The following is a 144,179-nucleotide window of genomic DNA, read 5'->3' as shown; positions in this document are numbered from 1 at the left end:
TTTTAGAAACTAATAATGTTATAACCATAACTCAATTGTAAGTTGCCACATTAAAGGCAAACCATGTTGAATTAGCTTCATGTTAGAATTTCAAACTTGACCTCTTAACGTTTTCAAAAACGTACATGGAAGCACTTTTTCAATATTTGCAAAGATGTAATCAAGTGGGGGGTTCAGGAGAACCTTTGGTTGTTTAAATAACTTAGAGCAGTGATGGCTAACCTTTTTGCCATTGCGTGCCAAAAGCGGGGGGGAGCGCGGTAGGGTAACACGCATGCGTGCCCACATCCATAATTCTATGTTCCCCCCCATGCTCCCCCTGCTTTTGGCACGTGATGGCATGGTGGGCCCGGTAGGCCCGTTTTATGCTCTCCTCAGACTCCAGAGCCTTTCTAGGAGCCTGGGGAGGGCAAAAACGGCCTTCCCCCCGCTCCTGAGGCCCTCTGGAGGCCAGAAACAGTGTGTTTCCTGACTTCTGGTGAGCCCAGAAGGCCGGAAAATCAGCTGGCTGGCACACACATGCGTGCCAGAGCTGAGCTCGGGTGCCCACTGATATGGCTCTGTGTGCCACCTGTGGCATCCGTGCCATAGGTTCGCCATCACGGACTTAGAGTATATATGAATTTGCAGTGATAGTGGAGGAAACTGCTTGTCATTTCCAGAGATAATGGAGACCTACACAAGCCAAAACAATTTGTTTTTAAATGGTTAAGAAAAATCAGCTTTTAATAGAGGACTTCCTAGCCCAGAAAAAAAAAAATTGCAGCAAAACCTAAATTGCACAATGACGTATGATTTAGATTGGACTTTGGGATTTCTTCTTCTGAAGAGATCATCAGATTGCACAAAATTCCTAAATGAAAATTCATTGTTTCATTCACTCCACAATTACATCATAGACCCAAATTTATTTTAACTGAGATTAATCTTTTTTCTTTTAGCAGAATATTTTTGAAATACAAAGTAGTACGTTAGATCTTATAAGAGACTAGTACTTGAGGGTCAACAGGATAGACTTAAATATACTTAGTGTTAATTTGAAAGGTTTTAGAGATTTTAGAAAATTTTTAACCTATTTCAGAGCATTAAAAATTATGTCAATTTTATAAAGGACACATCTGACAGAACAAAGTAAAAGTTCTAGTGGGTTTTTATAGTGCATTTGCTTAATACTTCAAAGCAAGGTGAGGCAGGTAGCTGTCCTGAGTCATAAACATTTTTTTCTCTTCACGTTCAACAAGGTGTAACTGGTAATTTTAGTTAATAAAATATGATGATGATCAAAGTTCATTTAACAAACTCAGTTACTTTTTGCAATATGATTGTTTTTATTGTTTCAATATTTGTTATGATGATTATCAGAATGGAGATTTTAATATTCATTTCTGAATTAGGTATATACTCAACCATAAATGATAATAATTAGTGCACTTACTGTAATTACATCATAATAGATAAGTGAAATTTGATCTGTGGCATTTCTTACATCTTAAACTGAGAGAATATGCTTTTTACTTAGCAATGAATCAGATCTTGGGCGGGAGGGTTATGTTTTGGTTTCTTCAACATTATTTCAACAAATTCACATGTGCAGAATTGAAAATTATGGTTTATCGATTTACAACTCAATCAGCTTAAACTTACAATTACAACAGTTTACTACAACATCCAAAAGCCCACATTTCAATGTGTCTTCACTGAATTTATTTGGTTTTTAAATCTGTAAATTATAAAGAATTGGTAGGAATGGCTAGTTATTTAAATTTTGAATGCAAGGCTTATATGTGTATTATTGCACACAAACCTCTTTGGATGCAGATGATGAGATATCTCACTACCAGCTTATACAAGGAAATAAAAGAAACTAAATATGACTTAAATAATATCTTATCACAGCAAACTGAATTAAACATGTTTTCATTAAAAATAGTGAGAAGATGGTGAAAACCCTGGCAAGATCCTGGCAAACCATATGAAGCATTTATTATGTGTATATGGGTATACAGTATATATACCTATACCTCTATCTATAGCTATAGCTATCTTTGGCTTAGGACCTGGCTATCTACAAGACCGCATTCTGCCACCGATTGCCTCCCACCGACCAGTACGCTCCCACAGAGAGGGCCTCCTCAGGGTGCCGGCAGCCAAACAATATAGACTGGCGACTCACAGGGGGAGAGCCTTCTCTGTGGGGGCCCCTGCCCTCTGGAATGAATTACCCCCAGACATACGAAGGATCCCCGACCTCTGCGCCTTCCGTCGTGCAGTGAAGACCCTGTTATTCCAGCAAGCCGCTCTGATGGGATAAATGATTTTAATTTGGTTTTAATGGGGTTTTAAAATTGGTTTTAAAACGAGAGTTTTAAATTTGGCCTATGATTTAATTATTTTAATCTGCTTTTAAATTCTATTTTGTACATTGTTTTTATTATGACTGTTCACCGCCCTGAGTCCTTCGGGAGAAGGGCAGTATATAAATAAAATAAAATAAAATAAATAAATAAATAAATAACTATTTCTTTTTGCATGCTTTTTCTTGCTTCGTCTATATGTGGCACAAATTTAGCTTTTAAAAGTATTGTCTAAACTTTTAAACAGAGATGTGTGAATAAATGTCCAGGAGAGTAGCCTCGAAGACCAGCTATTAGAGTATAAGCAAAAAGATAATACAAGTGTTCAAAAGAATCTTTTAGAGAATTCCCAGTTGAAGAATTCTCTTTAATAAGAAGCAGTATTGTAAAATTACTGAACAAAGGATCTCCTACTCCTGTGATTTTACAGTGGTAGTTTCTTATAAATTCCATTCAAATAGGAATCTTTGCATGTGTTGTTTCCCAGAAATATTAGTAGCTAACATTGAAGTCTGAAAAGTTACTACAAGACCCAACCGCTGAAAGCCACAAACCTGAAAACGTAAAGACAGTATGGTACTGGTTTTGGGAAACCGAGTTAGCTTCACTCTGTGCTGAAAATAACATGTAAAGAGGGTAACGTCTGAAAACAAAATACCTTTGAGATTTAAATATACTTCCTTGGAAATGAACTTTCTTCTGCATGTTGTAAACTTTACTGGATTTTAGCTCCGCCCTCCCCCTGCTAATTAATGGAAGGGGGGAGGGGAGGAAATCATATAAACAGAATGCAATGCATATTTACATACGATAAGACACAAACTTACCTTTGCGTGATAAATAAAGATAAATAAATGACTTAATAAAAACCAAGACACCACAACATGGCAGGCGTCGTTCATACCAAACACGGGAACGCAACGCAATGTAAAAGCATTCGCTTTGGTTTTTCGGACACAAGTGATTCACAAGCAGCTTTTCTTCACCTTTGGGGTTTTGACACATGAGCCACACAGATTCACAGGGCAACCGCTATTCAGAGCATTTACACATCGAAGTAAAGCTACATAGACAGTCCAGAAATTGAGAAAGGGGCGGGGGGAGGGGCAGCAAGATGGCATGTGTCCAGCACACTTCCACAAGGGCATCGTCACCTCTTGGGTTTCCAGGCTACAGCGGAAGCTTACAGAAGAGCTTGCAAAGCAGAGTCAGCAGACGGGAGCCAGAAAACAGTGGATCGTTTGGCGCATGCTTGGGTCAATGACGGTACAGACTTAAAAATATGGCAGCTCACTGAAATGGTTACAGAAAGAAATGGCCCTGAAGTCTTGGTGAAAGCAGAAGGCAAGCAAACATAGCACCCACTCACAAGCTTTTCTAGCAAAAAAATCTGGTTCGGTAAGTTAAGTCTGGCAAGGGTTACCGAAAAAATGTTGGGGAAGATTGATTTAAATTGTCTGCAAATGTTAAGGTTTTGGTTTTTTTTTTTTCCTCCGAGGATCAATTGGAGTTTTTATAATGTTGCTGCTTGGAACAGCAGGGTTCCAGAGTTCTGGGAGTTGAAGTCCACAAGTCTTAAAGTTGCCAAAGTTGGAGACCTCTGGACTAGACGACCTCCAAGGTCCCTTCCAACTCTGTTGTTATTCTGAAATTCAAACTCAACTTTTGCGAGTTTCTTTCAAGAACACATCCGTCTCTCCCAATACTGTTTTTAGTGTGGCACATTTTCTCTCTGGCCCTTAGGGAACAAATTTTTACTGGGATGATGTAAAACAACAGTGTTTGGGACTATGTTTAACTAAAGACACTAAAAAGGGGAGATCCACATCTACGCACCAGTGGTGGGTTTCAAATTTTTTTACTACCGGTTCTGTGGGCGTGGCTTGGTAGGCGTGGCAGGGGAAGGATACTGTAAAATCTCCATTCCCTTCCCACTCCAGGGGAAGGTTACTGCAAAATCCCCATTTCATCCCGATCAGCTGGGACTTGGGAGGCAGAGAATAGATGCGGGTGGAGCCAGTCAGAATTTTTACTACCGGTTCTCCGAACTACTCAAAATTTCTGCTACCGGTTCTCTAGAACTGGTCAGAACCTGCTGAAACCCACCTCTGCTATGCACCCCCTAAAAATAAATGTGTTAACGAAGAAAAACACATGGATACAAAACCGTAAGATATGTGTTGTAAAAACATCGCAATTGTGACTTAAATTCGTTGTGGCGTAATAGAATGTGAAGAACAAAATGCACTTTTAAACTCTTATTTTGGGGGAAAGGGAGAGTAAGATCGAAACTCGGTTCAGACTTTACAATGAATTCAGTGACCAAATGGAATATAGTGTTCAATGCTGAAATCAAGTACTGTACCATCTAATTTGAAAATCTTTTCAAATAAGTCAATATGAGTGAACAAATGGTTGATTCTAATAAAGGAGAATATCTGTAGCTCAGGCTTGAAATGAGGAGTCCTTGGTGCTCTCTGAGCTGGGTTTTTTTTTCTTTTCTTTCTTGGAAACATTTCCTTACCCAAACTAGGTAACCTCTTTGGGTAATTAAACATCTGGAAGAAAACAGCCAAGCTCAAACAGCACTAAGGAATTGCTGATTCAATGCACAACAATCCCTCAAAAATGCATGGGGAACACTTTTCAAACCACCATGCATCCATCTTGCAATTTTGGGTCAAGAAGGCCCAGAGAGGGAGAAGCTTCTGTAAAAATACGTTGCATTTCCCCTTTTAAGTAAGTAAAGGGAAAGGTTCCCCTCGCACGTATGTGCTAGTCGTTCCTGACTCTAGGGAGCGGTGCTCATCTCCGTTTCAAAGCCAAAGAGCCAGCGCTGTCCCAAGACGTCCCCGTGGTCATGTGGCCGGCATGACTAAACGCCAAAGGCGCACGGAACGCTGTTACCTTCCCACCAAAGGTGGTCCCTATTTTTCTACTTGCATTTTTCTACTTATATTTTTTCAAACTGCTAGGTTGGCAGGAGCTGGGACAAAAAACGGGAGAGCTCACCCTGTTATGCGGCACTCGGGATTCGAACCGCTGAACTGCCGACCTTTCGATCGACAAACTCAGCTTCTTAGCCCCTGAGCCACCGCGTCCCATACATACGTTTCCCCTTTTAAAGTTAGGTAAATACTGAGATATCTTAAGTCAATGGGATGCTCTCCTCTACTTCCTTCAGCATTAAGGAATATGTCTTTTCCATATAGGGTACATCAAAAGAAAGCAGCAAAGTTCTGCCTAGGGACCTGGGAAAAAAAGCAAACTGCCTTCTGTCCTTACATACGTCTGTCTGTCTGTCTGTCTCTTTATCTCTCTATCTTTCTATCATCTATCTCTATCTATCTATCTCTGTCTGTCTATCTATCTATCTATCTATCTATCTATCTATCTATCTATCGCTAAAACGCTAATTCTCATAACCTCGATTGTAAGCTGAGGACTACCTCTGGTGTCCTCAACTTACTGGGCTGGGCTGGAGTAGGACATACTCTGCAACAGGACAACATGTCCTATGCAGCAATACCTTGACATGAGAAGAGCTGCAACTAACTTAGCTAGAAGAGTATTTCATTTATTCTAAAACATTTAAAGAACAACAGAAATGACTTGATTAAAAAAGAAGAAAAGAAACAGTGGTTGAAAAATAAAATGTCAGTAAATAAACACACAATTTGCAATCATTATAAATTTAGAATTCATTATTTCAGTGATTATATCATTAATTAAAACATTAATGATTTCATCTTAATTTAGGTATAGCACAATCGCTGTGTCATATTGAGAAATAATTGTAAATTCCTACAAAACTCTAAACACTAATGTTTATATGGATGTCAGCCCTATTATCTAAAATAAGGGCACAACATCTTATGAAAAGAAATAGGAAACCAAATCACAAAAAAAACCCTGCAATCAATAAAAGCAATATTAAGTTCTAAATGCCCTCCCATTGTAGTCAACTGCTGATTGCCATCAAGTTATTTATAAACATCGAAACTGCTTCTGGTTAGTATTTTTATATCAAAGATTACTTACTTAAAATCCGTGTTTTCAATGTTTGCCTTGCTGTATAACATGTAATATACAGTGGACCAGTGGTGAAATCCAAAATTTCTTACTACCGGTTCTGTGTGTGTGGCTTGGTGGGCGTGGCGTGGCGGACGTGGCAGGGAAAGGATACTGCAAAATCTCCATTCCCAACCCACTCCAGGGGAAGGATATTGCAAAATCTCCATTCCTACCCCATTCTGGGGCCAGCCAGAGGAGGTATTTGCCAGTTCTCCGAACTGCTCAAAATTTCCACTACCGGTTCTCCAGAACCTGCTGGATTTCACCCCTGCAGGGGACCCATTCTTGTTTAAAGTGAAACTTTTCTATGTATATATATATATATATATATATATATATATATATATATATATATATATATATATATATATATATATATATAAGTGTCAGCTGCCACTATATGCTTGCTTGTGCTTCACTGCTATAAAGTGACAGTCTGCCATGAGCTGTGGGGCAGGGGAATTAATTATACCTATAATACCTATAATTACCTAGAGAAGAGGTGTCAAACTGAAAGCCCAGGGGCCAAAACTGGCCCGCGGGGTGCTTATATCTGTGGCCGGCTGGGAAATAAATAGCAAAGGACAGGCCCATGATGCCACTGCTAGCAAAAATTTTGGCTGCCAGAGTGTTGCAGGAGGCCTTCCAGGCCCAAAATAGGGCCTCCGGAGTGCTACAAGAGGCCGTCCTTGACTCAGAAGGTTATAAAAGGGAGGAAGGGTAAAATATTTTACCGTTCAAGCTTGCAGGATTCTGCTACTGTAGCCTATGTCAATAATTTATAGTTCTAGTCTTCCTCTGTATTAAAAGAACAAAATCACAGAAATGTACGCCTCTCTATTTTTATAAGTGTATAAAACCATGCGTGTGGAGATGCAGTCCCGTGTCACGCCCACCATGGTTACGCCTAGGCCCCCCCCACCCCTGGCCCTCCGAGGTCAAACACAACCCTGATGCGGCACTCAATGAAATTAACACCCCTGACCTCGGAATCAGAAATAATTTATCAAAAGTGTAATATTCCAAATACGACATGCCAAATTCTTAAGGCACTAGGCATGTGACTGGTTGCAAGCCCAACCTACAGTAGCTATTCCGCACAATCATTAGTTGTAGCTTTCCAGTAAGGTCTAGAACAACGGCCAATGAATACATAAAAATTCATAAGAGTTATTGTTCTATAACATCTGAGGGGGTTATAGATTCTCCATTTGTGAGGTTCAGGAACCAAACCCAAATGCAAGTGTGTTCACACAACTATTGTCGTAGAACTTTTGCAGGAACTGAAGTTAATCAGAACATAAATAACCATAGAGCACTGCATTTTCCAATGTAATATAGGCCATCGGGGTTTTTTTTAGCAGTACCCCTTTGTAGACCACATAATACAAACACACCAGTCTCTATACAAAATCAATCAATCAATCAACTGAATTGAAAATAAATGGAAAAAACACATATACTGGCAGTGGGCGGAGTTAGCCTGAAATACTGCATTCTAATCACTGTGCCATCAGGGCTCTTTAGGCAGTTTTAATCTACAACTGTTTGATTATTGCTGATATTAATCAAGCTTTTCTCATTTCAAATTGTGACTCTTGTTGAGTTCTGAAGAGTAATCAAATGAAAAGGTATCTGGTAATCTGATACTCATCAGTCATGTGGTCCAAGTTAAGAAATGATTAATAAACCAGACTTTACAATTGTTCATCTGGATGAGAACCAAGCATAAATTATTCTACTATGAAATTATTAATCCTAGCAACAGTCGAGGAATCCAGAAACAGTGTATTTAATGTTATTATATCACTGGTTTACCATTACCAGTATTAGCTGGAATAAGCAAGCCACTGTAAGCAATTCTAAAACTTGATCTACTTCTGCTGAAATTGCTGAGGTAAAAAAAAAAAAAAATTAGTTAACTAATTTAATATTCTAAAACACTTGATGCTGCACCGAGCCATTAATATCAAAGGCTGATGTTACGACGCCCCACCCATGGTCACGTGACTGCATTTCGGGTGGTTAGCAACAGGCCCTCATTTCCATGGTTTGCAGCATCCCGTAGTTATGTGACCGTGATTTACGATGTTTCCCGCCAGAAGCCAACATTTACTTTGTTTCTGGCAAAAAGTGCCAATTGTGGAGAATGGGTCTGCTTAACAACCGCCACAGAGAAGTCGTAAAATCAGGCTGGTCACGTGACGGCCTGTATAACAATCAGCATGACCTACATCTGTAATTTTAAGCTCAATGACTCCCTGTAGTCATTGATTCAATTGATGTTTATTTGTATGTTATGCTTTTACGCGCTTTTAGTTACTTTTTTTATTAACTTGTTTCGTGTCGCAGAATTGCATTTGTATTCATAATTTGCTCGGGCTGATCTATAACTGTAATATCCAATCAATAGTAAGGTAAAAAGGTAAAGGTTCCCCTCACACATATGTGCTAGTCGTTCCTAACTCTAGGGGGCTCATCTCCGTTTCAAAGCCGAAGAGCCAACGCTGTCCGAAGACATCTCTGTGGTCATGTGGCCGGCATGACTAAACGCCGAAGGCACACGAAACGCTGTTACCTTCCCACTAAAAGTGGTTCCTATTTTTCTACTTGCATTTTTACATGCTTTCGAACTGCTAGGTTGGCAGAAGGTAGGGCAAGTAATGGGAGCGCATTCTGTTATGTGGCGCTAGGGATTCGAACCGCTGAACTGCCAACCTTTCTGATCGACAAGCTCAAATCTTAGCCACTAAGCCACCACGTCCGCTTAATCAATAGTAGGCTATATTCAATTTTACTGATTTTCCCCCCCACTTATTATGCTTATGGTTCTTATTGGTTTTTGTGATTTGATTTGTAAACTGCACAGAGATCAGTAATTTTGGTGATACAGAAATACTAGGAATATCACAAACAACAAATAAATAATTTATCTCAGCTCCTTTTCAGCGGATGGTTTTGAAGCTTTCTTGAGAATTTAAATCAATATTCAGAGCAAAAGCAAAGACAACAACAGAATGATTAAACACAAGAACCTGATTTATTTTGAATGCTTTTATGGACAAAAATTTGCCAGAAATAATGAATGTATTAGGCGATAGATTTATCAATCATCAATTTAGTATAACTGGGGAATTCAATAAGACTCTGCAAATCACCCTTCTTGGACAGGAAATTATGCTGTTGACTTACAGATAAGAGCACAAATAGCTTGGGAGACTTCTACTTCTGTGCCTGTTTCCTTGAATTAAAGTACTATACTGGGGAAAAGGGTGGGATTTAAATGCAATGGCTAAATAAATGTTTGTACCAACATAACCTTATGGGTATGATATCTCATGCTTTTTCACTGACTGAAATTGTATATAATTGTAGAACTAAAAGGAACAACTAGAAAAGAGATTCCAACATGGGGTTTCCTTTTCAAACTTCCTACAATGAAGCAAATGAATGCAAATTCACCCTAACTTAATTAACAAAAGCAAGTTGAATATTCATTTGTGGAAAAAGTATACTACAATTCATTCTGATCAGCTTTTTTTCTCAATTTAAAAAAAGATAACTCTCCATCTAAAGATTCCAAAGAGGAATGTCATTCATTGTGAATATTCATCCATACTATCAGCTGGCCAGCATTATTTAAATGATTTGATCTTGAATAGAAAAATAAATCACAATTTAAAAAATATCTTTAATCCAATAACCTACTTCTACTTCAATATTGTAGCTTGATTAATGTGGCTTTGGCTGTATTCTCCAGTTAGCCAGTACTGTGGGATTATTTAAAAATTAAATGACCTATTTTAAAACAATAAATATACCTAAAATCCACAAATAAGCTAAAAAGTATTGCAACATGAATAAGATGTCTTATTCAATAACAAGAAGTCGTTTTGCTTCTAATACAGATGTAGCTAAAAATGATCTTCAAATGGCATTTCTCCATAACTGAGCCTCACACAGAAGATCCTACTTCTAGTACAGGAAAAGCTAAATCTCAAAAGGAAAGAATTTAGTGTATGATTAGATTATATTGATGTACAGGGATAATTAGGGACATACAGTCTAGCAAGAAACAATGGGATTTAATTTCATAATATAACCTACTATATTAATCATAAAAGTTATTTTAAATTTTCACAATTAAAAAGAACAAAATTTGAAACGTTAGCTTGGCAATGAATTAAGATATTTCTAAAAAGACTTCACTGAGCTGCCATAATTTTTGTCAGTGTATGTAGTACTGAATGACTAATAAAATACCTGAATTGAAACTATTCCAGTCTAGTAGTTTGTATGATCTTGTGTTACCCATAATTCCGACAAAGGCTGAGTTCAAAACAGCAAATAAGTAGATCAGTTATGGCAGCAGAATATAGTGAAAGAAAGAAAAAGAACACACACATACATCAACACACAGACACACAGAGACACACACACACCAAGAACACAACTGAGAGGGTTGCTCCAAAGGAACTGGAAAGACACAGACAGCAGAGTTAATAAGAGAATGAAAACAGAGAAAGACAGAAGGAATATACTGTGTTAATCTAAGTGTAGGCAATAAGTAAAACAAATAAAAAAATATTAATACCACCTTTTGAAAGTTTGGGTTACGTTTCTCCATGCACTGCTAGTAGTTTATGCATTTTAAAATCTATCCTATTTGTGCTAGAAGTGGCTCGTAACAGGATTTCCCCCCCCTCCCTTTTAAAGCAGAAGACTTGACAGATATAGCACTATACAAAAAATATTAACATTTTATCAGCATAACCTTGAATCATGCTTCATGGTATTATCTTACTAACCATTCCTAAATAAATAAATAAGATTTGTAGAAAAATCTAAAAAAAAAAAAAAACTTTCAGAGTTGACTGTATATTAGGAGGTTGACCTGTGTCTACAAGCACAAAATTCACAAAAGTAGGCATACTGACACCCAAAGTGACATGCCAAGGCCAAAAGCAATGGTGACCATATGCACATCATTACTTTTTTGAAAGTAACATTATTTTGATAATAGGATATAAACAGTACAAAAAACAACAGTTAGACCTCTACCAGACAGAGGCAATCTTGTCTTATCTGACAATCATCCATTCTTGGCAAGAACAGAGAGGCATTTTGGAAGTTAGGAAGTTTCTTTGGGAAACTGGAGGTAAGAAATGTCTTTGGCTAAAGGAAAGTTTTAATTTTTGGTACTTTCACCTGAGAGGTGGGGGAAAGAAGAGGAGAATTAAAAATTGATCTAAGTAAAAAAAAAAAATCCAATTAAAATGGGTAGGCCAACGTCTCTTTTTGATTCTTGTCAAAACAGAGATGTATCAGGTAAGGGGAAAAAAAAACATTTTACCAACAAAGGAGAATATTTGCAGCTCGAGGTTGAAACGAGATGTCTTTGGTGCTCTCTGAGCTTGGTTATTTTCTTGCAGATGTTTCATTATCCAAACTAGATAACATCATGAAACCATTTTTCCTTCCGCCCTACAAATGGACACTTGCAAGATTTTAAGCAGCAACTATACTGACATTGATTGCTATAGTCTGTAAAAAGGTATTCAGCACAGCAATGGCCACAAAGATTAACAAGGAGAGGATTATTAGGGGAAAAAATGTTAGCTGGCTTATTGTCCCAGACAATAAGCTATCTTATTGTCTGTTATAACAAACATGGTTGCTGCAGTCAAGGTCTTGATATTAGCTATCCAAGATAGAGGTTCCTGTGCTAAAGAGAATTCTTCTGACATTTTATTAAAAAATTCATTGCATTCAATTTAATCTACCACTAAAGCAGACAAGGTAACCAGAGAAGCATTCAATTCAGATGGTCAAAGATATCCTAAAGGAGAATACACAACCTGCAGGTAAATTTGCTGGCTGTTTTTGTTCCTAATGGAGGCTTCCATTCACATCAGAATCTCCTCAAAAGGAAGTTGGGAAGGGGACCGGAGAGAATTATAGGAATATAACTGCGAGGAATCATCTGGATAACTTTGCATATTCCTAAGAAAAATTTCTCAAAACTTCTTGGAGAAAAAAATGTGTTTTCTATCAAACATTTATTTGTTCAGTGGTACCACAACTAAAAGACAAACAATTCCAATTAACTTCCTTCCTAGTCAATTATCACAGTTTATTTTTATTGGCTAGAAGGACCAATAGTGTTTACCCTGTTATATGAATAGAATTATTCATTTATTTAGAAATATGGCCATTTAATTAAAAAGACTGGATAGGCAGGGGAAGGGCAAAAATCTAACTCAGTCTCCTATAGACCCTGGACCAGTAACTACAGGATAAAAACCTACAAATAGAACATTATTTTGGGGGTTTTGTGCTCATAATTAGTTTGGCAGCATTCACATTTACTGCTTCTAGTTATTGCTCAAAGATATATTCCATTTAGACTAACTTGTTTTGATCAAAGACTAGAGATCTTTTTTTAAAAAAAAAATTCTTCAATGTGTCTACCATTTAGGCTACTCTAATTGGCTAAAAGATCAAACAAAATAAGCAAATCTGGATACAGGCTTTAATGCTATCTAAGGAAAAATGTCTCTGTGCCAGAGTCACGTTGTTGCTTGAGCTCCTGGATGGCTGGGGAATTCTGGGAGTTGAAGCCCATAAGTCTTGAAGCTGCCATGTTTGGAGACCACTGCTTTAAATCCATGCTCGGCAAAGCAGGTAGAATGTTTTTTTTAAGGGGACAAATCTAAATAATATAAAAATAACTTTTCTAGAAGTTCCTGCACTAATTCCCAGACTAATCCTGAGTCAATAAGACTCCACCAAGAACAAAGCACATTCTGTTCCATGGGAAAACATACTAGACTGGGAAAAAATTGTTATAATCACAAAGAAAATGAAAAGGAAGACTTTTGTTTGACATGCATTTTCTAGCCCTAGTAGAACAGATTGGACACTAGGAATCAACCATCTTTAGCAAACCTAAAGGTGCTTTTCCAAAAAAGCAATTAGACTTCTTTTGGATTTTTCCTTGAAAGAAGAAACTTCTCTTGCATGAGAAGTGAAACGTTTTTTAAGAGGAAAAAAAAATACAAGAAAGTCCGGTTGCCTTTTGGAAAAGTACCTTTGGGACAACCATGACATGGACGATTGAGAATCTCCACTGACATTTTGTAATAATTTCCTTACTAGTTAGAGCAGAGGTCTTCAAACATAGCTGGCTGGAGAATTCTGGGAGCTGAAGTCCAAGTCTTAAAGCTTGAAGACCTCTGAGTTAGAGGAAGTCATTTTCTACTTCTAAAATGTACTTCTGGTTGGGTTAAACAGATCTTTTAAATTATGTAATTTTTAGAATCTTATCTAAATCATCATCATTCATGTCAGTTGGCATTCTTCGGTGCCAAAACTTATAAAGACTTAAAAAGAGAGATAGTACAGAAGACTTAGTAAGTTTGCTCTTCTTTATTCAATGTCTTACTGGGCATTTTAATTTCAGAATCTGGAAACAAAATGAAAGCAATTAATTCTAGAGTGGTATCGTATGAGTCATATAGCTCAATGGCACACACACACACACACACAAAAACATTACAAGGAAGCTGTCTGAAATGTTTGCTAAACACCCTGTATGCTTAACCATTCAACATTTTCCAAGTTCTTACCTCCAGCAAAAAATAATAAACATAAGCACAAAGAAACAAAGGTCAGGACAAAATGTAAGTAGATTTAGGCTTATAACGTACCTGGATTGTGGATACGATCCAAGAGTTTCACAGAGCGGGCGCTGACGACCCCACCGACGTGGAGAAGGAAGCCCGGAGGAAACGCCGTCAAAGTAAAAAAAGGAAATTCCTGTGCCAATCAGAAGAACAAAATAGCCGTTGACCTCACGAACTGATCCTACTACTCATCAACTCAACATGCATGGATTTCATGAAATACAAATGAAAGAAAACAACTGGGAAAGGGCTGCCTTCAAATATATACCAGGAGTTGGCAACCTCGTCAAGTCAACAGACACAGGTAAGAGTTTTGGGAAAGTCACACGGACTCTTTTGCAGCATTGCTGCATGGTCACAGATACTCACTCCCCAAAGATAAATTGATTCCCTTCCCCCCCTCCAGGTGCATTCTACCACTCAGGAGATGTTCATGTCATCTAATGAAACACTGTGCTGTAGCCACACACGCACGCACCCCATTTTTACTTTCTAAAAATGCCTCTGGGGGTTCCATGTGCAAATGATGCCAATGCTAAAAGCTGGCATTGTAGCATGTTACTCTTAAAAAAAAACGAGATCGCGTAGATATAAAAGGAGGTCCCTGTGTGTACACTGGTGTCCATGGTAATGATGTTGCCTCTCCCTGGTTTACATTATGCATTAAGCAAGCAAAATGTATGCCATCCAGTTTGCTTGGGGCAGCAGACATCTCAAAGGCCAATAAAATACTACTTTCCCCCCGCGTAATCCTGCTACTAGAAAAAATTGTTAACCATACACTGTGACACCATAGAAAGCTAGGAATCAGATTTTTTTTTTATGGCGAGTGCCTTAAAAGGGAAACACATTTTAAAGAGCTCTCCAGTTGTAGAATATAATCCCATCTGTTTTTATTTTGAAATTTTAGGTATTAATTTCATTTACTGCTGCTTCTTATTATTATAAATTATAATGCTATGTACACTTACTTTTTTTTTTCTTTAATTTGATTTATATGCCGCCCTTCTCTGGAGACTCAGGGCGGTTTACAGTGCGTTAAGCAATAGCCTTCATACTTTTGTATATTTTATACAAAGTCAGCTTATTGCCCCCACAAACTGGGTCCTCAATTTACCTACCTTAGAAAGGATGGAAGGCTGAGTCAACCTTGAGCCTGGCGAGATTCGAACTTACTTTAATTGCAGACAGCTGGTGTTAAATTACAGTGCCTTGTCTGAAGAGCTATCTTGGGAGAAAATCACTGTAACAATTTATTTTTAAATAAGGATTCATACAACATGGCTGTTGAAATCTAACACTTCAACTCTAGGCTTCAACTCTAAAGGACCCTGAAAGAACTGGATTAGCTAGACCACTTTCTGTTAGATTTTCAGGCCAGTATGCAGTGATGGAGACCGGACTGGTGTTGCTCGTTGATCATCTGTGGTGGAGCCAGGATAGGGGTGGTACAATCATCCTAATGCTCCTTCATCTCTTGGCAGTTTTCAGTATCACCAACTGTTGCATTCTCTTAGGTAGCTTTAGGGATTGGAAGTGGAAGGCTCTCTACTTTGGGTCCAGTTTCAATCCTGACATGTCACACCTATAATCTGTTAGTGCCTCAGGATTCAATTCTACTCTCCTGTTTCCACATTCACATGAATCCACTAGGGGAGATCATCCATCAGTTTGGAGTCGAATATCGTCAATATGCTAATGATCCCCAATTATACCTGGACTGACTAAGAGATGCTGTTGAAGATCAGCTCCAGATGTGCAGGTCTAGATGGGGAGGAACAGGCTTAAACTCAATCTTTGCTTGACACACACACACACCGTCCCCCTTTTCTGTGATACTCCACCTTTATTCTTTAATGGGGTGCATGTTGACATGGGGGTCTCTTTGAATTCACAGCTCCTACTTGAATCCTTTGTATACAGGTACATCAAAGTGTGCCAGTGACGCCTGTTCCTGGACTAGAAGGTCCTTTGAACAGCCACTCATGCCTGTGTCACCTCTCGATTGGACTATTGTACCACAATTCTACTTGGAGCTGTCCTGGAAGAGCACTCAGAAGCTACGACTGGTCCACATCTGCATAGGCAGTGATGGGTATGTTGTGGAACATATATATGACCCCGCTGCTTTGTGAGCTGCGCTGACTGCCTCGGTCTTAACTTGAACGAGACATTTCAAAGCATTCCTGGTCACTTCTGATCTTCAGGATTGTGAGCTTTATAAAAAATTTTCTCCTTTTCTATTTTTCTGCCTTCGTTCAAGGATTAGAAGCAGCGGCTGGCTTTTAAAGCTGCTGCTTTAAGGACTTTACAGTCCTTGAGGGCCCATTTTCCTTGCTGGAGTGAGAGGGAGCCCCTGCCTAGTTTTGGCTAGGCATACTCAGTGGCAGTGGCCTCAAGAGAGGAGTGGAGTCCCTACCCAGTAACTGCTGGGCATACCTAAGAGCCATAGCCTCAGTGGAGGCCATTGGAGTCCCTGCTTAATCTTGGCTAGGCACACTCAGAATTTCCTGCTAGCCTGATTGGCTTTAAGTCCCTGCCTGGTCTCGGTTGACTACTGGATGAAATTCTTATCACCCATAAAGCTCTTTATGGCATAGGACCTGGCTACTAGAGGGACAATTCCTGTCAGGGTAGGCACAGATCTTATTAGTTAAGTAGTGCCTCTCACGGGATCTAGAAAGCATAACTTCTTGGAGATCACTCCTGCTCTGTGGAATGATACATTGGCAATGATCTTTACAGCTCCTACCCTATTGACTTTCTACAAATGATCAAAGACATGATTGTTCTCCCAGTGTTGTGGTCCGTCAGCAGCTTGCGGAGCTGGCAGCGGAGTCAGACAGCGATGAGGCTAAGGAAGAACAGGGGTCAGTCCTGGAGGCTGGGGAAGGCCCGGATGAGGGCTCTGCGTTGGAGGCAGAGATGGGGCCAGGGCTATCGGGGAGTGATGTGTGGACTCCGGAGCTTCCAGAGGCTGACAGTAGAGAGGCAGAGGAACAGGAGGAGCCTGTTCCTAGCGCATGTATGAGAAGAGCTCCCAGAAGACAAGAGCAGCTAAAGCAGAGAGGACGACTCGGAGTAGGGCCAAGAGATGATTGGCCCCTCCCATAAGGCTTAAAAGACCAGCAACGGCTCTTGGCCTCTTTGCCGAAAAACAACCGTTGAGAGATTTGCTTCATGTTTGCCTGTATTTCTTTCTTGTCAGCATCTTCTGTTCCTGAACTGTTGCCAAGAAAAGCCTTTGGCAGTTTGCCTAATTATCCCAAGGTCAGAGATAAACTGAAGAATGGTGTTTTGAGGACTTTGCTTTCATTTAATTTGGAATACATTGAGAATGAGTTAATTCTCAGCTGTTTTAATAAAATCTGTTTATTTTTTGGAACTGTTTTGCATTTAATATTAACTACGTGGGCCTGGGTCATAACACCCAGGCCTTGGGTGAACATGGCGGTTGAGCCCCTATGGCAGGGCTGTCAAATTTGTGGCCCCGCCCATGCCTGGTTTGGCAAAGGGGAAAAAAGTCATGATACGTCATGTGACGACGACGCGAGTTTGACACCCCTGCCCCATGGTGTGCTTTGGTCTTGACTTCCAGTTACCTGTGTTCTTTTATTTTGATATTTCTGTTATCTTTTATATTTAAAAAATAATAATTGTAAGCTGGACATAGATGCTGTGGAATTGAGGGACCTCACCCAAATTAAAAAGATAACAGCCACTTAACCTTGATTCAGAAATATTTGCATCCTAGGCACAAGGTAAAAGGAAAATATGTAACAACTGGAAATATGTGCTTGGATAGAAGTTTTAATATGAAACACAGCTAGAGGAATTTCATTTTAGAATCCACTGGATAATGTTTGGAAAAAGAGGAACAAGCATCTCATTCTGGCAATGGCTATTGCTGGGTTAATGAAAAATCTCTGACGGTATTAGGAAAACTGCGAGCAGCATGGTGGCCTAGTGATGAAAACACTCGCCTCCCACTGGGAAGGTTGAGAGTTCAATTCTAGGTAGTGGCAGATGTTTCTCTCCTAGGGCACAAAGAAAAAATATCTGCTGAGAATGCTGAGAATTGTGTGTGGTGTCAGGAAGGGCATCCAGCCAGTAAATGCTCAGCTCCATCCAGTCACCCAGACTCTACTCTGAATTAAGGGATTGCAGGATCATAAAAAGGGAGTAGCGTTAGGCTGCACTACAGAAAATAACTGAAGTAACAAGGAGACCTGGTAATTGTTTTGCATTTACAGTGAAATTTTCTGTTTTCCAAATCTTGATATAATGGACTGCTTGCAAGAGAAGACCAGATTTATATAGAAGTTTTACATAATGTCATTTGCAAGATGTAATTAATACGCAAATGGAAAATTACAAAGACGATTTATTTTTGTATTTAAGAGATATTAGTGAATAACTGAGGTTCTGTTTAAGCAAGATTTCACTGTATTTGCACTGGATAAACATAGACTATCTTGAATTTGACATCTGCGTCTTTTAATTCGGGGATCATTTTAGGTAAATGGGGCTCCCCTTGGGGTGCACCCGGAGGCTGCAGTTGGTCCAGAATGCGGCTGTGCGGGGGATTATGGGAGCGACGGGGCGCTCACATATAACACCTCTCCTGCGCGAGCTGCACTGGCTTCCTGTGGTCTTCCGGGTGCGCTTCAAGGTGTTGGTAACCACCTTTAAAGCGCTCCATGGCTTAGGGCCGGGGTATTTGCGAGACCGCCTTCTGCCGCCAATAGCCTTCCACCGACTGGTTCGCTCGCACAGAGACGGCCTCCTCAGGGTGCCGTTGGCCAGGCAGTGCCGGCTGGCAACCCCCAGGGGGAGAGCCTTCTCTGTGGCAGCACCTGCCCTCTGGAATGACCTGCCCCCTGAGATACGCATGATATCAGACCTCCGGACTTTTCATCGGGCCCTGAAGACACACGTGTTCCATCTAGCTGGACTGGCTTGATCCCATCCTCTCAGTTTTTTAATTGAATTTCGGTTTTAATTGGGTTGTTTTAAATTCGGGCCAAAATTATTTAATTGTTTTTTAAAATGTTTTTAAATTTTATATGCTATGTTTTATCCTGGCTGTACACCACCCTGAGTCCTGCAGGAGAAGAGCGGTATAGAAATATAATAAAATAAAATAAATAAATAAATACCAACCGCCAAACTGGCTATGCTGCCCTGACCCTGCTGAATTTATTTCTATTTACATAGAATAACTAATATGCAAATCCGTGACCTGAGAAGATTAAAAATGTTTTTATGTGAAGAATATACCTGATGAAAAGCATCAAATGAATTAGTTCTGTGCTTTAGTATCTTAATTCAACATATTCCAGTTTTTCACCCTATTGAAAAAAGCATTTTCTAAAACTCTATTGCAGTGTACAAATTATGCTTATGAAGAATAGTAAAGTTTACAAATTCCTACTAACACCTGTGGTGTTTCATTAGGATACACAGGTTAAATAATGTTATATTTCAGGATAACTATTATACTATTATATTTCCCATGGAGGACCACAGTCACTATTGGACATGTTTCACTATAAATGCCAAAAAAGGACTTGATTTGATAGGGGGGAAAGCAGAAGCAAATAAAAAAATCATATTTCCAATATGAAGCTAATCTGAACATGCATCATGCATATTCTCTATGCATGTTATTTGTGAAGAAGCTTTTAATATGTCATTTTAAATGCAAAATTGTTTAAAGATCTCTTATAAAGTTGTATGATTGTGACTTACAATGTACATTTAAGTACTCAGACTGAAAAGTCAACATTTGTAAAGAATGAAAACATTTACTGCATATCAACCGAAAGACTAAACCCATTATCCATAAAAGATCTAAATTATTAGGATAAGCAGCAAAGTCAAAACTTTTTTTCCCCCTTTGTTAGCTTTCAAATTAAATATTACAAAATCAAATCAATGAAAAATGTTAAGTTACATGAAATGTATATTCATGCAGAAGTCAAAGGAGCAACTGGACTGTTTAAAAGCTCCGGAAAGCTTTCTCGAAAATTTTCTGCCTAGGAACAATTCCATAAGGAATGTGGAATTTATAATAACCGGCTCCAAATTCCTCAAATAAAAGGTCCAAGGTAGAAAAAAAAAGAGTCTCAAAATAAATATGAACACAAAGAGAGAGAGGTGAAGCGTCACACAGTAATTGGAACATACCCGCCTTCTACAGAATTTATGAGGCGATCCTCCCTTAGCAATAGGTAACACAAAAATGGGGAGAAAATTATCCACCGATACAAAGCTACTGCTATTCATTTTGAACTAATCCACATTTTAATGGGACGTGACATACAAACATGTAATTTTTGGCATAGCCCCCTTCATTCACTGAAGTAAAATTTTACTGCTACAAATGATTTGAAATTTGCCCAGTGAATGTGGGATCCTTATTCACAATGTGGTTTTCAGCTCTAATAATCAGACTTAAATAGCCTCTCGTAAACATTTACAGATATAGAATTAAAGCGTGCGGGTAGGACATGAGGAAGGTAGCTTTTCTCTGGTGAGCTATTGCTTTTTTTGTTTAAGCTCAGCTGACTGAAATAGAAACATGAAAAAGGCTGATGAGAAAAGGATGCATATGTATTTGCATTCAAGTTTATAGAAACCTAGGAAACGTAACAGCAGAAAAAGACCAAGGGATCCATAGAGTCTGCCCTTTGAGGTTTTTTTTTTTTGTTTTTATTTTTAATTTTTCCTGCAATCTCTCCTCCTGTTTTGTCCGTCAGACCTTCTACCACTTTTATGGTCCGTCTCTGGACTCACTCAATTTTAATATCTTTTTTTTTAGTAAGGTCTCCAGTACTGGGCACAGTATTCCAAATGGGCTCTGGCCCTGTCCGGTTCACGTCAGAAGCACCCTTTAAGGCGCTCCTGGGTTGAAAGGATTAAGCCGGTGACATCACCATTGTTCGGGTTACACCCGTGGGAGCTCGTTTCATGTCTCCCATCAAGAAGCTGGAGTGAGTGACGGAAGTTCATCCCGCCACGCAACAGCACTCAGGTCTCAAACCTGCAACCCAGAGTCCTAATCATTTGAGCCACCGCGCTCCATATGGGGTTTGACTAAAGTCCTATACAGTGGGATTAGGTCCTTCTTTTTCTTGCTGGTGGTCCCTCTAGTGATGCATCCCAGAATTTCGTTTGCCTCCACAACTGCCTGGTCACACTTTACTCTTTTGCAGTCATCTGCTATGAGCACACCTTAAATCCTTTTCTTCTGCTGTTTTGTCTAACACTGTACCTCCAGTATTGTACCCTTCCAGAAGATTCCTTTTCCCTAAATGCACAATCTTACATTAAGAAACGTTGAACTGCAGTTTCCACATATTTTTTTTACCAATTTTCCACCAATGCCAAATCATCTTCCATGTTACGAATAACCCCAAGAGTGTCAACTCGATTACACACCTTTATGTCATCAGCAAAAAGACCAATGAAAACCTTATGAGCTTTATGAAAATCTTCCATGATGTAAATCTCTTCTTTATAGGGATATGCATTTCATCCCTCTGTCCAAATACATGGTGACAGCTTATATAATTCACAATTGCAGCAGAAAGATAATTACTTAATAATAAAGGAAACATTCAAGTACATTTTTCCTACACAACAGTAGAAAAATACAGGAATGTTTCTAAAGTGATAGTTCTGGGCTGAAATCCTGCACAGATTTTCCAAGAAGTTAATCCTATTGAGCTCAATGGCATTAGACATGAACTGTGCTGGTAAACATCAAATATATAACAGGATTGAATGAATTTCTTACCCTTTGCTCCAGAGCTGATTGAGTTTGTTGTCTTAACAGAGCTTTTAAAGGCCCCCCTTCTTTTCCAGCACTACCACTTCCCATTCCTAAAGAACATTAGCATGTAAGTCAAAGTGAAATCACATAATTAATAGATATTACATCAAAGTTATATTAAAAATGTGGCACATTTTTGATTACTAGCAAATGTAGACAACCCTGTGAAAGTCTAACATGACATGGTCAAAAAGCCAGTGTATCAATTAATTTATGAAAAGATGTATTTAGTAGGGAAAAAAGTAAGCTTCGGCTTCATTTAACAGGCTATAATTTTTAATTATAATTAGCGTGCATGTTGCCTATGATTTATGTGCAAAAACTAGTAAACGTGATCATGCTAGATGAAAACTTTAGTAAGCCATTGGCTAAAGATTACACCCCTCAGTCCCATTTGAACTTTTAAAAAATCCAAACAGAATTCAGAAGTTAAATATTTCAGAGTGTTTAAAGATAACGTTATCACACTGCAGTCTGAGATACAAAGATTTTCACATGATTATGTGAACAACCATATAGATATTTTGACATAAAAAGGGACTAAAATTTGGAATTCTTTGCTGATTTAACAAGCCCACACAGTTATCAGAAAAAGGGTATAATCATATAGAGCTAAAAGAATAAAGGAAAATAATGTATTTTCAAGGCTGAAATGATGAGGCATTTCACATCAATGTTTACAGGAGTAATTCCATTAAGTTTATTCAGGAAAGGTTGTATTTAAGTCATAAAGATATAATTTAAATTCAAAGTTTCCAGTATCGGTCTTTGGTATCCCCAATTGTCATAAACACCAAACTCCCAGTAATAATAACCCTTAATAATAGTGAGCTGTATGGACTACTGATCAGACCCAAGATCCACATTTACAACTAATAGAGAATTCTAATTTCTCTTAACAAACCATCAGCAAACTAATTAATAGGGGGATGCCTTAGTATGTTGGTTAAGTCCATGGGGTACAATTTAATATGCTTATTACACAAACTAGAATTAAACCTGATTTTAAACTTTTCCTTTTTTTGAAGGGGTGGGATAAAAATCCTCGCTTCTCTGGATAGAAACAATAAAAACTCCAAGATTGGACGTTATGTTAAACAATTCACCCTGCAGCTAATGTGAAAAAAGGAAGAATATGGACAAGCACAGTGGGAACATAAATGGACACTAATTTATAAGGTCCATCTATGATTACTTGATAGGTTCTTAACGAAATCTGCTCTATTATTCAAGACATTTACATGTTTTATGGGGACATAGTGGCTTAATGCTGCCTAGAATAGCAATGCCAAACAATTGTGCTTAGCCTTCTTAAAATGACTTATTTCACAATTCAATTCTCTCCAAACTGTTCAGGGCAAGCCTCAGTAAAATAAGACTTGGACAAAAGTACCTGGATGCTTATAATCCAGAACATTATGGCTACCATAAGTATCTGAAATACATATAAGTGGCCATATTCCTGCAACTAAACACTATTGATGGAATTACGGAGGCCTACCTGGTCTAACGATAAAGGATAAACTGACAAAATTAACAATTCATCTAATTTCAGAGACTTTAAGGTTTCCTGCTCATTTGAATCGAAATGTTCATTTTGTACCAACCCCTGATATTACAGCTGATGTTCTGCACACACTTGCCATCTTTGCAAATGGCAGCAATAGAAATAGATCCCATTGCATGATTAAATTTACAGATCACTGTTCATTCCTGTCCTATTAAAACCTCCATTTTTAGCTGTTTTTGGATAAGGAAACAAACATTAGCATCTATATAGTCCCATCCTGCATGGAGCAGTCAATCTAATTTTTCTTTTTTCTTTTTGCTGTCAAATCTGTCTGACAAGGGACTATACGATACTAAGAGCAGAGACAGAAATGGAATGAAGGCTGTTTGTAGAAATGAAACATACTTCACCCAGAAAGAGAACAACCCAAACTGTACCGCTCCACAGCATCAACCGAGTTTACATTAGTTGAAACAGCCTTGTGAAAGGACAGGCAAAACTGACATTTATACCGTGAACATTTAGAAGGGCATTTAAATTGCAGGTACAAAAAACAAAAACAAAAAAAAACAAAGCAGGACTGATGGCCACATGATGGTCAACAGAGTAATATGAATGACTTGGAGAAGACAAAGAAGAAAAAGAAGAAATGTTCCTCCCAATCGAAACAGAGGAGCATTGAAACATGGCCAGAAATGGATGGCTATACAGGTAGTCCTCGACTTACAACCATTCGTTTAGTGTCCGTTCGAAGTGACAATGGCACTGAAGAAAGTGACTTATGGACACTTTTCACACTTACGACCGCTGCAGCATCCCCATGGTCACGTGATCAAAATTTGGATGCTTGGCAACTGGTTCATATTTACATTTTTTTGGGGGGGGTGTCACATTTACCTCACATATCCTGGACATGTATGTCACATGTCGCAGGGTCATGTGATCACCATTTGTGACCTTCTCACCAACAAATTCAACGGGGAAGCCAGACTGATTTAACAACCGTGTTACTAACTTCACAACTGCAGTGATTCATTTAACAACCGTGGCCAGAAAGATTGTAAAATGGGGCAAAACTCATTCAACCGTCTTTGCTTAGCCACAGAAATTTTGGGCTTCACAGTGTCATAAATCAAGGACTGCCTGTACCACAATTTTTTTTTTTTTTTAAAAAAGGCCAATTATCTATCTCATAAAAGTTTTGGGAGGGAGAAAAGTCTGATTAAAAAGGCATGATAAAAATGATTTTAAAAAACAGTCGTGATAAAACGTTGGGGGTGGGGGAAAGGAAGGGAAAGGAAAACCAATCCCAGAAAAGTAATTATATCAACGTCATGTAGCCAGCAGTTTTGGGATTTTAAATGGGTCTAGGGGGGAGGGGAAATCATAAGAAGTTTTCACACTGTGCTTGGTGCCACTACCCAAACCAGCAAAGCGATTGAAGAGTAATCCTACCCGAAGCAGCCAGAAGTAGCTCTTCAGTGAAAGAAATACTTTTCCTGAGAATTGGGTTCACAGGGCTAGAGTGAAGAGAGTTAGAGCTAGACCCTGAGCAGAGAAGACGGGGCCTTGTAAGTGGTGGGGAACAAGAAGATAAGGTTGGGGAACTGGGAAGCAGGAAAATCTTGGGTCCCCACAGGGGAAGTGCTGCGGAGAAAAGCAGTAAAGAGATGGTAGAGTTCAGAAAATGACAAAAAAAAAAAAAAAGAAACCAAGAAGAAAAGAAAGAAAAAGCAAAATGAATTAAGCAAAACCAGGTTTGTAAGAAAAAAAAAAAAAAAAAGACAGCGAGCAGCATTATGAACCGTTATGGATTTACAATACACAGGATGACAAATGCAACACGATGAACGGGCACACCCAACACGAAACCTTCATCTATTATTGCTCTATTTTAAAGCCAGGAAAGTGTGCTTTTATTTTTTTTTATTTTTTAATTGCAGCTTATTCCAAACTGAATGGGTTTTTACAGGAGATGAATACCCATTTTTTGTGAGTGTTTAAAAAAAAAAAAAGCACATAAGTTACAGAGGTGAGATGAATGGTGCGGAAATTTGATAAACAAATAAAATTCACCTTTTCGGAACAATTTTGCACTTTCTGACGGAAATGGGAGCAGCTTGCTTAGAAAGCCTTCAATTTTTAAAAGTTACTTTGCATTCTGATTTTTAAATAAAATAAAACAATCAAACAAACAAACAAATAAATAAATAACTGTGTTTCCTTCTTTTCAGTTTCCTCCACATTATATACTTTCTGGGTAAAATCCTCATTCAGAAAATAGTCAATCTCTGTATTAGATTGTTAATTTAGTAAGGAAAGCACAATGTCGACTGGCGGCCTCCAGGGGGAGAGCCTTCTCTGTGGGGGCACCTGCCATCTGGAACGAGCTCCCCCCCCGGAGATATGGAGGATCCTGGATTTGCACACTTTCCGCTGTGCCCTCAAAACATCCTTATATCAGCAGGCTGGTCTGGCCTAACCTCCCTTTAAATTGTTTTAAATTTGTCTTATAAATTGGGGTGTTTTAAATTTGTTTGTGGGCCAAAGCATTTAATGTATTTTTAACTGGTTTTTAACGTTTGTAATATGTGTGTTTTATCTCTTGGCTGTCCACCGCCCTGAGTCCTTCGGGAGTAGGGCGGTATATAAATTCAATAAATAATAATAATAATTCTCAGTTTTAAGCAGGGTGGATAAAAATCAATGATTTTTTTTAAAAAAATCAAAAAAATAAATAAAAAAATAATAAAAAAACTTTTGGGGTAAAAATCTATCGTAAGATAGTTTTCTATTTAAGATACATAAATAATTTAGTTTATTCAGCATGAAATGGAGCTTAGTTATGTAGCATGAGGCTGTATATTCTGCAACACTGGGACTATCGGTGAGTCAACAGCGGGTCAAAGGAGTAGCAGAGATGACAGTTGCTCTTTAGAAATTATGATTTAAATCGAGTTGATTTAAATCAAGCCTTTTTACTAGTGATTTAAATCATGATTTAAATTGTGATTTAAATCAACTCGATTTAAATCAAATCCACCCTGGTTTTAAGACTCCGAACTTCCATAACTCAAAAACTTCATATAACACCTCTACAACTAAATTTCCCATCTATCGTACGCATTATAATTAGCAGTGAATCTGACTTATTTTAAAGCACCTGAGGGCAGAACAAGTAATAATGAGTGAAAGACCATTAAAGAGAGAAGCAACCTAAAACTAAGGAGAAAATTCCTGACAGTTAGAACAATTAATCAGTGGAACAACTTCCCTCCAGTCGTTATGAGTGTTCCATCACTGGAGGCTTTTAAGAAGAGATTGGATAGCGATTTCTTTGGAGTGGTATGGGGGTCTCCTGCTTGAGCAGGGGGTTGGAATAGAAGATCTCCAAGGTTCATCCCAACCCTATTATTCTATGTTCTATACTAGACATAATTTACAGAGCTTTGGCATTTCCTATCTTTTAGTTTGTAAAAGAAATGACAGGAAGTATTTGAAAATAGAACTTGAGATAATTTCAAATTCCCTTTTAATTTAACGATGCAATATAGCAATAGCACTTAGATTTATATACCGCTTTACAGTGCTTTTACAGCCCTCTCTAAGCGGTTTAGAGTCAGCCTATTACCCCCAACAATCTGGGTCCTCATTTTACCCACCTCGGAAGGATGGAAGGCTGAGTCAACTTTGAGCCGGTCAGCATCAAGCTCCTGGCAGTAGGCAGAGTTAGCCTGCAATACTGCATTCTAACTGCGCCACCATACCTACCTTCCTTTCTTCTTTCCTTTCCACTTAGCAATAGCACTTAGACTTATATACCCCTTCACAGTGCTTTACAGCCCTCTCTAGCAGTTTACGGAGTCAGCATATTGCCCCCAACAATCTGGGTCCTCATTTTACTCACCTTGGAAGGATGGAAGGCTGAGTCAACCTTGAATATGAGAGAGTCTCCTGTCTAAAGTTGTCTTTGGGCTCATGGAATTATTTTCAGAGGAATTATGGATTCAATAAACTCGATCATACTGGACAGTGTTCTGATCCCAATTGTGGTTTAAGTCGAGGACTACCTGTATTATCCTTCCTATTTTAAGAAAATAAAAGTATAGGGGGGGGGGGGTTGCCCACCGAGAAGTGTGCAGATTACGAGTTGAGTTGACTTAAATTCTGTTAAAGCCGTGATATTTCAGTATTATATATGTGTGAAGCCAGATTGCTAAAAATGCCTTGCCATATTTGTCATTTAGAGCAGCGGTCACCAACTGGTGGCCCATGGACCACTGGTGGTCCGTGAGAAAATTCTGGTGGTCCGCAGAAAAATCTTTGCATTTTTTTATATTGCCCTAAATCAGGGATCCTCAAACTATGGTCCCTGGGCCGGATATGGCCTGCCAAAGCAATTAATCTCACTCGCTGATGGGATGGGGTCCTTCAGGCATTTAGCTTGACTGCCTGTTTAGTAGCTCCAGCCCCTCCCTCCCTCCCTCCTTGGGAGTTCAGTTGCTTCAGTGAGCGGTGCACGAAACTTCAGCCGGACTCCTTGAGAGACAAAGTTTGCAGGGGGAGCGATCTAGCATCCGGGCTGGCTACAAGACAAATGTTCACGCTTGGTTGTATTTGAGATTCCTAGTTGCAATGGACAGCAAAGCTAGGGTTGACCCCAGGCAGCCAAGCTAAGTGCCTAAAGGACCCCGTCCCATCACTAATTCATATTAGTGGTCCGCGGGATTTAAAATTATGAATTTAGTGGTCCCTGAGGTCCAAAAGGTTGGTGACCCCTGATTTAGAGTACAAACAGAAATATGTGCAGGGAATGGGAGATTTACATTCAATTAACTAAATCCCAGCCTAACAAGATGAACTATTAAACAAACCTTACTATTTCATCAGGCCTATTCTCACAGCCACTTTGCTTCTCGTTTCAGAGTTGTGGTTATAAATTAGAAACAATAGTTTATTGTGGCTTTTTATTAACTCTCCAGGCCATTCAAGGCAAGTCTGGCTAATAGCACAAGAATCACTGTGTTTGTAGGCGGAGTAAAGCAGTCACATGAAAGTAACGTTATTCTGCTCCGCTCTGTTTCCAGTATGGTATGCATACACTCCATATATACAGGTAGTCCTCAATTTACAATCATTTGCTTGGTGACAGCACTGAAAAAAGTAACTCTGATCATGTGATCAAAATTCAAATGCTTGGCAACCGGCATTTACGATGGTCACGGTGTCCCGGGGTCAAGTGATTACCTTCTGCAACCTTCCATCAAGAGAAGCCAATGGAGAAGCCAAAGTCACTTAACAATCATGTTACTAAGTTATCAAGTGTAGTGATTCACTTAACAACGGTGGCAAGAAAGGTTGTAAAATGGGGCAAAACTCACTTAACCACTATCTTGCTTAGCAATGGAAATTTTGGGCTCAATAGTGGCCAGTCATAAGTCGAGGGCTATCTGTCTGTAAAATCACTGGGTTTGTCATATCTGAAGTTATGTTTTGACAATGGTAAAAAGTTAACATCGAAGATTGTTGTAACATGAAGGATACCTTATTGCTGTCTTCAAAGCAGCCCCGAAGACAGTCAACCAGCCCTTATTCAGTTGCTCACAAAGATGTGCAGATACAAGAAAAGTTTTAATTTGTTATACCTATTTGTACATATTCAGTAATATATGATAGACTATCTCCCAAACATATCATGGTTACTTTTAATTCCCATAATTTGCAATATGATGTGGAGGAAATGAAAAGACAATTCTTTAGGATAATCTTAGGGTAGTGGTTATATGTCAGTTTGCAGAAGATGCTCAGATGCTACATAATTCAATAAACAATTCAAAGATTTATGCAAATAGGTACTATCATGCCCAAAACAGAGAAAGGCCGTGAGTGAAAAGCTAAAATAGAAACAACACAAATTCAGCAAAACAAATCACAAACAAATTAAAATAACGTGGGTGGAAGCACCTTACCAGTTTTGGGTGTCAAACTCAAATCTGTGTCAGAAGAAGAGGACTGTCGACTGTAGGACTTGGAAGGTGAAAAGGAATAGATTTGGTTTTTCAGAGGGGTGGAGGGTCCTGATGAATGAGGATTGGGGTTGGGATCTTCATTGAAAGGAATCCTGCCAGAAGAAGGTGGAAACAGATTCAGTGATCCTACGTCAAAGGACCGGGCTGATGATCCCAAAATCAGGATGTGGACAGGGAGGGGGAGGGGCACAGGGCCAATGGTTCACTTAAAGTGGGAAGCTAGATTACGATGCCTACAGGCATTGGGAAAAGTTGTTCACCGCACAACTTCGTGGAGGCAGATGGGCATTACTAACCAGCAAATTAAAAACCACAGCTAAAGCATAAAAGCATCGAAAAGCGGGAAAGTAAACAGGAACATAAAACCCATCAAAAACCATGGCTGCACGAATGCAGTATGTTTTTTTTTTTTGAACCAGATTCTTAACAAAAGAAAACAAAGCGATGGTTGCAGGTTATATATCTGTGCCTTGACATACACACAGACAGATATGTTATATATTTATATATTTATATATATATATAAAGACGCATATATATTTCCAAAAAAAAAAAAAAAAGTTTCCTTATCCGTTAGCATTTGCAGGTTGCCACAGCTAAAAACAAAGCGGAAAGAGGAGAATCATACCCAGATGTTGGTACTCACAAGCGCTGCTACCGGTAGCAAGGTCTTACCTGTCGGTCCAGTTTAAGACATCCTGCACAGAACCCTTTTTGAGAACATCATGATCAAGCCTGAAGCCTGATCAAAATGTACATTTCTCTCCCTACTACGAGAGAGACACCTGAGATGCAAATGTTATTATTGCAAAGGGGGCGGGGGAGAGGAAAAAAGAAAACAGGTATGCACACAATAAAGCAAAAAAAAAAAGAGATCGGAAGATATCCTTGAGGTCTCCTGTTTCCTCTGACTTAGCAGGTGAATGCAAAGGACTTATTTGGAGAAGAAGAACTCTAAGGGATATAGGTACCTGCCTACACTGCCTGCCTGCCTGTCATTGTGCCTGCCGCCTGTCTCTCCCCAGCTTCTGAATCTGAGCAGTCGCGTACCAGTGTAGATGAGAGTGGGAACAGACACAGAGAAGTTCTGAGTAAGCCGTGAGCCAGTAGCAGTGTGAATTGGACTGTTGTGAGTCGAACGACATCCATGGTTGGGCGGATGAGCCAGCAGAGACCTGAGAGAATTTGCAGCCGAGATCGAAGGAAAAGGAAAAAAAATACATACAAAAAAAAAAATGGCAAAGTTACATTTAAAAAAATATATATTCTAGGGTGTTCTAGTTACTGGAAGGTTGCAGTTTGCTTGTTTGTGAACAGCAAACTCTGAAGCAGGAGTGCCAAATGTAAGGTCAACGTGGATTCCCAATGTGGCCCTTAGATTTAATAGCAAGAGCAATAGCATTTAGACTTGTATACTGCTTCCTAGTATGCTTTATAGCCCTCTATAAGCAGTTTACAGAGTCAGTCTATTGCCCCCAACAATTTGGGTCCTCATTTTACCAACCTTGGAAGGATGGAAGGCTGAATCAACCTTGAGCCCCGTCAGGATTGAACTCCAGGCTGTGGACAGAGTTAGCCTGCAATACTGCATTCTAACCACTACGCCACCAGGGTTCGACCAAATTCCACCAATTTAAATCAGGGGGTGAATGGGAAATTGGGAAGCTTCCTAAAAATTCAATCCACTGATACAATGGCTCCAGCTTGCCAATTTAGTTAGCTTAACACTTAAGCATGCAACTAGTTAATGATCATAACATGGAAAAGGTGAAGAAAGACATTATTAGATAATCACACATGACCCTCCTCTTCCTTCTCAATGCTTTACATCAAGAAGAGGAATTTGAGAGACTGATATTTAACAAAGGGCAGCCTAACTGATTTTTTAAAATAGAAGTTATACAGATAAAGTTTCCAGAATCTACACAGAGGAATACAGTGCCCTAGTTGGCTGATTTTTTGAGTTTTATACCCCTACTCTAAAGAATTGAGAGGGGAAAAAAACCCCAGCTAAGCATTACTCGGTTACCATGCAATTATCATTCTTCTAAAGGTTTAATCTTTGCCAATAATCTTTGAAATCTAAATTTAAAGAAATGAACTGGGCCAACTTAATTTTATTTCTGATCAATGTAAATGTCTAAGAATGCAAATTGAAATCAATTGCATTGATTTCATTGAAAAGATTTGTGCTACTATAAAAAGCAACAAGGTCATAGTATAATTTAAGTAACATTTAAAATGTCCCAAAGGTGCTGTTTCAAGAGGCAATTGGAGTTTCTGGTTTTTCTTTGAAGACATTTCACTTCTCATCCAAAAAGCATCTTCAGCTCTGACTAGATGGTGGAGAAATTTTGAAATTTTCAGGTAAACACGACTGAGATAATCTCACGTTGCTTTGTAGCAATTTTTCCTGTTTAGATTTCAATAAAAAGAGCTATATAATTGCAAGACATAAAGTAATATATTTTTATTGGCGCTTAGCTTTCCCAAACAAAGTACTTTCAGTTGGCCCAGTGTTATGTCTATTTCTCTGGCTCATTCTAAAAGTTAAACTCTATCAACTGCTACTGAACTCTGAGTTGGCCAACTGCCTACTAATTAAGTGAAAGGGCAGCAAAACTTAATTTGTTCTAAGTAAGAGAGAGGAAAGTGTTGCAGACAGTTGTAAAAACCTGATAGCACTCAGTTATGACTTACTAGCTTAGAATTACATTTCTTAAGTCCATGTACACCAATTGCATTCATGGTAAAATACTAAAAATACTAAAAACAGAGGTCCTGTGGGTTTTTATTTTGCAAAATACGTTGCAAAATACAAACATCCCACTGAAGCAATTTAATTTCAATCACCCACCAAGAAGAGAAAGCACTCTGGAATGTAGAACAGGTTAATGTTATTGCCATCATGCTGTGCAACACTACAAGAATTATGCGTAGCTGAGGCATCTGACACACATTTTATTCCTACAACATCTGGTCACTTTAATTATTCAGGTTTCTCAACACAAAACAAGTTGTCAATATAAAAGGGAGACAGGGGTGTGTATATTGAATCAAAGCAGAGCAAAAAAAAATATGCAACACAGTATGAATTTGAAAAGAACACACAAAAGAAACTTTCCAGGGAACATTTAATTCATACTTACTCCTTTATCTCCTTGGATGGGGAATTACATGCAGGTAAGAATACAGGTGTGTTACTTAATTTGTCCAAGGTACAGGCTGTTCCAATGGCTCGTACTACTAGGCCAGATTCTCCCTCCAGATCAAAACACTGCAAGTAGCCAACCACTGCATTTCCTCTCATTTCAAGTACCTTCAGGCCAATCTTCCTTTGCAGTTCCCCTGTCAAAAAAACCACACATCATTTAATGCAACATTAATGTAAAATGATTTTGAACGCTGATAAAATGAACTTCAATTTTACCGCAATATTTTTTTTTTTAATTTGATTTATATGCCGCCCTTCTCCGGAGACTCAGGGCGGCTTACAGTGCGCTAAGCAATAGCCTTCATTCTTTTGTATATTTATACAAAGTCAGCTTATTGCCCCCACAAACTGGGTCCTCAATTTACCTACCTTAGAAAGGATGGAAGGCTGAGTCAACCTTGAGCCTGGCGAGATTCGAACTTACTTTAATTGCAGACAGCTGGTGTTAAATTACAGTGCCTTGTCTGAAGAGCTATCTTGGGAGAAAATCACTGTAACAATTTATTTTTAAATAAGGATTCATACAACATGGCTGTTGAAATCTAACACTTCAACTCTAGGCTTCAACTCTAAAGGACCCTGAAAGAACTGGATTAGCTAGACCACTTTCTGTTAGATTTTCAGGCCAGTATGCAGTGATGGAGACCGGACTGGAGTTGCTCGTTGATCATCTGTGGTGAACCCATTCTAGTCCCACCTTAGGCATGAAAACTGATTGGGTGACATTCTCTCAGTTCAACCCATCTCACAGGGTTGTTGTTGTGGGGAAAATAGGAGCAGAAAAGAGTTTTACGTATGTCCGATGCCTTGAGCTACTTATAAAGTAATGAAGACAGGATAAAAAAATAAAATAAATTAAAAAATAATTTTTTTTAAAAAAATTAAAAAATAAAGTAAAGTAAAATAAAATTTAAGATACCAAAAGAAATTCGCTGAAGATAAAGAGTCTCAATCAGTGAAGTGACATTTACTATTCACTGGAGACCTTCAGAGACTGGAGAAGCCATCTGCCATCCCACCAAAACGCTTTAGCAAATCATAATCATAAGTTTATTTGTCAAGCATATATAACAGGTAAAAGTATAAACATAATTTGAATACATGAAAAGAGTAAGTAAAAAGGAATATTAGGACAGGGACGGTAGGCACACTGGTGCACTTATGCACGCCTCTTACAGACCTCTTAGGAATGAGGTGAGGTCAACAGTAGACAGTTTAAGGTTAAAGTTTTGGGGATTTGGGGAAGAAACCACAGAGTCGAGTAGTGCATTCCAGGCATTGACCACTCTGTTACTGAAGTCGTATTTTCTGCAATCGAGTTTGGAACAGTTTACCTTGAGGTTGTATCTATTATTCGCTTGTGTATTGTTGTGGTTGAAGCTGAAGTAGTCATTGACAGGAAGGACACTGTGGCAGATAATTTTATGTACTATGCTTAGGTCAGACTGAAGTCGGCGTAGTTCTAAGTTGTCTAAGCCCAAAATTTGGAGTCTGGTGGCATAAGGTATTTTATTGCGGGTAGAGGAATGGAGGATTCTTCTCGTAAAATATCTCTGGACTCTCTCGATTGTATTTATGTCTGATATGCAGTGCGGGTTCCAGACAGATGAGCTGTATTCAAGAATTGGTCTAGCAAATGTTTTGTCTGCTCCAGTTAGTAGTACAACATTACCAGAGAAAAATCCTGCACTGAGCAGGAGATTGGTTTGGTTTAGAGGTGGGGAACTATGGTCTTAGGATATTAAATTTAATAGCTGGAAAAGCAAAGTATACAACACACATTTATGATGGGTTGGAGAGTGCTGACTCATGCAAGAAGCAATCTGCGCTATGATTGGCTGCTGTGGGTTTCCCCTTTTCCCCGTCTTTTTCTTCTGTGTGCTCTGTGTGCTGATTAATTTACCTCATGATAGTCTTGACTATCTTGCCTGCTGCAAATATGAATGTTAAATATATTTATTTGTATAAAACTACAAGTTCATATCAATGTCTCGCCTCATTTGGACACTTGCTGTGCAATTTCTCGATCTATGACCCTTTTATGACTTGTGGACTTCAACTCCCAGAATTCCGGAAGGCCACAAGTCATAAAAGGACCATAGTTCCCTGTCCAGGATTTAGATCAACTCTACTGTACAGACTCTCCCAACTCTATGATTCTTAGGAAATTATAAACAATTTCAGCACACTTTTCTAACGAATTATAAAAATAGGATTTGCTTGCTACATTTCCAAAGGTCAAAAGTTGACCCATTTCCTGTATTCATAATCATGTTTATACTTATATCTGTTACCTTATACATGCTTGACAAATAAAAAAGATAATAAAAATAAAAAAATAAGTTCCTTCAGCTTGGAAACTGCAGCAGCTGCAAAATGCAGTGGCCAAGCTGCAAAATGGGGCAGCAGCCATATACTGTACTGTACATATTTTACCAGTGATGGAGCCACTCCATGGCTGGTAATTATTAAGCCAGATTCAAGCTTCTATTTTTGTCATATACGGTTTCAAGGTAACTTCAGGCTAGGAATTCTGGCAAATCTTTTTCTATTTTTCCCCCCTTTGCCTTGACTAAGTCTCCTCCAGGATACTCACACACAAGGGTTTTTTCCAAGCGGAAAGCACCTAATTTCAGGAATATTCTCACTGCTCTCCAGAGGCATTTTTTAAAGCACTTATTTGTCATCTTAAATACGCCCAGCTCTCCTCTGTGAAAATATTATTTTCCCCCCTTTTTTTCATTTATGCATGTGCTTTTGTTGACATAACTTTAACTGAATGCAATTTATTTTGCGGCATTTTCTTGTTTTTCATTTGTGCACTAGTTCTGGGTGTTCAGATACATGCATTTTTTTTTCCCAATTCTTATTTAATTTTTTTTTTTTTTTTGCTAAGATTCAAGCTCATGGTTAGCCATCTATAATTCCAGGACAAATTTTTTAAAATAAACAAACCTGTAGACTCAGGCAACTCAATGATTCCTATCTTAGAACTATGGACTGGATTAGCTTCCAATTGGATGGAAAGGAATCCATAAATTTAATGGCTCAGCTCAGTTGTTCACACATTCAGCGCCTAAATTTATCATCCTAAAATGTACATTTACATAGTTCAACAATACAAAGGGACCTTTGAAATTCCAACATGCCAGAGATTACGTGGCTGCTTTATAATTTTAACTACAGTTTCAGATCAGACTCAAAATCACCACCATCTGTTTGTAAATTATTGTTGGATTAAGTTATATGTTAACAGGTAAAATGCTTACCTGTTAATTACTTGTTTGGGTAATTTTTCTGTGGGCAGGTTCTTAGCTAGAAATGTAAAAGCAATTTCACTGCCTTTACAACATCCATTATGCCTATTACAATATGCAGTATGCCAACAAAATATGGTATCTTTCTTTTTAGGATACAGTAGCTTTATCTTGGCCAGTTAGTTACAAGGTATAAACGAAATAATACAAACAAGTCATTAAAATTCACAATAATGCAAAACAGTTCTTACTTGTACCCCATTTTTTTTTTAAAAAATTAAAATCACCTGACATTAATGAAATAAGTCTTTGCCTGGCTTCATTTGATGCTCTTGGTGTACGGATTCGGTCTATCCATTGATATTCTGGATCTTCATTAACTACAAGTTCTTCTACAAATCCATGAATAATTACGGCTTTATAGCACTTCGGAATAGACGTAGCTGTTGAAGATATAGTATGACTTATATTTAATCAGTGAAAATAATTTATGGAGATGCTGCAATTTTGATTCAAGGGGGCCCCACATTCCCAATAAATATATAGTCACAATGATAAATAAATATATTAAACGGAAAAGTTTATGTTGCATTGTTGCGAAGTTGTGCACCTCTGCCAAACAGGATGCTTGGAAGAGAAGGCAATTGAGGTAGAGCACGGGTGTCAAACTCGCTGCGTCACATTGCCATCACGTGACGTATCTTTTTTTCCATTTGAGGAGCTGGGGTGGGCGTGGCCTGTGCGTGACACATCCGGTCCACGGGCTGCCAGTTTGACACCTCTGAGGTAGAGTATTAGAAGATGATCTCAGAATGAGAACAAAAGTTGAATCAAAAGTAATCTCACTACGATCAAAGACAGTAGTAACAAAAGAGAGAGGACCCAATAAGCTAAAGCCAGCTGGGGAATTCTGGGAGTTGAAGTCCACACATTTTAAAATTGCCAAGATAGAGAAACCCTGCCATAACCAGTCAATTCTGGCAGCTATTGTGCACTAATAAGAATTATCAAAGAATGCATTAGATGCTGCAACAGAGAAATCTGGTTGGGAACATCCAAAGAAACCTAAAGACTGTTCATCTTAAATAGTCTGAATTGGTTCACTGGTTCTTTCATTTTTCATATACAAAAAAAAAAAAAAGTGTTTTTCGACTTACTGCAGAAAAATTTTACTCCACATGACGATTGTCTAAAACGGTTTAAATCATTAAAGAGGTCTACTTTCACCATCACATTGATCTCCCCACGTATACCTGGATGTGAAAATAAAAGCAACAGGATGAGAATTTACGTCAGAACATAAAAACTGACTATCCAAGTTACCTGATTGAAGCCTTATCATTCTAAACCCTAACACAGATACGATTTCAAAGGGAAAATAAGTTACTAAAAATGTAATACAGGTAGTCCTCACCTTACGACCATAATGGAGTGTGACCATTATGAGAGTTGTAAAGCAGGTAACCTATGTAACTAAACTGATTTTATGACCCTGTTTGTAGTGGTTGTTAAGTGAACATGGCAGTCATTAAACAAACCTATTGCCATGGTGACACAGCGGTTAGAATCGCAAGCTAACTCTGCCCACAGCCTGGAGTTCAATTCTGACCGGTTCAAGGTTGACTCAGCCTTCCATCCTTCTGAGGTCGGTAAAACGAAGACCCAGATTGTTGGGGGCAATAGGTTGAGATTGTAAACCGCTCAGAGAAGGCCACAAAGCACTCTCCATCCTCTTGGCCTACCAAAAGGACCTGAAAACTTGTCTCTGGGCTTGTGACACAGATGGGGACCTTCCATTCTGAATGTGGTTAGAAGATCCCATCTCCACTCCATTTATGTTTTGGTCCTTTTTCTCCAGTTTGTTGTAATTTTGCAGTTTTAACTTAACGTTTTCAATGTTCAAATTGTTTTACGCTGTTATTTTATGACATTGTAAGCTGCACAGAGGTGCTTAATAGTGAGATGAGCGGCCTATAAATTTAATAAACAGACAAACAACGCTGAACATTTGGTACATTAAAGCTTTTTGGAAACAAATTATCTAGGAAATAATATACCATATTTTTTGGACTATAAGACCCAGTTTTTCCCCCCCAAAAAAGTGGGTGGAAATGTCGGTGCATCTTATAGACAGAATACAGTCCTGTTTTTGGCCTCCTGAAACCCCCGATGGATCCCGTTTTTGCCAAAAACGGGATGTCCAGAGCAGGGGTGAAATGCTCCCAGTTCGGACCGGCTCGGGCGAGTAGGTAGCGATGGCGGCGGACAGTTCGGAGAACCGGTAGCAAAAATCCCTTCCCCTCCGTGCCTCCAGCTTGCTTACCTTCGCATGCCTGCCTTGCTTCGCTTGCTGTAATCCCTGCAATCCATTGCATCAGCAAACAACTGAATCTCCCTGCCTGCAATTAAGGTCATCGGTGAGCAGCTCTATCTGCCTGCCTGCCTGCAAGTTTTTTTCCCCTTTGGGAGCTTTAAAAAAAATAGTTAATTGGGGTTTTTTTGTTCTTTTTTTAGACCTAGCCATTTAAAGTTTAGGAAGTTTTAAATTTAGCTGCTTTTATATAAAATAAAAATAAAATAAAATAATATTTGTGCAGCTTTCTGAGATTTTGTGTGTTTCAGTAGTGTTTCACTCTAACTACACAAACACACAAAATCTCACAAAGCTGTATGTGGAATTTTGTGTGTGTAAAGTGTGAAAGTTGGATTTTTGGGCTTTTTGTGGCTGTGTGAGGTTCCTGCTTGTTGCAGGGGCCATTTTGAGTCTAGCACAGCTGCTTTTACATTGTGGGTGAGCCAGTTGTATTGTGTTGTTTTGTAGGCTAAAAAAGGGCAAAGATGTGACATCGACTTGGCCACGACCACCTGACCAAGCCACACCCACCCAGTCACCTGACCAAGCCACGCCCACTAATTAAGCCATGCCCACAGAACCGGTAGTGAAAATTTTTACATTTCACCCCTGGTGCAGAGGGTTTGGGAGGCCTGCTGTGTGCTCCTGGGGGCCGGGGAGAGCAAAAACAGGATGTGTGGGGGCTTTGGGAGGCCAAAAACAGGCCCGTTTTTCACAAAAACGGGGCATGCAGAGGGTTTGGGAGGCCTGCAGAGTGCTCCAGGGGGATGGGGAGGGCAAAAACCGGATGCGCGGAGGCCAAAAACTATTTTTTTTTCTTGTTTTCCTCTTCGAAATCTAGGTGCGTCTTATACTCCGGTGCATCTTATAGTCCGAGAAATACGGTATTAAGTGAAGAACTGAGAGTACAGCAAGAACTTTGTTATAACTACAGGAGAACCCTCCAACACTGTGACTTAACTACAATGTAATTTAAACCTCCTTCTTTTATTGTGTTTACTGCCCAGTGTTTGAACCAGACTCATGAAACATAAGAAGGAGTCAATAGGTCCATTAGGAAGCTGGCTGGGAGACAACATCTTTAATGACCCTATGTTCTGTCCTGCAAATCCTGGAAAGGATTTGAGCTCATACCGTAACTTACATCTGATACTACATGGAAAAATTGACACACGATGCACCCATAAATATACTCTTAAAAGCAAGTCTTTGGAAAAAGAAAGAGGCCTTTTAAAGAACACCGTTTGAACCTTAAGAATCCAAGAATGAACAGAAATCAGTTTTTGGTCTGAATTCTCATTCACACGATCAGATTTTTCCTGCTAAGATTATTGATGTCTTTACAAAAGAAACATGCAGGACAATTATGCATAAAATCTCTTTAGAAAAGATTTAAAAGTAACAATACCTGCAGCAGGTAGAAAAAGAACTAAAGGAAAATGTCTTTTTTTTTAATACAAAGGACTATACAAATATTTCTCTCCCTTCCCCACTGCCATTTCCAATTATGCCAATAATGCTTACGCAAGTTTTGTCTAATAAAAATACAGGTAATCCTTGGTTTATGATCGATTTAACCACTGTTTGAAGTTATGATGGATCCCCAAATGGTATTTACAACCCGGTACTGAATTCCGACTGCTGTCCCCTCTAGTTATGTGTTTACATTTTGGGTGCTTGGCAACTGGACTGCATTTATGCTTGTTTGTGGTGCCTTCACAGTCATGTGATTGCAATTTACCACGTTTTTGTAGAAAGCCAGCATTTATTTCTCTTTTTTAGCAAAAACACCTTGTAGTAAGCAATCGGTTCATTTAACGACCGAGGCATTGCCTTAATGACTGCAGATCCACTTAACAACCGTACGGTGATTCACTTAGAAACACCGGGAAAAAAGTCCTAAAATCAAATGACCTGCTTTAAGACCTTCACGCCTTACGACCACAATGGGCAGACTCCATTAGGGTTGTAAACCAAGGACTATCTGTATTTTATAACGATTGAAAATCTCACCATGTATGGTGTCGTAAATTGGAAACCAGCCCGAAATAACTGTAGCTGCTTCACTGTAGAGCAGAGGATCAATATCAATGTAAACTTTTCCAATAGCATCATTAGCACTGTAAGTATCATGATCGAGGACAGTTATCTGTAGAGGCTCATCCTGCAGATCTTCATCATCCACCTAGAAAACAGAAGAAATATAACAAAGCTTCAACATTTTATCAGAGTTACTGTGAAGTACAAAGGGTGCCGAGTTCCATTTGTACCGTATTTTTCGGACTATAAGACGCACCGGAGTGTAAGTTGCACCAAGTTTTCAAAGAGAAAAACAAGAAAAAAAATAGTTTTTGGCCTCCGCGCATCTGGTTTTTGCCCTCCCCAGCTCCCAGGAGCACTCTGCAGGCCTCCCAAACCCTCTGTGCGTCCCGTTTATGTGAAAAACAGGCCCGTTTCTGACCTCCCGAACCCCACACAAATCCCGTTTTTGCCCTCCCCGGCCCCCAGGAGCACTCTGCAGGCATCCCAAACCCTCCGCACATCCCATTTTTGCAAAAAATGGGCCTGTTTTTGGCAAAAACAGGACAGGGGGGTGGTTTCGGGAGGCCAAAAATGGCCGTAATCGGTCTATAAGATGCACCGACATTTCCACCCTTTTAGAGAGGAAAAAAAGTGTGTCTATACTCCGAAAAGCACGGTAATTTGTCTAAACAAGTAACATCCAACTCTGCTTTTGGCTTATTCATACAATGCGCAGTTTAACTGCATGAAACCAGAGGGTGATTAGTCATGTTGGTGTTTAGTCATGTTCGAATGGTCCCACATCACAAGGTCATGCATAAATTCTAATGCAAACTATTTTCTTGCACTTAAGACCCAGCTTTGACCTAAGCAGAGTACTTAAACGACGGGTTGATGTTCAGTTCAAACAGGATCTTTCTATCAGAAGCAACTGAAATCTGGAACTGGAATACTCTTGAAATCCCTACTGATTCTGCATTAAATTGATGTTGCCCAGCCTAGTTGGCAGTACAAAATAGGAGCTTTTAAAGAAGGTTGTTCCAAGCTCTAAAAGCTACTGGCAAGCTGAAAACAGAAGTAAATGCATCTGATCACTTCTTACCATCATGCCAGTAAACCTGGAGGTTTAGGGGAAGGATATGATTAATCCTGAGGCTTCTTCACACTAACTCTAAATTAATCTTCCTATAACCTTTTGCTCCTCTGAGATATGGGAGCAAGACTAGTCCTCCCCAATGGGCAGGCTCATTGCTGAACCAAATCATTGCAAACTACTCTATCTCATGCCCAGTTTTTCCACCAGATAACAATTTCTACAAAAAGCATCTGGGTAGGATTTTCAAAGATGAAAAGTTAACCTTTTATGAATACAAATTTCCACTCGTTTATATTCCTCCACATCCTGTTTCTTTTCCTTCACAATGTATTTTTCTTTAACCTTCCATACATCTCCAAAACGTTTTTCTTTACCAAACTCTGTGATATTTCCAAATATGGCAGGCAAATTAAGATATGAAACATTTAGAGGTACGCATGAACAACATAACATAAATTGGTTTTGTTTCACATCCCAAATGAATAGAGGTTTTGCCCAATCGTTCCAAGCAAAGTGTAATCTGGTAAAACCAAACCACATAGCATCTGGTTCTTCTCGATCTCTGATCTCTGTGTGGTGTCCTGTCCACTGAATTTTCAATGTTTTTCACTCTCTCTACCTCCCATTATGGTGCCAACTAAGGGGAGGGAAGGTGGGAAGGCGGCAAACTGTAAATGGGAAGTCTGAAAGCCAATGACATCAGAGGCAGCAGCTTTGCAACTGACCTTTCCCCACAATTTTCCCAGGGTCTTCCTTTCTCTACTTCACCTTGGCCACTGTCCCAAAGATGCTTTTACAAAAGGCAACCGGACTTCCTTTGTTTTTCTTTGAAGACATTTTGCTTCTCATCCAAGAAGCTTCTTCAGTTCCGATGATCAGAACTGCCAGAACTGAACTGTCAGTCAGAACTGAAGAAGCTTCTTGGATGAGAAACGAAATGTCTTCAAGGAAAACCTAAGAAAGTCCAGCTGACTTTTGAAAAAGAATCTTTGGGACAACCATGACCTGGATGACTGAGACTCTCCAGACACTCTTAACCACTGTCAAATCCTCATCCTCACTTGACTTCAAGTGCAGAAGAGAGAGGAAGAAAGGCGAGGAGGAGGAGGGGGAGGAGAGGGCCCTCTTGAAGTCAAGGACATTATCCAACCAGCCTACCTGCTCCATCTTTCCAGTCTCTTTCTTTTCATATTTTTTCTTAGCCACTTCGAAAGTGTGCATATTTGGTCCAGAAAAAGAACACCAAAAATGGAGTGTTTTTCACATATCTAAAATACCATAGTAATTTCACCCACACATACACACACTATTGAGTTTGCCAGACTCATAATAATTTTGCCTTTGAGCCTTTCTAATTTTGCCTTTGAGCCTACTATTTATTCGGATGTGTGCTTGTGTATGCCCTCGTCTATTTACCTCAAATTTAAACCACTCTGAGTTCCACTGAGGATTGAGAGATTTGGGATAGACATCTGTCTTAAATGTAGTGTTTCCGAACTTTACCTGAAAAACATAAAAATACATGAAAAATTAAAAACAAAATCATTTTTGTCTTTGCATTTTATTCCATTTACAATATTTCTTAAGCAATATTATGCAAGGCTTTTCAAGAACCTAATTTCTTAATGGGCACATCATCACTTTCCCATTCAGTTGAATGGACCAGGTCATTATTAATATTGTTTTCTTAACAAAATAATGCAATAGCTATTTCTGTTTATCATTAAATTTACTCCTTAGAAATATAGCCTTATCAAACAATGTGTTAAAGATAATGTTGATATCAACAATATAGGAGTATTCTTATGGTTGGTTTTCACATGTAAGCGTCTAAGTAACTAAGTATCTAAGTTTAGTTTGGCCTAATGGTTAAGGTAGTAGGCTACAAGCAAGTACAGATAGTCCTCAATTTACAACAGTTAGTTTAGTGATCATTCAAAGTTACAACGGCACTGTAAAATGTGACTTACAACCGTTTTATACAGTTTGTAGCATCCCCATGACCCTGTGATCAAAATTCAGGTGCTTGGCAACTGACTCGTATTTATGACAGTTCCACTGCCCAGGGTCATGTGATCCCCTTTGCGACCTTCTGACAAGCAAAGTCCATGGGGAAGCCAGATTCACTTAACAACTGTGTTACTAATTTAACAACAGCTGTGATTCACTTAACAACTGTGGCGAGAAAGGTCGTAAAATGGGGCAAAACTCACTTAACAAGCGTCTCGCTTTGCAACAGAAATGTTGGTCTCAATTGTGGCCGTAAGTCGAGGACTATCTGTACACGCTGCCTGGAAGGTCAACACTTAATTTTGAACTAGCAACCCTTCCTAAGATCTGGTCAATATAAGTGAATCAGGAAAAGTTCAGAACCACACAAATTATAGAATTGAATAGAATAACAGAGTTGGAAGGGACCTTGGAGGTCTTCTAGTCCAACCCCCTGCTTAGGCAGGAAACCCTACACCACTTCAGACAAATGGTAATCCAACATCTTCTTAAAAACTTCCAGTGTTGGAGCATTCACAACTTCTGGAGGCAAGTTGTTCCACTTATTAATTGTTCTAACTGTCAGAAAATTTCTCCTTAGTTCTAAATTGCTTCTCTCCTTGATTAATTTCCACCCATTGTTTCTTGTCCTGCCGTCAGGTGCTTTGGAGAATAGCTTGACTCCCTCTTCTTTGTGGCAGCCCCTGAGATATTGGAACACTGCTATCATGTCTCCCTTAGTCCTTCTTTTCATTAAACTAGACATACCCAGTTCCTGCAACCGTTCTTCATATGTTTTAGCCTCCAGTCCCCTAATCGTCTTGGTTGCTCTTCTCTGCACTCTTTCGAGAGTCTCCACATCTTTTTTACATCGTGGAGACCAAAACTGAATGCAGTATTCCAAGTGTGGCCTTACCAAGGCTTTATAAAGTGGTATTAACACTTCATGGACAGGACAGAGCAAAGGTTAAAAAAAAAAAAAAGCTTGTCAACAAATTACTGTAAGAATTCAGATGGAAAATCACTAAGGCATGAGACAACTCCTTAACCATCTCAAAAATGACTGTTAAACGTTCAGGTGGAAATCACTAAGCCATCCTTAGCCATGTCAAAGCAAGAAATGCAGCATTTTTGGATATTCAGAAGGTAGCAAGTCAGAAGACTGCAAATAACGTTTTTCGTTGAAGGATTCCCAAATCCCAGAGACACTAGCAGTGACAGTAAACGTGGGTACACTCAGATTTAACTTAGGATAGTGAGAATACATCCAACTGGAGTCACTGTGTGTGAAGTGGCTGGCTATATAAATGAATAATAAATAAATAAAATCCCAGTGACCCACTGACATTGCCTTGGCAAATTCAATTTCAGTGGAAAGGAAAGAACAGCTAATGCTATATCAGAAAAAAAACAGCTAATTAATTTGGATTGATCTGATCAAAAATGGTTGGTGAACAGGACCTGGAAGGAATGCAGCTTGAAAAGGAAAAAAAAAATTACAGTTAAGTTGATCAGCTTGGGTTTCTTTGAATAAATTATGAAATCTAAATTGCAAATCCTTAGCTTAAATTAAATTCAGGATATTACCAGAGAATTTTCCATTCTTGATGTAGTAGCACTTAACCCACCAAAAGAAAACCGAAAAAAATCAAACATCTGATAGGATGACACAAAATGCTAAGCAATAAAAAATGGTTTTGAAATCATAATAACCGGACTTCACAACATACTTGAAACCAAATTCAAATAAATTATATTCTCTCTTAACAAACAAGATTGGGAACTCTTAAGAATGTCAAACACATTCTTATGTATACACACTTTTTTTTTTTTTTGCGTTGCCACATTGCCTAAATTGGAGATTTGCTAATGCTTGATTTTGTAAGTTCAACAAAATCTAGACTCAGCCCAATACCAGTGCCTCACAGAAAGACAATGAAGTAGGAGAGGATTGTGTTTACAAAGGAGACAAACAGTGATAAACTGTTTTAGGTACGAGGGAAAATTGTTTATAACATATAATACGACACAGTGAAAATTAGTTAATGGGTACAAGAAAATGACTGAATTTGTGAGGTGAAAGTTTTGATTAAACTATTGAAAGAAAGGGCATACTGCCATACCTATGGGCGCGCATACAGTACAACCAGATTCTATACACTGTTCTGAAGCCAAGTGCAGGTGGTCCTCGATTTACAACGCATATTTATGACGACTGCAGTGTCCCGGGGTCATGTGATCCCCCTGTGCGACTTTCTGACACAAAAAAGTCAACGGAGAAGCCAGATTCGCTTAACAACCGTGTGACTCACTTAACAACCATGGTGATTCACTTAACAACGGTGGCAAGAAAGATCGCAAAACAGGGTGAAACGCACTTTAGCAAACGTGACACTTCTGTAGGAATGTTGGGCTCGGTTGTGGCCATAAAGTCGAGGACTCCCTGTAATTTGCATACAGTACTAACAGAGTAAAATACAGGAAAATCTGAAGTACGACGATGATTTGTGAAAACACAAAGACATCTCGCCGAGCTCCTACAATCTCCCATTACACAGCCTGATCAACATTCCTGTGTATCAGGGTGGATAAAAATCAATGATTTTTTTAAAAAAATAAAAAAAATCAGATTTTTTTTTATTTAAATTGAATTTTTTTGATTTTTATCGAATTTATTTTAATAAAATCTTTTGGGGTAAAAATCTATCATAAGATAGTTTTCTATTTAAGATACATAAATAATTTAGTTTATTCAGCATGAAATGGAGCTTAGTTCTGTAGCAGGAGGCTGTATATTCTGCAACACTGGGACTATCGGTGAGTCAACAGTGGGTCAAAGGAGTAGCAGAGATGACAGTTGCTCTTTAAAAATTGTGATTTAAATCAAGTTGATTTAAATCAAGCCTTTTTACTAGTGATTTAAATCATGATTTAAATCGTGATTTAAATCAACTCGATTTAAATCAAATCCACCCTGCTGTGAATGGTTTGTGTTTTGCTTTGTTTACAGCCTGATCAACGTATTTGTGAGAGGGCTCGCAGAGTTCAAAAGCAGTTATGCAGGATGAAGGGTTCAGAGAGGCAGTATTATAATTCACTGGCTGATTCTGGACTAGATTTCATTTTGAAACTGTAAGAAGGTCAGATATACTGACCCAAGAACTTTGAGTTCATGTAGAACATGAACTCAACAGATGGCTCTCTTAAATCTTCCTTTTAACCCTCTCTTTGCACAGCTCACTAGGCACCACTGTTTTCTATTATTAAATTAAAAACAGGCTGATTTAAGAATAACGGTCAGTTCTGAATGTCTGCTAAGTGACACTGAAAAGCAGGGTGGATTTGATTTAAATCGAGTTGATTTAAATCACAATTTAAATCATGATTTAAATCACTAGTAAAAAGGCTTGATTTAAATCAACTCGATTTAAATCATAATTTTTAAAGAGCAACTGTCATCTCTGCTACTCCTTTGACCCACTGTTGACTCACCGATAGTCCCAGTGTTGCAGAATATACAGCCTCCTGCTACATAACTAAGCTCCATTTCATGCTGAATAAACTAAATTATTTATGTATCTTAAATAGAAAACTATCTTACGATAGATTTTTACCCCAAAAGTTTTTTATTAAAATAAATTCGATAAAAATAAAAAAATCCAATTTAAATAAAAAAAATCTGATTTAAATCAAAAAAATTTGATTTTTTGATTTTTTTTTAAAAAAATCATTGATTTTTATCCACCCTGCTGAAAAGTAAGATTTATTTCCTATTCTGGAAACGGTGGCTGGTCTGGTTCAGATGACCTGCAGGCCCCTATATAAATAACTGAACTTGGTTAAAGAGCAATAAGGATTGGATAACATGTGTGATCTTGTTAATCAGGTTGGTCTTAAAGCAGGGGTGTCCAATCATGGCCACTTTCAGACCTATGGACTTCAAACATGGCTGGCTGGGGAATTCTGGGAGTTGAAGTCCACAAGTGGCCAAGGTTGGGCACTCCCGGCTTAAAGGCTCGCCCAAATACACCGTTGAGAAATATCTTTGCTCAAAAAACCGTGTCAAAAGCTGACAAAGCAAGGGCAGAGTTTGGTTATCTCAGATAAAGAGCAAATAGGTCAGTTGACATACTAGCGCTGTCCTAATATGACCCTAATCCAGTTATTCTGAACACAGTCCCAGAAAAAAAATTACGGTCTCATCCTAAATGGGTCAGAGCATCAGAGCTGGGATGCCCATGCCCTCTCAGCCCGTTTCTGCCAGTGACTTCCCACTCCCATGGATCTGTGGGTGGATGCATTTGTGAAAATAGTAATAATAGTAAAAAAAATCTAGAGGTAGCTCAAGTGGAACAGCTCCATTTTATAAAGCCACTCTAGGCTCTGGTTTCTCTGCATTCATGTGCCAGTAGTACGTGCCATCCATAAATTAAGCCTTCCTTCCAGGAGTAAGATCAACATGTCATGTAAATGCAACCTTTGAGTTTCCATGAGGAAAAATTACTCCTGGCTAAAGAGGCTTCTAATTACATTTTTCTCTGTGAGGCCAGTACGCTCCCACAGAGAGGGACTCCTCAGGGTGCCGTCAGCCAGGCAGTGTCGACTGGCGACCCCCAGGGGGAGGGCCTTCTCTGTGGCAGCACCTGCCCTCTGGAACGATTTGCCCCCGGAGATACGCATGATACCAGATCTCCGGGCTTTTCGCCGTGCCCTAAAAACTTTTCTTTTCCACCAAGCAGGGCTGGCATAACACACACATAACACCCCTTTTGAGATGTTAATTTTTAATTGTCTATGGGTTTTAGTTGAGATGTTTTAAATTTTGGGCCAAAGTTGTGTAATTCTTTTAACAAATTTTAAATTTTGTATTGGGATGTTTTTTATTTTGGCTGTGCACCGCCCTGAGTCCAGCAGGAGAAGGGCGGTATACAAATTTAATAAAAAAAATTTTTTTTTCTACCTTTCCTCTTCCTTACCTTGCCCACCAGGTATCTCCAATCTCGAGGGTGTGCAAAAATTAAACCAAACAAAACCCTACAGCCCAAAATACTTTAAATAGTCTCCAAGTTAATTGCTTCACTTCATTCCATCCCAACATCAATAAATATTAGTGACATTCTTGATGCCAGAAATTTTGTCTCTACTGAAACTCAATTCTTTAATCTCTACCAAATACTTCCTACAGCAATGTCACAAACTCTTTAATCTTTTGAATTTTTTTTCTGATTTATCTCTAGCTGTGAATTCTTAATAGACATTTCTGTTACCGGCACAGGTCACTATCTCAAAGGTATCATAATCCCCAAAACCAAAACAAATTTAAATCCGCCTGCCAAAACATTTACTTTTTTTCGTAAGTATTGCTACTACAATTCCCATGATTCCTAGCCAATGAAGGGAAATACAATTATAACCTATGCAGACATCTGAGTACAGCTTTTTGGCTACCCCCCAAGTCATACCACTGAATTGCATTTTTCTTTTTTTTTTCAAAGCAGCACAGTAGATAATAATTCCTCTCAAAATTCCTGCTTCTTATGTAACATGTGCCTCAAAATAACTTCCATATAAGAAGCATCACTGAAATTACTGCATGATTCTTTCCCTTTTTATTAACACATCGACCATTTGAAATGGAAATTAACAGTCTTGCAATGCTTGAAAAGTTAACGATTCACTTAACAACCACAGCAAAAAACTAAAAAAAAAAATCTGGCACAAGTCACTTAACAATCACCTTCCTTAGCAATGGAAATTCTGGTCCCAATTATAGTCGTAAGTCAAGGACTACCTGTCTATCTCCACTGGCTAAGGGTAGTCATCTATAACATGATTTATCTCGGCTGTGTAACCTTCTGATTCTAGGTGGCTTTTAAGGTGATTAAAACATCCTAAAAATTGCTCCAGGTGGTTGAATCAAGGCCACTCAACCCTACAGTATTGTATTTGTCACTCCAGGTTCCACCTCTTACAATAGTAAACAACGTAATTTGCAGAATTAAGGTACAAAACGAAGGGATAGTATATAAGGAGCTTCTACCATAAGAAACGAATATGGAAAAGCAAAGACATCAGCCTGGAAACCAAAGGTAGGTTAGTCTGCTCTAATTGTGTTTCCCCGTAGATACCTATGGTTGTGAAAGTTAGACTTTAAAAAAAGCAAAAAGGAAGAAAATCGACTTATTTGAGCTGTGGTGCTGAAGAAGGCTCCTACGTTTTCCTTGAACAGCAAAGGTGACTATCAAGCAAGTACTGGAGTTCATAACACCTGACATGTCAGTGGAAAGCAAAATCACAAAACTGTCTCACTTATTTTGGCCATGTCACGCAAGGGATTTCACTGGAGAAAGTTAGCGGTAAAAGGAAACAGGGCCGCTGGACACCATTCAAAGTTCAAAGAACCCCAGAATCGCCCAACACTTTCTTGTGAAAATATTCCAAAAATTATCCAAAGATGATTGCTAAATCTTAGAAAGTACTGGAAGTCTCATCACAAGATTTTTTTTTCAAGTGTCATGAAATCTCATAAGATCTCACTTGCCGCATTCCTAGAGATTTTAGCTATTAGATTTTAGCTTTAGGGGGAAATGGATCTTTGTGTCATTTGTGAGAAGTTGAGAGTATTATATGGGAATGGAACCAACTCAACCAACTCAGAGAAATGCAGGTAGTTCTCAACTTACAACAGTTCATTCAGTGACCGTTCAAAAATACAACGGCACTGAGAAATGTGACTTTATGACCGGTTTTTCAGTTATGACCTTTGCAGAATGCCCATGATCATGTGATCAAAACTCAGGCGCTTGGCAACTGACTCGTATTTATGACCGTTGCTGTGTCCCAAGGTCATGGGATCCCCTTTTGCGACCTTCCAATGAGCAAAGTCACTGGAGAAGCCAGGCTGACTTAACAACCGGGGTACTAACTTACCAACGGCAGTGATTCACTTAACAACCATGGCAAGAAAGGTCGCAAAGTGGGGCAAAACTCTCTTAACAAATGTCTCACTTAAAGAAGAGAAATTTTGGGATCAATTGTGGTCGTAAATCGAGGAGTGCCAGATCAAAAGATTGTGGCGAGACCTGGACCATAGAATTGCCAAGAGTCAGATAGGATTTAATGCAGGTGTGAAATCCAGCAGGTTCTGGGGAACCGGTAGCGGAAATTTTGAGTAGTTCAGAGAACCACTCTGTGGTTGTGCCTGGTGGTGCAGTGGACTAAACTACTGTTAAAGTAGTATTTAGCTGCCAGCTACCTGCAATTACTGCGAGTTCAATTCTCGTCAGGCTCAAGGTTGACTCAGCCTTCCATCCTTCCGAGGTAGGTAAAATGAGGACCCCAGATTGTTGGGGGAAAATAGGCTGACTTTGTATAAAATAGAACACCGCTTTGGGGGGGGGGGGCGAAAGCCCTACTAAGCAGGTATATACAAAAGTAGGAAGGCTATTGCTTAAAAGCATTGTAAGCCGCCCTGAGTCTCCGGAGAAGGGCGGCATATAAATCAAACTAATAAATAATAAAATTAAAAAATAAACCAGCAAATACCACCTCTGGCTGGCCCCCGAGTGGGGTGGGAATGGGGATTTTGCAGTATCCTTCCCCTGCCACGCCCAAAGAACCGGTAGTAAAAAAAAATGGAATTTCACCACTGACTTAATGGATCCCACCACTATCATCATCACCATCACCATCACCATAAGGAACAGGTCGTGCTGGAGAGGAAACCCAGCACGATCTACCAATTTGAGGATCTCAATTTCAAGGATGGATCCCCACCCGGAAAGACCCCTGCTCGGGATCGACCTCCTTGGAGGCATCTAAAAAAGGAGGGAAAACTGCTGGAGGCGAAGCACGTCCTCCCTTGCCTCGAATAGGCTGCGGAGGGGACAAGGCAGCACCACGAGCATCTGTAGGACAAGTTTCGCGGGCGTTATGCAAAAATATGCAAATACGGGGCGGGGGGGGGAGAGTGACGACATGCTCCCCCCCCCGCTTTCCCCGTTGCTGCTGCGGAGCGTGCAGAAAAGCCCCTCCCCGCCCAGACCTCCACGAAGGCGTCCGTCAAGTCACTGGCTCGGTCCATGACAGGCAGGTGCCGCCCCGCCACGATCTTGACCTTCAGCTTTCCCGGCATTTTTCTGGCGCTCCGCCTCTCGCCTCCTTCCCCGACGGCGGCCGCGGAGCAAACGGGCCACGGGCTTCTTCCATAGAAGCGGGCAGGAGGAAGGCACCCGGGTCAAGGCCGCCGGGGCGCATGCGCGCGCGCGCAGGGGACGCCGACGGCCCGCTTGCCCGGTGGGTGTGTGTGTGTTTGTGTGTGTGCTTCCTCCGCGCTTTCTTCTCCGAGACTGCGCGTGCGCACTATCAAAATAACGTCCCCCTCCTTTTTTTTTCCCCCCCTCACTCGACTCGAGGCCCGATGAATCCCTCCTGCGCGTGCGCGGTGGCCTCGACCCGGGTTCCGTTGCTCGCGCGGTGCGTCATTCCAGAAATTTGACTAAATATATATATATTTCACGGTTTTTTTTTCCCTCCACGTTCGCTTCCGAATAAAGCTTTGTTCTATAGCTTGCCCGGCGGTTCAGAATGTACCGAGTAAAAGCCTCCCCCCCCTTCGTCAAACCGTTATCCAAACCAGAGAGGGAACGGTGAGAGGAATTAAGAGAAAGGCCTGGTAATCGAGTACCGGAGTTCTCGATGGGGGAAAAAAAAAGCCTGTTTGTGGTTGCCTAGGTTACCAGGCTGCGTAGAAGGCCCAGAGTTATCGATGTTCTTTGGTGGCTCCTGCGGGGGGGGGGGGGGGAGGCCTGAAATGTTGTGAGGTTTTCTGCCTTGCGCTGCGAATTTGGGTCCGAGCACCAGATAAAGTTTATTTATTTCACTCATCTTTTTCAATGGAAAAGCGTGGTTCTGGGCGCCGTACTATAAAATCTGCAAAGCAGTCATATGGGGGGGGGGAGGGAACCCCAACAGATTTAGAAGATTAAAAATTGGGATTAAAAGGCTTAAAATTATTTTTTTTAATGAAATACGTTAAATTTTATTATGACATTGAATAAAAGGCCTTTATTGGTTTTTTTTTTTTAAATGTATTATTTATTTATTTATTTATTGTTTAAATTTGTATACCGCCCTTCTCCCAAAGGACTCAGGGCGGTGAACAGCCAAAATTAAAATACATACAATATAAAATTTAAAATAATTTAAAACAGAATTAAATCGAATTGGCTTCCCCAAAATTAAAACCCATTACCCTTAAAATAACCCATTAGTATTAACTAAATTTTTTAAAAAAATAAATTAAAAAATTAAACTGGCAGCACATGTTAACTGCAATGGAGCTACCTCACAGCAAGTCACAGATCCCTTGGGGACCCCAAGACAAGAACCAAGTTTTGAGGGACTTCGGGAAAATTAATAGGGATGGAGCAGTGGTGGAATTCAATTTTTTTTTACTACCGGTTCTGTGGGCATGGCTTGGTGGGCGTGGTGTGTGGCTTGGTGGGCGTGGCAGGGGAATGATACTGCAAAATCTCCATTCCCTCCTCACTCCTGGGGGAAGGATACTGCAAAATCTCCATTCCCTCCCCACTCCTGGGGGAAGGATATTATAAAATCTCCATTCCCTCCCCGCTCCTGGGGGAAGGATACTGCAAAATTTCCATTCCCTCCCCACTCCTGGGGGAAGGATATTGCAAAATCCCCATTCCCTTCCCACTCCTGGGGGAAGGATATTGCAAAATCCCCATTCCCTTCCCACTCCTGGGGGAAGGATATTGCAAAATCTCCATTCCCACCCCACTCTTGGGGGAAGGATATTGCAAAATTTCCATTCCCTCCCCGCTCCTGGGGGAAGGATATTGCAAAATCTCCATTCCCACCCCACTCCTGGGGGAAGGATATTGCAAAATCCCCATTCCCACCCCACTCCTGGGGGAAGGATACTGCAAAATCTCCATTCCCTCCCCACTCCTGGGGGAAGGATATTGCAAAATCCCCATTCCCTTCCCACTCCTGGGGGAAGGATATTGCAAAATCCCCATTCCCTTCCCACTCCTGGGGGAAGGATATTGCAAAATCTCCATTCCCACCCCACTCTTGGGGGAAGGATATTGCAAAATTTCCATTCCCTCCCCGCTCCTGGGGGAAGGATATTGCAAAATCTCCATTCCCACCCCACTCCTGGGGGAAGGATATTGCAAAATCCCCATTCCCACCCCACTCCTGGGGGAAGGATACTGCAAAATCTCCATTCCCTCCCCACTCCTGGGGGAAGGATATTGCAAAATCCCCATTCCCTTCCCACTCCTGGGGGAAGGATATTGCAAAATCCCCATTCCCTTCCCACTCCTGGGGGAAGGATATTGCAAAATCCCCATTCCCTTCCCACTCCTGGGGGAAGGATACTGCAAAATCTCCATTCCCTCCCCGCTCCTGGGGGAAGGATATTGCAAAATCTCCATTCCCTCCCCGCTCCTGGGGGAAGGATATTGCAAAATCTCCATTCCCACCCCACTCCTGGGGGAAGGATATTGCAAAATCCCCATTCCCTCCCCACTCCTGGGGGAAGGATTTTGCAAAATCTCCATTCCCTCCCCACTCCTGGGGGAAGGATATTGCAAAATCTCCATTCCCTCCCCACTCCTGGGGGAAGGATATTACAAAATCTCCATTCCCTCCCCACTCCTGGGGGAAGGATATTGCAAAATCTCATCTCCATTCCCACCCCACTCCTGGGGGAAGGATATTGCAAAATCTCCATTCCCACCCCACTCTGGGGCCAGCCAGAGCTGGTATTTGCCGGTTCTCGAACTACTCGAGCTACTTTATTGTTGAGTTGTTTTCTTCTGTGAGCCGCCTCGAGTCCCTCGGGAGAAGGGCGGCATATAAATATGATAATAAATAAATAAATACTCAAAATTTCTACTAAAACCTGCTGAATAGCACCCCTGGGATTGGAGCCAGTCAAACTCATGTTGCTTGTGGTGGCGATGATGATGATGATGATGTTGCATAAGGCAGGTATCAAAGTTGGGTCCAGGACTGAAAAAAAATTAACCCGGTAAATAACTTACGACAAAGGGGTAAATGAGTCAAGACTACGTAGTGTATTTTACTTTTTTTGCCTACCTTTATTATTTTTTATTGAACTACACATCCTATAGTTCCAAATAAAATATCAGAATTGTGGTTAAGGTTACCAGATGACTGAGAAAAAGAGGAGGTGTGCTCCCCTTTGTTTTCATGTCCTTCATCTGGCAGGTGTAACCTTAAAACCTTATTGTCTGCCTTTTTGATTGTCCCATGTTGTTGTTGTTGTTGTTGTTGTTGTTATTTTATTATTACTATTTTGGATTGTTTTCACAACAGTCATCATTCAAACTTTTGTAAATTGTTTCTTTTCCTTGTATGTAGCCCAGACTCCTCAAATCTAAGAACACCAATCTATAGATCACATGACATGCTTCTATGGGGAAATTTGGAAAGTACCGTGTTTCCCCGAAAATAAGACATGTCCTGAAAATAAGGCCAATTGGGCTTTTTAGGACATGTGATAATATAAGCCACCCCTGCAAAATAAGCCCCCCCACCAACTACGTGCCCCACTCCACCCACCGGGCATGACAGGGCTCCTGCCCCTTGCTTAGCCACCCGCCCCCACCCACCCCCTTTAGGGTGCAATTTGGCGGGGCGAGCGAGAAGCGGGATGACATAATCGAAAATTGAGTAGAAAGATGTAGGTCTGGAAATGTTTATCATTATAAAAGGTAAAGGTTCCCCTTGCACATATGTGCTAGTCGTTCCCAACTCTAGGGGGCGGTGCTCATCTCCGTTTCAAAGCCGAAGAGCCAGCACTGTCCGAAGACGTCTTTGTGGTCATGTGGCCGGCATGACTAAATACCAAAGGCGCTTTTACCTTCCCACCAAAGGTGGTCTCTATTTTTCTACTTGCATTTTTTACCTGCTTTCGAACTGCTAGGTTGTCAGAAGCTGTGACAAGTAATGGGAGCTCACCCCGTTACACAGCACTAGGGATTCGAACCGCTGAACTGCCGACCTTTCAATCGACAAGCTCAGCATCTTAGCCACTGAGCCACTGCATCCCACTATAATTATAAATCATTATCATTATATAATCATTATCATTATAAAGAGGTTTTAATAACCTAATACCCTTGTTTTGTGTGAAAATGTTAATTTGTTAACAGCTATTTTAATGTTATTTTAAGAGTTTATTAATTGGACTATTAAATATCATTTTTTTAAAAAGAAAAATTGCTTCATAATTACAAACCTATGTCCATTTAAATCCACCCCCCCATGTGTTTAGTCACTATTAGTTGTATATTGGATTATCTGTAGTATTTTCAGCCAAATCCTATTTATGTGTATTCAAAAATAGGTTGTGCTAAATTCAGTGGGATTTAATTCCAAGTAAGATTATGCAGGATTTCAGTTTTGGTTTAGTAGCCCCCATATTCTCAAGCGAATATAATATTTTCATTCACACCCACAGCCTTTAAAAAAAAAAAAAAATCAGAAAACTGTCTGCAGTAGAGGGACAGGAAAGAATGGCCTATTATAGAACTCTGTTAGGTATTTTCTCAGTGTGCTGAAAGAGTTAGATAACAGACAGCACGATAACAATTTTGAAAACAAAAAACAATTGCCACTCTTATGTGATAATACTTGGTGCTGCCTATTGCCAAATTAGTCAAATTGTTTGGGATTAATACACTTTGGTATTCAATTCAACAGTTGTAAGGTCAATCAGGGGCATTCATTGTTTCTTAAACCTTGGCTTTGGCCTCTAAAAATTATCTAATTTATTCTATTTAATATAGACTCTGGGTGGCTTATAAATTCCATAAAAAGTAGATATAGGAGAAGAGCAGGCAGAGATGGCTGGGTGGAGGGGCAGAACCTAGAGTTGTTAGACTCCCAGATGCGGTCTTAAATTCAACCCTCTTGAATTCCTAGGGCCAATTTAGTATTGAACTTTAGTATTGACTAGATTCTGGTATAAAAAGTCCATTTCAGTAATTAAATATAGTACGGAACTTACGGTAATAATCAAAGAGAACAGCAGAAGCAGAGAAGATTATGTTAGTACAGAGATTTCATTTCATTTCATTTCTTGGATTTTTATACCGCCTTACTCCCGAAGGACTCAGGACGGTGAACAGCCACAGAATAAAACACATAAATACAAAATTTAAAAACAGAATAAAAACTGAATTAAACAATTTGGCCAAGACAAATTTAAAACACCCAATAATTTTAAAAACAAATTAAAATTTACATTTTAAAGGGGAAAGATTTAGGCCAGAAAGATTAAATATTGTAACTGGCTTGAGAGATTGTAAAACTGCCTAAATAATTGTAACCGTTTTGGGGGAAAGAATTAAACCTGCATACTGTGCAGTATGAGTTTCTCTCTCTCTCTCTCTCTCTCTCTCTCTCTCTCTCTCTCTCCTTCCCCCCTCCTTCTCCTTTCTCTCCCCAGACACACACACAGACAATGTAAATGTGCTAATTCTAATCTTTGGTATGTTGAATAACCGGGCTTGTACTGTCAGGACATAGTTGCACATTGCTAGCCAGCCTAACATTCTTCTGGCAATCTTAGTCTACGGTAACAACCATATTCCTCAAAGGATTATTTTGGAGATAAAGCAGGCAGTATAAGAGGTAAAGGAGGTAAAACGTTTTCCTCCAATATTTCTAAGGCTCGGGAGCAAACAGAAAAAACAAAACAAGCGGTAGTTTAGAGAAAAGCACCCAATTGGCCCCTCCCGTTCAGTGGATGGAAACAAAAGACTATCTTTTCTTGTGATTCAGCACCGTGCAAAGAAAGCATTAGATATGCACTGCTGTTGTAACACATGACAAACTCAAGGCAGCAGTGGCACACACACAACTGCTAAATTTAAGTAATAAAACTTACTTAAAACACTGGCCTAGATATTTGAAGAGTTGAACTCAAAGGACCCTATATCTGCTTTTCTGCACACATTGAATCCACTCCTCCCCCCCAAACACAGCTTAATGAGTTCTTTATTTCTCTACTGTAACTTAAGGCACAAAAGAGGTTATTTTATTGCTGCAGATTATTAGCAGATCACTTGGGAGTCACCCGTACCTGCTTTTTGTGATTGGACTTAGTTTGGGTAGGGGGCTTCTTGCCCTAAGTAAGATGAAATTCTCTCAAAGCGATTTTTTTATTAGTTATTGTTGTTGCTAATTTAATTGATAATGTAGTTAGTGTTTTCAAAGTACTATACAAAGATGAGGCAGGCCTTGCCTGTGGGTTCATACAACAAAACATGAAAAGAACTGCGGGATAAGAAAGAAGCAATGGAGAGGCAGCTCCTTCTCTGGCTGATAGAGCCAGCTAGACTCCCACTTCCTTCTTGGGGGTAGGAGAATAACCTTTTCTTGGGCCTCTCTTTGGCCCCAGGCCAGCACATACCTCCTTTCCAAGTACGGTCCCAAGGGCACGAGAAAATTGAAGTGTTCTTTTGCTGGAAGGGATAAAAGCAAGATTCTTTAGCAGCTTTTCCTCAGCCCCCTCTCCCTTTGTTGAATTTTGTAGCGCGGGCCGCCTTCATGAGCCACCTAAATTCCATTCTTGATGTCTTTCAGCATGGCAAGCATCTCGTGTTACTCCTTCCCCCATGCTCATGGAACATGGAATCTTTTCAGAACAAGTTTAATGGTGGAGATCCATAGTTTACCTGTGTTTTGCCCTTCCCCACCTAGTAATCTTGGGCTTGGTTTGGTTTAATTCATTTGTCTAGTTTTTGCTAACATTCGTGACCTTGTAAGAATGAACAGCAGTGCCACTGAAATTTGACGAAAGCATCCTTAAAATGGTTGGGCATATTTTTGAAAAGGGACAATTTTAAAGTACGCCCTCTTTTCTAGATTAGGTAAACAGCAGACACAACCTCAATATATTTCGTATGTATAGGGACTAATTAAGTACAGGCAGCCTTCGTTTTACAACCACAATTGAGCCCAAAATTTTTTGCTGCTAAGTGAGACAGTTGTTATGTGAGTTTTGGCCTATTTTACGACCTTTCTTGCCACAGTTGTTAAGTGGATCACTGCAATTGCTAAATTAGTAACGTGGTTGTGAAGTGAATCTAGCTTCCCCCGTTGACTTTGCTTGTCAGGAGGTGATCATGGGACACGGCAGTCATCATAAATATGAGTCACTTGGTGACGATGGTTTGTTCTCTGAACCTGTTTAGTATCTGAACGTTTCGTCACCAAGCTAGGTAACATCATCGGCAGAACTTCGGCTGAAGTGTCTTGTTTCACTTCTCTTCTGCTTTTATAAAACCACTGATGATGTTACCTAGCCCGGTGACAAAACATTCGGAAACCAAACAAGCTCAGAAGACAAACCACCACCACCATCTGCCACCCGAGCTACAAATATTTTCCACCATTTCTAACACTAGTCCCTTGCCAAGCATCTGAATTTCGATCACGTGAATCTGGGGATGCTGCAACGTTCATACGTGTGAAAAACGCTCGTAAGCCACTTTTTTTTTTCCAGTGTCACTTCGAACGGTCCCTAAATGAGCTGTTGTAAGTGGAGGACTAGATGTATTTCCTAGTAAAAATCACTTGGGAGCCATTTCCTGCAGCCAACGCAAGTTCAGAGAGAACTGTAAAATGTGAGCCAAGAACAACCTCGCAAACATCTGCTGTGCCCTGACAGGTGTTTGATCAACGTCCTGTTTTTGCTGCTCTGAGCAGATTCAAGCAAATCCAAGATGGGTTGGAAACTCCGGATGTCCCGGGTTGGGTTTGACAGGGTCATGAAGTACCAAAAGATTGAATGACACCATAATATCCCAGTGAACCATCTAGAATGCTGTGACCCGTTTACAGGCCTACCCGTTAAAAACGCACAGATAAAAATACCCATGAATGAGCCGTGTGGAGGTGCCAAGCGACCTGCCTTACGGGCAGCTATTCATATACAAAACCCTGAAGAAGTCACAAGAGTTCACCTCTGCAACCCTTAGCTCATCTTTCCTGGATGTTTGAAAGCCACTGGAAAAACCCTTGCCTGGCTGCATCTATATTTATGATGCATTGATTTTTACGTTGCAAATCTGCCAAGTGGCTTAGAAGGTAAGGAGATCATCACAATCCTGTGGCTCATACTCTCTCCATCCCAAATTGCAACAGATAACCTACTTCTTCTTTATTTTCCAGAGCTGTATCTTGTTTCCCACTGTGGCTAACCAGATGCCCATAGAGAAGCAAAATATACAGCAAAAAAAAAAAATACTAGCCTTCTCCTGTTTGCTAGTATGCAGATATCTTTTTGTCCTTGATTCTGGAGGTAGACTTACATGGCAGGTAGCCAGTGACAATTTTTTCCTTTTCGAATTAATTTATTCTCCTTTCAAAACAGCTCGTGTTGTTGGTTCCTTCTCGCTTAGTATAGTGACGGCTTTGTCCAGTTTCTTCTGGAAGAATCTGGACAAGAATCCCACAACCTATGCACAATTCAAGATACTCACCATACAGTACGATTGGGTCCAGAAAAGGTGGGATAGAATAGATATATGATGATGTATATATATATGGTGGCAAATATGTATGTATAAAGGAATGATTTTATACTTATGGACAATGTAATCATATTATACCATGGTGGCAGGATTGTATATTTTATTTGTGTATTAGTGCATAGAATATATTAATAAAAATTATTAAAAAAAAAAAAAAAAGATACTCACCATACAGCATTTTGTCCGTTTTTAAATCCCCATCGTTCATTATATTCCTGAGAGCTTTTTCCATTTAAATATAGGTCAGTCAGGCGTGACTTATTTCCTTTCAAGTAAATGCCTTGTAATCATCTCAATAATGTAATAGTTTTGCGCGTAAGAACACGACAAGTTTTGGCTGGATACTGCTGTTGAGATGTGGTAGATGGGGCAGCAGTTGTAGAGACAGAAATGTGAGACACACTTATCTTTTCTAAGGCAGGGGTCTCCAACCTTGGCCATTTTAAGCCTGGAGGACTTCAACTCCCAGAATTCCACAGCCAATTCTGGGGAATTCTGGGAGTTGAAGTCTGCCAGACTTAAAGTGGCCAAGGTTGGAGACTCCTGTTCTAAGGCACATTTAGGGCACTGTCCTAATCACCAGCAGATACTGGTAGTACATGACTACTTTGAAGATTATCCTTGTTTGCACAAGGCAATAAAGTTCTGAGCAATCCTTGCTGATCTGGTAGATTTTAGAATGAACATACTCAATAATATATGACAACATGCATACGCAAGGATGTTGTATAGGAGGACTAGATTCAGAACATGTTTCTGGAATGACTGGACAGATAAGCTGTAAATATTTAACCTTATTTATGATCCTTTTGGGACAGTGGTGGGTTTCAAACTTTTATACTACTGGTTGTGTGGGTGTGGCTTGGTGGGCATGGCATGGCTTGGTTGGCGTGGCTTGTTGGACGTGGCAGGGGAAGGATACTGTAAAATCTCCATTCCCTCCCCAATCGAGGGGAAGGTTACTGCAAAATCCCCATTTCCTCCCGATCAGCTGGGACTCAGGAGGCACAGAATAGATGGGGGTGGGGCCAGTCAGAGATGGTATTTACCGGTTCTCTGAACTACTCAAAATTTCCGCTACTGGTTCTCCAGAACTGGTCAGAACCTGCTGAAACCCACCTCTGCTTCGGGATCTTTATGCTCAGATTCACAATATAGTTCAACATTATTTCAACAATAGATCCAACAAAGAGAGCGGGCATCCAGAGAATTTCCTCTCTCCATGAGGTATACGGGGTATAGATAACATGGCAGGCCTTCTCTGTAGCAGCCTTCAGTCTGTGAAATTCTCTTCTGTGCAAACCTCCACTTTATGGCTTTTTCTGCAAGTGACTTAAAATTGTCTTTATTTGGTCTTCGATATTGTATATTGCCCAGCATGCTTTGGGATTGGGGTGAGTTATAAGGGGAAGGTAAGTAGGTAGAAGGGACGTGGTGGCTCAGTGGCTAAGACACTGAGCTTGTCGATTGAAAGGTTGGCAGTTCAGAGGTTCGAATCCCGAGTGCCACGTAATGGGGTGAGCTCCAGTTACTTGTCCCAGCTTCTGCCAACCTAGCAGTTCAAAAGCACATAAAAAATGCAAGTAGAAAAATAGGGATCACCTTTGGTGGGAAGGTAACAGTGTTCCGTGGGCCTTTGGCATTTAGTCATGCCAGCCATATGACCACGGAGACGTCTTTGGACAGCGCTGGCTCTTCGGCTTTGAAACGGAGATGAGCATCGCCCCCTAGAGTCAGGAACAACTAGCACATATGTGTGAGGGGAACCTTTACCTTTAAGTAGGTAGAGAGGTGGGAAGAAAGGAAGGGAAGAAGGAAAGAAGGAAAAGGGAGGGAGAGAGGAAAGGGAAGGAAGGAAGGACCAAAAATAAGATATATTAAAGATTTGAGCAATAATAATCAGGGAGGCTTTTACAGTACCACTGTGAGGCTCAATTTCTACAATGCCTTCCTCAAGAACATTGTCCATAGTAAGGAAGATGACCTTGACAGAAATTTGCAATATTCCCCATGCTGATTGAGGAATTCTAGGAATTCATGTCCAGAGCTGTCAAGATTGAGGAAGACTGACTTAGGCAAAGAAAGCCGAAACTTTCTTTAAACCGTGCAAAGCAAGATAATATTCAGAAGAGGTTTATGCAAATACCATCCTGATTCCCCGGGGATATTAGAAGGAAAGGAATAAAGTACTATCAAGATTTGCAAGATTTTGCTATTGTAGCCTCTCTCTCAATAAAAGGAAGTTCTAGTGTTCCTATGGAATTAATTTTCTTATCTGGTCTACCTAGCAGGGATAATGAAGATTCAACTTAGTTCCAAATTCAATTAATATTAGAAAAGGACAAAGTCTTTTTCTCTTGACTTACATTCTTCCGATTCCTTCCATCTTATTTCTTCTTGCAAATCCTTTTAGACCCATACTTGCAACAAAAGTTTGAGTTCCATTCCTTCTACAGTCGCAAAAGCCAGCTGGGTGACCTTGGGTCAGTCACTTTCTCTCAGCCCAACCCACCTCACAGGGTTGTTGTGGGGAAAATAGGAACTGTAAGCATTCACGTCCTCATATATTCAACATAAGTTCACTGCCTAGAGTTGACCAATCTAACAACAACAACTAAATATGGGGGGAAATATTTTTAAGAATACACAAATGTTTAAATTTGGCAGGCCTAGAAATCTGCTAGAAAGGCCAAAATTAAAATGTACTGAACCCATGCTTAAGTTTTGAATATTTGCTTATATTCAGTGTAATGTTTCAAGAACTCAGACCTCTGTTCTTTTCCTAGACTTCCCTCCTCCCTCTTCAACCCCCCTCCCCAACCAATGCAGCTTGAACCCCCAACTACAGAGGTCATGGCTAATCACAGAGAATCAAGCAGAAACAAGTTGGAACAGCACTGATAAATAATCGGCTCAGGGACCTGGAGAATGTGATTTGTTGTGGGTTCACATAGATGTCAGAAAAGCAAGAAATTAAAGGTCAGGTTTTAAAAAGAAAGAGATGCTGCGGTGAAGAGGAGGAGGAAGGTCCAGCTACTTCACCTCCAAAGGGCTCTATTTTTCACTTTATTTCCTGCCTCATCCAAACCTCTATCTGAATAGATCAACCGCAGGCTTGCAAGAGAAATTTCTTTCCAGCTGTACTGATTCAGGAAGTTCTTAAGGAACTTTTATTCCCGTCCTGTCCCGTCCCATCCCATCCTATTCCCTTCTGCTGTGGTTAGGGTTAGGGTTAATGTAGGCTAACTTAATGTAGCCCACAGCCTGGAGTTCGATCCTGACTGGTTCAAGCAAGGTTGACTCAGCCTTCCATCCTTCCGAGGTTGGTAAAACGAGGACCCAGATTGTTGGGAGCAATAGCCTAACTCTATAAACCGCTTAGAGAGGGCTGGAAAGCACCGTGAAGCAATATATAAGACTAAGTGCTATTACTCTTCCTATTGCCATTGCCATTCCATTCCATTCCATTCCATTCAAGATAATATTTGTAGCTCAGGATTGTCTCAAAGATGCTTTGCCAAAAAGCACCTGAATTTTTTCTTGGTCTTTTCCTTGAAAATGTTTTGCTTCTCATTCAAGAAGCTTCTTGGATGAGAAGCGAAACATTTTCAAGGAAAAGACCAAGAAAGTTCAGGTGCCTTTTGGAAAAGCACCTTTTTGGGACAACTATAACCTGGATGATTGAGAATCTCCATAGACATGTAGCTCAGGATCGAACTATGAGGTTCTTAATGATCTCCAAGCTTGATAGTTTTCTTGCAGATATTTCATTGCCCAATTAGATGATTTCTAGCACTGATGATGTTACCTAGTTTGCTAATGAAACATCTGCAAGAAAACAAGCAAGGTCAGAGAGCATCAAGAACCCTATAAGGAGAATTTTAAGTGATGTCCAGTAGGACCTCTTAAAGAACCCTGAATGGGCTCACATATGCTTTGTAATGGCATTCCAAAATACCAGGTGACCCACAAAGTTTATTTATTTATTTATTTATTTATTTATTTATTTATTTATTTATTTATTTATTTATTTATTATATTTCTATACCGCCTTTCTCCCGTAGGACTCAAGGCGGTGTACAGTCAAGAAAAATATAGACACACAAACATCATAAAATTGCTAATTAAAATTATTACTTAGTTTGGTCAATTAAATAAAACCCAGAATTAGATAACATTTAAAAAATCATTCACATGTTCGTATGTTTAGCCCCGCCTGTTGGAACATCAGGGTCTTGAGGGCATGGCGGAAAGCACGGAGATCAGGGATATTCCGTATCTCCGGGGGCAGTTCATTCCAAAGAGTTGGAGCCCCCACAGAGAAGGCCCTCCCCCTGGGAGTCGCCAGTCGACATAATTTGACTGACGGTACCCTGAGTAGTCCCTCCCTGTGAGAACGAACTGGTCGGTGGGAGGCTATTGGTGGCAAAAGACGGTCTCGTAGGTACCCAGGTCCTAAGCCATGGAGCGCTTTAAAGGTGATAACTAACACCTTGAATCGCACCCGGAAGACCACCGGGAGCCAGTGCAGCTCACATAGGAGAGGTGTTACATGGGCGTAACGAGCTGCGCCCATAATCACCCGCGCGGCTACATTCTGGACCAGTTGGAGCCTCTGGGTGCTTTTCAAGGGGAGCCCCATGTAGAGAGCATTACAGTAGTCCATACGGGAGGTAACTAGGGCATGAGTGATTGTGCGCAAGGCGTCCCGATCCAGAAAGGGACGCAACTGGCGGATCAGGCGAACCTGATAAAAGTTAAAGTACAGACCAGAGGTGGGATTCACTTACCTTCCCTACCGGTTCGCAAATGTGAGCGTGCGCACAGTACTCGCGCATTGCGTCCGGGTGTGTAGGCAGAGCCTCCCGCAGTTGCTGCTACCGGTTCGTGCAATCTGGACAGAACCGGCTGAATCCCACCACTGGTACAGATTCTCTAAGTCTTGTGTGAATGGTGGTGGTGGGGGAGTAGAAAGATTCATCCTATGCCTAGGTTTGGAGATAATAGTTTGGACCTAATAAGGTAATAATTTGATATAAGTTGACTCACTCAAAAACAGTCCATCAGCTGAAAAAGACAAGCCAAATCCTTAAATAGCATAGAAGCAAGGACAATCGAAACCAGAAGAATTATGACAAGGGTAGTAAGAAGAATTACAAAGAAAAGAACTCTAAATTGGAAAATGTTTCAAAAATATATAATGTTAAAGTAAAAAATGAAAGGCACCACTAACAATTACACACCGTAACTATGCATAGATTCTAGCAATAAGTGAAGGTGTGTCAGTTGACTGTAAATTACTCTTGAAACCGGTCATAACTAGGAGTTGATGCTAGCTTGCTTGAATTATTCCTTTAGGGTTAATCTTTTCTATGTAAATGCACATTTTTTCCACCAGATAATGATCAACTTTCATTAATCATTTCCCTAACCCCAATGATATTTTTTTCCCTGCTTGAGTTCAGCTGCGGAATAGAAAATGCTATTATATGAGGAATTGAGTTTGATTTCTATATTATGGGGAATGCAGAAAAGTAAATCCTAAGCTTTGGAAATAACTTTTACTAAAATATGTATTTATTTATTGATTTATTTGGTGTGCCACCCGTTCTTAAAGGCTGTGAGCAGATAACCATCTGAATCACTGTCAAGCAAAACACTCCTCAAAAGTAATAGTCACACTACAAATGTAGTATCAAAATTACACACACACAAAAAAACAAATATTAAATATCTGTCCATCAAATTTAAACATGCAATCATATCACACACCCTCCTTCTGTGCTTGATGTATGTCTTAATTAGTGCTACTTCTCATTTGAATAAATTTGCCTAAGATTGATCTACATTGAATCCTTTGCAGGAAAAAAGAAAGCTGATTGGTTTGTGTAATTCTTTATAACAGTGTTACTTGTTGGGAGAAATATCCATCTGGTTCAGTTCCAAGCCAGGAGAAAGACACCGGAAACATGGAGGCTGATTGGAAAGAGGGTTTAATGATGAATATAACCACCAAGCACATTGTCCTGGTGCAGCTGACCATAGGGAGTTGAGTGTGTGTGTGTGGGGGGGAGGGGTTTATACCTTCTCTTGGGCTTTGAACTTGAGCTTCCTGTTACTGTGCAAGAACATGTATTCTATTGGCTGCTGTCAGACTCCCATGGGGCTACGCAGGGGTCATAGCTGAGGTTGTCTGAGCTCCCAAGGTTTGGTTGAAGCTTGGAGGGCGATGATGAAATGAAGAGGCTTGTTTTTCTGAAAGGGTGTTGAGCAATTCCTACTGTGTCTTAATGGCTTTGTCCTGGTTTGGATCTTGAGGGAGGGGTTAATCCTATCACCCTGAGGCTGAAGGTCTTTTGTTTTCTAGATAGGATGGCCCAGTCTTTCTTAATGAGCACCAAATATCTGCTGGGGGCAGGGAGCTGCTTTCTGCCTTTAAAAACATGTGGGGAAATATAATATTCTGCCTTTTTAAATATATGGGGCTCCCCTTGGGGTGCACCCGGAGGCTACAGTTAGTCCAGAATGCGGCCGCGCGAGGGATTATGGGAGCGACGGGGCGCTCACATATGACACCTCTCCTGCGCGAGCTGCACTGGCTTCCTGTGGTCTTCCGGGTGCGCTTCAAGGTGTTGGTGACCACCTTTAAAGCGCTCCATGGCTTAGGGCCGGGTTATCTGCGAGACTGCCTTCTGCCGCCAATAGCCTCCCACCGACCGGTTCGCTCGCACAGAGAGGGGCTCCTCAGGGAGCCGTCGGCCAGACAGTGTCGGCTGGCGACCCCCAGGGGGAGAGCCTTCTCTGTGGCAGCACCCGCCCTCTGGAACGACCTACCCCCTGAGATACGCACGATATCAGACCTCTGGACTTTTCGTCGGGCCCTGAAAACACACCTATTCCATCTAGCTGGGCTGGCTTGATCCCATCCTCTCAGTTTTAATTGAATTTGGTTTTAATTGGGTTGTTTTTAATATTTTGGGCCGAAATTATTTAATTGTTTTTTAAATTGTTTTTAAATTTTATATGCAATGTTTTATCTTGGCTCTACACCGCCCTGAGTCCCGCAGGAGAAGGGCGGTATAGAAATAAAATAATAATAATAATAATAATAATAATAATAATAATAATAATAATAATAATTTCCCAAAATATTTCATTCTTCTAGGAGAGGGGTGGGTGCTAACTTTGTACATACTTGACTTTAGCTACTCTTGAGCTATGTGGTCTTCAGCTCCCAGAATTCCCTCGCCGAAATGGTGAGCATCAAGAATTTTGTAGTTTATGTTTCTGATTTTTTTTTTTTTAATACTATATGTTATTTCTAGGTTACTCAGAATCTTTGGAAATGGAGCAGCCTGTAAGCCGAAGTAATGAATCAATAATTTTCATAGCTGTAATGAGTTCACATTTTTTGCCAGTCCTTCTACGTAGTTTTGAAATTATGTGAAAAATGTGGGCCGGATTTGCAGAATAAGCCAAGGGTGACAGGATCTTCAAACAGCCCCAAATAATTCTTTGAAGAGCCAAGTTGTCACAGGCCCTTTGAAAAGAGAATAGAGTGGTGTTTCTCAAATCTTTTGCAACTCTTTAAGATGTATGGACTTTAAACTCCCAGGAACAATTTTGAATTGTTCAAAGTTGTTTTGGAACTTTATAAAGTGCATGCCGTCTTTTATATGTACACAAGGAGATAACTTATTCAATAGCCGTTTTCAAAGAGCCAGCTTTCATGTTAATCCAGAAATGGGGGAGAGGTTTCTAAATGACAGTGATTAACCAAACAGGGATTAGCCAACTTTATCACCAAAGGATAAGGCCCTGTGAGGAGTTTCCATTGGCTCTTTCAAGGCCACCTCCACTGGCGATCAATCTCTCCCCACCTCCACTGGCGATCAATCTCTCTGCAAGGCAACAGATGAGAGCAATGGCCTTCCCACCTACTTTGACCCATTTGTAATGTATACACACATTATTAGTCAAGTTATCCTTGTTCAAAAAGAAAGATGGGCCATTATTAAGTTGATCGGCAATCATCAACTATTCCTAAACAGCGCCATTCACATGAAAGCTTTAATAATCCTCCATTAACACGTGCTTGTATCAGGGGTCTGGATCCAATGATTAGACGAAGTTCCTCCCAACATATTTTTTTAGATCATGGTTTTTGTCTCCACAGCATTCCACAATGTACCGGCGGTAACCCATGTGTAGTTGACACAAGGTTTAGTGGCTTAACATCAATGCCTGAGCTTGGACAACACAATGAACCCGAAACTATACATTTACATTTCAGCCTGGGTAATTTGGTGCAGGGTTGTCCAACCTTGGCAACTTTTAAGACTGGCTAGTGGGGAATTCTGGGAGTTGAAGCAATGGTGAAATCCTCCGCGGATTGGCACTGGTTCGCTGTGCGTGCGTATGCACAGTGCGTGCCAAAAGCACACAGTGTGTACTTGCTCAGTGCGTGCCAAATGCATGCTGTGCGCCCATGCATGCACAGTGCATGCCAAATGCACATTGTGTGCATGCACATGTGCAGTGCGCACCAAATGTGCGCACTTCATGCGGAAAAAGGAGGCTTAACAAGGTAAGTAGAACAGCAAGGGGGGGAACAGCTGTGCCGCTTGATTTAGATTCTCTAGAAAGCAGGATTTCCTGCTTTCTAGAGAATCTAAATCAAGCGGCACAGCTGATCATCGGAAATTCCAGTTCAAATGAACCAGTAGCTTTTTTTTTTTTACTTTTATCACTACCGGTTTGCCCGAATCGGTGCGTACTGGTAGCATTTCACCACTGAGTTGAAGTCCACAGGTCTTAAAGTTGCCAAGGTTGGACATTCCTGATTTAGTGTATCCAGATACCAATATAGATAGTTGGAATACCTACTACATAATGGTTTCCTGAAGGCTACTCCTCTTAAACCTTTGCAGCAAAACCATAAAATAGTCATATTTGCATGCGATACCGGATCATAAACCAACCAACCAACCACATTTTAATCTACTGCGATGTGCAGTCCCAGCCAATGGGGCTAATTTTTGCTTCAGTGGTGCTGTATGAACCCAATGTAGAGTTAATTGGGCAAACCATGCTTGACGTAACATTGGGTAAGCGTGCAAGCAAAAAGAACTAGAGCCTAACTACACTGTAACCTAATGTTGATTAATTAACAGCCAAATGCCTCATGCCAACCCAGAAAAATTGATTCAAGTTAGGTTAAATTAATTAAAGAAAGCCTGTTACAGATACATGGAATATGTAGCAGTTCAAGATGGCTAGAATTATGGCTTAAGCTCTTATTTTCTGCCATGTCACAAAACTGGTGTGTTTTTACAACCGGGTAAAGTGTATAGACCAGGGATGTCAAACTCAAGGCCTGGGGGGTTGGATCCAGCCAGGGGGGCTGCCCTGGAAACAGCAAAGGACTGGTCCGCAGTGTCTCTTCCAGTGAAAATGCAGCTCTGGAGGGCTGCATGAGGCCCTCCCAAGCCCTGTTTTGACTGGCAGAGGGTTGCAGGAGGCCGTCGCAGCTTGTTTTCACTGGCAAAGCTCTCAGGCCCCCACCGGCACTCCCAACATGAGTGACATCAAGTTGCCCTCAATGAAATCGACTTTGACACCCTTGGTATAGACCAATATTTCCGTCTGTGTGTGTGTGTGTGTGTGTGTGTGTGTGTGTGTCTATCTGTCTCTCTCTCTCTTTCCCTCTCCCTCCCTCCCTCCCTCTCTCTCTCTCTCTTTATGGTTCCATGCCGTATCCCACAACAGAAACTTTGCACTGCATTCTAAAATCTTTCTTACAACATCACCTTTTTCATAGAGTTTATTCCTCATGATTTGTTAGCTTAAAAGGGAAAGAGCTCCAACAGTGCTTTAGAATGGGAACATGGGAAATTGCTTTTACCGAGTCAGACCATTCATTCATCTATCCCTGTCCCGACTCTTATTAAGCAACAGCTTTTCAGGACTTTAACATGGAGCCAGTGGTGGGTTTCAAATTTTTTTTACTACCGGTTCTGTGGGTGTGGCTTGGTGGGTGTGACATAGCTTAGTGGGCGTGGCTTGGTGGGCGTGGCAGGGGATGGATACTGTAAAATCTCCATTCCCACCCCACTCCAGGGGAAGGATACTGTAAAATCTCCATTCCCACCCACTCCAGGGGAAGGATACTGCAAAATCTCCATTTCCTCCCGATCAGCTGGGAATTGGGAGGCAGAGAATAGATGGGGGCAGGGCCAGTTAGAATTTTTACTACCAGTTCTCCGAACTACTCAAAATTTCCTCTACCGGTTCTCCAGAACTGGTCAGAACCTGCTGAAACCCACCTCTGCATGGAACCTTTCTCAGCCCCTCAGGAGAGGCCAGGACTATATCTGGGAGCTTTTAGCCTGAGCCTTTCCTTCAACCTCATGCAGCGGTGTGCATTCTGTAGAGCGACAGTGAGCAACTTGTAGCTCTGGGCGATTCCTCTGGCCGTAACAGCTGAAAACTTGGATGGTTTCATACCGTTCGGAAGTGGGGTAATGAAAATTGTAGTGATAAATGCTAAAATATACAGATCGCTGAACTCAGACCCCTGCCCTTTCTTCTTTCCTATAGCTCAACTGAACCTATTTTGTGAAGTGCTGCACTCTCTTTCCCATCCTCCTATGTTAATCATGGCTTTGGTTAACCGAACTTTATTCTAATCTTGTTGTAAAATAGCCTCTGACTGACTCTGTGGATGGGGACTGAATTTTGTAATCAGGACGGGGACAAATGGATATGGTAAATATTGGAAATCACTTTCGCTTGCTGATAAACCATTTCAGCAAACATGATTGTTGCACTGACTTTGTGCCATCAGATTTGTGTTTGCTCTTAGAAACCACATAGATAAAAGAGTTTTCCCCAGAAGGATCGACTCCCCAGCCTGCTTCTTTGGGTTTTTCAACAGTGGATCCATTATCACTGTCATTGAGCCAACCTACCTTGCCGCTGGCCATTCTCTTCTACATATCCTCTTGCGTTGCATGTTTGTCCCAGTGGAGCACCTGGAAGCTTCATTTGGCTCAAAATGTAGCAGCCCACGGCATTTATGCAAGAGTCACTTCTTTTGAATTAGGCAGCTATCTCATTTTGCTTAATAAATAAATCATATATTTTGTGTCTGGCTGCACATTTAATGAAAGTGCAATTCCTAACATTTTTATTGTTCAAATGACTAAATAGCCAGAGTACCAGCTCTACCAAAATAGATAGATCTGATCTTGAGGTACTGGTGCATTTGGTCTACCAAGTTCCACCCCCCACAAAAGCATACACCTGTTCACCTGTGGCTAAAATCCCCAAAGGCTGAAACCTTAAGATGCTGGAAATCCTAAACTTTTGTCATTGCTTGATGAAGAAAAATAGAATAGAATAGAATTATTTATTGGCCAAGTGTGATTGGACACACAAGGAATTTGTCTTGGTGCATATGCTCTCAAGTGTACATAAAAGATACATTCATCAAGAATCATAAGGTACAACACTTAATGATAGTCATAGGGTACAAATAAGCAATCAGGAAATAATATCAATATAAATCGTAAGTAACAAAATTACTAATGCTAATGTTTAAACCAGATAAGCAAATACACTTTTGATCAATCAAAAGGGAGTTAAAAAAAAAAAAGACCTAAGTGCCTTCAATGCTATTTTGGTCAGAAATATAATCTAACCGTTGGCTTTCTTTCGATACCCTGTTACTTGCTCCAATTTTCATTTCATCACTCATCCCAGCTGGGCATCTACAGCTATTTTCAGAGCAACTCCATGACTTGCTGGCATCAAGGTTATTAAAGAGAAGTCCCACGCAGGAGCCAAAAGAAAAGAAACTCGATGGTACAGGTAGTCCTTGATTTACAACAGTTCATTTAGTGACCATTCAAAGTTACAGCAGCATTGAAAAAAGTCACTTATGACCATTTTTCACCCCTATGACCATTGCAGCATCCCCATGGCCACGTGATCAAAATCCAAATGCTCGGCAACCGACTCATATTTATGACATTTGCAGTGTCCTGGGGTCATGTGATCCGCTTCTACAACCTTCTGACAAGCAGTCATTGAGAAAATCAGATTCACTTCACAACTGTGGCAAGAAAGGTTATAAAATGGGGCAAAATTCACTTAATGTTTCACTTAGCAACAGAAATCTTGGGCTCAATTGTGATGGTAAACCAAGGACTTTATGTATTCCATAATAAGAGTTCCACCACCGCCTCCTTTAAGGCTTTTCCCTCTCTCAAAAAACACAGTATCACTTGGACAAAAATTGACTTAATGTTTCACTTAGTAACAGAAATTTTGGGCTCAACCGTGATCCTAAATCAAGGACTATATATGTATTCCAGGATAAGAGTTCCACCACGCCTCCTTTAAGGCTTGGGGGACTCTTTTTCCCCCTCTCTCAAAAAGTACTATATCATCACTTAGAGACCCACTCACAGGCTGCTTTTACAACTCACAGCTGGCTGGGGAATTCTGGGAGTTGGAAGCCCACCCATCTTATCATAAAGTTACGAAGGCTGGGAAACACCGCCTGAAAGAAATGTTCCTAAAAACAGAAAGAATTGCACGTTTCGCTGAATGCCATCACTCTGCTTAACAACTAATTCCCACAACACTCAAATAATTTACTAAGACTTTATTACTATTATTCTTCCCTTCCTTACTAGTATCTATCTCTTCCCACTTATAACTATAACCATGTTGCTTATCTCTTTCAATTATATTGCTTTTTGTTTCCTAGTACGATTTGATAGCTTATTAGTAACCTTGACTATCACTAAGTGTTGTATCTTTTCATTCTCGATGAATGTATTTTATTCTCCTTATGTACACTGAGAGCGTATACACCACAAATTCCTTGTGTGTCCAATCACACTTGGCCAATCAAGAAATCTATTCTATTCTATTCTATTCTATTCTATTCTATTCTATTCTATTCTATTCTATTCTATTCTATTCTATTCTATTCTATCCTATCCTATCCTATTCCATTCCATTCCATCACTAAGTCGGGTGAAATCCAGCAGGTTCTGAAGAACCGGTAACGGAAATTTTGAGCAGTCCAGAGAACTGGTATAAAAAATTTTGAGTAGTTCAGAGAACTGGCAAAAACCACCTCTGGCTGGCCCTAGAGTGGGGTGGGAATGGAGATTTTGCAATACCCTCCCCCTGGAGTGGGGGGTGGGAATGGAGATTTTGCAATATCCTCCCCCTGGAGTGGGGGGTGGGTGGGAATGGAGATTTTGCAATATCCTTCCCCCAGGAGCGGAGAAGGAATAGGGATTTTTGCAGTATCCTTCCCCTGGAGTGGGATGGGAATGGAGATTTTGCAGTATCCTTCCCCTGCCACGCCCACCAAGCCACACCACGCCCACAGAACCGGTAGTAAAAAAAAAATTGGATTTCACCACTGCACTAAGCGTTGTATCTTTTTATTCTCGATGAATGTATTTTATTCTCCTTATGTACACGGAGAGCCTACGCACGTAAGACAAATTCCTTGTGCGTCCAATCACACTTGGCCAATCAAGAATTCTATTCTATTCTATTCTATTCTATTCTATTCTATTCTATTCTATTCTATTCTATTCTATTCTACCAGAGAACGCCACATTCCCCCCTCCTCCCCCCCCCCCCCCCCGCTTCAACCAAGACCCTCTGCAGCAAAAAGGCGACAGAGCATGCGCAGCTCGGGAAGCCTGGGCGGGGCGCCGGCTCCTCCTTCCTTCCCTCCCTCCCTCCTTCCTTTTTTTTTTTTATTTTATTTACCCAGGCTGCTTTGCGCCGGGAGCGTACTTGGCGGCGGCGACGCCTGCGTGGTGCTTTCCAATCTAAAAGGGGCGGAGCTTCCCGTCGTAGCGCAAAGGGGGCCGGGCAGGAGAGAGAGAGAGAGAGAGAGAGAGGGAAAAAAAAGCGAGCCCCTCCCTTTTCCTTCCCCCTCCCCGCCGGTCTCGCGCCTTTCATTTGCCGGCTGCGCCGCTCGCGTGACGCCGCAGTTGCTGCCGTTGCCGTCGCCGTGTTTTTTTTTTTCCTCTCCTCAGGCGCCTCACGCTCGTTCTCTCGCTCGCTCTTCTTCTTCTTTTTTTTCCTTCTTCTTCTTCTTCCTCTCGTCGTCTCCATGGCCAACTACATCCACGTCCCGCCGGGCTCTCCTGAGGTACCTAAGCTGGACATCTTCGTCACCGAGAGGGACCCTTCGGGCGGCGGCAATCCGGGTTACCGCCGCGGAGCCCTGGAGCTGCTACGCCGGCTTAGGCCCGATTGGAAACCCGAGGAGGTGACGCTGAAGGTAAAAAAAAAAAAATGAAGAAGAAGCAGTAGCCCAGGGCGGCGGCCGTCCGCCGGCTGCGAAGGGGGGCGCGGCGGTTGGCGGCCTGTGAGGGGCTGCGGAGGGGAGGGGAGGGAAGGGCGGGCCCGGGTTGAACCAAAGCCGGGTTTCTCCCCCTCCTCCTCCTCCTGCTCCTCGGTCGTGCCAGCCAGCCAGCCAGGCCCCACTCGAGCGCCCCTCACAGAACCGCCATGCCCGCCTCTCGCCCCAACGGGGTGCGGTGGGAGTTGGGAGTCCGGCGCCGCTGGAAGGCGGCGGGGAGGGAAGAGGGAGAAGGAAGGAAGGAAGGAAGGAGGCAACCCTCCCCTCTTCCTCAGGAAGGTTTCCCCCCCTCCCCCCGGCTCGGCTTGTCCGCCGGGAAGAGGAGGAGGAGGAGGAGGAAGGACGCCTCGTCGTCGTCTTTCTGGCCGGCCTTGCGAGAGACGCGTGTCAAGGGAGCGTGTCTGGAGGTGGGTGGGGAACGGAGCGGCTCTGCTTGTAACCCGCCTTTCCCGTTTCTCCTCTGCTTTCCCGCAAAGGGGAAAAGAAAAGGAAAAGGAAAAAAAAAATGGGGGGGAGGAGAGATTTCCTTCTCCTTCCCCTCCGCCAGCTCAAACTGGTTGGGAGGGTTGGAGGTTGGGCACGGCTTTTCCCATCCATTTCGAAAAGGATGATGTAGCTTGAGACACACACACACCTACCTACCTAAGTTTGGGAGGAATGAATGTGGGGTCTTTGCTTCCCCCCTCCCCCAAGCATCCCAGTTCTGTTGGTGAGAAAAGACACACACACACACACAGTTTGGGAGGAATGAATGTGGGGTCTTTGCTCCCCCCCAAAAGCATCCCAGTTCTGTTAGTGGTGAGAAAAGACACACACGCGCGCGCACACACACAGACAGAGTTTGGGAGGAATGAATGTGGGGTCTTTGCTCCCCCCCAAAAGCATCCCAGTTCTGTTAGTGCTGAGAAAAGACACACACGCGCACACACACACACAGACAGAGTTTGGGAGGAATGAATGTGGGGTCTTTGCTCCCCCCCAAAAGCATCCCAGTTCTGTTAGTGGTGAGAAAAGACACACACGCGCGCGCACACACACAGACAGAGTTTGGGAGGAATGAATGTGGGGTCTTTGCTCCCCCCCCAAAAGCATCCCAGTTCTGTTAGTGGTGAGAAAAGACACACACGCGCGCGCACACACACAGACAGAGTTTGGGAGGAATGAATGTGGGGTCTTTGCTCCCCCCCAAAAGCATCCCAGTTCTGTTAGTGCTGAGAAAAGACACACACGCGCACACACACACACAGACAGAGTTTGGGAGGAATGAATGTGGGGTCTTTGCTCCCCCCCAAAAGCATCCCAGTTCTGTTAGTGGTGAGAAAAGACACACACGCGCGCGCACACACACAGACAGAGTTTGGGAGGAATGAATGTGGGGTCTTTGCTCCCCCCCAAAAGCATCCCAGTTCTGTTAGTGCTGAGAAAAGACACACACGCGCACACACACACACAGACAGAGTTTGGGAGGAATGAATGTGGGGTCTTTGCTCCCCCCCAAAAGCATCCCAGTTCTGTTAGTGGTGAGAAAAGACACACACGCGCGCGCACACACACAGACAGAGTTTGGGAGGAATGAATGTGGGGTCTTTGCTCCCCCCCAAAAGCATCCCAGTTCTGTTAGTGCTGAGAAAAGACACACACGCGCACACACACACACAGACAGAGTTTGGGAAGAATGAATGTGGGGTCTTTGCTCCCCCCCAAAAGCATCCCAGTTCTGTTAGTGGTGAGAAAAGACACACACGCGCACACACACACACACACACACACACAGACAGAGTTTGGGAGGAATGAATGTGGGGTCTTTGCTCCCCCCCAAAAGCATCCCAGTTCTGTTAGTGGTGAGAAAAGACACCCAAACGCGCGCACACACACACAGAGTTTGGGAGGAATGAATGTGGGGTCCCACCCCCACCCCTCCAAGCATCCCAGTTCTGTTAGTGGTGAGAAGACAAGTTTAGCAATATGCTGGCTTCTGGGAGTGTCATCCCAGCAACTCTATTATCATCTCTTTCTAGGGAAAGTGACCGAAAGTGAGAGTATGGTGTAAATGCACAATTCTCTTTTATTTATTTATTGTCCTGGTTAGCCGCCTCTCTTTCATTAAGAAGTATTTGGTTCTGATGGAGTTTGAACCGTTTTCTGCAGTTGACCAAGCCTGAGTATGCCTCAGTTTTTGTATCACAGCTCTGTTAATCTTTAAGATGCTTCTAGATTTGTGCTGGTGCTGTTAATCTTTAAGCGTTAAAGCTATTGTTCTGCCATTGTCATACACGTGCACATCTTGGCGTAACTCAGTGTGAATGATGATGAATGCAGGGTTTCCTGATTCTTTAAATAGGTCTTTGATGCAAATGAGTCTCTCCCATAAGAGAGAATATGTGTAGTTTAGGATTGAACTATGGAGTCCTTGGTGCTCTCTGGGCTTGGTGATTTGATATTACATAGTTGGGTAATGAAACATTTGCAGACAGACAAGCTCAAAGAGCACCAATGTCTCAACAAAATGAATCCTTCTATATATTAAAGTTAAAATGGTATAGATATTGAATGTATATTAGAATGCTTACTGCGAGAATTATTTTCTCAAGATAAAATGTTGGCCTTTCCAGAGATAGCTGTATCCATCCAGGAGCTAAGCACCTGGGTAAGCTTAGGCCATCACCTTTGTTCCACTAAAATTTCATTTCTTGCAGATGTGCCTTGTATGGACGAAAGCTGCATTCCTAGCCTCTCGTAGCCTGAAAATGACTGACTGTAAATGTAGCCTTATATTCCCTCCTTCAGTTTCTTTTCAAGGAACCTCACTTATCTAATTTCTTTTGTTCTACATGTAAAAAATGTTTCTTAAAATGTGGCTTGTTGTCAGTAAAAATTCATATTGGCGGTAAAGTAATAATGAAACTTTAAATGGTATATAATTATTTTAGATAGCAATTATATTTTGAAAGTTAAAGATAGTGCATAATAAAACTCTGAAACTACAATTAGAGTTTGCAGTAAAATGTTTTCAGGATTTGGGAAAAAGGTTTATAAATGTAGTTCATAGGCAACAAAAATTATGCAGCAAGATGTATTTTTTAAAAAGTACTATGATGAGCTTTGTGGTGACATTTTAATGATTTGTTTTTTAACCACATTGTTTCAAAATACTTATGAATTTTTTGATATCAATATTTGTAGAACCTTTTTGAGAATACAAAATATTTTTAATGTAATAGTAGACTTTAAGTGAGCCAATTAACCATCAAATATACTGAAGAATTTACCCATGTTGCATAATATAGGGAGCACTGATTTCATACACTTAAGTGCTAAAAACATTTTAATTAGGGTGCTCTGAAGGAAAGTAAAACTTTGTAAAGCATATAGTCCAAACATTTTTCCTGTTGGTTTTAAGCCCCAAAACATTATAATCTCAAACAATGGCTTTCACTTACATCTAAAAATTGAACATGTATAAGTTTGGGTATGTTTGAAATAGATACATTTGCACTTCCTTTTACAAGCAGACATTATCTGTTCCAACACTAATTAATTGCATTTGTTCATTCATATTGCTGTTTCAGTGGTAATTGCTTCTATGCTTCAATGGCCATATTTAGAAAAAGATACCAAGTAGAAATGATATTTTTTTATGTTAGATAGGTGATAATGAACATGGTTACTTTGGAAAAGGATACTCTACTAAATTATATCAGTTTAGGAAACTGAGTGTTACTATGAGCATGGGCACTATCTATTCTTTTACTGGTTTCAGCTAGATTTTAGGCCACACTTGCTGAGAGGCAGCAGAAACAATATAACGATAGAAAAATAGGTTGCATATTGTAATTGTAGCTGTGTTCTGCCAAAAGGAACTGAAAGTCATCACAAAGTTGAGGTTCACAATAAACAAGCAAATAATATTCCTTCTTCCTCCTATTTTCTCCACAACAAAAACAACAATCCTATGAGGTGTGTTGGATTGAAGGTGACTGGTCTAAGGTCACCTAGCTGGCTTTCATGCTCTTAGATTTGATGCACAAAGGTGATCCATCAATGAATGTGGCTTTGTATTGAGGACTAATGATAAAATAAAAAAGGTGAATGATACTTCACTAGTTGCTGACTACAGTGTTCCTCTCTGTTTCAAGGCCATTGAGCCAGCGCTGTCTGAAAACATTTCATGACCTCATGAAGTGCTGTTACCCTCCCATCGAAGTGGTACCTATTTATCTACTTGCTTTTGTATGCTTTTGAACTGCTAGGTTGGCAGGAGCTGGGGCGAGGACAGGAGCTCACTATTTTAATGAATGTACACGTAGAAAAAAAATTGGCTTGCAAGGATCATAAGAGCTGTTAAGATTCTTGATGGCATGAAAGAGATGTTATTAAGGAGCCTTAAGGGAAAGAGAATGGCTTGAGCAAATGACCTTTCATTTTCAATGCTATAGTAAACTCTTCGGTTAAGGATGAATTAATACAAGATGATAAGCTAGTTTTATTTATTTTTAAAAAAACTCTCCCCCAAAAAGCAGGCTTTAAGAATCTCATCAATCCTAAATCACACCATCATTATAGCTAAATCTCAGCAGGCAGATGTTAGGTCAGAAACTGCAATGTAAAGGTGGGAATGGGAGCATAAGAACCTTGAGAAACTACCAATTTTACTTGTAAACTTGCATTCCACAGAGTTGGCCCTGATCTTCTTATGATGTCACTGCAATTTTTGGTCCTGATGCGTAGGGAGTTTATCCATATGCACATACACAAATTGAGAACATAGTTTAAAAATGAATTATATGTTTTATTTGTAAAGATTTGTGCTTGGAGTCACACAGGTGAGATGGGCAATACAGGTAGTCCTCGATTTACAACAGTTCATTTAGTGGCTGTTCGAAGTTAAAGCAGTGCTAAAAAAAGTGACATGACCATTTTTAACATTTACAACTATTGTGGCATCCCTATGGTCATATGATCAAAATTCAGACACTTCAAAAATAACTCATATTTATGACAGTTGCAGTGTCCCAGGGTCATATGATCACTTTTTGTGACCCTCTAATAAGCAAAGTCTGTGAGGAAGCCAGGTTCACATAACAACCACGTTACTGCCGGAGTAACTGCAGTGATTCACTTAACTGTGGCAAGAAAGGTTGTAAAATGGGGCAAAATTCACTTAACTGTCTTGCTTAGCAACAGAAATTTTGGGCTCAGTTGCGATTGTAAGTTGAGGACTATCTGTATAGAAATTGGATAATTGTTTTCAGCCCAAAGGTTGCTGAGCAGCTAATACTGTAATTTTCCAGTTATAATAATTAGACTTAAAACAACTCAGTGGGTAACACTGGTTCACTAAGCGCCCTCTCTCCAGCCTGAGGAACAGCTTGCATAAGCCCTGAAGAAGAGCTTCAGATCTGGACTGTGTTCTAGTATGTCAAGAGAGGTAGGAAATCTTTGTTTCAGAGTTAAACTAATCCAGAAAAGGAGCTCTATAGCAGAAGATGCTTAAAAATGACCGTCCTATTTTTATTGGATAGGCAGCAAATGCTAGAAATATTAATAATTTAAATGCATCTATATATATTAAATATAATGAGTTAGTTTTAGTAGTTTCTAGTTCATTTGATGCAAGCATCTTTAGCTGTAATTTTGCATTCTTGGGTAAAATTATTTTTGCAGACAGACTTTATAATTCATTTGTAAGCTTTGTGTACTCTGTTAATTGACATAAATCTATGGTATGCTATACGAAATATGGAACATAAGCATCCAAGTGAAACATAATTGCACATTTAATTTCTTAAACCTATATTTATAATTTGATAGATAGGCGTCACAATTGTATTAGGAGGGGATAGGTTTTCTTTCTGATAGGCGGAAATCATTTCTACATATAATTTCTGCATGTGCAGTTCCCAACATCATTGCTGCCCTGGCAGTGCAGTAGTAAAATTAAAATGCAGTTAGAATTCAATATACTAGAACCACAAAGAAAGATAGTGTTATTTGATTGACTTTGGCTAATGCCAAACTGTTGTATAGAAATTTAATGAAGAATTTGAACTTATTGGAGGCAGGAGAGAATTAAGTTTTCTTGCATAGCTTACGGGGATGCACTAATAATTACTAAATATGGTTATTACAGTAGTTGTGAGTAGCTCATTCATATCTAGGACATTACTGTAAAAGAATAACTATGATAAAGCCTGGGATTCTATTATCTTAAATAAGGGAGAAAATAAATTATATTTTCTGTATGTGTATGAAAGAGAAATAGTTAGGTTCCTATGGAAATGCTTGCTATCTGTAATATAAAGATAGGGGTATGTCAAGATTGATGTTTCACAAGGCAGGTTATACCAGCAACCCATTATTTCCTCTTCTATTAATATTCTCTCCTGGCAACCATTTTTTGAAGTTCTTGCACTTGGATTTGCTGACATCATAGTACTGGGATAGTGAGAAAAGTACCACAGCAGCCTCTGCTGTCTAAAATATCTAACTGCCATGGGGGGGGGGGGGGAGATACTGAAATACATTCTACAAAAGTGTTACAAACATGTTCTGTATTAAGTAGATAGAGTACAGGTAGTCTTTCACTTACAACCACAATTGCTAAGCAAGACAGTTAAGTGTGTCCTAACCCCTTTATGACCTTTCTTGCCACAGTTGTTAAGTGAATCGCTACAATTAAGTTAGCAACATGGTTGTGTTAAGTGAAACCACTGGAGAAGAGATCTAGTTTTGGGATGTGGCATCATCAGCTTCCTGATGGTTCCTGCTGTTATTACTTTTTATCTAAACCAGTGGTTTTCAACCTTCCTAATGCCGCGACCCTTTAATACAGTTCCTCATGTTGTGATGACCCCCAACCAGGGGTGGGTTCTAAATTTTTTTACTACCGGTTCTGTGGGCGTGGCTTAGAGGTCATGTGACTGGGTGGGTGTGGCTAGCTGGTCATGTGACCGTGTGGCCATGGCTATGTGTATAGGGACTACTCAGAGGGCTGAAAAAAGTGATTTCTGACAGGTCCTCGCACTTTTGACCGGTCTTTGCACTTATGACTGGTTATCATTTATGCCCATTGTAGCATTCTTAACAACCATGTCACTCATTTCACAACTGCTTCTCTTCACCATGGTGACAAGATAGGGCAAAAACGTAAAATGTGAGGACAGTCGTAAGTTCGAGGACTGGTCAAAAGTGCGAGGACCAGTCAAAAATAACTTTTTCAGCCCTCTGAGTAGTCCATATGCATAAAAGGATACAGCAATAGAGAGGGATGAAGGAAGGGAAGGGAAATTAGAGTAGGAGTGAGGGTAAGAGAGGGAGGAGGAGAAGGAGAAAGGAAGAGGAAGTAGGGAGGAGAAGAAGAGGGGGGGAAGAGAAAGTAAGAAGGAAAGAAAAGAGAGAGGTGGTAGGTTTGAGGAGAAAGATTGCTGTACAATAAAAAAGATGAAAGGGAAGAAAACCAACCCCAAACAAATATAAAGATATTAAGATAAAGAATGAATTGTTAAACTTTAAAGAATAAAAGAGAACAAATATGAATAAATAGCAATAATTAGAAACACACATACAAACATACAATGTATTTTCTTTGAACAGAGTATTTGGCCGGTTCACAAATTTAAACAGTGTTTAGTCATTTCAATTAAATTTACAATTTCTATATTTCCTTTTTGCCATATTTATTCCTCATCTATTTTTTTAAAAAAACAATATTATACCCCTTCGCATTGTCATCTATTTTTATATCCATCCTCACATTGGTTAATTATGTAATTATGTAATACAGTTGTTTAATACAAATTCAACATTTTAATATAAATCAATTAGTTATATAACTATCTTTTTTGTATATTAATATCAACATGAATATTCCAATTATTTCCATGCAATCCAATTTCTTACAAATCCATTAATTATATTTACCAATAATAATAAACCAAATAATTTCCCCCATATATTCCTCCAAACCACAACCATTTCTGCTTTTAACACAATATACAATTAATAGTATCTCAATTATTACAATTCCCTAGTTAAATAGAGCTTTTTTTCTTTTGTGTTTTAAAATCTTGAACCTCCTCTTTTGCCCTAAATTTCCCATTGTTTGCAGTTTTGCACCTACCTTTTTGTTGAGGAAAAAGAAAAAGAAATCTCTCTCTGCCTCATTTTGTCACATTGCAGCAAAGACCCTGCTTTACTTTCAATTTCGCTTTTTCAGCATAGCTAGGAGGGAAAAAATCTGCTCCAGCAATTTACCTCTTTGCAGCTAGCTAGCAACAGAGCCCTCCGCAAAACAGCTGAGAGCAAATCAGCTGAGAATCAGGAGGCTGAGCAAATCAGCTGAGAATCGGGAGGCTGATCAAATCAACTTATGGTAATTAACCTATGCTGAAGCTGAAAGGGGCTGTGTTTTCTATTTTTGCAGGCACCGGTCTACTCATTTGTTTTCTTTTAACACTGATCAGCTGTAGGGCAGCCCTTTGAAGCCCCGCAGCAAGAATTTAAACAGTTTTTTTCCCTCTAGCCATCAGCTGGGACTCGGGAGTCAGCAATAGATTGGGAGTGGGCGGGGTAAGCGACCGGCAACCGGCGATCCAACAGAGGCAGAGGGTGAGGGTGAGTGAAGGGGTGGGGGGGGCGAGAGAGGGCTTTGGCAACCCCTGTGAAATGGCCGTTCGACCCCCCAAGGGGTCGCAACCCCCAGGTTGAGAACCGCTGATCTAAACTAAGGCTCTCTTGAAAAGATATCTAAATTTGTTAATGGGCTGGCTGAAAGCCAATACATTAAAACTTATACTGATATTGGATGTATGTTTGATTCAAGTATTGAATTTCACTACATTATCTTCCTTGCCTAATGACTTGGTTGTTAGCATTCTTTTCTTTTTTTCTTTTGTTCTTTCTATTTACTGGTACTTATTTTTGCTCTTAATAAAATAATTCTCTTTATTTGACAGCATACTTTCACACTTAGTGAATCTTTCTTTAATTACATTTGTTGCTATTGAGTTATGGTTATTCTATTAGAGTAATAAATTTTATGATAAACTGGACTCTAAAGTGCCATCATTTACAAAGATGTTTAAATTTAGCTGAGACATCTTTAAATTAGGAAGTAATTTTATTCAGCTGTTCTGTATCCCTCAAAGTGGGTTGTGTTATTGGTTGAGAAAAGTTAAATCTTAGATAAGTTAAGCATACTAGTGATTATGCAGACATATCCATATCCATCTTGGGAAGAGCATGGAAATGATTTGTTTTGTTTTTACTTTCCTGATTAGCATACAACCTTGGTTAACAAATGACCTAAATCTTAATCCTTGCCTTATGACCACAAGAGAGTCCAAAATTTCTGCTGCCAAGCAAGACCGTTAAGTGAGTTGCACCCCATTTTACAACCTTTGCCACAGTTAAGTGAATCATGGCAGTTAAGCGACTCTGGCTTCCCCTATTGACTTTGCTTGTTGGAAGCCAGCTGGGAAGGTTACAAATGACAATTACATGACCCTGGGACAGTTCAGCTGTCATAAATAAATGCCAGTTACCAAGCAACCAAGTTTTGATCACATGACTATAGGGATGCTGCAACAGTCATGAATGTGAAAACCAGTCATAAATCGCTTTTTTCAGTGGTGGTGTAACTCTGAATGGTCACTAAATGAATAGGTGTAAATCGAGAATTACTTGTATTAGCCAGGCCCAATCCAGTTTACCTTCTGAACTTGGGAAAGGTCCAAATTCTGCCACACAAACTTCTTTCAAGGCCGTAACCAAAACATAGCGTAACAGTACTTAAGATATACAGCTATGTCACTAAACTAAAAACCATTGCTTTTTCTTTTCAGATATTTACAGATGGAATCACAAATAAACTCATTGGCTGTTACGTGGATGAAAAAATGGATGATGTTGTCCTTGTTAGAATTTACGGGAATAAGACAGAACTCCTAGTTGATCGAGAAGAGGAGGTGAAGAGTTTCCGTGTGCTGCAGGCCCATGGTTGTGCACCCCAACTTTATTGCACCTTCAGCAACGGTCTGTGCTATGAGTTCATGCCAGGAGAAGCTCTGGATCCAGAACATGTTTGCAACCCAGAGATATTTCGGTAAGCATTTTGGAATTCTTCTTTTACACACAATTTATTCAAAGAGGTTGCTAGCAGCAATACCGTGCTTGTAGTGTTTTTTGATTAAATATTTTTTTCTCAATTTCCAGAGAAATCAATTTGATTCCTACAAGTGAATTATTATTCTAAAATCCAGTTCGTTAATAGCTTAAAACCTTAGTTAATTAATGGTGTAGACATTAATTGATAAAACATCTTACACAATTATTCGTATCACCTTTGTTCTGCAGTACTGTTTTGTGATTGAGTGATAGTGTAGCTTTTATGTAATTTTGTTGTCAAATATTTTTGCTTTTTTTATTCAGACCATGTCTTGAAATAACTTCGTATTTTATATAATTTTATTGCATTTTGAAATTTTTATTAGTAATTATGAGTCTCTAGATTTTATTGTTGTGCTTTCTGATCCAAAGGCTGTAATAAAGGTTTAATTTGATTTAGCAAATCTGCCAGGGGACTTTCCTCATTTAGCTTTATTTATCTTCTAACATATTTTTCCGGTTTGAATTTTATTGGTACTTTATAAAACTCAAAGCTTCTTAGTATATTTTTTCTTAGTCATTTGCCCCAGCTTGCTTTAAATTATCCCAGAACGTAAGTAGGGATACTTCTCTTCAAATATACATAGTTAACATTATGTATACTATATACAATTTCTTCCAAGGTGATTGAATCAGCTGACTTCAGAAAAATAAATTTCTTACAGTTTTTACTGCAGACAATCAGTTTGGTTTTTGTGGTCTGTAGAACTATTGGGATGTAATACCGCCTTGCTCTTTTGTTGATACCCCTGCTTTTACAAGAAGAAAAATGGTATTCCTGTCCCCCTTTGTAACTGTCTGCATTCTGCAAAAAACTTACATGCCTATAGTTCAGGTTTTTATTAGGTGGCTGCCAGGTGATGAGAATACAGAATCATCTTAACCTAACCCTTCTGAACATTGTAGAAGTTCTCACAATGGAACAGGTGATGTTCCAGCCATCAAGATACACACCCATGAAGTTAATCTTGTTGAATTAAAGTCCTTTCTGGTTCAACATCCTCTTTCATGCAGCTATCTATCAAGCATACAAGATTTTAAAAAAAACTTTGTACTGTGAAGTTTCTCATTTAAAATAAAATAATTTGCTATTTTCCTCCTTCTGTGCCATTGCTGTCCTAATAATATACAGCTAACTGATTTCTCATTGTTCTGAGCTGAAATTGGTAAAAGACAATGTGTTTGTAAGTACAATGATTTTTTTTTGTGTAATTTTCATTTTACAGGTAATCCTCTAGTTATGAATGTAACGGAGCCTGCCTATTAATTACATTTGTAATTCGAGGATTCGTAGGAATGAATAATGTAACTTGAAAGTGATCATTCCCTGCTTTCAGCCATGCATTTGCTAATCAAATGCGTGGGTCGTTAAGTGCACAAGGTATCTCGGGGTGGGAAGGCCATGGGGGGAGCTAGTGATGGAACAGGCCACCCAAGCCTCCCCGACCCACTGAGATACCTCATGCTTCCCCTCTCCCATCCTGCTGTGCCGGACTCATTTTATTCTGCAAAGATCTGTCTCCTCTCTGCCACAGCTTCTTTGCCTTTGAGGGAGAGGAGAGCAGGATGATTTCCCTTCCAGCATCCAATCAGTTTACAGATGCTTTTTGGGCCGAGAGTGAAATGTTCTGGGGCCGTGATCTCATGTGACTTCAGGCACCCATCCAGTTTTGCAGAGAATGGATGCTGCAACATTCATAATTTTGGGACTTCGACATAAACACTTGGGGTTATTGCATAACTTCGAAAGGTCACTAAGTGAACTGTTGTAACTCGAGGATTACCTGTATTTCAGACTGATAGCAAGACAACTTGCTAAAATACATGCTATTCATGCTCACAATGGATGGATACCCAAGTCGAATTTATGGATAAAGATGGGAAAGTACTTCTCTCTTACACCGACAGAATTTGTAGATGAGGAGTTGCATAAGAGGTAGGTACTTTCAACTATGACAATTATTTCTGAGCTCATACATGAATATATTTCGGTATCCCTCTCTAGTTTAAAAATGTAAAGTGAAAGTATAATTTTAGAATATGTGGAGCTCAGAAAGTTTTAACTTGCACCACCGAAATAAGAGAATCTTCATAAAGTTCTGAGAAGTATCCTTGAAACTTTTTTTAACCGTTCTCAAATTCTAAAAGGTTTCTACAAGATGTGCCAAGTCGTCAAATTCTACAGGATGAAATGGCATGGATGAAGGAGAGACTCTCTAACATAGGTTCACCAGTGGTACTTTGTCATAATGATCTTTTGTGTAAAAATATCATCTACAATGGAAAACAAGGTAGGTATGGAACACAGCTGTAAGTAACTTTTAAAAATTGTTTTATATTGCCTGATATAGAACAACAGCTTGTGGAGGGTGGACAATTTCAAATCTATTTTAGAGTATTTCTAAATGTTGCTTATAAGTTGCTTTAGTAGCCAAAACTGGTATTTTAATATATGAAGATTTATAATATTTATAGTAAAGAATATTATTTTCCATATTCTATAGTAAAGAATATTATTTTCTAAGTACTGTGTAGACAGCAGCAATTTAAGCATAAATTGTTGTTTAACTATATCTTTGATGAGACCTGTTATTTCTGATAGCTTTGAGAGCAAATGTCTCTAGGTTATTGTGTATTATCTCTGTATTCTGAATTATCAGATATATTGATGCCCTGGAGGAATTCTGCATGGTGAAGTATCTGAAAAGATACTTTCCAAGTCTCTGTTTATACCTGCTGATGAGGTACATAGGTATCCTTAAAGTTGAGCATCTGTTTGTAAATATATTTTCTGTTGGAAGTATTTTGAAAATTGGCTTTTTGATTTAATTTGCCATCAGTTTCAGAGGCATTCAACCTGAAAATAATTATGTTGTCAGAATTGCCTATAATTTATAACATGGTCCAATGGTATTAAAATATTTCAACATTTACTGTTTTCAGTGACATAACTTGATTATTTGATAATAATGTGGACAAGCTAGCAATGCATGCCTGTTTCCCTCCCTCCTTTCATATTCATTATATTTTTGAATTGCATATATCCCAATTCAGATTATGGTCTTAATATAAACCGAAGACCGAAAGCATGGCTTGGAGTTCTCAAGACTATTTGAGCTATCTTTATTTGCATTAAAATCAATACAAATGCAGTTCATACTGGAATAGAGAAGGAAATTACTTTGGAGGAAATTTGATTTCCCATTCCAAGTTCAAAATACAACTTCTGTTTAACCAGCATTAACTTGGACTAAGACCTTTGTCTGAATTAAATAAATCAACAAAATTCAAAAAAGTAGGAATTGGACGGGATGACATAAATCATAGAACATTCTGCCTTGAAGCTGATGCTTGCTTTATCAGGGGATAAAAATAAATAGAATGTCCCCTGTAAATTGTTTTAAGTAAAGTGCATGGAACTTATTAATATTTTCTCTTTCTTTACTGGTATTGAAACAAGCAGCTCCTAAAAAACTTGAAGTAGTATATGAAATTCCTAGTTGAACATACGACTTCAGTTTTCTCAAGTAATTATAAATACTTCAAGTATTGATAACTTTCTCCTGTGTGGAAATTATACTTCTAAGCAAGCCATACAATGACAGTTACTTTAGCTTTTTTCCCCAATTGAATCCAAATTCTACATTAAAGAGACACCAGTGAAATTATTGCTTTTTCTTTTGACTCATCTGTGAGATTTTAATCACAGCCAGAAATTAAATACCTGATAGTTCTTCTCTTGCAGCCAAGACCCTTACCCGTTGATACACTGATGTGACTTATTGGCCATCTGTCTAGATTACTCTCCTTAGATTTGACTTTGAGTCCTAATGTATGCTTGCATAAATAAGAGATGTGAACTTAATTCATATTATTGAGAGTTATTTCATCAAATCTGAAGAAAGTGTCTCTTCTGTAGAGCTGATGGAACTCTTTTCAAACAAGTATCTTGACAAACAGAACACTATCGAAGTTTCTAGGCGTCACATGCCTACTTTTGAAACAAATCTGCTGTCATTTTCTTTTGTGAACAGAATGGAGAATAAATCAGTGAGAGCAGTACATCATTTAAGAGCATTTCTACAAAAACCAGTGTGTGAGTGTTTAGTATTTGGGAACAGGGAGGGGGAGAGGGAGAATTCTCAATATGTAAAATTGCTTGCAACTTTTTAAAGGGGGGGAAAGTACTAAGCGCATATAGTAGCTAGAGTGTACAATTAAAGCTTACGTGTTTAAATGTTGCAGCACAACACATACACAGTTAGGGCAAGAGTACAAGTTGATTATGTTATGGTAGTCGAAGTTAACAAATAATAGGCATAACTATTATTTGTTAGTTCTGATTCTGTGAGCAACCCCTAATGGTGCTTATGACTTCTGCATTGCTGAAGTATGGAGTATTGCTTTAACCTTGGAATAAGTAAACTGGAAAAAAAACTGTGTATTGTCTTGTACTTGGCAACAGTGTTTATGAAACTGGTACATAACAGTATTATAGAGGAACCATTTATTTTTGCAGTGGAAACTCAGCTTTAACTTTAACTTTTGTGCAATAGAAAGTAAATTCTTACACAGTGCTGTTAATATGTCACTCTTGCTGAAATGTTTTGCAGGCTACTTGAAAAAAAATATTTTAAGATGCACGGTGCTCTCTTTATTTCTATTATTGACTTAATTTGTGTCATTACAAATCTTTTCCAGAGAAAATTGTTTAGATATTTTTTAAAGAAATGTAAGAATGTCTTGCAGAGGAGTATGAATCTGAACAAACTGATTTGTTTAATCTATGGTTTTGTACAAACAGATCTGGATCTAGAGTCATGTTTTTTAAATTAATTACAAATTGTCCCAACTCATATTGAGACAGAAGCAAAGAGTTCAGATATAATGCTAAACAAACCTTAATTTGATTACTTCCTCTTCCTCCTGTAGTGCAGCAACAAGGAAAAAAGAATCAAAGCACATTTGTTGTAACTCATTTATTAAAGCAATTGCAGGAAACATTTAATTTCTAATTTAGTCTTGTTATGCACTTTTTGTACTCAAAGGACTTGAACTTAAAATGTTACTAGATCATTTCAAAATGTGATTGTCCATAAAAACTTATAAACACCTTTTAAAAGTATAGCACAACCACAATTACAGTAGTTACCTGAAGTGATTATAAGTATGTGTGAAACCACTGCCCCAATTATTAAGAAGAAAAAATTAATTGGCTGAAGTTATAATCTCAGCAAATTAGAAAATGACTTTTCCTTTTGGAAATTTAATTTTGGGGGGGATAAGGGGGGGAAGTAAGTCTTCCTTAAGAATAAATAAGTAAATAATTCCTGCAAATGTTATAATTGAATCCAGTTAATAGGCTGTTAAATAAGATTTAGATGGCAGATTTGAAGAGAAATTTAACTGTAGTATTAAAGAGGAATGTGCAATCATTTTTCAAGAGCATTTGATGTCTTAATTTTGAGTTGTAGTATAATTTTTCTGAAGCTTTCTACTGGAAGATTATTTTATTTTAATGTTAAAATATTCTCTTATAGTTTTAATTATATAAAACAGAAAAAGAGCTATTCGTAATGATATTGCATTCTTCTTAATAACAAAGTGTTCAAATACAATTCCCGTTCCAATACATCTGATGTTAACAGTCTAAATTTATCCTTTCTGATTACATTTGTATATAAAAGCTTATCAGTGCATTAAGCTCTTAAATTTAGTCATTGTAGTTTACCCAGTTGAAAATTAATACTTTTTAATGAACTCTAAAGATATAGTAAACCAAATATATTCTTAATGTGCCTTTTAAATCTGGTCTTTGGTACTTTATGAATTCAAGCTAGCATTAGCATTATTTTTTAAATAGTTTTACCTTGGCTTACATAATACATCTATAATTATTTCTGAAAAAATAACAGGCAAAACTGCATTAGTGCTTCACAATTAGTAGCAAGTACTCAAACTTTGAAGAAGTGGGAGTAGAAGACTAATTTTGACATTCAGTTTTTAATTTTCCTGAAGAAATACTGTCATAGTTTTATATATATTGACTACAGATGCATGTTATTTGTGTAGTTGTTTGCAACCCTGCTCTGTAAGAAGTAATTGACAAAGGCAATTGGCCCGAACTGTTTTTGCATAAACCTTTTCTTTCACTACATGCTGAATGTTCACATTTGTATTGAATGTGTCAGACACCATAAACAGAATTTTAATCAGGATTTTTAAAAGGGCTCTAATTACTCTGAGGATTTTTGGGAATCATGCTATGCGCCATTCCGATGAATATTTGGGAAACAACTTTGCCTGTAATTATGATTCATTATATGAATTTTAAAAAACAAACGAAGAATATTGCATCCAAATGATAACATTACGTCTGGCAGAAGCCCCTATTTCCTTAAACTCCAAAATGAAACGGAGCCGTGCATCTTGACGGCAGTGATTGAATTTCTTGCAAAACTTAAATTTAAGGCTGAGTTCCACTGTAATGTCAGTCTGTCAAAAGAAAGACCGGTGAAATGCAGAACTTTTCTCTCTAAAGTTTTGTGTCTTGTCAAATATGAGTTTGCCAAATTTTCTTCATCTGCTACAGATTAGGTATGCCATTGTTGCTGCCAAGTGGCGGCGTGCACCGTGCTACTTACAGGCACTGACTGGAGGTATTATCGCATCACTTGTTCGCATGCACCTCCCCCTAGGAGAGCACGGAGCCTGGTAACAGCCTCATCTGTATCTTAGCTTCATTTTCTTTCTTTCTGTCTTTTTGTTTTTGTTTTTGTTTTGTAATATTGTTAATTATAACTGGAAGTTAGCAAGGGGTTTAACGTATGGTGATAACAGCATTGCAGACATAATTAACGTAGTATATCTTGAATACAAATCATGTTTGATTTACTTAGTATTGTGCATGCAGGTCTTTCACCTGCTATCTATTGGTTTTATTTTTTTTAACTGCAAACATTTGGATAAAGTATAATTCTGTTAAAGGTTAGCTGTATTGGATGACAAAAGAAGAGTTAAACTGAGGGTGCATTTGTTTTTACTGAATCATCTTTATAAGATGAGTGATTTGGGAAACAGGATTTGTTTAGGGGCCATCTAAAATATTTTCTGATTAGCCTGTAGGGTATAAAGTTACTCCCTGGCTTGTAAGATACTATTGTGAGAAGCCTCTGTATATGTTTTAACTATATTAGTTTGTTCCACCACCACCCACCCCAACTAAAAAATATCCTAGGTTTTGTGGCATCTTAAAGTTGACCACATTTATTATGTATCTGATGTGAATTTTTCTCAATTAACTATAATTGCAAAGAGTCCTGAAATATGTAATGGTAGGTAGAATATTTGGAATATAGACAGACATATCCTCAGCCCTCTTATGGAACTATATTTCCCAGAGCTTTTTTGGAATGACTGATGAGGATTGCTGGCAATATATTCTAGCAGTGAGAACATTTAATGCCTCTCCTTGCACTGCATAATGTAAACTACTTTTTATGATTGTATCGCCACATATGTGATATATTAAACACACTTGAGGTAAAGAAAAGCAGTTTAATTGTTCAGGGGTTCAAAGTTCATTCTCTATTGCTTGGAAATATATAGTGCTGCTTCCTTTTTTCATATTTTAATCTGAGATATATGTCAGGAGAGACTTAATGACAATATGAATTCATATTTGAATACAACCCATATGGCTTCATGCAGATGTTGTTCTGATAGTAGGTAATCACTTGTGGAAGATGTGCTGTAATGTAAGCAAAATGAACCACGTTTTGTATAAAGGAAGCAAAAGTAACAGCACATATACAATACCCCCTTTTGCAAATTAAAGAACCCCTTGCCTGTAACTGTACTAACTTTTGTGTTCAGCCCTGCTAACCTTGGATGAGGAATAGTTTAAAAATGGTTTGAATATTATATTCAGAGACCAAGGCCTTCTAACTAATGGAATTTAAGATAACTGATGCCCCCCTGTGGTACAAAAGCAGAGGTTCTATCCCTAAGAAATTAAGAACAGGTATCTTTGATAAAAGAAGTTTATTCTGTTCGTTAAAACAAACAAAATAAATGCAATCTTGGAATTTTCTAAAATGCATGCTATACAGAGCACAGCAGAGTGGAACACACTGGCAGGCATTAAGGGGCACAGTGCAGATTCACAGCGCTCCGCTCTTACTCTTACCAATTTTATTTTTGTGTCTCGTGTAGGTGATGTTCAGTTCATTGACTACGAATACTCTGGATATAATTACCTGGCTTATGATATTGGGAACCACTTCAATGAGTTTGCAGGTACGGTAGTAACCTGGCTGCTAATGGCTTGGACATTAGCACTGCATCAGGATTGGATGATGAGTGCCTCACAATGTGCAGCTGTACAAATAGAACCTCTTCTCAGATTTCTTAAAGCATCTTTTGCAAGGCATGTGCAAGTGCTTTGAGACTTGTTCCGACGGCTTCCGTGTATTTGCACGTATAACTGCTTTCCTGGAAAGAAGACTCAAGGACCTAAAATAAATCCTCTCTCTTGTCAGCCCGAAATGTCCCTGGACTTCCTTATTTCCCTTTCTTCATTGTGCCTATAGTGGCAGCGGGGAGTCTTCCATTTAAGATTTAATATAGATTTTGAATTCATGGGAAGAAAGGTTGTGGGCCAGGGGTGGGTTCTAAATTTTTATACTACCAGTTCTGTGGGCGTGGCTTATTTTGTGGGCGTGGCTTGATGGTCATTTGACAATTCTTTAGGATTTAGCAGAGGTACTGGTCTACCAGGCTTTTAACTGCTTGCAGAGCTGTACAGGTCTACTCATTTGTTTTTGGAGGCACTGGTCTACCCATTTATTTTTTCAGGCACCGGTCTACTTATTTGTTTTAGGAGGCACCGGTCTACCACCACACTGCTTTTTAACACTGATCAGCTGTAGGGCAGCCCTTTGAAGCCCCACGGCAAGAGTTTAAACAGTTTTTTTCCTTCTAGCCGATCAGCTGGGACTCAGGAGGCAGCAATAGATTGGGGGTGGGGCCAAATAAAAGGTAAGAATAACGCGGGGGGGGCGGGGGGGAGAACCGGTTTGGTGATGTCATATCATCATCGCTACTGGCTTGGCAGAACCGGGCTGAATCGGGAGGAACCCATCACTGATGTGGGCTATCCTTGGTTGCAGAAGCTCACGGGGACAGCCCTCCCCCATAGAATGGTGGGGGGAAATGAGAGGAAGGAGGAATAGTTGTACCCTTTTTGCTCCTCCACAAGGAGATAATCTAGCAGGTATTCCTGCTGAAGCATTAAAAGTCTTAATTAAGGTTATATGAAAGTCTGTATGAATATGCTCTAACAAGGCATTCTTTAGGGTTTAATACACCAATTTCAGCTATGAAAATTGTGCCATAATGCATGTGAAATTATGTAAAATTGGAAGCTATAGTTATCTGCACTTCGTGCTCCATTTACTTAGAGGAAGGAATGTAATCTGTGAAAAAGAAACACCTGGATTGCAAAACGGTTTTTAAAAATTCATTTTAATACTTGGTTTTTTTTTTAATTTCCAACATGACTTACAGAACAAATGGAATTTTCCATTTATATCTGATTTGCTTATTCCTTGGTATTCCCGGGACAAATGCAAATGTATTTGTCATAATGATTCGGGGGGCACCGGACGAGGGATTGGGAAAGGGATGGGGGACGATATCTATGAGGGCTGTACCATCGGCACGGTGAATGGGAGGGGCAGATATGGCGGGAGCTGGGGACCACATCAGGTGCTGGGGGCTCGCACTTGCTGTCTGAGAGCAATTGCTTGCCCCGGTCCCCAAGGCTCTGCTCGGATACTAGGTGGCTTAGATACTCAGGAGCTGGGCCTTCGGCTGATGCTGTGCAATGCCAGGTCCGTGGTCAATAAGGCCCCCCTCATCCACGATCTTATACAAGAGGGAGGAGCGGACCTGGCGGGTATTACGGAGACCTGGTTGGGCCCGGAGGGTGGCGTCCCTCTGGTTGAAATGTGCGCACCAGGCTTCAGAGCATTCCATCAGCCGAGGGCTCAGGGGAGGGGCGGGGGGGGTGGCGGGTTATTATTAACGAGGATCTGGGTCCGAGGGAGACCACTGTGCCTCAGATAGCCGGATGTGAGTCCCTCCTTGTGAGGTGGGGCCGTGGGGTTCAGATGGGCTTGTTGCTTACGTACCTGGCTCCCTGCCGCGTGGCAACAGCCCTACCTGAGCTACTCGACGTGATAGCCACGGTGGCAGTAGATACACCCAGGCTTTTAGTCATGGGTGATTTCAACTTGCCATCCGTCGGTGAAACGTCTGAGGTGGCTCGGGAGTTCATGGCTTCCATGACGGCCATGGACCTGACCCAGTTAGTTCATGGCCCTACTCACAGGGGAGGTCACACTCTGGATCTGATTTTTGTCTCTGGCCAGTGGTTGAGTGGTCTTGTTATAGGGGATATAGACATGGAACCCTTGTCATGGTCTGACCACTCACTCCTTCGCCTAGATCTTCGAACCGCGACCCCTCGCCGCAGGGAGGCGGATCCAATTAGATGGATCCGCCCCAGGCGCCTGATGGATCCTGATAGGTTCCAGACGGAGCTTGGGCCATTTCCTGAGGATCTAGCACATGACTCGGCCGAGGACCTGGTAGCCGCCTGGGATCGGGCGGCTGGTGGGGCCTTGGACCGAGTTGTGCCTTTGCGGCCTCTGACCCGATGCCGATCCCGTGCGGCTCCTTGGTTTACTGAGGAGCTGAGGGAAATGAAGCGCCGGAAAAGACGCCTGGAGAGCGGTTGGAGGGCCAGTCTCGCTGAATCTGATCGAACACTGGTAAGGTCGCATATTAAGGCCTACCTAGTGGCGATAGAGACGGCAAAGTCTAACTACTTTTCCGCCTCTATTGCGTCATCAGGGAATCGTCCGGCCGCCCTGTTTAGGGTGACCCGCGCCCTGCTCCATCCGGGAGTGCGGGAGGATCCCTTAGAAGGCAGGGCGGAGGATTTCGGACAATACCTGTATGACAAAATCGCCCAGATCCGGGGGGATTTGGACTCTGACTGGGTAGATCAGGGCAGGGTGACGAGGAATAGTCTTGAGAATGTTATCTGGGAGGAGTTTGATGCTGTGACTCCTGATGATGTGGACAGGATTTTGGGGAGACTTAGTGCGGCCACATGTTTACTGGACCCGTGTCCCTCCTGGTTGGTACTGGCTTCCCGGGAGGTTACACGAGGCTGGCTTCAGGGTGTTATCAACGCTTCGTTGAGTGAGGGTTACTTCCCCACTGCCTTGAAAGAGGCGGTGGTGAGGCCTCTCCTCAAGAAGCCGTCCCTGGATCCGGCAATATTGGCCAACTATCGTCCTGTCTCCAACCTTCGCTTTATGGCGAAGGTTGTTGAGAGTGTGGTCGCACGACAGTTTCTGCAATTCCTGGAGGAAACATCTTATCTAGATCCGTTCCAGTCGGGTTTCAGGTCTGGGCACAGCACAGAAACGGCATTGGTCGCGTTGGTTGATGATCTCTGGAGGGCTCGGGACAGGGGTTGTTCCTCTGTTCTGGTCCTGTTAGACCTCTCAGCGGCTTTTGATACCATCGACCATGGTATCATGCTGCACCGGCTGGAAGAGTTGGGGGTGGGAGGCACCGTGTTGCGGTGGTTCTCCTCCTTTCTCTCCGACCGGTCGCAGTTTGTGTTGGCAGGGGGGCAGAGGTCGACCTCGAGGCCTCTCATTTGTGGAGTGCCGCAGGGATCGGTCCTCTCGCCTCTCCTGTTCAACATTTATGTGAAGCCGCTGGGTGAGATCATCCGTGGCTTTGGGGTGAGATACCACCAGTACGCTGATGACACCCAGCTGTACATCTCCACCCCAGGCCACCCCAACGATGCCCTTGAAGTGATGTCCCAGTGCCTGGAGGCTGTACGGATCTGGATGGGGAGGAACAGGCTCAAGCTCAACCCTTCCAAGACTGAGTGGCTGTGGCTCCCGGCATCCCGATATAGTCAGTTGACTCCATCACTGACTATTGGGGGCGAGTCATTGGCCCCCACAGAGAGGGCTCGCAATCTGGGAGTCCTGGATATGCAGCTGTCCTTGGAGGAACATCTGACGGCTGTAACCAGGGGGACCTTTTGTCAGGTTCGCCTGATTCGCCAGTTGCGGCCCTTTCTTGATCGGGATTCCCTGTGCACAGTCACTCACGCCCTCGTCACCTCTCGCCTTGACTATTGCAACACTCTCTACATGGGGCTCCCCTTGAGGAGCACCCGGAGGCTCCAGCTGGTCCAGAACGCAGCAGCGCGGGTAGTGACGGGAGCAGCATGGCGCTCCCATGTAACACCGCTCCTGCGCGAGCTGCACTGGCTCCCAGTTGTCTTCCGGGTGCGCTTCAAGGTGTTGGTTATCACCTTTAAAGCGCTCCATGGCATAGGGCCTAGCTATCTTCGAGACCGCCTGCTGCTACCAACGACCTCCCATCGACCCGTGCGCTCCCACAGAGAGGGCCTCCTCGGGGTGCCATCAGCCAGACAATGTAGGCTGGTGACCCCCAGGGGGAGAGCCTTCTCTGTGGGGGCACCTACCCTCTGGAATCAGCTCCCCCCAGAGATACGGAGAATCCAAGACCTCGGTGCCTTCCGTCGCGCCCTTAAAACCCATTTATTTAAACAAGCCGGGTTGGCTTAAGATGAAATTTTTAACTGTTTTTTAAATGTTTTAAACGTTTTTAATTGGTAATGAGTTTTAATTGGGCCAAATTTATATATCTTTTAATTGTTTTTAATATTTGTTCTGCATGTTTTTTAATCTGGCTGTACACCACCCTGAGTCCTCAGGGAGAAGGGCGGTATAGAAATCCAATATAAAATAAAATAAAATAAAAATAAATAAATAATTTAATATTTAAACAGAGTGAAACTTGAAATGAGATCACGCTTGGAATCTTTAAAGAGTAGCTGTGAATATATTTATCTTTCTATTCCTTTCTTGTGTGTGGCAGTTGCCTCCCAACTTCTCTTCTATCCCTGTCCCCCCTCCCCCCTTCTCTGCAGTCAGAAATCCCCCATGCACCAGAGGCTTTAAAAAAAAAAAAGCTTTGGCTAATCAGCTCGCATTTTCATTTTATACAAATGTTTCTTGGATGTTCATGGATGTCTAAGGAATTATTGAGGAAAAAAAGAGTACTCTTAAGGCTACTATTTTGCTTTTTTCCTATCTATTTTTAAATACAAATAATCTTAAAAAAAATAGAGTGGGAAGTTTGATGGGTACTAAAGAATGCTAGGTACCAAGACATGGATCAAATGAGTGCATAATTTCTGTTTCAGATTCTGAGATAAATAAAAGAACAAAGCTGAACACAGGAATACAGAATTTGTTATTTTATTTTATTTTTGAAATTTCAATTTTTCTTTTTAACGAGTTACTGTTTTGTAGGAGTGAGTGAGGTTGATTATAACCTCTATCCAAGCAGAAAGCTGCAAGAACAATGGTTGAGATCTTACTTGGAAGCTTACAAGGAATATAAAGGATTTGGAACAGATGTCACTGAAAAAGAGGTTGAGATGCTTTACGTCCAAGTGAACCAGTTTGCTCTGGTAAGTTTAGATTTTATTTTGCTAACACCAGGACTGGGTGCAAGTGAACTTGACAAGTTTTTACATCTTGTTCATCATGGCAGTGAAAATTCAATGATTTTGCTCCTAGATTTGAGTTGCTACATGCAAAACCTACCAGGAAAAGAATGTTCTGTAGGATTGTGGAATGTTTGATTTTTCCTCCAGACCATACTTGTTGTGCAAGGGGTGCTTTGTGGAGTTTTTGTGGAAATAATTTTCAAAAACTTCTTAATTAATTAATTAATTAATTAATTAATTAATTAATTAATTCATATTTCTATGCCGCCCACTCTCCAAGGACTCTGAGCGCCTTACAACAATCAACAGTATACTAAATAGCATATTGCCCCCAACAATCTGGGTCCTCATTTTACCCATCTCAGAAGGATGGAAGGCGGAGTCAACCTTGTGCCGGTGAGATTTGATCCGCTGATCTGCTGAACTAACGGTCAGCTGAAGTAGCTGCAGTACAGCACTCTAACCACTGCACCACCTCGGCTCTTCCAATTATTTCTGGAATGACAATCCAAAAGCAAAATAAAACTTTCTCAAATTTTCCAGGACAGTACCTTTCATATCCCCTAAAAAGGACATTCATGACTTCTCTTTTATGTCGGCCACACCAAATTCACAAGTGCTATGGTTTTGTAATCTTTGCTACTTCTGTGAAAATGTTGGTCTTTTTTTGTCCTTAACTAGGAGCAAAAATAAACATTACAGTTGGGGATTTTGTCTCAGAGAAATGGTTCAAATCATGGCATTCCTGGCAAGAACTATATGATTTTGTTTTTGTGTGGGTATGTGTAGGAGGTCCACCTTGCCTGGTGCGCTTCAGATATTTTCTTTAAATATTGAACAAGTAGGTTTTTCAGCATGGTCTCTTTGATTTGCACATATTGTTTATATATTTATGCGAAGCTCTGTTCAGATTCTTCTAGATTTCTTGAAATTATTTGGCAGGGGTCTTCCACACTTCCTACTCAACCTTCAGTGTGTTTGCGACCACCACTTTCTCAGCACATTCATATTTGAGGTGATCATCCTTGTGCTGTATCTGGGATCCTTGGTGCTTTCTGAGCTTGGTGGTTTTCTTGCAGATATTTCAATACCCAAACTAGGTAACATCATTAGTGCTAGTCACCAGTAGCCCCTTCGTAGTGACTTCCAACTCCATTCTCACCAGTTCCACCATAAGAATAATTTATATTATTCAATCCTCACTAGCTTTTTTTTTGTAGACTTAAGAGTTGATCTAAGAAAAGAGGTCTGAGACAACTATGATCTCTTCTGGGCTACTTTCATACTCATCAGGATAGTCAAAATTGAGACTCTTCCCTTAAGTTATAATGTGATCATCAAGATTGTAATTGGCCATCTCATGATTAGATAAAAGTAAAGGTTCCCCTCGCATATATGTGCTAGTCATTTCCAGCTCTAGGGGGCGGTGCTCATCTCCGTTTCAAAGCCGAAGAGCCAGTGCTGTCCGAAGACGTCTCCATGGTCATGTGGCTGGCATGATTAAACACTGAAGGCGCAAGGAACGCTGTTACCTTCCCACCAAAGGTGGTCCCTATTTTTCTACTTGCATTTTTTACATGCTTTTGAACTGCTAGGTTGGCAGAAGAATAAAATAATAAAATAATTTATAAAATAATATTAAAATAAAATAATAATAGAATAATAATAAAGAAGAATAAAATAATCATGATTATTCAGCTTCTAAAGGGTCAGTTTCTCTTAGTTCAGTTGCCTCCCTGCCCACCAGGTTCTCTTTCACGATCCCAATTTCAACCTCTTTGAAATAGCCCAAGATAGAAAGAAGCAGGTGTGTCCAATTTCCTTCCATATTCTTGGTCAAAGGCATGACTACTGCCAAATCATGCCTTTGACCAACCACTTGATATCTTTTCCAAGTATCTCTCTGTTGGTCACAGGAATTTTTATTCAGACAGATCCTGTATTTGAGATCCAACCAACATTCTTTTGGCTCTTATCCTTAGTGAAAGCTGCATCTACTAAGTAAGCTTCAGATTCTTTCTATTGCCATCAATTCATGGGATCTGCTCCATTAATCTCTAAGCAGAACTTTTGCTGATCACCTGATCTATAACCATTAGAATATCTGTTCCTACATCAAACAAATTCTCTTGCTGTCTTCTCAGAGGATAAAATACTAAGTTTAAGGTGATACTGTTCCCATTCTCCAGATTCTAGCGCTTTCAGTCTTGCTGAAGACCCTAAAATCTCCTAGGCAAAACCACCACTTGTATTGCTGATTTTGCAGTACAAAATTTGATTAATAAAGTAGAGGGGTGATTTTTCTTATAGCACTAAATGCAAATATTATATTGGATATGTTTTATTCAAGCTCTCACCATAATCTCACCATATTTTGCATGCATGGATAAGGAAGGCTGAAAATTGCAGTTTCAGATGCAAGTTAAACTTAACCAGATGTTTTTTTCCCACCCTCTATATTTTCAATCAAATAAAATTGCATCAACTTTTTGTGTGAGACAAAACCCTTTTGCTCTTATCATTTGCTGGAGATCAAGAGGCAAGTTGTCTAATGGAAGTAAGACATCTTGCCAAGGAGCAAGATGATTCAAGATGACTGCTGATTCAGCAGTCAAAGGTAGGTGTCTTCTGTCACACTGCATCACTGTGACTGGCTCTGCTCCGGCAGTGGTGATACGTTTCATCTTCCCTGCATCGACTTAAAATAATTCCTCCTCTCACTCCTACTCTGTGTACTACTTTATCAGGTACAACCAAGTCAATTCTGGTGATGGTATGCACAAATGTTAACCATGTTGGCTTGTTAAGTACATTCCTAACTAGCCTCTATTTTCTGCTATTATCGTGAGACCAGAACCAAATGATTTGGAATGTAGTTATTCATAAAATAGGTAATGTTAGATAGTGACACTAGGATCCCTCTACAGATAGTCCTTGATTTACGACCTCAATTGAGCCCAACATTTCTGTAGCTAAGCGAGACATTAGTTAAGTGAATTTTGCCCTATTTTAAAACTTTTCCTGCCACAGTTATTAACTGTGGATCACTGCAGTTGTTAAGTTAGTAACATGGTTATTAAGTGAATATGGGTTCCCCATTGACTTTGCTTGTTAGAAGCCCAGAAAAGATGATCACATGACCCCAGGACATTGCAACCGTCATAAATAGGAGTCAGTTGCCAAGCGTCTGAATTTTGATCAGCATCCATGGGGATGCTGCAATGATTGTAATTATGAAAAGATGCTCATAACGTCACTTTTTCCAGTTTCTTGGCTTCAAACAGATGCAAAATAAGTGGTTGTAAGCCAAGGACTACTTGTAATACATTGGAAGCACCATTTCATTTCTTACATGCCCGTTTTAGTTTTGTTTTTATCGTGATCATCCTACAATACTTTTTTACCAGTACCAGCATTTAAATCCTGATTTTTCAGACTTTTCAAAAGTCTGTCCAAAGAGTGCGATCTTTCTGCAAACAACTTGCTAAATGGGTTAGAGGTAGCAGTCAAACTTTACTATGAACTTGCCGAACAGAAATGCTCCCTTCTGGATGCATGTTTGCTCCACAAGTGTGATTGGTCGTATCAGCAACCTTGAGCTCCTTTCCCAGTTGAATTACAGTAGGCAGACACATAAGCTCAGTCTTCCCTTCCTGCCTGAGATATGCAGTCTTTGAGCGACGCTCCCGTTGGTTGATTTATACAACCTTATTCTTTTCCAAGCAAATAGTTTATTACTGACTCATCTTAGTCAAGCACCAAAGCTACAGGGAACGACAACTTATTATTACCCATAACCACAATTTTCTCAAGCGTTACGTTTGGATTAAGACAGCACATCTTCCTGCCACATTTGTCTCAGATGGTTTCACTATTCCTTCAGATCTCCTGTGTGACTCTTAGATAATGAATTCAGGCAAGAGTCCTATTTAGCTACATGGTGCAGCGAGATCCTGCCATACAATTCTAGAAAATGTCAAACAGACTCCTCCACTGGGCATAACGTGTGAATTCACAGGTGACTCGAAATAAGTGCAGTTAAAAGTAATTCATTTGCTTTTCTTCACCACAGAACACAGAAGCATTTTACAGCATTGTATGCATATATAAAATAAAGTAGGATTGTGCAGTTTGGGAAGAAGTAATTTAGGAGTACACAGGAGCTTGAAGGCAGGATCTGTTTCGTGGTCATTAAAGCAGCTGTGTCTGACTCCAGGACTGTGCAGCTGCTGTGAGGCTCCAGGGTATGGATACAAACACCGCTACTTTAATGATTGTCACCGACAATTGTGTTTACACTGCCATATGTTCCAAAGCACCTATTTCCAGTCAAAACCAAAGTATCCTTAGAAAATAGGAATCGGTCTGTTTTAATTGTTTACTACCATCTGTACACTGTTCATTTGCAGAGGGAAAAATAGTTTCTAGGCCTTTATCAGGTGCCACCCTGTCCATTCTGGTCATAGTATGCACATGTACTAACCATGTTGGCTTGTTTTCTAAGGACCTTCCTAACTAGCCTCTATTTTCTGCCATTATTGTGAGACCACAGAACCAAATTTTTTGGAATAACAGAAAAACAGAATGAGTTGGAAGGAACCTTGGAGGTCTTCTAGTCCAACCCCTTGCTCAGACAGGAAATCCTATACCCATGATGGCGAACCTATGGCACACATGCCACAGGTGGCACGTGAAGCCATATCGGTGGGCACACAAACTCAGCTCTGCCAGCTGATTTTCGGGCCTTCTGGGCCCACCAGAAGTCAGGAAACACGCCGTTTCCGGCCTCCGGAGGGCCTCCGGGGCGGGGGAGGCCCATTTTTCACTCTCCCCAGGCTCCAGAGTCTTTCAAGGAGCCTGTGGAGGGTGAAAATTGCCTTTCCCACCCCCACCCCTCCCGGAGGCCCTCCAGAGGTCGGAAACGGCCCGTTTCCCAACTGGGAAGAGCAAAAAACAGGCCTACCAGGCCCACCGTGCCATCATGTGCCAAAGGCGGGTGGAGCGCCGGGGGGGTAGATTGCGGGGGCAGGGGGGCATAGAATTATGGGCATGGGTACGTGCATGTGCGACCCCCCCTCCCCCGCACTCCCTCCGCGTTTGGCACACGGCAAAAAGGTTAGCCATCACTGCCCTATATCATTTCAGACAAATGTTTTTAGTTATTCATAAAATAGGTGGTATTAGAGGATGACTACTCTATAGGTAGTCCTTGACTTATGACCACAATTGAGCCCAAAATTTCTGTTGCTAAGTGAGGCATTTGTTAAAATGAATTGTACCCCATTTTATGACCTTTCTTGCCACAGTTGTTAAATGAATCACTGAAGTTGTTGAGTTAGTAACAGTTGTTAAGTGAATCTGGCTTCCCCTTTGGCTTTGCTTGTCAGAAGACCACAAAGGCGATCACATGACCTTGGGACGCTGCAACCGTTATAAATGCATGTCAATTGCCAAGCACCTGAGTTTTGATCATGGGACCATGGGGATGCTGCAGTGGTTATAAGTGTGGAAAACAGTCACTTTTGTGAGTGTTGTCATAACTTCAAACGGTCACTAGACCCACTGTTGTAAGTCAAAGACTACCGTGCAATTCCATACTGAACTATACCATTAAGTAAAATATGCCACAAAACGCTGTAACTCTCAAGATGGCAAACTCGCTTAAAAATAGCTAGTACAGTAAAGTGCTATAGGAATAAGGCCATTTCCCTATACTCGGAAGTGCTTGAATATCTTCTGCTACTTGAAAGCTGTTTTATTGTTACAAATACATTCTTGTCTTACATTTATGAGGGCTTTACAAAGTGTTTTAAAGAGGTGCTCTACGTAGTGTGTTAGAAGAAACAAATTACCTCTCTTCAAGAGGTAATCCATCCATCCTTTTCACGACTCACTGAGCAACTTTGAAAGCTGGCCCCATCTGAGCAGTGGGTCACTAGCAAAGTGGCTGAATGGGAAGCAGAACGAGTGTGTAGGCCTTCCAAAGGATGCAGATACTCCTAGGGAAGATGATTTACCAGTGCTAGCATACAGAGCTGCTTAGGAGTTTGTGAACCCATTTGAATTTTCAATATTTCTGCATCAATATGACCTAAAATGTGATATCTTCTCCACACGGGCCTTAAAACTAGGCAAAGAATCCAATTAAATTGGTCAAAAACATCAAATGTATTCACTTACTTATTGAAAATGGTCAAAGCTACATGTTTGTGTGGGGCAAAAGCTTTTGTTTTCAGTAAGTGGTGTAGCAGTTTGTGTAGCAATAACTGCAATTAAACATTTCCAAAGTCTGTTGATTAAATAATCCACAACTGTCTGGTTTGGCTCTGCAACCCAACAAGACAGACACAGACTTCAGAGGATAATTAGAACTGCAGAAAAAACAATGGCTACCAACCTGCCTTCCATGGAGGACCTGTATACTGCACGAGTCAAAAAAAGGGCTGTGAAAATATCTTACAGACCCCTCACATCCTGGACATAAATTCTTTCAACTTCTACCCTCAAAACGACGCTATAGAGCACTGCACACCAGAACAACTAGACACAAGAACAGTTTTTCCCCAAATGCCATCACTCTGCTTAACAACTAATTCCCACAACACTGTCAAATAATTTACTAAGACTGTATTACTGTTATTCTTCCTTACTAGTATTTACCTCTTCCCACTTATTACTATAACCATGTGCTTGTATCTTTCAATTTATATTGTTTTTACTTGTTTCCTAGTAAGATTTGATAGCTTATTAGTAACCTGGACTATCACTAAGTGTTGTAACTTTTTATTCTTGATGAATGTATGTTATTCTCCTTATGTACACTGAGAGCATATGCACCAAAGACAAATTCCTTGTGTGTCCAACCACACTTGGCCAATAAAGAATTCCAATTCCAATCAAATTGGACATCATCTTAGAAGAATTTAACCCATTCCTCCTTACACAGCAGCTTTGACTTCCTTTCATGAACTTCCTTTGGGCTCTTTAACATAATTTTTATAGGTAGACCTCAACTTAACCACAATTGGGCTGGAATTTTGGTCACTAACAGTGCAGTCATAAAGTAAGATGTCACATAAACACATGACCTAGTGATTGCAATAACTGTAGTTTTGTTAAGCGAATGTTACTGATCATTAGCCACGTATTCACACCAAGCCATTCCAGGCCTGGTCCTTCCCAGCCCTGAGCAGGTAAGGGACTGCCTCTAACTCCACCCGTAAGGCAGGACTTCCTACAGTTGCACCTGATTATCCTCCCATAGATTGAAACACTTGGCTGTAATTTCCTGTTCAAATAAACTGATAATCCTAGAGGTTCACATACGTTTGCCCCCCCACAGATATGTAAGTTTAGATGATTTTCTTCAATAAAGAAATGAACAAATGTTTTTGAGTCTTCTGTTTAATTGTATTTTTTTCTTTGTAGAAGTCTTAGATCCTTCTTCAAATGAAACAAAAGTATAGTAAAATTGGAGCCTTTAGAATTTGAGGTTGTCTGTGCGAATTGAATTTGGGGAAGACTGTTATAAATCTTGGCCTTAGAAGTTTGTTGGCTAAAATTACCATAAACTCAAATCGCCATAAACTCAAATACTGTGGAATGCAATAGTAACATCATAGTATGAGCATTCGTTATTTTGCATTGCTTTTTCTAAGTAGTCTCTGAAAACAAAACCATTCTGACTAGTTTATTTGTCTTCCTCTGCAGGCCTCTCATTTCTTCTGGGGATTGTGGGCCCTAATTCAAGCCAAATACTCCACTATTGACTTCGATTTCCTAGGGTAAGTAATTAACAGAGTCACCTTATGTTAGTATATAAAATATTCTGTATTCATAGGATTTTATATTAAAATGAATTGGCTTCATCTTTCAAGTAATATTTTTGTAAACATTTTTTGGTTTAAGGTACAGATCTTTACATTTGAAATAATCATAACTGACTGTGAAATAGATTTTTATTGATACAATTTTTTTGGTCAGGATAGTTGCGTAAAACTAAAATAGTAAAGCATAAGAGCTGCTTCTTTGATTATAAGTATTAAAATTTCATTTATTCAAAAGTGTGATGAATAGCTGCTTGTGATCAAGTGCTAATGATTTATGAATACAAACTATTTTTATCCCCTCTCAGAGAATTGCAGCTCAACCAAATTAACTTCTAAAATGTTTAAAAACCCATTATAACTGAACAAGTGGAGTCTAATTTAAATCATTTTGAATTAAATTAATTTAAATAGATTAAAGAGAGCGAGAATGCAGGAATTGTCCAATTTTCATGCTTCTTTTTCCTGTAAATTCAATGCATGAACCTTTCCTAACTTGGTATCCCTTAGATGTGTTATTTGAATTCCCATAATACCCCAGCCAGCATGATTATGTGCCACATTGGCTGAAGTGACATGGGAATTGAAGTCCCGATATATGCATTGATTACTGGAACCATGATCCTAACCTTATTAAGGTTTGGTAAGCATGCTGCTTATAAATATCAATATTTTTGGCTACATGAAATCAAAACATAAATACTGAATGGGTTAGATTTGCTAATCAAGCTGACCTGGGACTAGATTGAAATGTCTGGAAAAATAACCTTAATCTGCTACCATATCATATAATCTGGCCCACATGTATTTTAAAAAGTTGGAAAAGCTATCTGCATATCTCTGACAATTTTTACAAAAACATTACATAACCACTAGATGGCAGGAAAAACTAAAAATAAGTGTGTATAAAAGTTAAATATTGTGATTCATGGAAAACTGCACCCAAAATCATATTTCACCGAATGCTTTTGTTTGCTCACATAGGTATGCAGTTGTTCGCTTCAATCAGTACTTCAAAATGAAGAATGAAGTAATGGCATTAAAACTTCCTGAGTAGAATTTGAGAACTTGGTTACCCGCCTGTTGAGAAGATTCCTTACTGTTTTTGTCATGAGTACATAATAGGAAAAGCTCTACATTTGTATTATTCCTTCTTCTTCTTCTTTTTTTATTGCTTTTCATTGCCTCTAAATAACAATCTTTCAATGGTAACTTCAAATGAAGGTCTTTTCTGATATTGTGGAAGGATTAGAAGCTAATGGATTTCTGAAACACAAGGAGAGAAAATTTAAACCTTTTTCTTGTTTTTTTTTTTTAATGTGAGACATGAATTATTTATTATGAGTTTAACATTCCGTTGCTGCTGTTTATCGGTCCTCCTTAAGGGAGCGGGTGCAGGCGATCATCCTGTAAACTTTTTTACATCTCAGATTGGTACAACATTCAGTTGTTTAACCGTGAACCACATGGAATCTACACAACAACAGATCCCAGTTTGTACTCAAGCCACTGGTGCTGACTGGAGATTATATCAGGGTGGAACAAAATAATTTTCATTCTCTTGTTTCTCTCAATTCTAGCAAGCTGCTGTATAGGGGGGAGGCGTGGATTGTATATAGTGGAAGCAAAAACTTTGCGGAGGCCTGCTCACTGCATTAAGGAAATGATACCCATTCTCTCTCGGCTTTTAATTTGAAGAGGGATCTTATCCTGAAATGTAAGCTTTAAATGACCACTCATCCAGGTGTTGTGTAATTTCCTCCCTAACAAGTTTTTTGAAACCTTCGAACACTTTGTTATATAATCTAGGGATAAAGATATTAGCTAGAAACTGTAGTAAAAACCAAGAGGGTTTTCGTTGAGCAGTCCTGTAATAATTGGGAGCAAAAGCTTACCACTTAAATTTTTATTTCTTTAGGCTTGGTGAGTGTTCATAATATTCTTCGTTGACTTCCTTACTTTGATTCCACTTCCTTCGTCCTCCTTTCTTTAGTAAACGGTAGTGGCATTTGAAGAATGAGAATTGGTCACGGACATTTTAATCTTCTTTTTCAAAAGCCATCCTACCAAGAATGGTTGAAATTTCAAAAAATGTGAAATGAAACAATGTTTACTTAGCTAGTGTATGTGTGAGAGTATGTGTGTTTAAGAATGGGGAAGTTGCGTTAAACTTTGAAAGTCGCGACATTAAGTTCAATAATAGTTTCTGTTGGTCTTTTTTTTTTTTTTTGTACATTTTGGTCACTTAAGTGCCCATATATGCGAAGTCTGTGTGTTCATATGCATTATGTGTAAAGGCAAATATACCTTAAACAGGGATGAAGTGGGGAACCTGTTGCCCAGACTCAGTAAAATATTTATTCAGAAATATTTTATAGGACTCTGTAAAATAAACATTGGCTAAAAAAAAAATCTGACTTGATCTGACAACATCTGTTTACAGAAATAAAAACATGACAAGATATATTTGGAGATATTTCTAAAACTATTGTCTTTAAATGCCCCAAATTAGAATAGTGGAACCTCAAACGTCCCGTTATTCAGCAATGAAATTAGTTTAGAAAAAGTAGGGTACAATCTGTATTCTGTGGTCAGTTTTCCCCAGTGTGATGCTGAATGGGTGTGATGAACATAATTGCGTGGTTCTGAGGTTCCAGGTTATCAGTAAGGTAACAGGAATTATATTCTACTCATACTTAAAACTTTCACATGGAGAAGAGTAGTTTTACTTTTAAGATACATTTCAGCTCTTACCACAGTTGTACATAAATTGGGCAGCTTCTCTTGATGATCAGTGTTGAGCCAATTATTAAAGAAAACTTGTAATTTATCAGGTAAAAGGGTGTTGCTCGAGCTCTAGAAAATAAGAAAACAGCTCCTTTTTATGTCTCTGTATTCATTTTACATATTCTTTAATGCCATTTTATGGTGAGGCCCTTGGGAATTAGGCAGAATTCAGTTTAATTTAATTTTCAAAAGCCTAGAACTGCTTTGCTCAAAATACTCTCTAATTAAACCTTTATAGATTGTTGGAAAAAAGTAAAAGTTACTTTTCAAGCTAGGTTTTTTTTCTTCCTACCCTGGCAAGGCTTAAAGCTTAAGGCTTAGTAATACTTGGAAAGGTTATTTTAGTTCATCATTATAATGGTTATTATCATCTCCCTTACTTTTGTTACATAAAAAATGATATCCAAAGTATGATGGTTCAGCTCCTCTGTTAAGCTGGATAGAGAAGAATGCGCCTCACTGGATGAATCTGCAAATATTGATAAACTTTTATTACATTTCAACTGAGCTTAATATGAACCAATTAAAAGTTTTTCCGTAAAAAAAATAATGAGCTCTTTAGAAGAGATGTATTTTGGCTTAGTCTCCAAAGTGGCTGGATTTCAATCATGTTTCCATTTTTGCCGGAATGGTGTTAGATTGAACATTTTCCAGCACAGTGTGTTTCTGAATACATTGAAGATGTATAAAAATAATTAGTGGTTTTAAGTCATCTTAAGAGAAAATGTCCATTTACCTTAAAGAATAGTACATGTAGCTTAATGTAGTTACATTTTGTTATTTCAGAAGCTGCCATTTTCTGCTCTCCGCTTTTTTATTCCTGTTTTGGATTTTTGAGGTGACTTTGTCACACTTTCCAGCTTGCTCTCATTTTTCAAGTACTTGAATCTTTTATTTTCCAGAGCTCTAGAAAACAACCTCAGGTAATTCTGGCTGTGACTTGGTAACAAACTAATCTGTTGCCTGTACTTTTAAGCTAAAAGATCCTAATGCCATCACTAGTGACATTGTTGTAAAATGTAGTGAAAAATAGGGAGTTACTAGAAACAGCACTCAACACTGTAAACATAAGCCTACAGACCATAGTGGCCTAGTAGCTTTTGTAAAGCAGAAATGCGTGAATTTTTCATCACACTGGCAATCAGACCAGGTTAATCAACCTACCCGATGGATTCAGACATCGAAGCTTCCTTGGTGTAATGGTGGCGGATTTAAAAGAAAATTGGCATTGTTTTGAACTCTCGGCCTAGGGTTCTTAATGTGAATTTTGTAGAAGGATTAGCTAATCAATTTATGGTAACCGGGTCTGACTGTGTATATATAATAGTGTAAATAACCATTTGTAAATTAGTGTGAATTGTATGGTACCTCGCATTTATGTATTTTCGTTGTATGTTCCTTTTTGTAGAATTTGGATGTAAACCAAATATCCAGTTCTTGACATCTGTTGAACTCTTTTTGTTAAATAGGCTGCCTTCAAGGGAATTCCCAGTTGGAAAACAATAGGGTTCAGTACCTGAGGATGTATATTAGCTTACATAAGGTGTCTTTCTCATGGTGTTTGTAGTGTCTGCCTTAGTATTCATGTGTTTTCGTTGGAAGAGCTAATCAATCTTAAACATGAGTTAGCACAACGATTGCTTTTAAGTGACAATATCCATTCTAGTAGGAAGCAGGTTGGCTAATTAGAAGAAAAACATTTTTTTCTCCTGAGATATAATGAAGGTCCACTCCTAGTTGGGCTGGTCATGCACAGGTAACTCTTGCTTTGAAAAACCCTTGTACAAATTCCTGCATATTAAACAACAACATCATCAAAATGTGAGAAATAGAAATAGAATTCACCACTCTTGCAAATAGAAAAATAGCTCATGCAAATGAAAGGTACACAAATATAAAGCTGCAGCAGCAAATGATACAGTCAAGTCTTTAACATAGTTGAGAAATTTCAGTAAGACATGCTTAAAAGAACTTAGTTTTATTCCTAGTTTATTCTGAGCTTTTCATAAAATCTGGATTTGCACCCTCTTGATACATTGACATTCCCCAAACAAACTTGTACCCATGAAGCAAGAGGATTTGTGGACACCCTTGAAGGTTGTTCACGTTGCAAGCATTCAAGGGTGCCTGTAGAACTGATGAAATTGAACGTTTTTCTCAATTTCTCCTAATTTTCCTTTTGGTTTAAAGAAACCCTACCCCTAAAAGTGAAACTTTGTCCTTGTTAGTCCTGGTACATGTTCTTGAAAAGTTGTATTCTGTTGAGCCTACTTTTTAAAAATTAATTTACCTATGATTCTTAAAATTTCCTTCACACACACAAAAGTTGCAAGGGCTTGAAATGAATACTTAATCTAAAGTTTTTCTGGCCTGGAATTCAGTTTCTGTTTAGTTAGATTGGCCACATATAGGGCATCCCATTATGGACAAATAATTGTCGACAGCTGCATCATTATAGATGATAAATTAATAAAGCAGCATTTCTCAAAGTTGGCAACTTGTGCGGAGTTCAACTTCCAGAATTCATTCAAAGTCCACACGTCTTAAAGTTGCCAAGGTTGAGAAACACTGAACTAGAGACTTCCTGAAGTAGTGCAGCCCTGTAACACTCGATGGTGCCTAGCAGTTAATGCTGTATGCAGACTGGGAAGGGGGTCGGGGGCGGGGAAAGAGAAGATCCATAAGAATTATTTGCATATAACAATGCTAAGAAAAGTTGATGTTTTTATTTGCAAAATTAATAAATAGTGGCATAGTGATGAATTGCCAAGTCCATGCCTGTTTGAAATAAATGAGCAGAAAACAAATTCTGATTCTGGTGATTTTTTCCAGCAAAGTTAAAAATTTCCCCCTGCCCATTCTCCAAAGATGAAGGCACTTACTTTGGTTTTGCTATTGAAATATTGCTATATAAGATCTTCATATAGTAGAATACATTGATATCCGATGTGCTTTAAATGATGAATTGATATTTGTGTTGTTTTAGGATATATATGTAAAAAAAATCTTAAGCCTTTTGGGGGAGCCTGCCATTTTGACAATGTCCTGAAACCCAGTTGAAGTATGGTGGCCAATCTGGAGCACGTTCTTTTCGGCTTGGCTCTCTGTCTCCATACTGTAAGTGCTAATTAATAGGTTGATTGAGATAATAAATAAGCACTTAAATGACTTGTAAGCCTTTGCTGACGGAAAGTGCTGTATAAATTATAAATGACAGCAAAAGCAACTCTTGCAGTTTGAAGACAAATACTAACGCAGACCAGCAAACACAGTGGCTCCACTGAGAAAATACCGATTAAAAATATCGGTCACAAGGAGCGGCAACATTACTACTGGGCTTAATTAATTTCAGTACGGTTAAAGCTTCTTGTGTTTCTGATATATCCTGTTTATTTTCAGAGGTGGATCCTAGTTGCATAAGAAGCCTTATCCTTAATTGTAAATTGTGTCAGCGGGGTAAAATATTTTTTAACATCTTGGGGTAATTAAAAACTTTGCATTTACAAGGATTCATTTCTTAAGGCTGACCATCCATGTGTGACAATGACAACAACAGCATATAGGAGCAGACCACCCCTTTGGCTCTCTCTTCTCTCCTTGCATTTTAAATCTTTTGTTTGTTGAGTCAGTCTTGTCCTGTGAAGGGTTGCCTGTCCAATGAAAGGGAGAAGAAAAATCCCTAATCTGTATGTTATGAATGGAACTAAAAATTGTGCTTTCTGTTCATTGGCTTGTACTGGAGTGAACTTTTTTTTTTTAGCTAAGCATTGTTGAAGCTCTATATTAAGGCCTTTTATCATTGATTTCAATGAAGGAATGTATCTTGCAAAGAGATTTATATTATGTAAATAATTCAAAATTGGTTGTAACAATAAAGCTGGTTTTTAACTGCATTTCAGTTGTCGTTTTACTTTTCATATTTTGGGGGGGGGGAAGGTTTCTCAGAATCAACCATTTCCTGACTTCTGAATCTTTTTCAAGATTAGTTCTGAAATAAATTGATACCTTGACTCAAACTCTGGCCCCTAAATCCTTCTCTGTTTGGTTATTTTTAATATCAGAAAAAATGAATCATGCTTACTAGTGAGCTTTCAGGTGTGTTTTTCTGATATGAAAGCCCAGATTGAAATATTGGTAGCACCTTTTTTTTTTTTCCTATAAGCAAATATTAAATCGATGTCTCATGCCTTTGTAACAACTGACAGTTCTTCATCAGTAGGATTTTCTTTCACTTACCTAAAACAACTCAATCCTCGTCTGATTATCATACTTCGCTCAACTGCTTCCCTGGGGAGAAACAGCAGCTCAGAACTTCAAGGCTCAACCTTCAATTGTATGTATGTATAGCTTTATTAAAGAATGTCTTCTCGTGGGAAAAGACGACACCGCTAGATGCGGTGGCCCAGAAGGTGAGGTGCTAGGCTTGTTAACTGGAAGGTTGGCAGTTCAAGACCCAAACACCACTTGACGGGGTCCTGTTTTTGCCCCAGCTCCTGCCAACCTAGCAGTTGGAAAGCATGCAAATGTACCATATTTTTTGGAGTATAAGATGCTCCAGAGTATAAGGCACACCTTAGTTTTTGGGGCGGAAAATAAGATTATGCCTCTGCCTACCAACATCCATCGGTAGTCATCTGGCTAGTGTCCTGTCAGTGTGTGAGAGTTGAGGGCTGTTTGGAAACTGAAACAGTATTTGCTGTGTGAGCAACAAGGAGATGGCAAGGAGCCTGGGCGTGGCTTAGCTCAAGCGTTCTGTACTAAAGCTGCATGCTGTTCTGAAACTGAAACACTCTCCTCTGCTTGTGTTTTGCTTGTATTTACTACCACATTGGAAAACCTGCTTTTGGTATTGTATATTTATTTCATGTGTTATGTTATATATAAAGAGAAGTCATTGAATCCTGCTGAATCAGTTACTTGTGTGTGCTTTCTGGATGTGATTGCTGCTGCAAACTGACACGTCCTTGCAGCAAAAAGAGCCTTGGTGGTACAGGGGTTTAAAGCACCCTGTTATTAAGCTTATTAAGACCAGCTGCCTGCAATTACTGCAGGGTTCGAATCTCGCCAAGGCTCAAGGTTGACTCAGCCTTCCATCCTTTCTAAGGTAGGTGAAATGAGGACCCAGTTGTGGGGGCAATAAGCTGACTTTGTATAAATATACAAAAGGATGAAGGCTATTGCTGAGCACATTGTAAGCCGCCCTGAGTCTTCGGAGAAGGGCGGCATATAAATCAAATTAAAAAAAAAAAAAAAAAAAAAAAAATAGCGAACAGCCAGGTCAGCTTCAGCATATTATTGCAGCCTGATTCAGCACAGGCAGCTGATTGGCGGGTGGATCGGCCTCCCAGAATACCCCCAATCAGCTGTTCCAGGCTGTAGGATTTGTCACAGATCATCACCACCTCTGCCTCTCAATTTTGGCCTCATGGGTAGGGCTACATTCAGTGTATAAGATGCACCCAAATATTCACCCTCTTTGGGGGGGGGGGGAGTGTGTCTTATATTCTGAAAAATTCATTTTTGAAAAATAGTTTGGTGGAAACTGTTCCGTGTACTTTGGCATATAGCCATGCCACCACATGACCATGGAAAGAGTCTTCAGACAACACTGGCTTCCTCAGCTAGGAAACCGAGATAAACGCCGCCCCTTGGAATCAGACATGACTGGGCAGAGGAAACATTACCTTTTGCTATGCTAAAGACTGGAAAAGACAGACCTTCGCAGCCAGAGTAAGGCAATAGTCCTAAAAATTTGCAAGTTCTACCTTTCGGCTGAAATAAGTTACTTCATTCTAGTTGATTTGAACTGGCGGTGTGTTTTTTAAAAGGCTAAAATGATTGCTGCTTTTAAAAGCTTGGCAAAAGAGATTACAGATATAAATGTATATTATAGATAAAAGATCATTAGCTTTTAATAATATAGGGGAAAGTTCTCCATGCTCTGGATATAGGTTGGCCATTGACGACAAACTTCGTCTCAAGTTCAGTCTCTATGTTCTCACGCTTCAAAACTGACTTCATTCAAAAAGGAGTGATTATGATCTGGCTTACCGGTAGATTCTTTCTCCCCCCCAAAAAAAATTATGATCAATCTACTGGACTCTTCTAGTATATTAAATGCTTCCAATGGATCATTTAGCTAAAACAGCTCAGGAAATAATTTGAATAAAATATTCAGGAGGAATTAATTCCAAACAAAACAGTCATCAGGAACAATAAGATCACACTCCTATATTTTTCTCCACAACATCCTTATCAGGTAGGCTGGTTTGAGAAAGAGTAACCACCTTCTCAAACCACTTCTCAAACTTCTCAAACCACGAGGTGGCTCAGTGGCTAAGATGCTGAACTTGTTGATCGAAAGGTGGGTGGGGTGAACCAGTAGCGGTGGTGACGGGAGGCTCCACCCACCCGCCCAGACGTCATCAAAAATGCTCTGCGCATGTGCAGAACCAGCACACGCTCGCAAAGCTAGCGTGCGCTCCCACGCGCTCCCAATAGCAAACCAGTAGCGCCAGAATTTGAATCCCACTACTGGTTCAAATCCTTAGTGCCGCGTAACGGGGTGAGCTCCCATTACTTGTCCCAGCTTCTGCCAACCTAGCAGTTCGAAAGCAAGGAAAAAATGCAAGTAGAAAAATAGGGACCACCTTTGGTGGGAAGGGAACAGCGTTCCGTGCGCCTTTGGTGTTGAGTCATGCCGGCCACATGACCACGGAGACGTCTTCGGACAGCGCTGGCTCTTCGGCTTTGAAACGGAGATGAGCACCGCCCCCTAGAGTCGGGAACGACTAGCACATATGTGCAAGGGGAACCTTTACCCTTTTAACCACCCCATAGTCATTCAGTGAGGTTCAATGACCAAGGCTTGCTTAGAACCTGACCTCTCTTTGCTCTAATCCAGTAGTTTAATTACAGCAGTGAAAGAGAGCCTGGTATTTCAATATAATCTAAGAACAACAAATTTTCTGGCTTATTTTGAACTTCCTAGTGCCCCGTGTATAGTGGGTAATTTCTTGTGTGTGACACTAGTCGGCAAAGGTCAACAAACAATGCAACACAGCTTCACATTTGATTTATTTGATTTATTTGATTTATTTTATTAAATTTCTATACCGCCCATTTCCCGAAGGACTCAGGGTGGTGAACAGCCACAAGATAAAACACATAAATACAAAAATTTAAAATAAATTAAAAACGAATTAAATAATTTGGCTGAATTTAAAATACCCCATAATTTAAAACAAATTAAAATTTACATTCAAAAAGGGGAGAAGATTTAGGCCAGGCCAGCTTGATGGAATAAAAAAGTCTTAAGCGCGCGACGGAAGGTGCGCAGATCCGGGATCCTCCGTATCTCCGGGGGGAGCTCGTTCCAGATCGTAGGTGCCCCCACAGAGAAGGCTCTCCCCCTAGGGGCCGCCAGTCGACATTGTTTGGCCGACGGCACCCGGAGGAGCCCCTCTCTATGAGAGCGTACTGGCCGGTGGGAGGCTATTGGTGGTAGCAGGCGGTCCCGTAGATAACCAGGTCCTAAGCCATGGAGCGCTTTAAAGGTGATAACCGGAACCTTGAAGCGCACTCGGAAGACCACCGGGAGCCAGTGCAGCTCGCGCAGGAGAGGTGTTACATGGGAACTCCACGTCGCTCCCATAATCACCCGCGCGGCCGCACTCTGTGCCAGTTGGAGCCTCTGAGTGCACCTCAAGGGGAGCATTGCAGTAGTCCAGACGAGAGGTGACGAGGGCATGATAAGCTGAAAGCTCAACAACCCAGCCATACAGCATGCAAACTCATGCAGCTGTACAGTATATATATATATCTATATAGTTGCATTTGACACAGCATACGAAAAAGTATGCCTGAAAACGATATTGTTACAAATATGAACTGGTAACTTATCCAGAGCAATTTGGGGCGGCTGTTTTGTTGAGTAATGCATTTTCCAGGACATTGTGGCTTGGAATAAATAATGTCTTTTAAAAGCAAAATGCTAAATCAGAGGAGCACTTAAAGTAATATAGTACCGTACAACATGCCTTAAGTTTGTTCCAAACCCAGGACAAAGATCAAAATCTGGAGGTTATTATATTTTCAGCCCGGAACATTAAAGTTTACTACAGTATTTCAAGCTTAAAATATTCAGAAAATGTTTCTCCCATTAGGAGAATCATATACACCACCTTAAATTCTTAGAAAGGTTTGGATATAAATGTAATTTGCAAGTAACAGAATACTTCTTGAATAATTGTCTGAGTGATTACATTAATTCTCCATAACTTGGGCGGATACCAAACACTAACCAGGTGCCAAGGAATCATTATACTTCATAAAATACCAAGCAAGTAACCTATAGCAAAACAAGAACAAAAAAGGTATTTTATGGCACACCACCCATTCAGCATAATTTATTAGATTCATACATTGCAGAAGCTTGAACTAGCATACAACAGCACTCCCTTCTCCATTTTTCCTACAATAACCCTGAAAATTAAGTTGAGCTGGGAAAGTAATACGTCATCCAGACATTTTCATGGTTGAGAACAGACTGAAAACTGAATCTCCCCAATCCTATTGCATGTTATTCACCACACCACAAATTTAAGGCAATTAATTTACATGCTTTAAAAAAAGTTTTATTTTTCACAAGAGACCCAAAGGTGCTTTTTCAAGAAGCGACTGGACCAGGGGTGAAATGTTCCCGGTTCGGACCGGATCACCCGATCCGGTAGCGATGGATGCAGGTGGTTCGGAGAACCGGTAGCAAAAATCCCTGCCCTCCCACCCCCATGCCCAGCTGAGACACACAATCATCAGAAGCTTTTTTTTTTTTACTTTTAAAAGCATTTTTTCTACAATCTCTTTGGCAGAAAAAATGCTTTTAAAAGTAAAAAAAAAAAGCCTCTGATGATCGCGCGGCTCAGCTGGGATCATCAAAGGCTTTTAAAAGAAAAAAACCCTTTTTTTCTTTTAAATGCCTCTAACGATCAGGCAACTCAGCTTGGATCATCAGAGGCATTTAAAAGAAAAAAAGTCTCTGCCGATCAGGCAACTCAGCTGGGATCGTCAGAGCCTTTTGAAAGCATTTTTTTACAACCTCTTCGCCGAAAAAATGTAGAAAAAATGGTTTTAAAAGTAAAAAAAAAAATTGGCCACGCCCACCCAGTCACATTTTTTTTTTTTTTTGCTTTAATTTATATGCCGCCCTTCTCCGGAGACTCAGGGCGGCTTACAATGCATTAAGCAATATCCTTCATACTTTTGTATATTTATACAAAATCAGCTTATTGCCCCCACAATCTGGGTCCTCATTTTATCTACCTTTGAAAGGATGGAAGGCTGAGTCAACCTTGAGCCTGGTGAGATATGAACTTGCAGTAATTGCAAGCAGCAGATGTTAATAACAGTGCATTCGTCTACTGTGCTACCAAGGCTCTTTTACCCCCACCACCCCCACCAAGCCACGCCCACAGAACTGGTAGTAACAAATTTTAGATTTCACCACTGGACGGGACTTTCTGTTTTTCCTTTGAAGACGCTTTGAAGAAGCAGAGCTGAAGAAGCTTCTTGGATGAGAAGCGAAATGTCTTCAAAGAAAAACCAGAAAGTCCAAGTTGCCTCTTGAAAAAGCACCTTTGGCACAAACATGACCTGGGTGACTGAGAATCTCCATAGACATTTGCACCAGAGAGTTAACTGAACTGAAATCTGTAATTGGAAATCTTTCCTAGCACCTATTTTCAAGGGTGTGAAAAGACACAAAATGTAATAAACACAGGGTCACCTTAAAACGTTCCCCAACCTTGGCAACTTCAAGATAATGTGGACTTCAACTCCCAAGGTTCCCCAGCCAGCCACACTGGCTGGGGAATCCTGGAAATTGATATATATTTGACTCCATATATTTCAAAGTGGCTAAGGTTGAAAAACAAGAAATATATTATGTCCCATATATTGCTATGCTTTATGTCCCATATATAAAGCAATATATGGGACATAAAGAAGATCATCTATACCAGGGTGTCAAACTCAAGGCCCGCAGGCTAGATCCGGCCCGCAAGGTGCTTAGATCTGGCCAGGGGTGGGCTTCAAAAATTTTAGCAAGGAGTTCTCTGCCCGGTTGCTGGGTGGGCGTGGCCTAGTTGGCTTCCTGCACCGTGGGGGGCGGGGCATTTTTGCCCTCCCCAGACTCCGGAGGCTTTCCTTGAGTCTCCAGGAGGGCAAAAACGGCCTCCCCAGGCTCCAGAGGCCCTCTGGAGGCTGGAAATGGGCCTGTTTTTTTTTTTTGCTTTAATTTATATGCCGCCCTTCTCTGGAGACTCAGGGCGGCTTACAGTGCGTTAAGCGATAGCCTTCATACTTTTGTATATTTATACAAAGTCATCTTATTGCCCCCACAAACTGGGTCCTCATTTCACCTACCTTTGAAAGGATGGAAGGCTGAGTCAACCTTGAGCCTTGGAGAGATTTGAACTTGCAGTAATTGCAAGCAGCAGATGTTAATCTGTTAATAACAGTGCTTTAGTCCACTGTACTACAGGCTCTTTTCACCCTCCCCAAGCCTCTGCGCGTGGCCTGCACTTACCTGCATCCAAAATGGGCTGCATGGGGACTCCTGGGAGGGGAGGGGTAGGGTGGGTGGGGCCAGCCAGGAGTGGGATTTGGGGGTTCTCCGAACTGCACAGAATCTTAGCTAGAGGTTCTCCCGAACTCCTGCGAACCCCCAGCAGCCCACCCCTGGATCTGGCCCATGGGGCCGCTCTGGAAACAGCAAATGACTGGCCCGTGGTGCCTCTGCCAGTGAATACGGAGCTCCTGAGCTCTGTTTTTGCTGGCAGAGGGTTGCAGGAGGCCGTTGCAGCTGAAAACGGGGCTCAGGAGCCCGTTTTTGCTGGCAGAGCGCTCGGGCCACCAAAGGTGCCCCCGACACAAGTTATGTTTTTTGTTTTTTTTTAATTTGATTTATATGCTGCCCTTCTCCGAAGACTCAGGGCGGCTTACAGTGCGTTAAGCAATAGCCTTCATACTTTTGTATATTTATACAAAGTCATCTTATTGCTCCCACAATCTGGGTCCTCATTTCACCTACCTTTGAAAGGATGGAAGGCTGAGTCAACCTTGAGCCTGGCAAGATTGGATCTTACTTTAATTGCAGACAGCTGATGTTAAATTACAGAGCTCTGTCTGTTGAGCTATCCAGGCTCCTACACTCACCCTGGCCACACCCCTACCCACACCCCCGAGGTCAAACACAACACTGATGTAGCCCTCAATGAAATCGAGTTTGACGCCCCTGATTTATACTAACCTCACATCCATTTCTAAGAAGCCTTGGAAAGACGTGCATAACAAATGTTTGCAAATTAGGACATAAATTCTTTAGGGTCTTAGGAGCAAATGTCTAAGTCTCATTAACTTGCTAATTCCTTGCTGGTTGGTGAGAGTTAATCTGGATGGTTGAAAATTGAAGTGAACTTTTTATTGCTGAGCTCTGATCGAAAATACACAAAGTGAGGTCCTCTACAGTAGTGGCCAAAATTGTGGAAAACTTTTGGGAAAAGTGTATTTTCAAAAACTAGCTAATAACACCACTTTTTTTTTGGAGTAGTACCATAAAATTATATATCAATGGAAAGATAATTTAATCAAGAATGTAATGCAATAACTTTCATGAAGGATTTGCTGTTAAAATAGCAGTTACAGTATAAAGAAGAAAAGTGAATCACATAGAAAAAACGAGATGTACAAAAATTATCACCATGTCAGCTAATACTTAGTTGGGTAACCTTTAGCATGAATTATGGCCTTACAATGTCTTCCCATGGAGTGAACCAAGTCTTTTAGTTCTGCAGCTGTTCTAATGTGAAACCAAAATTGAATGATTGCTTCGATTAACTGGGTTTTATTGCTGGGTCACTTCTGACTAACAAGTTTCTTTAGTCGGCTCCATAGATTTTCAATTGGGTTAAGGTCTGGGCTATTCCCAGGCCATTCCAGCAGTGGAATAGGATTATCTGGAAATTCCAAAAAAAGAAAAAAGAAGTGGTATTATTAGCCATCAAACCTCAAAAATACACTTTCCCCAAAAGGTTTCCACAATTTTGGCCACTACTGTAGAAATCTCTCACGGATAAGGAGTTCCATTGCTTTGCCTGAGGTGCTCCAGGAGTCCTAGCCAGAATTGCAATCCCAAAATCTTTTCAGGACACTAGGTAGAAAGCAGTTGCGAGAGACAAGTTGTGTGTCATTCTCTCCACCTGCTCTTTCCAGTTGCTATCAAAGATACCTCGATGTCTTGTGGGTGAGTTACTAAGAAGAAAAGTGTTATTTTTCTCCTTTTATCTCCCAATGAGTTGCAGCCAAGATCTGTAATTGCCTTGCTCCTAATGTTGCGTAACTGTTAGCAAGACTCAAGCCAAGCATTAATGAATTTTACCAGAACTTCATTTTTTAATGAGCATCATTAATCGTTAGTCAGGCACGTTCCAGCCCACATTTTGTGAAAGTGAAGGATTGCCAACTGTGTTGTGCTATAAAAACAGCATATTTTCCCCCAGATTTTCAGATAAAAATGCAATGATTTTTAAAATTATCTTAGGAGGAATGTGCAAGCGAGATGTTTGATTTTTCTAAATGGGCATAGCAAATGGTAGCCCATTTTGACATCTCTTTGCGACAGCGAGCCTTAAAATATCATCTTTGGGTTTAATCATCAGTGGTGAAATTCAATTGTTTTTACTACCGGTTCTGGCTTGGTAGGCGTGGTGTGGCTTGGTAGGCGTGGCTTGGTGGGCGTGGCAGGGGAAGGATACTGCAAAACCTCCATTCCCACCCCACTCCAGGGGAAGGATACTGCAAAATCCCCATTCCCTCCCCGCTCCTGGGGGAAGGATATTGCAAAATCTCCATTCCTACCCCACTCTGGGACCAGCCAGAGGTGGTATTTACCAGTTCTCTGAACTACTCAAAATTTCCGCTACCGGTTCTTCAGAACCTGCTGGATTTCACCCCTGCTTCTCATTCAAGAAGCTTCTTCAGCTCTGACAGGATAGTGGGGAATGGAAGGATTTTATATTCCTTGCAGACAGCTGGTCATTTGCATCCTTTTAGAGGGTCATTGAAGCACTTGGAGAAAACATCTTCAAAAGAACAAAAAACAAGAAAGTTCAGTGGTCTCCTGAAAAAGCACTTTTGGGACAACCATGACCTGGATGACTGTGAATTTCTACAGACTTTTAGCTATACAATTTGGGATGAATGGTGTGGGAGTAGGAATGGAATTCCAGAAGAAAAAATTGCAGACTATGGGAACCAGGAGCACCACTCAGGTGACCCTGAGGACAGAGATAAACCTCCAAGTGCTTCAAGGACCCTCTAATCTGACTCACGAGTCAGATTTACACATTCTGTTGGCTGGATCCGGCCCTGTTTTGGCTGGCAGGGTGCTGCAGGAGGAGTCTGTCCCATCTCCCCTGCCTCCACCCAGCCAACGGAGGAGAACTACAATACCGATCCGGCCTTCGAAGAAATCCAGTTTGACACCTCTGTTCTATATTATATGCAATTCAAAGAATTAGCAATATCAGTCACTGTTTATCTGGAACACAAAGTTGGAGAAGATGACATATGTCATAAAAAAAAAAAATCAAGAGACTTTATTATGTTATTTGTTTTCTCCATCCTGATGATGATGTCCATGTAGGACTTTTAAAAAAGGTTACAAGTCACCCGTCTTATTTTTAGGTACTCGCCGATCGATCCCAAATTAAAAAAACATGGCGTGCATGTACCCTAATGTTCAACCAAAATGTTGGAGATGTGATTGCCTAGATGCCACATATTATCATGTGTGGTGGACTTGTAAGAAAGTGAAGGCTTTTTGGATAAAAATTTGGTGGGTTATGCAGAAAGTTTTGAAGAAAAAAAGTCAGTTTTCTCCACAATTGTTTTTATTGGGTATAGTTAAGGGTTTTACATTGGGTGAAACAAAGTTGATATTATATATGATAACAGCAGCGAGATTACTGATAGGTCAATATTGGAAAAATGAAGCTATGCCTACTATTGAAGAATGGACTTTGAAGATGGCCAGTTTTGCAGAGATGGCGAAGATTTCAGCATATTTAAAAAATCGCTCACAAGAGACTTATGTATGGGAGTGGAAAAAGTGGATAGATTATGTGCAGAATAAATATCAAACTAGGAAATATCAGATAGCTTTTAACTGAAAGTATTATATAGGGATAGAATAATTGAATTTTGTGAAGATGTGAAAAATATACAGGGGGTGGAGGGGTTCAAGTTTTATAAAAAGGGGATTTTGATTTGGATTATATTTTGTGGAAGTCTGGGGGGGAGGGGAGGGTTAGGGGGGTTAGGGAGGGTTAGGGAGGTTAGGGAGGGTTGGGGGGGGGAAATTGGGGAGAAAATGTAATTGTAAAACTTTTTCAATTAAAAAAAAAACATGGCGTACTGTTCCATTTCGTCTTCTGATACGAGGTTAGATACTTAAGTGGACAGCCCCTTTCTCTGCCATTGGCAGGGGCCGTCTTCCTAATGGCATGAAATGGCCTTCTAATCACGACCATAAAGGAGAAAGAAGACCACGTGTAGGTGGATGGAGTGACTGGCCACCCGCCAGGACCAGCTGCGCGGAGATGGACTCAGAACTGCAACCTGTGCAGGATGAACAAAGGGACAATCAGCTCGCCTATTTGGATAATGAGAAAGATAATGAACAGAATGGCTTGTGCAGGAAGCACAACAGCTTAAATGAACCAGCCAAGACAGAGCTCTCACTTTTGCCCCCACTTTTGCCATCTTCAAGGTGCGGCAAACTACAGCTCCCATCATCCTTAGCCCAATTGACTGGGATGATGGGATTTGAAGCCTGACATATAGGTAGCCCTCTGGAGTGGTGCGGTGGCCTAGAGGTGGAGCTCTCGCCTCACAATCAGGAGGCGGTGAGTTCGATCCTAGGAAGAGGCAGATATTTCTCTCTCTCTGGGCACATTGAGAATATATCTGCTGAACAAAACTCCGCATTGGCGACAGGAAGGGCATCTGGCCATTAAAACACTCTGCTAGCTCCATTCAGCTGCCCGGACTCCACCCCGCAAGGGATTATGGGGTCATTAAAAGAATAATAATAATAATAATAATAATAATAATAATAATAATAATAATAATAATAATTTTATTTCTATACCGCCCTTCTCCCGAAGGACTCAGGGCGGTGTACAGCCTATTTAAAAAGAAGATGATATAGGTCCGTGATGGCGAACCTATGGCACGGGTGCCACAGGTGGCATGCGGAGCCATATTGGTGGGCACTCGAGCTCAGCTCCGGCACGCATGCATGCGCCAGCCAGCTGATTTTCAGGCCTTCTGGGGCCACCAGAAGTCAGGAAACACACTGAAGAAAGGCTCTGGAGCCTGGGGAGGGCAAAAAAACGGGCCTACCGTGCCCACCATGCCATCACGTGCCAAAAGTGGGGGGGAGCATGGGGGGGCTCATAGAATTATGGATGTGGGCACCCGTGCATGTGACCCCACCGCACTCCCCCCGCTTTTGGCATGTGATGGCAAAAAGGTTAGCCATCACTGATATAGGTAGTCCTCAACTTACAATCATTTGTTTAATGACTGTTCAACGGCACTGAAAAAAGTGACTTATGATCGTTTTTCACGCATACGACCGTTGCAGCATCCCCACGGTCACGTGATCAAAGTTCCGATGCTTGGCAACTGACAGGTACTTATGACGGTTGCAGCGTCCTGGGGTCATGTGATCGCCTTTTGCGACCTTCTGATAAGCAAAGTCAATGGAGAAGCCAGATTCACTTAACAACCGTGTTACCAATTTAACAAGTACAGTGATTCGCTTAACAACTGTGGCAAGAAAGGTCGTAAAATGGGACAAAACTCACGTAACAATTGTCTGGCTTCGTAATGGAACTGTTGGGCTCAATTGTGGTTGTAAATTGAGGACTACCTGTATTATGCTGACAGATCCAAAGTCACTCAATAATCTTTGGAAATTCGGATTATTAAATTAATATTAAATAATATAAAAATTAATTTTAAATTAAAATTGAAAAATAATTTGGAAAGCCATTCTGGGAATGAGAGGCAGATGGCAGAAACCTTCATAACAAACAGGATGTAATTAGGGTAAAGAAATGATGTCGAGTTGGCCACGCCCACCCAGTCACATGACCACCTAGCCACGCCCTCCCAGTCACATGACCACCTAGCCACGCTCACAAAACCTGTTGTTAAATTATTTGAATCCCCCCCCCCAACCGAGCTACAAATATTCTCCTGTATTGGTAACTTCTTTGATTATAGAGAAAAACCCAAAGTCTCTATATATGATTGACTGGAAAGACTTTTTACATAAAATGGAAAAATAATGCAGTTTTGATTTTGCTTTCAATGATTACGAAAAAAAACCCGGGATAATACTAAAGAGTGAGCTTTCTTTTGTAATCATAAAATAAGAAATAATTTTGTAATTGTCCTTATATTTGCTGCAAAGTAAATTGGAAACTTCCTTATTTATTTATTTATTTATTTATTTATTTATTTATTTATTTATTTATTTATTTTTAATTTGATTTATATGCCGCCCTTCTCTGAAGACTCAGGGCGGCTTACAAGGCGTTAAGCAATAGCCTTCATACTTTTGTATATTTATACAAAGTCAGCTTATTGCCCCCACAATCTGGGTCCTCATTTCACCTACCTTTGAAAGGATGGAAGGCTGAGTCAACCTTGAGATTTGAACTTGCAGTAATTGCAGGCAGCTGGTGTTACTTAACAGTGCTTTAGTCTGCTGTGCCACCAAGCCTCCTTCGCCTTCCTTCCTTCCTTCCTTCCTCCCTCCCTCCCTCCCTCCCTCCCTTTTCCTTTCTTCCTTTCCTCCTTTTTTCCTTTCTTCCTGTCTTCCTTGTACAGTACTCTTTAACAGTTTGTATCACTTTTTCTGTTCTTTTAAAACTTTCATAAAAATTTGTCAAATAAAATGTTCGAAGAAGAACATCAATATTTAAACCTGGCAGTGACTTATACAGAGGATAGAAATCCAGAGTGCTATAAGAAAATATACATACATACATACATACATACATACATACATACATACATACACAGACAGACAGACAGACAGACAGACAGACAGACACATACCTACACACACCTAAATATACATATGTAAATTTGTATAATATGTGTAAAAATATACATAAATATACATATATAGCTTCTGAATTCTCTCCCATTAATCTCCCATTAATCTTCTCATGTAAACTTCTTATGCCTATTTATGGGCATAAAGTTTAATTGTTGGGCCTGGCCTAACTTTCTCCCTCTTTTTAAACAATTTTAATATTTTAATATTTTTAATATCTTTTAATTTTCAAAGTTTAAATCTGTTTTAAAATTGATTGGGGTTTTAATCTGTCTGGGCCAAATTATTTAATTTGATTTTATTTCTGTTTTTTAAATTTTGTATGTATGTATTTTATTGTTGGCTGTTCACCGCCCTGAGTCCTTCTGGAGAAGGGCGGTATACAAATTAAATAAAAGTAAAAATAAAGTAAAGTCGTAACTGCTACAGGGCCATGGCAGTCATTCTTGCTTCTTTTGTTTTTCCTTTTCCCTCCTTGGGACCCTCTCCTCTATTGACATTTCAACTTGAATTTCCCTTGCATAAGGACCTTTACTATGTCTTAGCTTTGCCCCCAAAGAACCCAAATCACAAAGGCTCCTAGGATCAGGAAGCAAGTGTATCCTTACTGACTTACTATGAAACACAGAAAAGATTGTCGTAACCGTCTTACTGTTGTCAACCAGATCTTTTTTATTAGGGACAATTAATTCACTCCCTGAGCGAAGAGAAAACACACAGTAGTTTTAATTCTTCTCTGATTTAATTAGGTGCCCCCTGTAGCACTCTATACCACTGGAATATTTTTAATGAAAGGCTTTGCAATCCTCTGCGTATTGCGATGGCGTTTCTGCTTTTGCGGGGCGACTCAAATGCCAACCGGGATTAGATAAAATGAAGAAGGGCAGGGTGGTGACAGCAAATCTTTTATCAGAATCAATTATGAGAATCAATGGCCTTGCTATGGCCTGGAATATAAGAAATACGGGGACATCAAAAGCAATCAACTTTTCCCTGGTAAAGATTTCGTTTGACCTAAATTAGCAATACAAAACATGGATTAAGTTGCCTGGTTCAAAAAGAAAGAATTACTTCTGCCAAGCTGTTCTGCCCCAGCTCCGGATTTCCGAGGATATTGACACACACCAACGGTCCTTATCAAATTTATTAAGTAGCAAGAATAAACAAGACTGGCAAAGGTTGGCAACCAGCCCAGAAAACAAGATATGATAAACCAAAATACTCGGATCATAAATACGAGTTGTTTCCAGCAAGAAACTTACTAAAGGCATGTGACTTAAATAGGCTAAGGGAGTGGCCAATTATCCTCAAGCCCTACTCTCGAGTAGACCTCCTCCTCCAGAGTAGCCACTCCTGCCTTTTGGCAGCCCTGCGTGCTCGAACATTGAGGAGAGGCTCCTCCACTTCGCTCTCTCCACTTGAAGGAGCCTCTGGAGGTTCTGAAGGCCCAGGCTGAGTCTCTGCCTCTGGCACCACATCCTCTTCAGCCTCCTCGCTGTCCAATGCGAGCGCTGGCTGCGCAGGCTGCCGGCGCGACACCACACCAGCCTCCTCTTCGTCGGGATCAGCCACGATCCGCGCAGGCCACTGACGGGCCACAATACAATCAGAAGCAATACGCTTTTACTAAGGCTTTGTTCTGGATTTATATGCACCTTTTCCAAAACCAATACCTCTTTGGCACAACAGCAGTCATTCTTCAGTTAAGATTTCTAGGCGAGGCGAGAATTCACACAACATGAAGAATCTTATAAAATACTTCTTGAGATGAGAGCGAAACTCCTCAAATAGAGGATTGTCTGCTGGAAAGCGAAGCGTATTTGTTTCCTTGTGTTTGATTAAGGTCTAGAATTCTAAACTCTAGAATTTCCTTGTGTTTGATTAAGCTCTAGAATCTCTCATGGAGAATCTAAGAAGAATCTAAGTAGCTAAGACTTAAGCGAGAGTGGTATAACCCAGGGATGAAATGTAAAATCTGTTACTACCAGTTCTGTGGGCGTGGCTTGGTGGGGAGGATAATGTGACTGGGTGGGCGTGGCCAACTTTTTTTTTTTTAAAAAAAATTCAAAGTATTTTTTCTAATGCTTTGAAAACAGTGGTGGGTTCCTCCCGGTTCAGTCCGGTTCGGCTGAGCCGGTAGCGGGTGACGATATGACATCACCAAACCGGTTCTCCCCCCCCACCCCCCCACATTATTCTTATCTTTTATTTGGTCCCACCCCCAATCTATTGCTGCCTCCTGAGTCCCAGCTGATGACTAGGGAAAAAAAAACTCTTGCCACGGGGCTTCAAAGGGCCATCCTACAGCTGATCAGTGTTAAAAGCAAACAAATGAGTTGGGTCGTAAGTGCAAGGGCCTTCCAGAAATGACTCTGACCAGCTGGCCACGCCCACCTAGTCACATGACCTCCAAGCCACACCCACAAAATAAGCCACGTCCACAGAACCGGTAGTAAAAATATTTAGAACCCACCCCTGTTTGAAAAGCCTCTCTGATGATCAGGCAGGTCAGCTGGGATCGTCAGAGACTTTTCAAAGCATTTTTTTTACCACCTCTTCGACCAAGAGGTTGCAGAAAAAAATGCTTTGATCATCAGAGGCTTTTTTTTTTTTTTTTTACTTGTAAAAGCATTTTTTCATCGGAAGAGGTTGTAGAAAAAATGCTTTTAAAAGTAAAAAAAAAAAGTCTCTGATGATCGTGCGGCTCAGCTGGGCATGCGGGGGAAGGGGGCAGGGATTTTTGCTACCGGTTCTCCGAACCACCCTCCGCCATCACTACCGGATCAGGCAATCCGGTCCGAATCAGGAGCATTTCACCCCTGTGCAATGCCCATCTGTGACTGTCTCGGACAATTGCCTGCAGAGACCTGGCCCTACCCGCTTCACCCCGGCCCTGCCACCCCAGGGGCTGGGAGAAGCAGCTGGGACGGGGGGGGCATGGAGGGCTGGCTGCAGTGGGGCAGCTGGGGTGAAGCAGGCAGGGCCAGGCCACTGCAGCCAATTGTCCCATTCCGATCCGTGAGGTTTAGCATTCCCGACCCCCTTAAAGCTGTGCAAAAATATGGGTTTAAATGGTAATAACATGTGATTCACAGTGTGATGGCGGTACGCGCGTTGCACCTGTAAAGAATACCTTTAAACGAAACTCCTCCTTTTTCTGGCATCCCATCTCAGCTGTTACAAATAGTTGAAAGTGCTTTAATGAGTTCCTAACAGCTGCTACACACCCACCCACAACCGTTCGGCATTGCATTTACCCTTTGAATCTGGATTTCTGCCCATTCGTTCTCTAGTCTTTTCCCCCAATTGTGCTGTGCCTGGATTGTAAAGGTTGCACGCTCACTGCTGCGTGTTCGGAAGAGCTGTGGCTAAGTAAAGACCGAAGGGCCCCGTTCAATGAATAAAAGACCCTTTATGAGCAGAATATTGCAACACGGTTGAAAGACGGAATTTCTTACCCTTGTCGTTTAATACCTCCCCATTCAAAATCATTTAAATTCAGAGCTAGCCCACCTCTTGCAGAGGTTCCTTGACTTATGAACCACAATTGATGCCCGAGTTTCCTTTGCTAAGCAAGACAGTTGTTAAGGGAGCTTTAGCCCATTTTACGACTTTTCTTGAGACAGTTGTTAAGCGAATCGTTGCAATTGTTCAACGAATCGTGCGGCCATTAAGTGAATCTGGCTTCCCCCATTTGACTTTACTTGTTGGAAGCTGGCTGGCTGGCTGATGATGTTTATTTATTTATTTATTTATTTATTTATTTATTTATTTATCGTATTTCTATGCTGCCCACTCTCCGAGGACTCTGGGTGGCTTACAACAAAGACAGTATACTAAATAGCATATTGCCCCCAACAATCTGGGTCCTCATTGTACCCACCTCGGAAGGATAGAAGGCTGAGTCAACCTTGAGCCGGTGAGATTTGATCCGCTGATCTGCTGAACTAGCAGTCAGCTGAAGTAGCTGCAGTACTGCACTCTAACCACTGCGCCACCTCAGTTATGTTTCATTACATAAACATAGGTGCCTGCAGAACAGACGAAGCAGGTTAGCTGATGGGCTTGTCATGGATCCTTTAAAATGTGCACTTTGTAAGGGAAGCTTCTGCCAACCTAGCAGTTCGAAAGCACGTAAGAAATGCAAGTAGAAAAATAGTGACCACGTTTGGTGGGAAGGGAAACAGAACAACCAAAGGGAGGAGCAAGTAAGCAGTGGGAACGGGAACAATTTCTGACTTCCTGCTGGCTTCCCAATTGAGTTGCTTTGTTAGAATCTAGGAGGGAGTATTGGCAATATCTCCTTCTCTTCTCTTCTCTTCTCTTCTCTTCTCTTCTCTTCTCTTCTCTTCTCTTCTCTTCTCTTCTCTTCTCTTCTCTTCTCTTCTCTCCTCTCCTCTCCTCTCCTCTCCTCTCCTCTCCTCTCCTCTCCTCTCCTCTCTTCTCTTCTCTTCTCTTCTCTTCTCTTCTCTTCTCTTCTCTTCTCTTCTCTTCTCTTCTCCTCTCCTCTCCTCTAGTATATTCTCTTCTCTTCTCTTCTCTTCTCTTCTCTTCTCTTCTCTTCTCTTCTCTTCTCTTCTCTTCTCTCCTCCCCCTCCCTTCCCTTCCCCTCCCCTCCCCTCTCTTCTCCTCCTCTCTTCTCCTCTCCTCTCTTCTCTTCTCTTCCCCTCCCCTTCCTTTTCCCATTTCCTTTTTCCTCTTCCCTTCCCCCTTCCCCCTTCCCCCTTCCCCTTCCCCCTTCCCCCTTCCCCCTCCCCTTTCCTTTTTCCTTTTTCCTCTTTCCTCTTTCTATTTTCTTTCTTCCTTTTTCCTTTTTCCTTTCCTTCACTTTTCCTTTTCCCTTCCCTTCCTTTTTCTGTAGATGACTGATGCTGGGTGGGGGAGGGAATAAGGGATTGCAAGACTGGCTGGGAAACTGTCATAGAATATGGAAACTGAAGATCCCTTGACCATAGCAGCACCCACAACTTCACTAGCAGCTGAGCTCACAAATATTCTTGGTGATAATTCTGATATCTTTCTGACCATGGAAATGGATAGGTCCTAAATAGGCGCTTCCATATTTCATGAGGGCACCAACATATTTAAACTAGGTCCAAATAGGGTACATGTTTGCATCTGGATTATTCCTAAGAGAAATAAATACATTTGAGTTCTCCACAACTGACATTCCTGAGCTGAAAAGTATTGCACTGAGTGGTTGTTATGATTTTTTTTTTAAAAAAAATCCTGCATGTTTGAGAGAGTTCACACTTGTCTGCAAAATATGCGTTAACAGGTTTAGAGCAGTGCTAATAGCAGTTATTTTCCTTTTCCACCAACATGTCACACTGACAGATGTGGGAAATAGCGTTAGGGAGGAATTACACCATAATGTACAGTGGTGGGAAATGCAGTGGTGTGTATGTATGTACAGAATGTGTGTGTTAAAACAGCTGCGGCCATGCTGCAGTGGGGTCACCCATGATGTTGGATAATACAGATAGTCCTTGATTTACGACCACCATTGAGCCCAAAGTTAATGTTGCTAAGTGTTGTGGCCCGTCAGTGGCCTGTGCAGCTGATTCAGACAGCGAGGAGGCTGGTGTGGTGCTGCGCCAGCAGCCCGTGCAGCTGGCACCCGAGTCAAACAATGAGGAGGCTGGAGAAGATGTGGTGCCAGAGGCGGGGATTCAACCAGAGCCTTCAGAACCTCCAGAAGCTCCCTTAAGTGAAGAGGAAGAAGAGGAGGAGCCTCTTCTCGATGCACGGGTGCGCAGAGTTGCCAAAAGGCAGGAGTGGCTCCTCAGGAGGAGGTCTCCTCGAGAGTAAGGCTTGGGGCTAATTGGCCACTCCCTTAGCCTATTTAAGGAAGGATGACGATTGAGGCACTTTGCAGGGAACAACTTTGTTCACTCACCTTCGCGTCTTGATCTTAGTTCTCTGCAAATTGCTTCTGGGCTTTCTGCCAATCCTAGTAAGATTACGATTATTTATTCTTTGGATTCTTGTAGGCTGTTAAGAAAGTTAATTAACAACCTTTATTTGAAAAAGATTTAATTGATTTAATTTAGTAAACTAAGGTTTGTACAGACTTTGTGTGTGCTGCTTTCTTTGGGGTCCGTAGCTGGGGCAGAACACTAAGTGAGAAATTCGTTAAGTGAATTTTGCTCCATTTTACAACTTTTCTTGCCACATTTGTTAAGTGAATCACTGCAGTGGTTAAACTAGCCACACGGTTGTTAAATGAATCTGGCTTGCCCATTGACTTTACTTGTGAGAAGGTCGCAAAAGGGGATCACATGACCCCAGGACACTGCGACAGTCATAAATAAGAGTCAGTTGCCAAGCCTCTGAATATAAATCACATGACCATGGAGATTCTGCAACGGTCATAAGTGTGAAAAATGATCATGTCACTTTTTTCAGTGCATTATAACTTGGAGCGCTCAACAAATGAACTGTTGTAAGTTGAGGACTACCTGTAATAACGTGACTGTTGGTTTTGGCTTCCTCCAGTATACATAGCCATTCACTGAAAATCATAAATCATGGTTTGTGATAGTGGAGTGAATTAACCCAGCTTTGTTGGCTTAGTCAACAAGTCATAGTTGATCGGTCATGGTGAACAAAGCAGAGAAATATGGCACTAGGAGTCACATCCTGATACAGAAGATTCTCAACATCAATGTAAAGATAAAACCAGAAACTTTTCTTTTGGGATTAATAGGAAAAGATTTGGGGGAAAAAAATTGGGAACTTTGATGTCATATATGTTGGTGGCAGCAAGATTACTTTATGCACAAAAATGGAAGGACTGTTGTGGTCCGCCAGCAGCCTGTGAAACTGGCAGCAGAGTCGGACAGTGAGGAGGCTGGGGAGGAACATGGGCCAGTCCTGGAGTCTGGGGAAGGCTCGGACGAGGGCTCTGCGTCGGAGGCAGAGAAAGGGCCATCTGGGAGGTACGTGCTGCCTCTGGAGCCTCCAGAGTCGGACCTCAGCGAGGCAGAGGAACAGGGGGAGCCTATTCCCAGTGCGCACATGCGCAGAGCTGCCAGAAGGCAAGAACAGTTAAAACAAAAGGGACGACTCAGGAGTAAGGCCTGGAGATGATTGGCCCCTCCCATAAGACTTAAAAGAGGAGCAAAGGCCCGTGGGCCTTTGCAGGAAGCAACGTTGTTAATTCTGTGCAGTTTAAAGTCTGAAGCTTTGTTTGATTCTGGACTCCGTGTGGCTTTGCCAATTAGGTCTTTGGCAGCGTGTCAAGGGAGATAATAAAGGTGGGTGAATCAGCCTTATCCCGAAGGACTCTTTACAACTATTTGGGACTCATCTGTGAATGAACAGAATTCACAGCTGTTAAAATAAAACAGGTTTTTGGGACTACTCGTGTGTTTTACTGACTCAGGAGGCCGAGGTCAGAACAAGGATGCTTTGATTCCCACAATGGATGAATGGCTGCAGAAGCTGATGGAATTAGCAACGATGGCTAAACTGCTTTGATTAAAGACAAAAACACAACTACTTTTGTTTCTACTTGGAAACCACTTCTGGGCTTTGTGCTCGAGGTAAAAAAAATATATGAAAGTTTGATTTTGGATTTTATCGATCAGATAGCTTTGTTGTTATAGAAATGGCTAGTTTATACTATTATGGAAAAGTAAAAAGTCGAGGTCTGATGTTATTATCTTATTCTATGCAAAGGGAGTTGGAAGACAATGACTTTCTTTTTTTCCTCTTTTTTCCAACATTTTCCCCTTCCCTTTTCCCTCCCCTATCTTTCCCACTATTTTCTTTTGTATTCTTGTATCTTATAGTATCAATACCTAAATAAGCTATAATAAAAACAACTCACGGTTTTGTAAACCAGTGGTGGGATTCAAATTTTTTTACTACTGGTTCTGTGGGCGTGGCTTGGTGGGCGTGGAAGGGGAAGGATACGGTAAAATCTCCATTCCCTCCCCAATCCAGGGGAAGGTTACTGCAAAATCCCTATTTCCTCCCGATCAGCTGGGACTCGGGAGGCAGAGAATAGATAGGGGCGGGACCAGTCAGAGGTGGTATTTACCGGTTCTCCGAACTACTCCAAATTTCCGCTACTGGTTCTCCAGAACTGGTCAGAACCTGCTGAATACCACCTTTGCTCGGCACGGTTATGAATGACTGTTGTCCGAACGCATCCAAAGAGTGTCAGGCAGTGGTGGGTTGCCCCCAGTTCGCACCGGTTCTATAGAACCGATAGTAAAACCGGTGGGAGGCTTCACCCACTGACCCCAACATCATCAAAACGCTTCTGTGCATGTGTGTGAGCGAAGTGAGTGCACACGCGTGGCCCCATTGCAAACCGGTAGTAAAGGTAAGTAGAACTCACCCGTGGTGTCAGGTTAGAAAAAAGGGTATAGATCAGGGGTGGGTTCTAAATTTTTTTACTACCGGTTCTGTGGGCGTGGCTTATTTTGTGGGCATGGCTTGATGGTCATGTGACAATTCTTTAGGATTTAGCAGAGGTACTGGTCTACCAGGCTTTTAACTGCTTGCAGAGCTGTACCGGTCTACCCATTTATTTTTTCAGGCACTGGTCTACTCATGTATTTTTGCAGGCACTGGTCTACCCATTTATTTTTGCAGGCACCGGTCTACTCATTTGTTTTGGGAGGCACTGGTCTACCACCAAACTGCCTTTACCACTGATCAGCTGTAGGGCGGCCCTTTGAAGCCGCATGGCAAGAGTTTAAACAGTTTTTTTCCTTATAGCCCATCAGCTGGGACTCAGGAGGCAGCAATAGATTGGGGGTGGGGCCAAATAAAAGGTAAGAATAATGCGGGGTGTGTGTGCAGAACTGGTTCTGTGACGTCATATCGTCACCACTACCGGCTCGGCAGAACCGGGCCGAACCGGGAGGAACCCACCACTGGTATAGATGGCCAAAAGAACAGATTGTGCTTTGGACTAAGTCAAAAGCTAAATGGCTTTTGACTTAAATCTTCTCAGGCTGTTGCCATTTACTGTAATTGACTGTTAATTGTTTTTAAGGGCAGGTGTACTCCAGCTGAGTTGGGTGTACATATTGAATGAGTTGACTTGGAACAAGGCAATCAACAGCCTTGAATACAGAGAAGAGTGGTTTTCTTGAGATCAGTTGTGAATACGCTACACAATACTCAGTGCACAAAATGTGGAAAGCTTGAGGAAGAGTGTGGGTGTTAAATCAATGACCTGGAGCTTAAGGAGATTGGCTGGATGGCAACAGCTCTTTTGCTGTTATGCCTGGATATACATATTTTCTCTTTTTAAAACGGAAGACCCCTGAGCTGATTTTCAAATGATCCAATTCCTTTGCATTTCCTGGGGTGAGGTGTGGAGTGGAGTGAAGGGAACAAAAGGCTTCCTTTTTCTGGAAATGCTTTTCTGACACTGTATTCTGGAAATTAAGCCACATACAATATATGCACAATGAAACCAAACTTAGCTACATGCTTGTTGGAATTGAAATAACACTCCATACACTGATTTCTTTGAACTATGAAAAGAAGGACCAGGGGTGACATGATAGCAATGTTCCAATATCTCAGGGGCAGCCACAAAGAAGAAGGAGCGAAGCTATTCTCCAAAGCATCTGAGGGCAGGACAAGAAGCAATGGGTGGAAACTAATCAAGGAGAGAAGCAATTTAGAACTAAGGAGAAATTTCCTGACAGTTAGAACAATTAATCAATGGAACGACTTGCCTCCAGAAGTTGTGACTGCTCCAACACTGGAAGTGTTTAAGATGATGTTGGATAACCATTTGTCTGAAGTGGTGTAGGGTTTCCTGCCTAAGCAGGGGGTTGGACTAGAAGACCTTCAAGGTCCCTTCCAACTCTGTTATTCTAATTGTAACTAGTGTCTCAATCGTGAAGCTGGACCTCATGATTTCCAGGGCATTTGTGGTCCCTACAGAGATGCTTTGTGGACCCTACTTACTTTCAGGTTTCAGTTAGCAACGAACCAGACCACTGTCATGGTTACAGTCTTTGATCTACACTGGAAGATCTAGTGCCAAGTCCATACATGGTCACAAAAGTCACTGCGTAACTTTGGACAGTAATTTTCTCTCACCTGGATCGCAGGATTGTTGCACACAGATAGTCTTCTGCGCATCTGCCTCCTTTAGCAACTATTTGCAGTTACAGATACATATATACAGATTAACAGAATTGGAAGGAACCTTCTAGATCCGTGATGGCGAACCTATGGCTTGCATGCCACCTGTGGCACGCAAAGCCATGTCGCCTGGCACGCCAGCTCAGCTCAGCCTCTCTAGGAGTCTCTGGAAGCTGGGGACAGCAATAAACTCTAGAACAGTGATGGCTATTTTTTTTGCCATCACGTGCCAGGAAGGGGGAGGAGGTTTGCGTGCACACGTGCCCATACCCATAATTTTATGTGCCCTGCCCCCACGCATGTACGTGTGACCCCCCCCACCACTCCTGGCACACTCTCTAGGAGCCTCTGGAGGCTGGGGACAGCAAAAAACATCACTTCCTGTCCAATCGGAAGTTGGGAAATGGGCTGTTTCAGGCCGCCAGAGGGCCTCTGATGGGGTGGGGAAGGCTGTTTTCACCCTCCCCAGATGCATAGAAAGGATCTGGAGCCAGGTGAGAAAGAAAAACAGGCGAACCTCCTCCGCCCCCACCTTCCTGGCATGCGATGGCAAAAAGGTTAGCCATCACTGTTCTAGTCCAAGCAGACCCTACACCATTTCTGACCGATGGCAGTCCAGTCTCTTCTTGAAAGCTTCCAGCGATGAAGCTCCCACAACTTCTGAAGGCAACTTCTGTTCCATTGGTTGATTAACTCTCACGGTCAGAAAATTCCTCCTTATTTCCAGGTTGAATCTCTCCTTGTTCAGTTTCCATCCATTGCCATGGTGATGAAATATAACTTTACCCTAATCCTAATCTTTGGAGGTCTGTAAAGTAAAGGAAAGCTGAGTTAAATCGTATGCACAGGCACCGTTTCACTGAATGACCACTTTGCTTAATGACCAAGTTGGTGGTCCCTATTGTGGTCCTTAAAGGAGGACTAACTGTAATGGGAATTAAGTCTGAAGAACCATGTTATGTGTCTGGTAAAGGGTGTTTACCGCTGCTCTCCATTCCTCCTTTCGCTTCTCAAATCAGCCTCGTTGCCACCGAATTTCAAAGATAGTCTTGGGAGGTGGGGTGCAGCCTTATTTTAGCACATCACGGGGTGAAATCCAGCAGGTTCTGACAAGTTCTGGAGAACCGGTAGTGGAAATTTTGAGCAGTTCGGAGAACCGGCAAATACGACCTCTGGCTGGCCCCAGAGTGGGGTGGGAATGGGGATTTTGCAATATCCTTCCCCTAGGAGTGGGTTGGGAATGGAGATTTTGCAGTATCCTTCCCCTGGAGTGGGGAGGGAATGGAGATTTTGCAATATCCTTCCCCTGGAATGGGGAGGGAATGGAGATTTTGCAATATCCTTCCCCCAGGACTGGGGAGGGAAAGGGATTTTGCAGTATCCTTCCCCTGGAGTGGGGAGGGAATGGGGATTTTGCAGTATCGTTCCCCTGGAGTGGGGAGGGAATGGGGATTTTGCAGTATTGTTCCCCTGGAGTGGGGAGGGAATGGGGATTTTGCAGTATCCTTCTCCCAGGAGTGGGGAGGGAATGGGGAATTTGCAATATCCTTCTCCCAGGAGTGGGGAGGGAATGGGGATTTTGCAATATCCTTCTCCCAGGAGTGGGGTGGGAATGGAGATTTCTGAACTGGTAAGGAAGGTAAGTAGATTTCACTCCTGATATATACCTTATGATTCTTGATGAATATATCCTGTCTTTTTATGTACACTGAGAGCCTATGCACCAAAGACAAATTCCTTGGGTGTCCAATCACATTTGGCCAATAAAGAATTCTATTCTATTCTATTCTATTCTATTCTATTCTATTCTATTCTATTCTATTCTATTCTATTCTATTCTATTCTATTCAAAAGAGGTAAGACTCTAAAAAGAGTGCAGAGAAGAGCAATAAAACTAATTAGGGGACTGGAGGCTAAAGCATACAATGAAAGGTTGTGGGAATTAGGTATGTCTAGTCTAATGAAGAGAAGGACTAGGGTTGATAGGATAGCAGTCTTCTTGAACTTGAGGGCCTGTCACAGAGAAGAGGGAGTCAACTTACTCTCCAGAGGGAAACTAACCAAAGAGAAATCCAATCTAGAACTAAGGAGAAATTTCCTGATAGTGATAATAATTAATCAGCGGAACAGCTTGCTTCCAGAAGTTGTGGGTGCTCCATCACTGAAAGTTTTTAAGATGAGACTGGAAAGCTATTGGTCTGGAATGGTATAGGATTGCCTGCTTAAGCAAGGGGTTTGTTCTGCCCCAGCTTCGAATTCCCAGAGAATGTGACACATACCAAGCTTCGCAAACACTGCTTAATTCCAAACAAACCCCTTTCAAGAATGCAGGCTTCCCGTGCAAAGGGTCCTTATCAAAGTTATTCAGAACAAGGTCCGACAAAGGTTGGCAACCGGCCCAGAAAACCAGATATGAGAAGTTGCTCGCTCTCCAAGATGCTCTGTAGTAATGAGACGTTGTTTCTAGCAAGAAAGCACTGGCTGCGTGCGACTTAAATAGGCTAAGGGAGTGGCCAATTATCCTCAAGCCCTACTTTTGAGTAAACCTCCTCCTCCTGAGTAGCCACTCCTGCCTTTTGGCAGCCCTGCGTGCTTGAGCATTGAGGAGAGGCTCCTCCACTTCACTCTCTCCACCGGAAGAAGCCTCTGGAGGTTCTGAAGGCCCAGGCTGAGTCTCTGCCTCTGGCACCACATCCTCTTCAGCCTCCTCGCTGTCCGACGCGAGCGCTGGCTGTGCAGGCTGCTGGCGCGACACCACACCAGCCTCCTCTTCATCGGGATCAGCCACGATCCGCGCAGGCCGCTGGCGGGCCACAACAGATTTGGATTAGAAGACCTCCAAGGTTCCTTCCAGCTCTGTTATTCTGTATTCTACATTCCTCCGTCTGCACCTGCTTGATATTTCTTCTTGCTCAGTTGCAGAAAGTAAAAACAAGCTTTTCCACTTAATGACACTTCTATTCTTATCACACATTGATTGACATGTTTGCATCCCCTGCTGCTTCCCACTTCCCATGTTCCTACTTATTTATTTGGTAAAGAGGCAGATCTGTTTGCTATCTCAGATCTCTTTGAAGTTAAGATTGTTGGTTGCTGAGATCCATAAGTATTTCCAGAAGACTCTGGACACAGGGAAATGCTTTGAGATTGGCAGTGCCAGGGTCAGCTGGTGCTCCTCAGAACTAGTAAGGCAGAAGAAAGGAGAGCCAACATTCAGGGTTGACCCTGCCATTAAGCAGTATGAGGCGGTTGTTTTAGGCTACTGATGCTGAGTGAGAGGTGTTAGATGACATAACTGTGAACTGTTCAGCCTGCCTGCATGCCTTGGCTTTATGCTGTCTCATTTTCTGATATAAAACAAGACTGAAATGAAAATGTAATCAGAGTTTGGGGGATTTTCATTTCATTTCATTTCATTTATTAAATTTTTATACCGCCCCTCTCCCGAAGGACTCAGGGCGGTGAACAGCCAGGATTAAAAAACATACAATATAAACATTAAAATACTTTAAAACATAATTAAATCTATATTGGCTTCCCCCAATTTAAAACCTCTTACCCATAAAATTAACCAATTAAAAAAATTTTAAGCCAGCCCAGCTTGCTGAAATAAAAAAGTCTTCAGAGCCCGGCAAAAGATCCGGAGGTCCGGGATCAGTTGTATCCCTGGGGGTAGCTCATTTTGGGGGATATATATGTATTTCTCTTTAGCCAGGTTCCACCTATGTAAACCAAGATATTATGCAGCTCTAGTTCACTGAAATCACTGAACTAGGGCTGCATAATATCTTGGTTTACGTAGGTAGAACCTGGCTAAAGAGAAATACACATAAAACCTACGGAAAAAAAAAAGAAACACACACACACACACACACACACACACACACACACACACACACACACCTGCATTACTGTTCTAGCCAGGGTTTTTCATATGTAAATCAAGATGTTTGTATAGCCATAGTTAAGTGACATCCCAAATCACTATTTTCTAGGCTTTATCAGACATTTAAGCAGCATTATGCTGCCTGCTGTAAGACTTAAGGGAGACTAAGATAGATCTATTTTGGCCTTATAAGGCCTCATCAGTTAGCCACACCCTCATTTCATGACTCTTCCCTGTAACGGTCAAATATTTATTTTGTTCTTTTTTCGTAGGTCTATATGTGCATTACTGTTCTAGTCAGGGTTTTTCCTACGTAAATCAAGATGTTTGTGTGTGTCTATATATATATACATATATATAGACACATACACACACACACACACACACAAATACACATACACAGATCTGGACGCATATGAAGGAGCACGGACACATGTTTGATTTTCAAGAGGCTGAGGTTATTGCCCATGATAAGACTAAAGGAGGACACCTACTAAAGGAAGCCTGGTTCTCCAATAGCAATTCTATCAACAGGCATATCGAGCGGCCACCGTATTACCAGGCTTTGAGACACCAGGAGAGACTTTGCAGGAGGAGCAGAGATGGCTTTCCATCGGTGAGCAGAGACCAAGGGCACCCACCACCCACCTCTGGGCATGCAGACTCAGCCTGTGAAGGCACGGTTGGTCCTGACCAAACACGGAGTAACCCGGCAGGGCTGTTTCAAACTGCAACAGATAGGATTAATGAGAAACAAACCTGGCTGACCACAAGGTCACAGACAAGGCAGCAAATTGCAATAGCTGACAGGCTAACATCACCCCCCCCACTGATAAGCAAGCTAGGAGGGAGGAAACAGTAGGAATCAAGCCTCCATCATCCAGCATGATGACAGCAAAAACAACACAGCTGATTACAAGTGGGAGACGGCTGGAAGGGCCTATTACACGCGCAATGGCTAAATTGATTAATGGAATATAAAGGCAGAGATCTCTGTAATGATAGTTTAATACTCTGATGATGTCAGCAGATGGCTGACGAAAGCTTAGTAAAATAAAATTTTAATTCTTTTAAAATTTTAAAATCTTAAGTTCCGGAGTTCGCAGTATGTCTGCTTCTTTTTTTACTATATATACTGTATGTGTGTGTGTGTGTGTGTGTGTGTGTGTCTGTGTCTGTGTCTGTGTCTGTGTGTATCTACCTTATATCTATATCTATATATCATCTATATCATATCTATATCATATCTATTAATCATAAACAATTTGGAATACATAGCAAAAACAAGAGTCACAAGAGTTAACAAGATTGATTCTATATGGTATAAAGCTATTACAGAATCTGGATGTTCTGCTTTGGATACCACAAAGCTTCCTCCCAGAAGGTAACAAAGAAAACTGGTCATGGAGAGGATGGGTAGCATCCCAGAGAACACTACGGACCCTGAAAAAACATCGCTTATATGCTACGTCCTGGATAGCAGGAAGTGAACTTCCAATAATCTTTTCTGCTGTCCTCACCACTCTCTGCACAGCCTTCCAGTCCAAAACAGTAATACCTCCAAACCTCATGATAATACAATACAACACGATACTTTCAATCGTCCCTCTATCAAAAGTGGGAAGTATAGACGAAGAAAGATGTGCTCTTTTCATACGATGCAGAAAATACAGGCGCTGCTGTGGCCATTTCACCAATGACACACAGTTGAGCGACCAAGCTAACACACTTGTCAGCTGCACACCCAGAAACGTGATACTACTAACCACCTCCACAACTGAATCGTTAATACACAGAAATGACAGGTTCTTTAAATGGCACACAACTCTTTAAAGATTGGGGGCTGTGCTTGGCTTTTGAATGGAAGCTGAAGAAGGCTGGGAGAAATTAAACACTTAATTTGATTAAAGAAGGTTAATATTGTACCATATGTTTTTAATACTTTTGCCTTCTGTCACAGGAAAAACACGAGTAGCAACTCTCACTGGTAATGCAATCTGAGGTTTTCGCAGCCTCTGTGTGACGGGGGTCACGGAAATTATACACCTCTCCCCATCTTTAAAGTATTAAAAATAAAGACATTGGCTGTCATATTTAATTATATTTTTATTAAACATTTAAAAAAACAAAACGAAATATTAACACTTTCTTCTTTTTAACAGTTTCGCGTCGGTAATCCATACTTATACATTTTCTCACTCTTATCCTAGTATATCTTTTATACATATATTTCTAATACAGGTATATCATATATATACCACTTTAATGTATTATATTTTTCTAATTATTTTATTTACATTAGACATAAACGTGTACCCAATTTCCTTTCCACAATTTTTGTTTCTTCCCATTTGTTCTTATATTTCTACTCCTAATTCAACCGTTATTTAATCTTTCCTTGTCCTTTTTCCCCTTTTCCTCCAACCATTTATACTATCTTTCCCAGACTAGGTAGTATTCTGTTTCTTCTTTTTCTTGTCTGTCCTTCGTAAGCTTATCCATTTCCGCACACTCCATGATTTTTCTAATCACATTGTCTTCTGATGGTATATTGTTATTAACGTGGAAATCAGACATATATTTACAGCCGTTTCATTTATTTGGGAGCAAATTCCTATTGAATGTTAGGACTCTCTTATTATTTAGACAGTTACTATTTAAAAAAAAATCTTTATTAAATATTTACAGTAAAATTTACACATAATAATGATTGGAAAACAATATAAGAAATGAAATGTAGGAACACATAAACACAAGACAGTTACTATTGAATGCATTTATGGACTGCCATTTAGAATGATGTTTTATAACTGGATTAAACACAAAGTCACAAATACATAACATTGGTACATATGAGATAAACCTCTTATACTGTAGATCTAGAAAGTCCTGTTGAAAGATGTGAGTAATCTATCAATTAAATTGCTCAGAATCACAGAACATTATCTGGAAAGACAGATAGAAAAGTGAAGTCCTTGAATGCTTCGGTTGCTATAGTGCAACCGGAGCTCTGCCTGGTTTTTAATGCACACATTAAAATGGGGGCATGTCAACCTTGAAGCTGGCCTAACTGTGGCCATTTTCTTTTTGTAGCTTTCCTCTAAGGATGTTTCTCTTCAAGAGGCAATTGGACTTTCTGGTTTAAAAGAGTGGTGGCGCAGTGGTTAGAGTGCAGTACTGCAGGCTACTTCTGCTGCCTGCCAGCTGCCTGCAATTTGGCAGTTCGAATCTCACCAGACTCAAGGTTGACTGAGCCTTCCATCCTTCCGAGGTGGGTAAAATGAGGACCCAGATTATTGGGGGCAATAGGCTGACTCTGTCAGAGTGGGCTGTAAACGAGGACCCAGATTCTGGTCTCTGGTACCTGGTTTGGGGACGCCGGACTAGAAAACCTCCATGCCCCTTTCAGCTCTTAAACCTCTATGATGAGCCGTGGTGGCTCAGCGGTTAGAGTGCAGTACTCTGCTGCCTGCTGGCTGCCTGCAATTTGACAGTTCGAATCTCACCAGGCTCAAGGTTGACTCAGCCTTCCATCCTTCCCAGATTATTGGGGGCAATAGGCTGATCCTGTAAACCACTTAGAGAGGGCTGTAAAGCACTGTAAAGCGGCATATAAGTCTAAGTGTTATTGCTAAGTGCTATTCTTATACTAGAAACGTAGGTGGCAGTTTAAAAAAAAATAAAGGACAACCATTAACCATTTTATTTTCCTTCCATATTGCTTCCTGACTCGTTTTCTCATTGAAGTTGACAATGAGAATTGTAATATTACAAGAAGGTGCCTGCTTGATCAATTTAGAGTCGAAGCAAGGTGGACATGGGATTTGATAAACTGCCGTTCCAGAATCGGAAATTCAGCCCTATGTTGTGTTGTGTTCAGTGCCAACCCGGCAACTGGGGACGCCGCCCGGGGATTGGCCAAGAGGCGTGGCCTTTTAAACGCGGGATTAATTGTGTGCCTTGATTGGTAGCCCTCTGACAGCGGGGCAGTATTTAAGCGCTGTCAGGTTTCCTCAGTTTTCGTTCGCAGTTACCATGCCTGTTCTGTTGTTAAATAAAGAGTTCTGTTGAAACACAACCTCGTTTAATTCATGCCACGCTAAAAATATAATACTGGCGACGAAGGAGTGGAAGTTTACGAA

General features: G+C 40.7%; 2 protein-coding genes across 5 annotated transcripts in view; one reads left to right on the top strand and one right to left on the bottom strand.

Annotated features, from left to right (window-relative positions):
• C2CD5 (C2 calcium dependent domain containing 5) overlaps positions 1-51,637 on the bottom strand; it is a 91,958-nt gene extending 40,321 nt beyond the window's left edge. For 3 of the 4 annotated variants that reach the window (XM_070946582.1, XM_070946584.1, XM_070946583.1), the window contains exons 1-9: positions 51,465-51,637; positions 42,848-42,934; positions 40,327-40,498; positions 37,118-37,213; positions 36,248-36,403; positions 32,639-32,837; positions 29,430-29,581; positions 21,915-22,000; positions 14,138-14,246 (exon numbers count right to left, since the gene is read on the bottom strand). In XM_070946582.1, the coding sequence (XP_070802683.1) occupies positions 14,138-14,246; positions 21,915-22,000; positions 29,430-29,581; positions 32,639-32,837; positions 36,248-36,403; positions 37,118-37,213; positions 40,327-40,498; positions 42,848-42,934; positions 51,465-51,554 (1,147 nt within the window). In that variant the 5' untranslated portion in view covers positions 51,555-51,637. Of the gene's footprint in view, positions 1-10,691; positions 10,758-14,137; positions 14,247-21,914; positions 22,001-24,915; positions 25,108-29,429; positions 29,582-30,460; positions 30,665-32,638; positions 32,838-36,247; positions 36,404-37,117; positions 37,214-40,326; positions 40,499-42,847; positions 42,935-51,464 lie in introns of all 4 variants that reach the window. The other variant, XM_070946585.1, reaches the window with a different exon arrangement.
• A 22,533-nt stretch (positions 51,638-74,170) lies between these two features.
• ETNK1 (ethanolamine kinase 1) lies at positions 74,171-112,731 on the top strand. Its single transcript, XM_070946711.1, has 8 exons — positions 74,171-74,341; positions 84,265-84,524; positions 86,382-86,522; positions 86,735-86,877; positions 92,801-92,884; positions 98,026-98,186; positions 105,936-106,009; positions 107,036-112,731. The coding sequence occupies exons 1-8, from the start codon at positions 74,171-74,173 to the stop codon at positions 107,106-107,108; spliced, it is 1,107 nt and encodes a 368-aa protein (XP_070802812.1). The 3' UTR covers positions 107,109-112,731.
• Positions 112,732-144,179: the final 31,448 nt, after the last annotated feature.

This window comes from Pituophis catenifer, unplaced genomic scaffold (assembly GCF_029215685.1).
Source record: "Pituophis catenifer annectens isolate HBS135680 unplaced genomic scaffold, rPitCat1.0.hap2 SCAF_7, whole genome shotgun sequence".
NCBI lineage: Eukaryota > Metazoa > Chordata > Lepidosauria > Squamata > Colubridae > Pituophis > Pituophis catenifer.
This window is presented reverse-complemented; position numbering and strand designations above follow the sequence as displayed.

What these genes read in the sequence shown, in the direction of transcription:
- ETNK1 (XM_070946711.1), top strand. Translation starts at nt 74,171, where the DNA reads ATGGCCAACTACATCCACGTCCCGCCGGGCTCTCCTGAGGTACCTAAG. An exon ending in CCGAGGAGGTGACGCTGAAG is followed by an intron (nt 74,342 to 84,264) that starts GTAAAAAAAAAA and finishes TTTTCTTTTCAG; the next exon opens with ATATTTACAGATGGAATCAC. An exon ending in ATTGACTTCGATTTCCTAGG is followed by an intron (nt 106,010 to 107,035) that starts GTAAGTAATTAA and finishes TTGCTCACATAG; the next exon opens with GTATGCAGTTGTTCGCTTCA.